The 106,029-nt window shown below is 38.3% G+C and overlaps 2 protein-coding genes across 2 annotated transcripts; one reads left to right on the top strand and one right to left on the bottom strand.

Annotated features, from left to right (window-relative positions):
* Window positions 1-11,441: 11,441 nt before the first annotated feature.
* LOC124169414 (DIS3-like exonuclease 2) lies at window positions 11,442-54,288 on the bottom strand. The gene is made up of 19 exons (XM_046548010.1): window positions 54,153-54,288; window positions 53,875-54,029; window positions 48,884-49,286; window positions 45,265-45,528; window positions 41,641-41,694; window positions 41,211-41,318; window positions 40,423-40,470; window positions 39,924-40,323; window positions 39,036-39,147; window positions 36,764-36,997; window positions 30,144-30,311; window positions 29,273-29,465; window positions 27,319-27,495; window positions 25,921-26,207; window positions 21,875-22,250; window positions 19,663-20,115; window positions 15,539-15,792; window positions 12,584-12,863; window positions 11,442-11,672 (listed from the first exon to the last, which is right to left on the bottom strand). Exons 1-19 carry the CDS (start codon window positions 54,186-54,188, stop codon window positions 11,451-11,453), a joined length of 4,224 nt encoding a protein of 1,407 aa, XP_046403966.1. The 5' UTR covers window positions 54,189-54,288; the 3' UTR covers window positions 11,442-11,450.
* A 50-nt stretch (window positions 54,289-54,338) lies between these two features.
* On the top strand, window positions 54,339-104,366 carry LOC124169021. The gene is made up of 13 exons (XM_046547485.1): window positions 54,339-56,628; window positions 61,807-61,878; window positions 62,044-62,298; window positions 63,970-64,090; window positions 68,624-68,862; window positions 75,205-76,071; window positions 77,197-77,351; window positions 79,147-79,297; window positions 85,809-85,906; window positions 87,265-87,514; window positions 91,026-91,430; window positions 98,441-99,053; window positions 103,520-104,366. The coding sequence occupies exons 1-13, from the start codon at window positions 54,588-54,590 to the stop codon at window positions 103,842-103,844; spliced, it is 5,592 nt and encodes a 1,863-aa protein (XP_046403441.1). The 5' UTR covers window positions 54,339-54,587; the 3' UTR covers window positions 103,845-104,366.
* Window positions 104,367-106,029: the final 1,663 nt, after the last annotated feature.

Here is a 106,029-nt window from a genome sequence, read left to right as displayed (position 1 = left end):
TAGATAAATTATAGGAAAAACCTAAGAAAAACATGGAAAAGAGATTAGATAAAAGTAGCACGGCATGTAAATAGCTTGGAGTGATTTAAGTTATGGCCAATAAATAAATAGTGGTTAATTAACTGATGCTGCAAGAGAAATGGAACCACAAGAAAAGAGTTTTGTATTATTGTATAGTTATACATTGCACAGTGGAAAATATTCAATGATGCTGAAGGAGAACAGGCTAACTTCTTAGTAAGAAAGAAAAATTACGAAGTGGGGCTTAAGAGGTATAGAATACCACCAATTGGTATACTTTCAATATTAATACACGCTTTCTTTTCTTCTCCCAAGGATGATCCTTTCATTTGCATCCATGATCTCAACCCACTACATCACCATAAGTTCCCCTAGATGTTTGGTAAGGATGTCCAGAAAAATAAACAGCACCACCAACGCTGAATATGAATTTAACATACCTGTGGTTTAATCTGAGATGAACTCTACCATTCAAAATTATAAAACTGTTCAAACCAATATCTGGGTTTAAGCACCAAGTAAATGAGGGACCGACCACAAATGGAAATTCTCTCTTACAATGTCGAATTCTTATTGGCTGCTGCAACCTATAATTGAATATGCATAACACACTTTTTTGTATCACAGAACAATTTCACCTGCAAACTCAAGCAAGGCTGATTATTATACTTTCTGATTCTTTTCCATTGCCCTTCACGGAGCAAAGACCTCAAGTCACCAATTCTTTTCTCCAAGGACTCTGCAGTCTTTGATATTATCTCCCAAATAAGTCCCAAACGTGAGAGATATTTGAGTTGTATTTATTATAGATTATAGTATAGCATGGGCGTACCTAGCAAGGGGCAGCTGCCCCCCCTACAACAAAAAATCGCAAATGTTTTAAGGAAATTAATATTTTTTCAAACAAATAATTTTAAAAACTAATAAAGAGCTGTTACAGTTTCCTTTAAATGTTGGTTTCATTCACCTTTTCCATGCTTAAATCTTACCTATAACTTGAACAACCATGGTTTGCTCCCCCCTAGTTTTTTTATCCTAGGTACGCCCTTGATAGTATTTCCTACTGTAAAAACCCCCCCTCTCTCCTGAGGGGTATTCCATACTCTCCAGACCCAGGTCATGACCCCCCTCCAAATTTGATGCTGAATCCGCTCCTGAATAGAAGTGGGGGCCAAGATCAATAAACAGCTAGGATAACCCATTTTAACCCTTTCGCTGCTGTTCAATCTCTGAAAACCTTCTCTCCACATGCGGCGAAAAGGTTAACCCTTTCGCGCCGGACCTTCGTTGAGGGAAATTCTTCCTCAATATGAGTCTCTTGAAAGTTTTCTTTACTCCCCTGTACGAAGCTTTTTTGCGTCGACTGAAGGCAGTGGTTCCCTCCCTAACCATTTTTGGCCCCAACTCAGTGGGGCGCCGATTCCTTTCCTCGGCCTCTGTCCCAGACCCTAGAAGGATTAAAAGCCCCTTCCAAGGACGAGTCCGCACGTCAACTGGCTAAAATATTAGTGCAAAATATATGCAAATATTTGTTGTTCGCATCGATTTTTTACATTCAAAATTAATTTTGTGTTTCTTTTCTGAGCGTGCAGAAATTTTAAACGAAGTTCTAACGTTGATATAGAAGGATTTAGTATATTTACTAGTTGGTCTATAACTCTGTTGATATTAAAGTTAGAATTTTGTTTGAAATTTCCATGTGGTCAGCAGAAAAAGATTTAAAGCAATAGATATGAAAAGTAAGCAACAAATATAGTTTTGGAAAACACACTGCAAATAACAGTAGTTGACCGCATGGAGAGGATAAGAAAGGGTCGACCTGAGTGGCCGAAGATGGGACTGGGCTCGCGCTAAGGCGGATCACGAGGGGCGACCGCGTCCGTGGGTCTATTTTTCGACCTGTGCCGCACTGGCGTGGCATTCGTTGCTTAGGTTAGGAAAATTAACGCCGCACAGGTGTGGCATTCGTTGTTTATGGAAAAAAATCCTCGCCGCACATGTGTGGCATTTGGCGCAAAAGGGTTAAAATGTGTTTCGTGAGGTCACGGATCAGGTACTTCCAGAAATATTGATGAGGCAACAATCACCGGCCGCACGCTAACTAAAAATTTATCAAACGCGACAGATGCAGTGAATGCAAACACAGCAATCAAAGTGCTCCCTCTCTCACGACTTCACCAATCGATATCAAAATTCAGGTCCGGCTAAAGGTTGTGAGTGGGGAAATGGAGGGAGCAGGGTGGCAGGGAAGTGAAGAAGTGTTCTGATTTTTCGCAAGAGTTAATTAACACTTAGTTTGCCGGTCTTCCAATCACAGGCTCAAGATCAATGTGTCGTCATGGCACACGGACCAATAATTGCACTTGGAATACACGTGTGGAGATAAATTCGTGGACAGTATCTGCGAATGACTGACCTTGAAACATGATCGACGCATCGATTTTTCTTTTGATGTCAATCGTAGCTCTCAGGGTTGATAAAAATCATGATTTTTTCAAAAAAATCATTTTTGTTGATTTTTTTATTTGAATCGGATTTTATTGATTTAAATGAGATTTTTATGATTCTCCATTCATCAAAAATTCTGTTATTTGCAATACTAACTATTTGGGCAGCATATTGGAGAATGATTGTTTGCAGAAACAATAAGAGGCAACATACTCTAAACTTAATACAACATTTAGTCAATCAGGGGAGAGAGCTATGGAAATGCCAATGGTATCAAATTAAAAATTACACCAGCATAATATAAAATTGCCATTGGAAGTATCAAATGTGCTATATCATGCGGTTCTAAAGCATATGAAGTTTAGAAAAATTCTCTAATTGCAACTTTGTATGGTGCCTACGCTTAGAAGTTAAATCAGAAAACAATTATTTTTCAACGTATACACTAGTATTCTAACCAAAGCCATTTTTTTTTAATTTTCATGTTACATGCATTCCTATAGTATCATTTCTATTTAAGAGCCACCATTGTGCTGATAACTGTCGATTCACTGTATTAATTAAGAAATAAAAATCAAAATTATACACTTACAGCTTCCTTTTCTTGTCTCTTTGAAAATCAAACATATGGATCAAATTATGATTTAAATCACCTGATTTTTAAAAATAAAAATCTAGTGATTAAATTCGTGATTTAAATCAATCAACCCTGGTAGCTCTACAATTAAGTTTGAGAGACTTTTAAGGTTTTATGACGAAATTCATGGCTTATTCACTGTTTTCACGGTTGAGTGAGAACCCTGTATAAGTAATTCACGGTCCTCATGGGTGTACCCGGAAGGGGCCATTTCCTCCCCCCCCCCCCTGAGCTCTGCACTGAATGCGTTAACCTGACGTGTTCTATATCAGGTTAGAATTGTAAACACTTGATCTCAGGGCAAATAAAACATTATTATTATAAACCAATCTTAGGATTGTTGACTAAAGATGATGGTGACGAGCAAAAAGGTTAACTTTTATCCAACATAGGAAAGTAAATGACTTTGGAAGAGGAGTAAAATTTTTATTAAATAATAAAATCAACTTTGGGTGTACAAGTTAATCTATGAAACAAAAGAGGAGAACTTTAATTTTTAAAAGTATTTCCATTTCATAAAAGACACAAGGGAAAAAAAAAAGATTCAGCACTGATTGGTGAAAAATTCAAATCATTCAGGACAGAATATAGATAATGCGGCAAAATGCTATTGTAGAAGCATCCTTTGTCATGGACAGAGTAACTTATCACACAAAAAACATAGTCAAAGATCTGATGAAATTAACTGAATAACAGTAAACACTGATACCAAAAAGACTATTAATCCAACATTTGGTCAAATGATATGTCATCTTTTTTACAATTCGAAACCACCAACCATGGGTTAAGTAAAGCATGAACAAAAGCAGACAGCCTCAGGACTAGAAAGATTACATGTTAAGATCGTTAAAAAATAAAAAAATTGAAAAAACCACCATAGCAATGACGTAAAGCTTTTTTTTTTAAGATATACCTCATACAGCAGATTTTAAACAACTGTATAAACCATAACTTACAAAAAAAATTCCATGTCAATCATGGAAAACACAAGGAACTTGATTCAAGAAGTATACACAAATTTATAAAAAGAACCTGATACAAAGACTAGAACTAGAATTTTGTACAGGAATATGTGCCAGATAATTCAGTAGATAAACACACAAAAACAAACAAAAATAACCAGAGTAGAACAAATTTCAAAAGCAATAAATATATGTCCTGGAAACATCAAACCTGAAAATGTTTAAGGCACCCACAAAATTTCTATTTCTTGCGCCACACCAAATAACACATTTGTAACACGGAACTGCATTAATAATGATACATATGTACATTCAAAATATTCCAAAACATACTAATCTTAAGGAAGAAACCATTCAATTTCTCCACAGAAAGTACATATTATGAAGGTACATCTCTTATAATATATAAATTAAGTACTCAAATGATATAACAAACCTTTTTGTGCAATTAATTAGGATAAATTTATAACACTGTACCAGGACTGAGGAGTATGACAGGCAACGAAGGGTCTAATATATGTGACAATATCACACAGATGAAGACTCAACAACATGTATTACATGTGAATTAAAATGGCATTACCACTTTAAAAGTTCAAATCACCCTGAATATAGCTGAAAAAATCATTTAAGGTGATAAAAACTAAATAAAAATAATAAAAATAACAAGTTCGAAACGCTACATTTCATTAACACACGCATACAAGATGGCAACTCATTCCAATACTTAGTCTCAATATTACGATACCAACGCATTCCAATTAGTCCAAATTTATTGCAAACTTCATGTCAAATCCGTTAAAAGTGAATCTCATTGCAAATTTGGAAAAAAATTAAATTTGATCATAATATTAACGTAAATACAATCAAAATAAAATTGGCTGGAGGTCATAAAAATATTTTTTCACGTCCCGATGGTAAAGCAAGATGATCAATGCGCTGAGTAAATTTCATTGCGGCTCAATTGAAACGAGACCTGTGTGCGGACAATTTGGTGTTGGTGGCATCCCGAAATAATTTTTAGCACATGCAGGCATTTATATTTATTTTTTTTATAGTTACTTTCCGAACAGTCTCCGTATTTTGGTGGAGGAGGGAAGGAGGAAGGTGAGAAGAAGTGAAGGTTTGGGGGGGGGGGGGGCGGGCAAACAGGTCTTCGCCTCCCTCCCCGGACAACACTCCTAGTTCTGGCCCTGCTTGGATAGCTGGGTGAATAGAGATGGGTGACGCAAGAAGGAAGTAGTCAAAAGAGAAGCCCATGCAAAGACGGCATTCCTTACAAAAGAACAGCCGGGAATATCACGTACACTATGGTTTGTTCCATTGCCACATTAACCCCTTTCGCTGAAGTGACGAGTCTAGTTCGTCATGAATTCCCGATGCCAAATAGCACAATAACGAGAGTAGCTTGTCATCAGATTTTCAAAATTTTAGCACTATTTAGTGGAGCAATTTGAATATTTTGAAAATTTAAACAATGTTAAAACATCTATAATGCACAAAAAGAGCACATATTTCATGACATATGCTTCATTGGAAGGAAAAAAATGATTTTATACAAGTTGCGATAGCTGTGTTCTCGATGTTTAATAATGGCTTTCTACGTTGATTACAAACAACAAAATATAATTTCATTGCCCACCATTCCATTTTAAAAACCACTGAAAAAATAAATAGAGTACAGGAGAACGATATTTAGAAAATAAATTGAAGTGGCAGGGGATAACTATGGTATTGAAATTTGTGGCCACTCACCATCCACTAATATTGTTTATTTAAAAGGCAAAAACAGGGCAGTAAGGATTATCCGGAACGTTTGAAAATTCCTCTGCGTAGTGTTTCGACTCGCCACCTCACTGCAGCACTATCTGAGCCTTGTTCTGGGATGAGTAGGAGGTTAGCACACGCTATGAACATATGCTAATAACCTAGGCAGGGACACGTAGGGATATCAAATATCAAGCACAAGAGCCTGAATGCATTTATAAATTAATTAATTAGCAAAATAATTAATAAGACCAGAAATCCGGAAACCCTTTTGTCCCATACTTTCTGGATGTGAGGTCCTCAACTGTACGTACATTTTAAGTGAAGGGCTGCGTCAAACCCATCTTAGGATTGATGACGATGATATCTAGACAGATTGCTCTTTTTGAATTCAGTCAAACATTAAAAAATTACACCTGAGAAAATAATTGAAAGGTACATTGATCAACTTCGAGATTTAGGTAGGTAGCATTTGAGGTAGGCGACGGATGAGATAGAGATGGAGGAGGTGATAGAGGATTTAAAGAAAAAGAATTGGGTAGGTGCTTTCTCCAGCATCTTATAGCACCTACATCGAACCAATCTTCAGGATGATCACTGTTCCAGGGTTCCCACTCTAACTACATCATAAAATTCACGGTTTTTTCCAGGTTTTCATGGTATAAATGTCATAAAATTCACGGTTTGTAGATAAGGCATTTTAGGCAGAAACATTGATCAGGTAACAATCATCGGCCGCACATTTACTAAAAATGTAACAAACACAACAGATGCCTTGAATGCAAACGCAGCAATGACAGTGCTATCTCTCATGACGTCACCTATCGCTAGCAAAATTCATGTCCGGCTAAAAGGGTGTGAGTGGGAAAATGGTGAGAGCAGGGTGGCAGGGAAGCGAAGAAGTGCCTGATTTTTTGCCAAGGTTAACGTCTTCCAATCGCAGGCTTAAGGTCAATGTGCTGTCATGGCACACACGGACCAATTAATAGTTGCGCTTTCGAATACACGTGTGCAGGTAAATGCATGGACAGTATCTGCACGTGACTCGGCCTTGAAACATGATCGAAATATTATTTTTTTCTTTTAATCTGTCCATCGTAGTTCTACAATCAAGTTTGAGAGATTTCTAAGGTTTTATGACGAAATTCACGGCTATTTTCCAGGTTTTTTCACGGCAGACGAAATACACGGCTTATTCACGGTTTTAAGGTTTTCACGGTTGAGTGGGAACCCTGCTGTTCATGTCATCATTCTGAAGATTGCGAATGCAAAATGTCTCCTCACTAAAGCCCGTATGACACTTCCCAAATTTATTGGCCAATCCACTGGATATTGGTCCAACTGACACACACCAATTTCTAGTCCAATATTCTTTTCACAATATTGGGCACAATTTCTTGTCCAATTTGGAATTCAGAACACGTTCTATTTTCTCGCATCCAATCTCCAATCAGAAGTCAGTGTTGTTGACTCCTAGTGGCCGAAACAAGAAACTCTTTTCAAAACATCAGGTTTGGTGGTAAAACATTGTTTATTCCCGAAAATTCGCTTGAAGTTATTAAAATGTGGACGAAAGAAGAAGTTGTTTCACTATTGATTGAAGTGTACAAATCACACGGATGCTTATGCAACGTAAAAACATCGAAATACAGTGGCGTTCTCTAGTGGGACGTTAGAACACTATTTCGGCCAATATTGGTGCAAATATCGATGCGTGTCGTACGATACGTAACGCCCAATATTTTGAACAATATTGCGTGCCGATTTATTGGCCAATAAATTGGAAAGTGTCATACGAGCTTAACAGTTCATTCTAACTGGATTAAGAAAAACTTTTCCCTGAGCAAGCGACTGCAAGGCTTGCTATGGTTATAAAGTACCTGGTTGCTAGTCTGATATGGTTTTATGGTATGGTAATTGGAGGAGGCGACCAACAGCTTAGGTCATCGAGGATGTGTAAGGAGGGAAGAGTGGAGATAAACCTGGTGATTGTATGCATTACCCTACTCTCAAGGAAAGGCGGCAAGGGGACCATGGCTTAACGTCCCATTTGACAGACAGAGTGTTGCGCTTGAAATTGATACCTCCACTGCAAAAACGCTCAGCAATCACCCACCGAATCAAATCCGCTCATCTAGTAGCCCAACAATACGAATCCGCTCAGCTGGCAGTGTCCGGAGCATAAACGCTCACCTCCAAGCTTGGAAAATAGGATGAGCGTTTATGCTCCGGACAGTGGCAGCTGAGCGGATTCGTATTGTTGGGCTACTAGATGAGCGGATTTGATTCAGCAGGCGATTGTTGAGCGCTTTTTGCAGTGGAGGTATCAAAATGTCCTCCACACAACATTCAATGCCAGGATTCGATCCCAAGCCCACAAAGTGGGAAGCCAACACTCTAGCCACCACACCAACCTGATCCCCAAGACTCATTCTGAAGTCTCATTCTAACTCATTACTGAAAAATTGAAAATGAACATTTTAAGGGACAGATGAAGGGCGATTTAAAATTGTTGAAATTTTTGGTGACCTATCACCAAAATAAAAATGCCAACTTAACTATAGTCAATGAGAAAAAATATTGACAATAGAGTATTGGAATGAGAGCCTTACAATAAGATTGAACCACAAGTTCATTCTAGCTGAAGCTATAATATATCGGAGGAGAGATTGAATTTCATAAATGGTAAAATAAAGTAAATAATCCCTCTATATACATTAAATTTAAAGGCTTTACGCACTAAAGCTTTCCACATTGAACAATGAAATCAGCCTTACAAATCATCCTATGCATTCAAACATAGTTAGAATTACGCCAAGTGGACGGACAGAGTCAACATTTTTTTTTCAAGCTATGTATCGTTCAAACACATCCTTTTTATGTATACTGCCATTTATATCCAAACACCATCTACTCGAACCCATTTCCCCTGAGATTTTAATAGATAAAATTCACGAATCACATGAATTTTCTACATAAAATCACTATGCATTTAGGTTAACTTGAAATCACAGATGATTTTCCTTTTATAAGTGTCTGCTGGCTTATTTTTTTGACCGAAAAAGGCAAAAAAAAACAGCACTAACAGATACTAAAAGATATGACACTGAATACAACCGCACATGACTATAAACTAATGAAACAGGCGTTTACCTGAAAGGAAGACAGCCAAAATACTAAAATATTAATACACCCCTTGACAAATAACTCTGTGCTGAAAACTACAAAACTAGCACCAGAAGGAAAATTAAGAGGACGCTGAATCTTACCCACATCTACAGTCCTATATGATCTGCAGGAAATACACATACATAATGCCTTACAAAAAAAAAAGAAAAAAACATGCCCAATTCATGATATGGATAGCCAACAGTGAGGAAATAAATAAAGCCTCTCTGACATCTCACAAGAAACTTGTCAATTTAGAATGTTACAAGCATATTCTAGAGATTATCTCAAAACAATACACATTAATCATCACAATTAACTTCAATTAGCACACAATGTGGAAATTTGGTAAACATTTGTACATGCAATGTTGGAGAACAATTAATGAAGCATAACTTGATTGTTAAGAATGAAGCATTATTTGGTAGATAAGGCTTATTGAGGATAATGAGCTGGTACATAAATTAATTCAACAAAAGTGATCCCAACATTCATTATGGAGATCTACAGGGAACACTGTAGAAATGAACAAAAAAATGAGAGAACATTTTTTGGCCTGCAAAATATATGATAATTGTTATATTAGGAGCAAAATGCATGCAGTGAGGAATATAAGGAATGGAAGACGTTGAAAAATACGAAGGAAGTGTAAGCAGGTTAAACGACATTTCTGATGGTACTTTCAGGATGAATTGGAAATTCAGCTGTAAACAGAATGGGTGAAGAGATGCAGCAAATCAAATTTAAATTTCATGACCACTCGCTATAGTGAAGATGCATTTAAGCTAAATGTTCACAGCCTCAATAAGTTGAAAAAAAAATCCCTAAATAAAAATGAAAAGAACTTTTAGAGCAATTAATTTGCCAGAAAATAAATAAACCACCACGATTGGAGGAATGTTTCAATTGAATTTACTTAAAGAAAGGTTATAAATTAAATTATTTACTTCACATTCCTGAATTCAATTTACTATGAAAACACACAAAACCCCTAAGGGATGGCATGCTGGCATAAAATTTCACATCTCCCATGAGGAGACATTAAAAAACAGCTATCCAAAAATTATAAATTTCTTTGAAGGTTTTGATGATTATTTCAGGCTACAAAATTGATTTGAGAGGTAAATAAGGCACTAAGTAAAAGCTAATTCGATAGGTACAACAGAAAAATTGACGATGCAAGATCTACCAGATGATTACAACATCATCGAGACAGTTGCTTGACAAGTAATCAAAGTATAGACAGTACTGCAAGACAGTGGTTGTAATGTCCACATAGCAATAAAAGATAAAACACCTTCCACTCAAAATAAAAAATGTGGCTCTAAGTTCAAAGAAGACAAAAGAAAAGAAAGATTACTTCAACAAGTTCATACAATGGAGATCAAGTATCTCAAGCAAGATGATTTTAAATTTCTCGTGCTTCACCAAAATTTCCAAACTAAGGCAGATTCATTCAAATTAAAATGAAGGGTTATGATGCCAGAGGAAAAAAGTCGAACCAAAACTAAGATATCAGCACAATATGTAACCTTCTCAAGTTCCCAAATGAAAATGGCCATGAATTGCTCTAATTTAGGATACTAGATAAGATGTAAGCAAATACATTGCCACAAATCCACAGGTAAAATGAAAGAGGCTTAAAATTTTCATGCCTATGCCCTAGTCAAACTATCCATTACAGTATTACATTCACAAAAACACAATGAGGTACAGGTACAATTATTGAGCCTGAGGAACTCAATATTAAAAAGATAAACTCCCAGTCTTCCTTTCAAGCAAAATAGAGCTACCAAATTATTGTCATAATATCTTCTAAGGTCAAATAAATATTTTTTTAAAGATATTTTCTTTTTTTTCTGAGTAAAGCATTCCTTGTAAATGCTTCAAAGACTGAACAAATCAGTGGACATAAAACTAGCAGACAAAAAAATAATGTCTACCCACATAACAATTTCATGAATATACACATAAATCAATGAAGATTTTTTTTTATGCCTGAAATTAGAATATAATTCAAGTGGTCCCAAGGAAATAGTCACCAATTAAATCAAAATCCACACGTAAAAATACTAGGTAATTCTGAGGTGATCAATCAGTGAGACAAAAATGAATATCACAATCTAAGACAAAAAAAAAACATTCCTTTAAAACTTTTGGCACTTGGTGGGAAATACGAGAGTTCTTATCTCGGCCATAAAAAAATAATGTACTGTACACAAAATTAACCATAGGAATGGCACTTGTGGGCGTTTGAGCTATATAAATCATGACAACCGCAAACTCTCACCACACTGTACAAACATTCTTCCCAGTTCAAATGATAAAAAAGTGCCGACTACACTGAAATTTTTGATGCAATAATTGCACCATAATACTTCACCTTAGAATAGGAATCAAAAGGCATATAATCTTCTTGAGCTTTTTTTTCTTCACACCATGAGCTATCACTTAGCATCGTCACCCACGGCAGCAAAAGGACTAACCAATTCAGCACGAATTTTTCTCATTGAGTATGAGTAGTAAATCATTACATCCACTACACTGAACATGGTAATGTCTTGTCGGGGAGACGTTCTGGTGGCACAATTGTGTCCGGGAAGAAACCAAAGAATGGAAATGGTATTGGTTCCATGTTTCTTGTAGCTTCGGACAGCAGCTGGAAGTTTCTGCAATGTTAAAAAATTGGAACGCGGAATAAGAAAAATGTCCACATAAAGCGGATATAAAACTATACAACAAGTTAACAGCATGTTTAAAAAATAACTTCCCTGTTTTCTCTTCTTTTGAAAGAAATGTTAACACAGTGCGGACGTAGTATATTCGTGTTTCGCGTGCCATCTGTTACGGACACAGCGTGTGGAAATCACGAGATAAGTCGTGTTTTCCACACGCTGCGTTTATATGCCACATGCAATGATAAATTGTAATGACAATGTTTGTAAAAATTAATTATTCATATTATGACATTAGGTTTTATCTTAAAACTCTAAAAATTTGAAAGAGACATTGTAAAAAGTTATTCAGATGTAAACCAAATTAAAGTTGCATGCAAAAAAACAGCCTGCCATGAATAATATGCGGCCACTGGGGTAAGTTCGAAAAAAAAAATATCCGGTCCTTGATGTGTTAAATAAATGTTGCCGCATAAAGCTTACTATTCTATTTACATTGGTGTACCTGTGAGTACCTTGATGATGAGAAATAATTACAGTGCAAAAATGACCAATTGCATTCATAAACCCATATAATAAGACCCTTCGTCAGGGCTGATGGAAAACCAATAAGGCTTTATCAACAATTCAGAGAAAAAAAATTCATTTTGAATGAATTTTTTTTCTCTCACAACCTCACAAAACTATTACAAATGTAATACTGCTTTCAATTCTTTCGGTATAGTCCACAAATTTCCACAGATTGGCAAAACACTTGACACTTGATCGGTAGCGTAATTGGCTAAAGCACTTGACCAGAAATCGGGGGATCCAGGTTCGAATCCCGGTCAAAGCAAATGACTTTTTCACGGTGGAATTTTTGGACACTTAATCCAATGGCCCAGGAGTATTCTTTATAAACTTACATTAACATAAACCCGAACTAAAACCCCAAACTTAATCAGGATTGCATCAAAGGAGTAGTCCTTGGCATTCACAACCACCGCAGTTTCCCTAATGCCACCTTCACTTCTGCTCTCCTCCGAATCTCCAGCAGTGGCTTGGTTTTGGGCAGCAAGGGCCGACATTCCATTCCTCTTCTCTTGCTCAACTTGAAGCCGAATCCACAGACGAAAGAACAGTTCGTTACTGGCCTCTGATGCTCTCTTGGCACCATGATTTTGAGCATTACAGTTGTTAGCTATCCTGAAAAGGATTGAGCACTTAAAATAAATAAAGTAGGCAATGCAAAACAAAATTTGCTCATCGAACCTCATATCTTGCCATGCAATGAAGATATTCTAATGCTGATTATCTAGAGGTGCAGAGGATGCCATATTTTTAATAAAAAAGAATTATACTAACACGTAGACTCACTCATAGAAATTAAAGTACGTAACAATTCTCTGTACTGAGACCTCAGAGAAGCGAGAGCCAGAGGATTTGACATAAATAAATACAAATTATGGGTTTCATTAACAAAAAAAAAATGAAATTGAAATGAGAGGCAACTTTTTCTTTAATACTTACCTAATTTTATTGACAAAGATAGTCCGAGGATTGTCAGGGGGCTCGTCATACATGGTCGCACAATAGCAAGTGACAAAATAAATATATTGAATGAACCAATAATGAAAAATGTTTGTGATTTAGCACCAATTTGCAAAGACATAATGATACCATGCATTTGATAACTTTTACATTTAAAAATCTAAAGAGAGGACAAATTTACTGTTCCCTCAATCAACCAATATACCTTATTTTTAACTTTTGCCACCCCATTAAGATATTTTAAGGAATCAGGGGTGCTGACTTATAAAAAATATTGGGGGGGGGCTAGGGGTCTGGAGGTCTTGCCCCAGGAAATTTTATACATAGTGAGTTTTTAAGATTTTTTTAAGCATATATATATATATAGAAAAGTCGTACGATCAACATTAGAACCCGGAAAACTCGACACTGAGGGGGAGAGGTGGGGGGGGGGGAAGGGGGAGAAATCGGCGAACCTGATGCATCCTTTCCTCCCCACTCATAACGAACTTTTGAGGGGGCTGTGGTCCCCTCATGCCCCATAGAGTCGGCACCATTGTAAGCAATGCTTTATTTTATTTAAAATTGTGAGAGAATGCTGAATGAGAATGATATTTTTTCATTTTAACTATGTTAATTTTTCCCTTCCAACAACTGAATTCTTTTAATACATTTCTATGCCTAGTCTAAGTGAATACATGACACCATTTTATTTACTACTTAAGCAACACACTTCTAATTATACATTCTATTTCAAAATTTAAATTTTCAGCAGCAAGCTTATATGATCCTTATCAAATATCTTTGCGACTGGCCACTCATGCAAGCTTGGAATGTTTTGCGCAGGGGTGCGGCAGAAGGTGGGACCTGCATCACTAGAATGTGGGATGGGGAGAGAAAGAAGTTGGAGTTGCCAAGTCTCGTCAAAAGACTTTGTCATTGCATGGAAACAAAAGACTGTGTCAAAAACCCTTTATTCACCAGACATGTGGATACCATGTGGCTCATCAGGAAGGGTAGGAAGCCAGGTAAACCCCTTATTTGAAGGGATTAACCACTTCGTATCCCTTTTATTTCCTGCTTGGATTCCTAATTTTGACCATTTCCAAGGGCCATTGGAAAGCATTCACCATGGCACAACAAACGAACAAAGGGAACAGACATTTGGCATCACAGCTGACTTACTCATAAAGAATACATCACGGAGGTCTGAAAATGACTGAATATCCCCTGGAGGCTAGTCTCCGCCTATACCAATTTGTTTGGTTTTCAGGAAGTCACGCACCCAGTGACAGCATAGGGGTGGGCCCTGGATAACCCAATTTTTTTTGGCTCACCGAGATAAGACAGACAAATTTTAGAATCGAAGCCCAAAGTTGAACTATATTTTATAAAATTAAAATGAAGTATATACATTTATAGGCATATGGAAAACCACTCTGTTACTTTGCTAATCAATTTTGTATTGTCCATACTGATTAATTTATATTACTCAGTTTTTCGTTTTCTTCTCAGTGGAATCAATTTTGCTGTTTTTCATGAGAATATAAATTGAATGCAATCTCGAAAATGCTTAAAAGCCTGTGGCATAATTTTTTTGTTGTTGCATGGCATGTCCAGAAAGGGGTGCCATTCGTTTAAGTTCAATAAATAAATGTTTAAAACTATATTTTTTCTTTTGTATTAATCCATGTTAACACCTCTTGGTCCGGCACCCTTTAAACTAGACTAGCCATGGGGCCGGTCATATTATATGCCATAGGCCTCAATATATGTTCAAACTATTATAACGTCGATAAAAAAGACGTCAATAAGAAAAACTTTCACAAAAACAAACAGTAAAGCTACCTGAAGACGCACAAACCAGAACTAGGTCGAAATAGTTCCAAATAAATCCGTAGAGGTCAGCAGGAGACTGCACTGCATGAAAACGTAAAAACGCGTGATCGGCACATAAGCGATGGCGGCGGAAACACGTAAAAACACGTGTGCGGACCATAATGTGTTAATACAAGGTTAGACCCAACTACTTTATCATCCAGCCCACCCTTGACCTACCCATATAACACACGCTAGAGCCTCAGCTAAAAAAGCTCCCTGCCCTCAAAAAACTTGGGCCTGCCTCCAAGTCGCAAAGATACCGTTTTTGTCTGGATATAGTCCCCCCTTTTATTCCAAAATGCCTATGGTAAAAGTAAAGGGGGGGAATATATTCAAACCCATTTTCTTAAGTTTTTCCCAAAACTCAAGCGTCCAAATTAGGGGGGGGACTATATTCAGAGGGGGACTATATTCGAAGAAATACGGTACTTGAAATAAATTCTAGACCATCAAGAAAACAATGCTCTTACTTTTGTATGCTGAGTGGATCACATGTTGGAGCTGGGGCATAGCCTAATGATGCAGCCAGCAGGCGATGGACCATGATATCAGCATAACGTCGTATGGGAGAGGTGAAATGTGTGTAAAGGGGAACGTTCAAGGCATAGTGCCGTGTGTAGACTTCATCCGAATCCTCCTCTTCTTCCCTACAATCCAACTTCCAAGTCATGTTCTTGTTTGCTGTCTTCTCGATGCCAGCACCTAAACAGTAATAATCTGCACGCTGTTTTCAGAAGAGAAAAAGCATATCACAAAAAGAGAATACAACTACTACATATAACAGATGCATCATTTTGTATGTCTTAATTATTAAATACCAGATGACCCTCAAATAATCAGGGTTCATAAAACATCCCATTATCAATATCACTAACTAATATCCGATTTCCGGTTCAAATTGTTTAATTTCCAGGATTTTATATGGTAAAGCAGTTATTCACAGGGATTTTACAGAAAAATACAGCAAGGTACATACTGTATTTAACAGCACGTAAGATTCACCCTCATTTCAGTAAAGCACTCACATGAAAATAAGTCCACACGACACCCCAAAAATTTAAGTTAGCTCCTTGTAGTTCTTTTGCTTCAGGAAAGCCAAATAGGTGGTACGATCATTAGTGCAAATGGCAAAAAAATATTACGCTGTTTTTTTTATAATAAGCAATAATAAATTACAATCAAGCTCATTCGATATCTCGCTCTGAACTCCTTCAATATTGCAGAACCAAGCAAAACGATAATAATATAAAATATAGTAAATAATGTCACATGAGAGCAATGACCATAATAATTACAATAACAAATAAAACATTCTTAAATTGAATAATAAATATATATTAGTAAGAATGATTGGAATAAATATAATGAAGTCAGTATTGAATATTAACCCATGGAGTTTGAACCTTTGCATGTTAGATGAAGGTATTTTTTGGAATATTATTTTGGAAAAAAAGGTGCATCTTATATGCTGTCAAATATGATAAATTGCATCAAGTCAAGCAGAGGTAGCAGTAGTAGAAATAAGTAGAGCTAGGTCCATGTTATCCATTGCCACCTGGCCATAACCTAGGGATGATATACACTTACAGGTATAGTTGGAGGAATATTTTCTAGTTCTGAACAGCAGACGAACAACAAATCAGCATATGCTGTCCTTCAAAAATATGATGTAGACTATACATGGAAATACGAAAATTTCCATATTTTGATACAAAACAACACGTGAGTATGACAAAAATAGTCCCTCCATATCAGGCGTGCAGCTAGGAATTAAGGCAAGGGGGGGTTTCAGGTGCAACAAATACTGGGGGGTATGGAATACCCGCCAGGGTAAGCGGGAGGTGCGGGTACCCTCCCCCATGAAAAAATTAAGCTAAATGGTTCAAAATGGTGAGTTTTAACAGCTTTCTGAGGGGTATTTTATTAATCCATACACTATTATTAGAGATACGTGAAAATAGCACTTTCATTTTAATTTTATAGCATTTTCATTACAGTCTATAGCATTTTGTAGATCTATTTTTTCTTTATTTTCATAATGCAGCACTGGCAGTTGACGAGAAAGTGTGATGAAACACAGTTATTTGACCAAAATACGGAATAGTTTAAGTAATTATAAAGTATAACAATACTTAGGAATAAGACATTAAGTAGTAAAGTAATAAATTAAATCGATATTAGTAGCCTGAATATCATTTACACTAGCCGAACATCAACGTTGAACAAGTTTCAAAACTCTCTTCCTTCAACTGGTTGCGTCTGTCAGTAGGGTGGTCCTTATTTTTCGATTTTTCGAATTTCTTTCGGGACACCCCCTCATTTTATGCCAAATGGTGTAAAAACATATCCTGTAAAATATTATTGCAATTGGAATACGGGAAAACGTGCTGCATCGCACTCAAAGTTGAGAAAATTTGGTATTTTTGGGAACCACTAATCACAATTGGAAAATATTTTAGAAGCAGCATTCCAAATGTCTAGTGTATCATTAGTTACCATAGAAAATCAGTTGAAAAATACCATCGCCTTCTTATCGCCATTCATATCCGAAAATTAGCCGAAAATACCAAATTTTCTCATCTTTGAGTGCAATGCGGCACATTTTCCCCTATTCCAATTGCAATAATATTTTACAGGATATGTTTTTACACCATTTGGCATAAAATGAGGGGGTATCCCGAAAGAAATTCGAAAAATCAAAAAATAAGGACCACCCTAGTCTGTCAGTCACAACTAGATTACACTGGCTGAAAAACCTTTCTGCATCCACAAAGCTAACTGGTGTTCAGATTGTGTGGAATGCAGCAATATCAAACTCTGTTTTTTCCATGCAGGTGGCAAGAAATATTTGGTTAACATCGCAGAATCTACCAGGGTTCTCTCTTCACCTCTCTAGCAGCTGCTGATGAAAATACACGTAACCATCCACAAAGCAGTGAGGCCCAACATCCAGTGGCGCAGCAAGGGGTGGGCTTGGCAATAAAATTTGCCAATTTTGCCATCGAAAAGACAAACTTGCAGTTTAAATATCAAAAAAGTCCAGTATGTTGCATTTAATCACGTGTATCGCATATCCGATTTTCACGTATCACTTACTGTTATACAAGTAAAATTTATCCAATTAAGTAAAATGGATTAAATTTTAAAAATTCTCTGAGCTCTGGGGGGGGGGGGGGAGGGGAGGGATTTATTCCCCAACATCCCCCCTCACTGCACCACTACTCTGTGTTATAAGGGCTGTCATGGGGTTCCTCATATAAATATACATAGCGGCACAATACCGAGTGACACTATAAATATATTTAAATGAACAAAATATTTTTAAATATCAAACAATTATTGTGATCTAGCAAAAATTCGCAAAACAAGCTATAAAGGCATAGTGGTACTATGCACAAACACTATAACAGTATTCACCCTGTGCATGTTATTAACAGAAAATTTATGTGTGTAATTATTTTTACCATCACCATCTATAAAGGTGAAACTTCCTGAAGCAGGGGACTCAAAAGAGGGGGCTGCAGTCTTCCTGTAGAAGCTTGGTTAATACTGCTGAATCATTTTATATTATACAGTGAGTCCTCGTTTAACGTCACTTACCGTTCCTGAAAAATGTGACGATAAACGAAATGACGTTAATCGAAGCATAATATCCCATAAGAAACAATGTAAAAAGTGAATATCGGCTCCTAGACCTCACAATTCCTACGCAAAAAAAATGTAAGCGTATCATATGTGGGGCATTTTTTACAGCGGGAATGCCAAACTATCGCATAAATACGAGTTCCTGTCTTCATCGACGACAATAGCAGCAGTGACATAAATCCTTCTCCATTTTTGTATCTTCCTGCATTTGCTTTTCGGCTTCGCTATGGTGGTCGCCCGGGCGAGCGTCGCCTGGGCATCATCATCGCTGAAACATCGTCGTAGTTACAGGAACCAAAATTATTGTCAACTCGGCAAAAAAAGTGACGACAAAAACTATGAGTTCTACACGGAAAAATTCCTTGAAATCACTTTTTAGGTTCCTGAAAACCATTATGTCAAGTAAAACCTTGCGCACCTACCTAAGAATTCATTTTGCAGAAATTTTTGCTAAAACTGTAATCGCAATAAAGAATAAACACACCATTTTACACTTTGCTTAGACTGACTGCATTACCGCCCACAAAACGAACAACCTGCAACACCCGCCGCTTCGCCTTTTTTTTCGCTGGAAATTTAAAAGACTTAACGTTATCGCGAAGCGAAGGTGCGATAAACGAATGACGGTCTCAAAATTTTTGTTACGTTATCGCGAAATGACGTTAAACGGGGTGACGTAGAACGAGGACTCACTGTATTGCATTATATTATAATATTAATTTTATGAAATTTATTTTATTAATTTATATTATATTAATCAGTTAATGAATGCCTACCAAGTGATAAAAGTATTAAGTATAATGCAATTATTTTTTATTACATGCATGTGTATTAGCATTGCTGCATCGAATATCATGTATGTATGATGTAAAATGATCCTTGTGAAATGATCTAATAAATAACTTTATTATTATTATTATTATTTAAAAAAAGGAATATGCATACTTACCACCATTGGTTTGGCACATAAATGGTTTAAAACCAAATCACGAGCTTTCGCTAAGTCCTCTTCGTTTTGAGGCATACTTGTGGGTGCTGGCACAAAGTTTTTCGAAAAGGAGTCTGAGCTCTTCCTTCTGGATTTCACAACCTTCTCTCTTCTACGAGATGGGGTTTTATCTTTTGGGAAACGAACTTCAACTGATGTCTCATGCATGTAAGACTGGGAGTCATAGCATACATTGTCAACCACTTCAAAATCACATTCCCTCACAAACTGTTGAGCAGTATCGTCACTATTTACATCCGTCTCAAGATTTAAATTGTCCACTCTTTTCTTCAGTCCCTCAACTTCTGGATTTGCGGACAGAATGCAGGGGACTTTGTCAGAAGTGCTTGGCAGTGGGGAAGCATCAATACCCAGATTCTCAATTTCCACCATTTTTCCGGTTGAATCTCCTTCCTGAAATCACCACAAGTAAAAGGTTGAATACTCATTAACCCTTTCGCGCCGAATTCCGCACCTGTGCGGCGAGGATTTTTTTTCCTCAACTACGAATGCCACACCAGTGCGTCCTGAATGTTCTTACTCTAACCAACGAATGCCGCGCCTGGGTCGAAAAAAGTGACCGTGGCAGTCACATTAGACCCACGGACGCGGTCGCCCCTTGTGATCCGCCTTAGCGCGAGCCCAGTCCCTTCTTCGGCCGCTCAGGTCGACACTTTCCTATCCTCTCCACGCGGTCAACTACTGTTATTTGCAGTGTGTTTTCCAAAAAAATATTTGTTGCTTACTTTTGAAATCCAATGCTAGAAATGAATTCATCTTTTTTTGCTGACCACATAGAAATTTCAAACGAAATTCTAACGTTAATATCAACAGAGTTATAGAACAACTAGTAAATATACTAAATCCATCAATATAAATGTTAGAACTTCGTTTAAAATTTCTGCACGCTCAGAAAAAAACACGAAATTCATTTTGAATTTAAAAAAATCGATACGAACAACAAATATTTGCATATATTCTGCGTTAATATTTTAGCTAGTTGACCGCGGACTCGTGCTAGGAAGGGGCTTTTAATCCCTCTGGGGTCTGGGACAGAGGCCGAGGAAAGGGATCGGCGCCCCACCAAGTTGGGTCCAAAAATGTTTCGGGAGGGACCCACTGCCTTTAGTCGACGTGGAAAGGCTTCGTAAAGAGGAGTAAAGAAAACTTTCAAGAGACTCGTATTGAGGAAGAATTTCCTTCAACGAAGATCCGGTGCGAAAGGGTTAATTATAGATGAAAAAAATTAAAAATTCATTTAACATCTGTAATTCGATAAAAAATTATGAATTTATCAAATCCAAAGAGAAAAAAATACACAATCATGTTTGATTACAAACATTCTAGACAATAGGGTGATTTCCTATTATTTTTTTATTGCCCAAATCGAAAGAGCATGTATTTCACGCTATTAGATTTTTAAATGACGATATCTATTTTTTGCAATTAAATGAAAAATGAATATTTTCAAGCTCGTGAAAACGTGACTGCTAAGTATAAATGCTGGGAAAAACCCATGTGATTTGACACTTGTTATTTGATTAGCATTTGTGAATGTATAGAATACAAATAGAAAAAAAAATAATCAGTACAAAATTTACAAATATTTAAAAAGATTATTTTTAGACTAAGATCCACTTGGCAAATAGGATAAAGGCTGTCTTCAAAACTTGTGGCCATTCACATTAGAGGCTTGGCTAAGCATGGGACACACAGAAAAAATCATCCTCCATTAATCAAGTTCCGTCTGTACTTCATATTCACAGTATGTACTGATGCAATTTAAAAATTTAAATCTCCCAACATTAACACATTGCATGCCATGGATGTAATACTACCTCCTATTATCTTTCTGAAGATTGCCAAGGACATAATATTACATTAAAAACAACATTTTTTACTATAGTTTTATCTTTTTTCATTTTTCAAAAAACAGTTGGTTTTCAATGTTACATTTCATAAAAAGTCAACAAAAATTTTTATTCCACTCCTTCACAAATAATAGCAAAGTTCATATTCTTTAAAACTCTTTGCAACAAATATGGATTTACTGCTAACGCCTTAAAAAGTGCATAAATATAGTCAAAATGGCCGCATTTTTCAGAAGGGCTTTTAAATCAGCGACTGGCATTCAAAGCATTAACAAACGCACACAATGAGCACACTAACCCACCTCGACATTTTCCTTGCGGATACCCATTTGCTGAGCTTCTAACGGCTTCAAACTCTCCGCAGACTTGCCATCTTCACCATCTCCGCCATACTGACATAGAGCAAAGTTGCCCTCATCGCGATTCTGAGCAGAAACACCGTCAGATTTTTCCTCGTTCTCAAGACAACCCAAGCCATACTGTTGAAGGGATGCATGTAATGCACCAGCACTCGATGTTGAAATGTGTATGCCATAGTGAGTCAGCTCTTGAGCGAGGTTGTTCAGCATTTTCATTTTAGGGCGACGGTGACGTCGTAGGAAGGCGTGCTTTGGGAAAGTGGAGAACAGTCTTTGTGCAGTTAAGATGTTGGCCAGCAACATGAGTTCCTCGATCAACCTGTAATTAGATGAATACAAGTATACATCTATTGACCCCAGGACCAGGGCGTACCCAGGATTATAAGTAGTGGGGGGGGGGGGGGCAAGCCAAGGGCCTTGGCACTGGCCTAGGGGAGGGGGGCAAGCCAAGTTGTGAGATTTTCGCATGGAAAAGGTGAATGAAACCAACATTTTAAGAAAATTATAGCAACGCTTTATTAGTTAATAAGATTATTTCCTTGAAAAAATAGTTATATTTTAGTTACATATCTTATACTAGTACATAAATATCATTTTTCGTAGGTTTAAATAAAATTTGTTGAATACTTTCATTTCAATTCAGGACTTATTTTGCTTAACACTAGAAATTCAAACTTGATATCCCTCCTAGAACTACCGAATGGAATCTTACTGACTCTTACCTTATCATTATATGTTTTTGCTGATTATTTCGGCTTTTATTGATAAATTACTTAAGGCAATCATTTTTGTTTGATATGCGAAATTCGAAAGTATATCAGGCGATCGCGTATATAGCGAGGAGTCAAAAAGACTCCATCGGTAGTTCTAGTGTTAAAGACTTTTGCGATTTTTGCTTCCAGGGGGGGCAGCTGCCCCCCCCTTCCCCTCACTGAGTACACTCATGCCCCAGGAACCAAGGATCCTAGGAGCAAAAAGGAAGTTATGACAAAGTAGTTTTCAAAATAAATAAAGTTAACCCATTCGCATCCATCCCCTGGGATTTAAATCGACCCCAAACACTGCTGCCTTTTAAAGAATTTGAACACCTTTCAGGGTTCCCACTCTAACTAAATTATAAAATTCACGGTTTTTTCCAGGTTTTCACGGTCTAAATATCGTCAAATTCACAGTCTGTTGATGAGCCATTTTAGGCAGAAATATTGATGACGTAACAATCACCGCCTGCACGTTAACTAAAAATTTAACAACAGCAACAGGCGCCGTGAATTAAAACGCAGCAATGAAAGTGCTATTTCTCATGACGTCACCTATCGATATCAAAATTTAGGTGAAGCTTAAGGTTGTGAGTGGCAAAATGGAGGGAACAATGAGGTAGGGAAGTAAAGAAATGTCTGATTTTTCGCAAGAGTTAATGAACACTTTGTTCACCAGTCTTCCAATCACAGGCTTAAGATCAATGTTCGTACGCAGGTTTCCGCGGTGATTACTTGAGTTCAGCATTCTTTCGGGCTGCATCCGCGTCCGTTGTCGAAGAACCACAACAGTTTCGCCAGCTCTCCTGCCAGCGTCCTCAGGTGAAGGATGAAGTGAAGCTTTTAGTCCTCTCTTATATAGGCAATTTTTTGGCGCCAATTCGGTGGATTTCTTTCGACCAATCAGGGAACGTCCTCGTATTTGCGTCGAATATACCTTTTCCACGCGCTGTGCAAAGGATAGCCATCCTCCCTGTTAAAGTTCGCTGGTCTTTTGACTATCTCAATGGCCTCTCTTATTATTCTCGGGAAGTACTTGTCTTCTCTCGCAATTATTTTGGCGTCGTCAAATAAAATTGAATGTCCGGATTCACTCCAGGCGTGAAGAAGCCACCGGAAGATGCCACCAGGCCGGATCCGAAGGCTTATGTCACCATCCCCTTCATCGCAGGGACGTCTGAGAAAATCGCGAGAGTATTGAGGAAGCATGATGTAGTGACCAGGTTCAACTGCGTCACTAAGATAGCTGACATCCTACCCGGGCCCAAGGACAGAATTTCACCACTACTCTCCGAAGGCGTGTACCAAGTGCCATGCTCTTGCGGTAAATGGTACATTGGTGAAACATGCAGAGCGCTGAACACCCGTATGAGCGAACACCGAAGAGCGACCAAAAACAAACAGTTCAAAGCCTCTGCCATCGCGGAGCACGCCTGGAGTGAATCCGGACATTCAATTTTATTTGACGACGCCAAAATAATTGCGAGAGAAGACAAGTACTTCCCGAGAATAATAAGAGAGGCCATTGAGATAGTCAAAAGACCAGCGAACTTTAACAGGGAGGATGGCTATCCTTTGCACAGCGCGTGGAAAAGGTATATTCGACGCAAATACGAGGACGTTCCCTGATTGGTCGAAAGAAATCCACCGAATTGGCGCCAAAAAATTGCCTATATAAGAGAGGACTAAAAGCTTCACTTCATCCTTCACCTGAGGACGCTGGCAGGAGAGCTGGCGAAACTGTTGTGGTTCTTCGACAACGGACGCGGATGCAGCCCGAAAGAATGCTGAACTTAAGATCAATGTGTCGTCATGGCACAAGGACCAATAATTGCACTTCGAATATACGTGTGGAGATAAATGTGTGGACAGTGTCTGTATGTGGCTCGGCCTTGAAACATGATTGAAATATCTTTTTTCTTTTGATCTGTCAATTTTAGTTCTTTTTCTATAAGTTTGACCTGAAGTCAACTCTTCTATCTACGGAGATGAAATTCAAAATCTATAAGACACTTATCAGACTGGTCATGACATATGGAGCAGAAACGTGGAGCATCTCCGCTGGAAACGAGCAAGCTCTGCGGATATTTGAACGGAAGGTTTCGCGATATATGGTCCCGTGACAGATGGGGTAACTTGGAGGATGAGAACAAACAAGGAAATAGAAAATATTATCCGAGGCGAAGACATAGTGAGGTTTGTGAAGACCCAACGGCTAGCTTGGCTAGGTCATGTAAAAAGAATGAGTGAAGAAAGGATGCCTAAGAAGATTCTACATGGAAATATGGATGGAAAGAGAAAAAGAGGAAGACCGAGGAAAAGATGGATGCAGGATGTGGAAGAAGACATAAAGGCTATGAGGATTGTCAGATGGTGGGAGAAAGTGCAGAACAGGAGAGAATGGACAGGCGTCTTGAGGGAGGCCAAAGCCCATACCGGGCTGTAGTGCCAAGAAAGTAAGTAAGTAAGTTCTATAAGTTTGAGGGATTGTTAAGGTTTTATGATGAAATTCACGGCTATTTCCAGGTTTTTTCACAGTAGACGAAATTCACGGCATTAAGGTTTTCATGGTTGAGTGGGAACCCTGCCTTTATACAGTCCGGCCGCCGAGAGTTGTCCGTTGACAGCTAGAAGGGGTAAGGGGCAAGGTTGCCAGGTAAGAAAGGGAAACTCCCACATCACATGCAAACAAAAGGGTTCGCATGATAAGCATGTAAAAAACGAATTTTTTAACATGCTTATAATAGGGTTAAATGACGGTGCCTCGGCTATCTCTCGTAATGGCGGGGGTCTCGCAATAGCCTGTACTCGCTTTAACGAGGTTCCACTGTATACTGTATATAAATGTAGAATGAAATATGCAAAGGATGTAGTACATGTCCACTTTAGTCTTCTGCTCACCTTTACAACTTGTTTGAGTGAACATTAAAGTGGGCATACACTACAGCCTTTACATATTTCATTTTGCATCACTATGTTCCACAACATCTCAACTTTCACCATTGATTTCATTACTGTACATACATAATGCATAAAAATGTTTTGTCCTTAAAAAATAGCTATCCAGCTACAAACACATTCAAATCAGAAAAAGGCCATTTGGGCTTCCAGCTAGGTTGTCTCTCTCCATTCTCCAAAGGCTAAAGGAAAAGCCCGGCCTTTTTCCTTTAGCCTTTTTCGAATATACTCGCCGGGAAAGCATCATATCTTACTTCACATTCAAATTAGTCTTACCTATGGCTTTCCTTGTTCTCATAAACAAACACTTCTCGCGGCATACACGTGGCGTGGTCCAGCTTGAAATACAACTTTGGCTGGTTGATTCTGAGAGCTCCTCCATTAAAACCAACACTATCTTCATCTAAATCATCACTATTAAAAGCAAAGCGCCTCTCTCGAAGCACTGCCGAAAATGGTCGAATCATATTCACCGCCCGGCACAGGTCATTGATGTTGTACCCATTGTGGACTGGAGGGAAATCATCTCCAGACCAGTCACCATCAGGGTTGTCCATGAAAGCCTAGAAGTTAAAGCAACAGATTAAAAAAAAAACACACAGACTGAAAGGAAATTGTGCGAACAGTAATGTAGACAGTGGGGGAGGAGGGGTATGGGAGCTTCAGATGGCCAAAAATGTTTTTCCTTGCGGCGACACCGATACATCTGCTTAGGAGCCCACAAACTAAGAGCCAATCATCACACACTCAGTTTTTCATTGTACAACATATACATTTTATAATGCCTATACATATATAGGTATACATTTTATAATTCCTGCCACCAAATCACTTAGGAGAAACAAATCCATAATTCAGTCTCCTTCACGTTCTGACAACTCGTAGTGATTAATACATAAGAAACTTCAGAAAATGAAACAGAGGAATATAAATCACAGAGAGTAATATCACCAGTATCTTTGTGGTTAAGACAAGAGTCAAGTGCATAGTTAGGCTGACTGCCTCACCATCGAGCATGCAGTGAAAGGGTGGTAAAAAATCTCAGCTCGTTAAATGAAAGCTCGTAAAACTTATAAAAAAAAAAAAAAAAAAAATCAGGTAAATTTCAGAGACAAATACCCATGGAGACAAAGCCATTAAAACTATTGCCATTTAAGTTGTAACACAGGATGACTTCAACATCTAGCATTAGATAAACTAATACTTAAACATTAGCTTTGTTAATAAAATGTATTGCTTTCCGAGGCAAACTATTTGACAACAAATTTTGCAGTGCTTCCGAGATGTTCACTTGATAAAAATTAGCAATCTTTCTCAAAACATTAACACACAACATCATATGGCTGAAATGTAATGACTGCCATTGTAAGCTCTTTCAGAAAAGGGCAAATTTGACCTTCTATTTCCCAATGAACTAGTATTTCTTAATTTCAGTCACTAGTGCATAGTTATCACATAATGATGGGACAAAAGCTGTAGTTAATGTATTATAATTTCTTTGACCAAGCAGGCTACTCTGTAGCAAACAATATAAAAAGCAAGACCTAAATAAACTATAGAAAACGGTATGGATGCATATCACCAAGCGAAAATAGTAGAATGCTCCAAAAAACATGTAGGTCACTGGAAAGAGTAGATGAAATTATTCGTGTATTGTTAAAAGCGATGACTTACCTGAGCATGCTCGTATGAAAGCTGTGCACACGAACGTATGATTGAGCGAGAGAATTTATGAGATGTCACAGTCCAGGTATTCATATCCACCTCCATCATCAAAGAGAAGGCCAACTTATCTTCTCCTGGCAGTAGAGAGCAAAGCATACACAAGTCCTTTGGCAGCATGTGGAACACCTCATTAGGAATAAAGAAAAAAGTTATAAATCATAAAATGATGACCTCCTTAAAATAAAAGATTTTGGAATGGCTCTCAATCAAGGAAGGGAAATAAAATTATTAAGGGCCCGGACTTAAATTTGGTTGAATCCCATTTAATACATGGATTTGAGATTATATGAGATCTATGAACTTGAGATGTAACAGAATCAATTGGTTGAACATGTTCTTTTAACGACTCATTCTATGATACATATGATGACTCATACTATGGTTTGTTCCATTGCCACATTAACTACAGTATTGGACTTTAGGACCACTCACCATCCACTAACAGTCTATTTAGAATGCAAAAAAAGGCAGTAAGGATAATCTCATTTTCTCACCCAAGGGATCCCTGCAAGCCTGTAATCTGCAAGGTTGGTACTATGACTCTATGCAACCTGTTCATATATAAATGCCTTTGTAATTTCAAAGAAAATCTGTGCTCCTTGGAAAAAAGGTCTAACTTTCATAATCATTACACAAGAAACAGTGACACCCTATTGCAGATTAAGCTAAAATAGCAATTCATTGAAGATATTAAAAATGTCTTTTAAACAGATTGCCCCCAAAGGCTTAATATGTGAGTGTGCCAAAGTTTAAAAAAGGTATACATAACTGGCTAATAAAAAAAGCCTTTTACTCCATAAATGAGTTTTTCGACTGTGAAATTGTGTTGTCCTTTGTAGATTCATAATCCTGTTGATTTGCCATATGTATTTTATTCATTTACTTGCATAATATCAGCAATATGTAAAAAAAAATTAGAATCACTCAATCTTGTATTCCTACGTATATGACGAAAACTAATGCAAATTCAAATTTGTTTAGTGTCTAATAAAACTAATATTATTATTACAACAAGTGGAAGACAAATTTAACTTTTATGGCATACATAACACCATTCGAAAGCGTCATGCAACAAATCTAGTGGCAACACTTTCACTTCATTGTCGATTTCTTGCAACTATTGAATCTGTCTGATCGCTATCATCGTAAGAATCTTCTTGGTTCATGTCAGCTCCAGAATGACTCACAGACCAGGGGCATTGCACCAGGAACTATGATGCCCTACATCACAATTATAACCACATTAAATCTGCCTCCCAGGAACCGAAAACTGTGGGTCCATGTTTGTATAACAAACTGCCAATGGAGATAAGATCAATTAATGGCATAAACTGTCTCAAATCTAGAGTAAAGCAACTTTTATGCGCAAAAATGTATTACTCTATTGAAGAATATGTAAAGGGTATGTCCAAATGAAAATTTTCCCTATCTGCAGTAGATACCGCATATTGTCATATGAACAAGATAATTTTTACTATTAACTATTCTTGGAACATTTTGTAAATTGGATGACTCGTATATCACGTACCAGTAGCATAACTAGAAATATGCCTTAGGGGGAATTTAGGGGACCTAGGGAGGCAACTCCCCCCCCCCTCCAGACAACTAGGGAAAATTTTTGAAAAATGACATGCCTGGAATTAATAAATTTTACATCATTATGGCACTTAAAATTTAACTTTAAGCAGATGCTGTTATTATATATAAAAACTAGACAATACTTTTAAATATTTTTTAAAATTTCTCTGAGGCTTTGGGAGGGGGATCCATCCCCTTCATCCCCCATAATTACATCATTGCCATGTACAATATGGTCTCCACATAATAAATACAATTATCATTATTATTACTCAAGAAGTTTATAAGAGAGAGGTATCCATCAACAATTAATCAATGTACTCACTTGTTGCACTAGATAAATGCTAGTAGCTCGATTCCTAACAAAGACATCAAGCTCCGAATCCTCTTCTAAAAAGAATGATGGATCTGCTATGTGGACCCCTATCTCCAGGTGGTGGTCATCCACTTTCCTCACAGACAACGCATCATCCAAATCTTTGGCAGTTGCAGGGTCAATTGTGAAGATACACATTTTTCTGGTATCACATACATTTATTTACATGAAAAAAGTAGTATATTATGAATCAAATCAAGGAAAACAATTAACTTTTATTTCACACCAATTATTGCGCTTTTAAAGACAATTTTGGTCTATGAATACTACACTGTGCTTTACAAGATTTTTATTTTTGATAGCAATATTTCCTATGATAAAATACCATATTTGTACTTCAGTTTTCTTTAGTTTGACCTTATAAATCTGACTTCTGTTTTGAAAGTTAGTTCTCCTTTAGATACTAAAATTCAACAAACAATTATGAATTACCATTAAAATTCCACTCAATTCAAATGACTCCTATTAGTTTAAAGTGGTAGTATATCAACAACATTTAAAATTCAAAGATACAGGAGAAACTAATCAATGCCTGACTTCGAATATCCCTTTGTGAAAGAAATTCCAAATTAAAATCACGGTACAAATAATTAATTATGAAGAAGGCATTTTCTTTAAATTTCACATAGAAAACAGACAAAATTATGGTAATTTAGAAAGATAATGGGAAATTATGAAAGGAATTGAGTAGGTAAACTAATTTACAAGGAGGTTCTTTGGTAGTACATATAAGAGTATTGTACTCCCAATATTCGAGGGAAAAAATGAAGATATATTATGAAAAACATTTCAATGACATGTATGTATTCAGAATCCTTACCTTAGATCAAGACGCTCATCCAATTCCTTTTGAGGGATTTGGAATGGCAGAGGTGGGAGCTTGAGGTGATCTTCTGGGAAGGGAGTCACATCTAAGTTATGCTCAAGGAGTAGAGCTGCAGTCTCTGATTCCACTTCATCTGCCTCCCCAACATAAGCCAATAATGTACTGAAAACAAACACGGAGAATTATAAATGCGATGGTGGTTGGCGTAACATAGTGAAACTCCTTCATGATGCACAAAGGTTAAGAAAAGACTTAGCTGTTTCACAAAATAAAATATATTGCGACCGGTTTCGATACAGCGTATCATCATCTGGCCAGATGATGATACGCTGTATCGAAACCGGTCACAATATATTTTATTTTGTGAAACAGCTAAGTCTTTTCTTAACCTTTGTGCATCACGGAGAATTATGTTTTATCACCTTTCCTACTCCTTCTTTTTGCCTCTTTTCCCAATATTTATTCATATCATTCATGAAGAGATGACATCATCTCTTCTTGTATGATACAAATGTAGGCAGTAAAACAGTGTTGAGCCCCTCTTTTTGCCTGTTCTGCAAAATACTGGACATAACTAAGGTTGTTACATTTCTGAATAAACATGCTATCCACGGAAAATGGAAATAGCAAAGTTATTATTCCTTCTATTCCTACGATTAAGGATTTCCACTCAGCTACGCCCGCTACTATTAATTATCCATGGAAAAGTTGTATGGTACTTCATTAATTGCAATAAGAAACTGATGAGGACCCAGGACTGACCCTTGGGGCATACCATATTTAACTAATAAATATTAAGATAATTTAGAATTTATACTGATGAAATGCTAACTACCATTAAAATATTAATTTGTGAACAGGGCCAGATGCAAGGGGAGGCCCAAGGGGCCCGGGCCCTGGGCCAACCACCAAGCATGAGCCTTCCACCAATATAGAGGTAAATCTCACAAAATCGGAAAAAAACCAAAAAAATCCATCATGTGTGAGGAGATTTGATGTGAAGCTGGGTTATTTTTTTGGTTAACATGTAGTCGTCAACATTAACATGAATTAATTGTTAATGCTGCTGATAAATAAATGCTTTGCCCGTTTGCATTGTACACCCTTTAGTGCTGGAAGTTGGGTAGAGCTGACAGGCATTTTCACACGCAGAACACCTGACATCGGGTATAGCTGTTTTGGATTTTTCAATGCAAATGACCGGAGGTCGGCTCTGGCTGACGCGAGGCAAGGGAAGTGACTGCTTAGGTAGCAATTGTCTTACGCATTCAGGCTTTCGGGTTGAGACCCAGCTTAGCGAGTCCTTGGGGCCACTCCACAGCAATTAAGCCCGACCCTCCCACTCATTTTTGATCCTCACCGCAGGAATCCGTTGTGAAGTGGTTATATTGTCAATAGTTATTTCAATGATATATTTTGTTGCATACTACAATTTTTTTAATACTTTGAAATGAATTCTTCATTTTGTTCTGTGTGTAAGCAATTTTTAACATAAATTTTAACATTAAAAATAACAGACTTTTGGTCATAGTATCTTATGTTCACAAACTTCGTTGTAATTTACACTAGAACTCTGATTTAAAATTCATCAGTATAAAAATAAATGTTCGTAACTCCTTTAGAAGATTAAATTATTGAAAATCAAATTCAATATTTGGTTGAAAATACAACACTGGTAACGCAATAAGTTTCCCAATTGTAGGTGCCGGCGGGAGAAGGTTAATGTAGCTCTGAATGCAACCAGTAGCAGTGCTCGTAACTCTTTGTGCATTTAGGCCTCCCACCAAAATGGGCCCCCTGGCCACCCGCATCCTAAATTCGGCCCTGGTTATGAATGTTAAAGAGGCTTGGAAGTTTGTCACGATAATGATACCGAATGCACTTGTTCATCAAATTTTTCTTTCGTCCATTTTGATAGCATTAAAAAAATATGTAGAGAGATCCATGCTCCTCTGCTTTTCAACCCATCACTTACTTCTCCGGCTATTCACTGCATTCCTTATATTTTATCAGTGGAAGTAAAGTAAGAGAATGAGTGTCCTTGGGCCACTTGTCTCCAAAGGATATGTATGGCAGGCAGCCATCACTACAAAAAAGGTAGAGTGCTGAACTTATAGCATTGGTACGAAATTCTGCCGAAGCTCCATAGGGTCGTGTCATGTATCGTTCTACTCATCGTTTATTCAACTACAACAATGAATCATTGATCATTGTTTAAACCTAAACATTTAGCTTCTATGGTTGAAAGAGTGAAGAAGAACATGCGGAAAACTATGAAAACAGTCGTCTTCTTCATCTTGTCACGAGCGAAAAATTTTATTATTACATTTCTTTGTATTTCTTCGAGAGAACATCTTCGCATATAAAAGAGCTATTTAAAATTCAATTTTACCCATTCCTTGATTCTTAAAATGGCTGAAAGGCAGATTTCAATTTCCGAGGTTTAGTAGAACACATGAATATTGAGGATGCGTATGCTTTAAGTAAAAAATATTTCTTACAAAACTTTTCATGTTAGGAAATGTTTATATTGTTCCTCTCACATAAAATAAACCAAAAAGACGAAAATCGCCCTGTGGCAATGCACTCTACCGAAACAAAAATTTTCGGTAATTCGACGATTGTTGTAGTCGAATAAACAATGAGTAGAATGATAAATGACACGACCCCCTATTGAGCTTAGGCAGAATTTCATACAATTTTAAGTCTACCTCTTTCACAGCAATGGTCGGGGAAAATTTTTTGGTAAAGGGGCAGTGTGTCCCTTAGCTATGCACCTGGTTTGCAGCCACCCTATACACAGTAAAACCTCTACGTAGAGAACCTCTTTACATCATAAACCTCCATACTTCATACCACACCTACGGTCCCGTCAGATTTACATGCAAATTTATAGACAAACCTCTTTGTAGTGAACCTCTTTATCTCGTAAAACCTCCCTTTATCATACCAAGGAAATCCCCCCGAGACAGCCTAACTACCTCTGCAAATCGTACCAAGACAACTAGAGACCATTAATGCAGTCGCTATTACGTACATGGAATGACAGTTTCAGCGATAAATGTTTCACCCTTATTTTTTTTCTTATAACCTTTAATATGCTGTAATTTTCACGTTAATCATTAGTTGTGGCCATTTTGTTCCATATGAGAGCATACCTAACAGTAAATAAGAAAAAAGGTATCCAACTATCCTAATCATTGTAAGTGTCTGTTGAATTAAGAGAGATCACATCGTTTCCTCTTGAATCATGGTAAATATCATGCGATAGCGCTCGCTTTCTATTATTAATAAATAATAAATACATGTTCACAAATGAATGCATGTTTGTTTAACCCTTTCATTGCGTAAAATTTTCTCAGAGTTGTTTCACATTGGCGGAGAATTTTTTTTCACAGCATTCACTTTGTTTTTCGAAAATATGAAAAAAATTTCAATAAAAAAGGGATTTTCATATTAATTTGACAATTTATTAAACAATTTGTTAATGGCATCACAGTGATGCCATCCGCACCCATGTGATAAATGCTCCGGATATTTATGCAACCCGTTTCACAAACATTAGAAACGACGGACAACATATTTTTACATAGCAACTAAGAAGCTTGAAATAATTTCTGAAATGATGGCGGAATTGAATTATAAAATAAGATAAATAATTTTTCAGGTGTCATCCACTATCCATGCATCAAATTGTGGGTAAATAAAATTTTTCGAATTTTAATTTTCACATCTAAATTTTTAAATTTACTAGTAACTTAGATTTAGATGCAAACATATGAAAGTTATTTTATCTTTTTGCCATTTTCTTTTGCGTTAATGCTGAAAATGTAAATAATAATTGTGAAATTCTTTGAAAAAAGGGTTCAAACACAGCCCTGGAACATCTGCACATCATACACCATCAGAGTTATACTGATTCGCCACTTCAGTCGTTCTAAGGACGTGAGGAGGATTATTTCTTCTGTTTGTCCTTAGAGTTTCAGTGGTGTGTCTTTTTGAGTAACTCAATAGATATTTGAACAGATTATTATAATTTTTATGATGATTATAATTTTCCATGTATAAACTCAGTAGAGTAGCCACGGGAGGGGGGTTATGGGTAACAACCCCCGTTGAGGTGCCAAAAACGGGTAAAATGGCCCCCGCACCCTCCAGAAGGGCCCTCAAACCTCCGGCAAAACCCCCCCATTTCAAAATCGTGGCTACGCGACTGTATAAACTGTGCCCACTGAGGAGAAATCTATTGATTAATTTTCGCACGACTTTGTTTGCATGTCCCCTGCCTCCAACATCAGGATCCTTTGCCCCAGTGTAAATGATAGCATCTTGCACGAGGCCATTAGGCTCAGAAAGCATATATAATGTTATGCCGCGTTTGTGACGCCAAAGCAACATGGACTAATGAAGCAGAGTTCTTTAAACGTGTAATAAATTTCTTTCATTCTTTGAGTGAATAATTTCAAAAGGGGTCGAATTTTATGCAAGGGGTCTCTTGGTATCGGATCATCTACTCCAGGGTTCCTGCCAAACTGCATGCAACGGAAAATTACTTGAAATCGGTCTCGGGAAAAAGTGCTGTGAAGGAGGGAAAAATCGAAGATATTTTCCTACCTTTTCCAATAATCTGGAATGGATGGCCATCTTACAATACATCATACGATCATACAATAGGTATATCGGACCAAAAATGTCTCCCATACCCCACGAGTAAGATTCCTATGCTCGGTTATCCTTGAAAAACTGCATGTTGAGAGGCATTGGCAATATGGACCAAAGCCTTTCAGACGACAATATTTCCTCCAGCTCCACATACTTGCATCCTCAACGTAAACCTCAGTTAACACCTATAAAATATACTACAATAAAATACATTACACTTACAAAATGCACAAGACTGATGAGGTGCTCTTTTGCAGTCAGAAAGAGATGTAAGCGTTAAAGTTTAGAACCGACGTACAAGAAATATCTAAACGTGAATGCTCCAGATAAAACAGCAACGTATAATAATCCAAAAATAATTGTTTCTTTGCGCATAGAAATTTTGCTGATTTTCTTTTCTGATTATAATATTAGCTCTATTTGGTCGAAGTAAAATATGTAAATTGCTTCAAAGTTAAAAAAAAACCTTTGCGGAGAAGACCCAATGCAGTGTTCCATGCATACACTTGAGTGAATTGTGCCAGAGGTAGTTTTATTGCGAGGAGATATTCTAAGCCTAGTTGACCAAAGGCTGATACATAAACGGTCTTTGGGGTTTGAAAATAGGAATAAAGTTAAAAATGAAGATGTCTCCCATATTCCACGTAAGTGGCTAAATATATGTGAAATACCAAAATGTCCAATGGAAAAAGGCCATACGGTAATATTACAAAAAAATCTCTATAGAGGAGTGAAAATGCACGCAATCGAAAGATGTCCGAAGGAGAGACTGTACTAATAACGAGAGTCGCAAAAACTGAGAAGGAAGAGCTGGCCTTTTCTACGACATGCACACAACAGAATAGTTGTATGGATTTCTAATAAGAATGGCTAAAATACTTCTAAAAATAGAGATAACAGGCGACACAGAGCGACTTGTAGTCTATTCCGCGGTGACGGAAAATGACTTTTTTATTTGATACCCGAAATTCGATCATTTTTTCCCCAAGGATTTCCCGAATTCTAATTTCTCCTTCAAAATGGAAAAAATATAAAAGCTTCCCTAGAACCTTCATTATTTCCCGCGAATAACGAATTGGTGGTCGTAATTATTCCCACCTAGTAACTTTAACAAACTCATACGAAATAAATGAGAAAAAGTCGAAAACTCTATTTCTTCTTCCGTAGCCAATATAATCAGACCCCTATTGAAAGGATCGTTCAGAAAATGAGTGGCAAATATATTATGGAAGATAGTTAGGAGTTATAACGGCATTATGTAAATATTAAGTTTAAACATTAATAAAAACAGCAACAGATTATTCAACTGTGTTTAGCGTGTGTAGGTATAGTGACCGTAATTTGAAATACGAAAATATTTTTCGTCAATGAGATGAAAGGAAATATTGTTTGAAAAATTTTAATAGGACTAAAACGAAAATAATAACCTTCAAATGTGGCAACACTTAGTACAAATATTCAGAAAAGTAAAGAAAATATCACATTTAAATTTTTTTGTAATGGCGAAAAATCTTACAAATAAAAAAGTACTCCATAAATGTAAAAAAAATTTACTCAAAAAATATAAACTATTTTTCAGAAACGGAAGGCATATGCAGGTAGCCTAATCCATTTTGTGTGCGGGAAACCATCATGAGAGTAGATAGAACAGAGCGGAGGAGCGTAGGGAGCGATTGAAGGACATAGGCCGGCGTGGCATCAATGTGATGCCACCCGCCCGTTCGCAGGACCTACGCTGGGCATCAATGCTATGCCATCCGCACTCAAAGGGTTAAACACAAATATAATGATTTAGAAGACAGCAGTGCCTTATTTTCTGAAGGATCAGATTTTCAGAAGGATGAAAAAATGGTGCCTATCCCTGAAACCTCTATATAGTGAACCTCCATGCATCAAATTGCCCAAATTTTGGTCCCCTCCATTACGATGTAAAGAGGTTTTACTGTACTCACCCTTTAGCAATAGGTTGCTCATTCCATTCCCAGATGCATGCCAGAAACAAATGGTCTTGGCAGTTGCTTGGACTGAGATCTGAAGGGGTCCCTGAAGGCAGGTTACGGGTGCTAATCCACATTCTGGGCATCCGAGCATCCCTCGGTGAAAAAAGTACCATATCCGGCATCTTCCACTCTTTTACTTTTGAGTCTGAAGACTTCTCAGGATTTTCGGCAGCATTTGCTTCAGGTCTACAAAGTAGAATAAAGACAATGCAGTACATTACCGATTATCCGGGCTAATGGTGGGGTGAGACGGCACAAATAATCGGAAAATGCCCCAAACTTTCACTTAAATGTCTTTTAATGTTCATAATCTACGTAAAACAAACAATATATTATTATTCATGTAGTTATTCTGTTATTTAACCCTTTCACTGCTGTTCAGTCTCCGGAAACCTTCTCCTCACATGCGGCGAAAATGTTAAAATGCGTTTCCTGGGCCCATGGAGCAGGTACTTTCAGGATGGGTGTGGTACACCCTCCGAAGGGTCGCTAATCCCCGACCCTATCCTCAACGAACTCACCCTCGCAGGACCGTCTCATCGGCCCTACCAGCGGGGGCCCTGCCTCCGGAAAAGTGACCGCTGTGACTGCAATTTGAAAATCAATCAATAAATCCGATCATCACAATATGATTGTTTTCATCGCACTCCTGCCAATCAAGCAATCAAGTACGTCTTTGAACCGTGTCTCTGCGATAAAAAATAACGATTTTGTTAACTTTGCAACAAAACGTGGCTGCGGACCACCGGAAAACGGCCATTTTATCAAAGTTAACTAAATCATTATTTTTCATCGCAGAAACACTTTTCAAAGACGTACTTGATTGCTTGATTGGCAGGAGTGCGATAAAGACAATCATATTGTGATGATCGGATTATTGATTGATTTTCAAATTGCAGTCAGAGCGGTCACTTTTCCGGAGGTAGGGCCCCCGCTGGTAGGGCCGATGAGACGGTCCTGCGTGGGTGAATTCGTCGAGGAAAGGGTCGCGGATTAGTGGGTCCCTTCGAAGTGCTTCGGCGAAAGTGCTGAACGCATGGCAGGGAGGAAGAAAAAGTACGTCCACCGCAGTCTGCCGTGCGGACGTACTAGGTACGTCCACAGCAGTGAAAGGGTTAAGAGTGCTTCCTGGACTAATTGAGAGCTTTCTTTGCCAGTTCGCGATCTTTTTAGTGGAGATAAAATGGTTGTACTCATATTATTTATGCTCCATATAAGACCTGGTTTCGAAAACCACACATCCTTGGCTGTGTGATCACGGATACAGAAAAGTGGTTCGCACGAATGCTTCAAAACCCCTGCTCGACGTCGGAAACTACACTGTCAGGCACCACGCCACGTAGTCGCATCTCGCACAAGTTGCCCCGGTTGCAACTGCTGCGGGACGTGTATCCGTGATCACGGAGTGCGGTCTCCCACTGCAAGGCTTGGAAAACAGGAACACGGTGCTCCCATGAATGCAGCTAGCATCCGAACGCTTCCATTTTTACAAAGGGGATTATAACGGAAATAATAAGCCCAGTGTATCCTCGCATTAATGCAGTAATTCCATTTATTTTGCATCCGATTTTTTAAATGAAGATCATGGAAAAAATTGAGCGAGAGTGAACATCATGCACGGATAATCCGTAACACGTATAAACCGCAGATGGATAATCAGGAGTCTACTTAATTAGAGAGGAATGAATATCCATGAAAACTCAAGGAGTATACTTTGCATGCATGATGTTTAAGCAGTTTTTACTGAAACGGCCAAGATTATTATGCCAAGGTCACTATCGGTGTTTATTTCCAAAATCTGCCTTATTATTCGAAAATTTTTAAACTTTATGGATCCCTCATACATTTCTTAACAAAATGGCACTAGTCAACTGAGCAGGAATTTGGAATCAAAAGTTTTTTGGTATGGCTTAGGGGCTAATATGTTCCTTTCTTCAATATTTTTTCCTATGAATGTATAGTAAATAATGCAAAACATCTATTCGGAAGAAAATATGAAGCCATGGCTTAGATAGCTGTGTGCTTAGAAATTGGTTTCAATATTTTTTTAATGAACCAGGGCTATTTTGGAGTTTACAGCATCCATTACATAGGAAATACCTATATAATCTTATCATGGTATACAGTTTAAAAAATACATAATTTATTGTTTATAAATAAGACACATGCATATATAAATAATTATAAAGTATAAGTCACTCTTGATACAGAATTGCATACTCACAGGTTTTCAGCAGCTGCCTGAGAAGGTGGCGATTGCTCCTCTACCTCCACTGCAGGTGGCACTGCTTCATCCTCAGTAGGAGGGCTCAGTATTTCACAGTCAACGGGAGTGCCTACGGAAAGATTTTTATATAATAAGCCAAGATGTTCAAACAACAATAATAGGGTAGTTTCCTTCATCAAAGAAAACGAAAGGCATTGATTGCGATTCGTTACCCACCATTAGTGTATTCATAATATACATATTATTTGGTTTTAGAAATCCCATTTTAGACGAATGGCAAGGGTCAATTTTATCCTCATTTGAAAAAGGCCAGATTTGCGCCCATGCGATGCCACTCCATGTGATGTCACAGGGACCTAGTTTCTATACGAGTAGATATGAGTTTTACATCGTCTGAAGTTACCAATGCATGCATGAGGCACAGAGCTCAGGGTAACATGTCTTAATAATCACCTATTAAAACTGGCTAAGGTTGGAAAGTTTTCCTCGTTTGGTAAGGTATTAACAATCCTTATTTAAGCCAAGCGCTACCAGCTAGCATGGTACTCCGCTACCTACAAGCATCCTGCGTCGTAATAGCGCTCAGAGCCTCGCCCCAAGGTCACCTCACTTGCGGCAGCGGGAACCAGAACGACGTCACCCGGGAGTTTTCCTAGCATCCATACTTAGCCGTCGCGTTTTCGCGTGATTGAAAATTTTCACTTTTCATTTAATCGCAAACAATAGATATCATCATTTACAAATCTAAAAGCGTGAAATACGTACTCCGGGAGTAATAATCTTTCTATTCAATAGGCAATTTCTAGGCAATAAAAAAACAATAGGAAACCACCCTATTGAAATCCCATACTAATATTATTTTTGATGAAAGAAATAAAGAGCTACCTGTTGGCAATTCTGGATGCTCTGATTGCGAGATTATCTCATCAGGCAGGGGATCTGGCATCTGCTCCTCCACTCCCTCCAGTAATTCTTCAGGAGGTAACTCTTCAGGATTCAAGGTCTCCTCATCTGGAGCAGTTGTATCCATAAAAGAGCTAGTATCTACACCAGGAGACGCCAAGACAGATGGAGACATTTGCGCAATGAAGTTTTTAAGGACAGAATTATCGGCTTGGGAATCATGGGAGTCCTCAGGTTGCGACGAGGGGGTTTTCGATTTGCTCTTGGGTGTACCACCCCTTCTACCATGTCTCCTTGGAGTGTTACTTTTGGCACTCTTGGCGACTAGCTTGAGGAAGCCTACTGTATACCTGTTGTGTTTCTTCTCTAGAATTGCAACAACCTGTAATAATGCAAAAATATTTTTGATACTAGTACATATACTGTTATTTAAAGAATATTTAGCACACACATGGAATCAAATAATGCATTAATTCATTACCATTCCAGTCTTCTGAACCACATTCTCACCATCAATGCCCTCTTCCACCTGAAAAAAAATTTACCATCAATATTCATCTCAAAATATTAAGATAAATTTATGTAGATTGTATAATTTAAAAAATATGGTAGATCTGACTCCCTATAATGAACTTTTATAAACAGAAATTTTGTGAAAATCTCCACTTTCAAAAGACATTGTCCAAAACCTAGGACCTTCCCTAGCACGATATGTATATGCAAATAACACTGTTGCTGGCATTGGGCAGTTATCTTTTGGGTATAGACTTAAGTGTATACAGTATTAATAAATGCCAGTCAAACAGTTTCATGTTGTACCGATTAGCACTTATTGCTACTCTATGTGACAATACTGTAAGCAAGCTTAACAGTAGATATGAATTAGAAGCAAAGTTGCATAACAGTAATTACTAAAATTCTTCATTAAAAATCTGGCAGGTGCTCATCATGTTAGTTTAAAAAATTTTTGGGCTATGTCACCACATTCATGTTCGGGTGGCCTTTACATTTTCTGAATGATGCTGGTCACTTTATCACAACAAACAGATTCCCTTTAAAAAGCGACCTGCATGAATTGAAAAACATTGAGGCCACCAGAACATCCATGAGGCGACGTAGCCCAACAAGTTGTTACCTACCACAACTGTTGTATTGTATAGAGATAGAATTCCATTGGTTTAGTAATTCTCATGGCCGCAACACAACATTGAGCTCTAAAACCATCCTAAATTTGAACACAATTGTAATAAAATGAAAAAATTCACCTACCACCCACTGTGCTTCCTCGTGTAACTTAATGGCAACTTCATCTCCTTCCAACGCCCTGTTTCGATCCATTATTCCATCAATAAGTACATCTTTAGCTTCTTCATCATCCTAAAAAATAGAAAAATGTCTAAACCAAAATAAAAACAGAGCCTCCTAAATGAATATCATACCATAGAAAAAAACATACATGCATTCAAAAAACCAAATGAAAATAGCTTATAGAATATTTGACAAAGGAAGTGAGTAGGAGCAAATTTACAACCAATTATTACATTTAAAAAAATAAATATTAAGGAAACATTAAAATAAAAAGTCTGAATACAAGAAGATGACAAATACATTATGAATACCCATAGATAGCACAATGAACAAAACAAAAATATCAACTTCAACTTATATATTTTTTTTTAAATCCAAATTTAGTACTTACATCTTGACTGATGTATGCCTTCTGATAATTCCTTGGGTTGATTCGAATGACACCCTGAAACAAAAAATATATACTTGACATTAAGTAATTTGTAAACAATGGTGCATAATTAGGTATGCATGAGGGCAATAAATATTCACTCTACTATGAAAAAATCAACCCAAAAGTTACATAAGCATTTACACAAACTTCCCAGGCACATCTAATTTTACACATACATATATAAACAAACCTTTAATAAGAGACCGGAACAACGTAATTGGCCATATCATGAGGCCTGATGAAGACGAACATTGAGGGAAAAGTACATGGCAAGAATGCAGAAGGATGGCCATGAAGAAGGTAAAGAAGGATGTGAAAGAGAAGAACATGTATGTAAGTACTGTATTTACTTGTGTAAGCCATGCCCTCATGTATTCTGCGCACCTCCATTTTTAGGCCGGCTCGTGAGGGAAAAAAAAACTTCCTAACGCTTTTTGGGTGCGGCCAAATATAGGAACTTGTGATTTGTAGCTAAATCGATAAATTTACGTTTCCATGATTAATAAGGTTAAATAATGTCAGAAATTTAATTCCTGCAAAGGTTTCCTAGTTTCAATGCTAAACTCTGGAGAAATAAACGATATGAATTTGAGGGAAAATGAAACGTGGTTTATATTAAAATTTTGAGGATTCGTGTATTCCACACACACCCATTTTTTTCACCAGCATTTTAGAAAAAAAAGGTGCGCGGCACCTTCGGGTAAATACAGTTATACAGTAAAACCTCTTTACATCGTAATGGAGGGGACCAAAATTTGGGCAATTTGGTGTATGGAGGTTTACTATAGAGAGGGTTAAGTGATAGACACCATTTTTTCATATCTTTTGGAAATGAAAGGCACTACTCTCTCTTAAACCATCATATTTTTGTGTTTAAACAAACGTGCATGCATTATTGAACATATGTTTATTATTTAACAATTACAGAAAGTTGATCGCTATCACATGATTTGAAAGAAAATGATGTGATCTCTCTTAATTCAACAGTCACTTAAAATGATTAGGGTAGGTGGATATCTTTTTTTTATTTACTGTTAAGTATGCTCTCAGAAGGAACAAAATGGCCACAACTAATGATTAAAACGAAAATTGCAAAATAATAAAGGTCTATAAGAAAAAACATACGGGTGAAACATTTATCGCTGAAAATGTCATTCCATGTACGTAATCACGGCTGCATTAATGGTCTCTAGTTGTCTCGGTACGATTTGCAGAGGTAGTTAGGCCATCTCGTTGGTATGATAAGTGGAGGTTTTATGAGATAAAGAGGTTCACTACATAGGGGTTTGCCAATAAATTTACATGTGAATCTGATGGGACCGTAGGGGTGGTATGATGAATGGAGGTTTATGATGTAAAGAGGTTCACTACATCGAGGTTTTACTGTATAAATATAGGAGCAAGGAAACAAACTGACATTTGGAATATGCTTCCCTGCCGAAGTTTGGCATAGCCAATGATAGCAGCACAGAAATCACTGGTAGAAGCTTCCAAAATGAGGTGCTACAGAAGAATGATGAGGATCAAATGGATTGACCGAATAAAATATGATTACGTCTTCGGAAAAGTAGGAGAGGAGAGAAGTCTCGTGAAAATTTTTATAAAAAGACAGAACAACCTTATCGACCATATCTTGAGACATGATGGCCTGATGAGGAGACAAGTAAATGCGGAGCGGAAGAAGAATAGAAGGACAGAAAAGGAAGACCAGGCAGCTGCATCCTACGCTTCGGACAAGGCCGTAGCCAGGGGGGGGATCAAGGGGGATTGATCCCCCCCCCCGAAATGAAAAAAAATAAATAGATATTTTATGCTCGCTTGGTGCTCACATGACGATATTATATATCGGCGCAGGGACATCTAGTTGTCCAATGCGACTCAAGTCAATAATTATCTAAGCGAATTTGTAGGTGCAGTGTGTGTAGTTGTAGTGCAGCATGTGAAATAATAGTGCTGTGAATTAGTAGAGAGGTGAGTGACTTATGAACCTCTGAGGGACCGCAGAATTGACATCGACACCAAGGATTTAATTCCTTTGTTCGCCGCAAAGAAAGCTAGAAGGCTAAATTCAATTTTATAACAATTTTTTTATATTTTCCTTTAAGGCTTTATAATAAATATGTATATTTAACCGTATACGCTATTTTATTTATCTTATAAAAATAATTTTATGTTTGTCGACTATTCCATACCATTCCCCCCCCCCCCCTTCCCGAAAATATTTTCTGGCTACAGCCTTGGCTTCGGACCTGAAGAAGCAAACTGCAACGTTTGCAAAACATGTTGTCGCCTGAGATTAACAGACGCGGGAAAGAACCTGAAAGCAGCCAATCATCTCCAAGTAGATGTTGAAGTTACCCGGAAATCTATTCTTCGTGGTTCAGAATCTCACTTGGGTCAAGAGTGCAAGACATTTTGATTCTGTTGTCTTGTCTATCATTCCATATTTTGATGCGGCTGTAAAAATTCTAAGTATTTGAAATGAATTTGAAGTAAAATATTTTTAAATTACAGGTTGGAGCCGATATCATTCAAGATATCACACCAAATTTTTTATTAAATTACCAGAAAACAAACAAATAATTCCAGGGACTTAAAATTCACGCACAATTCCTGATAGTCCCGGACACCCTGATGGAGCAGGTAAAGAAACATATGAAATATGTATATAAGTGTGAAAGGATTAGCTGAAAGTAGAATTGAGTGGAGAGCCAACCTTAGGGTCCTTGACCAGACATGATGATGATATCAACAACATACAGTAGACTCTCGTTATTACAAACAACCTTATTACAAAGTTCTTCTTTTTACGAAGCAAATTGTTGGTCCCGACAAACCGGCCTATCAAATCTATGGTAAAAGAAACGTTATTATGGAATTACGAACCACAGTCCCGGTCACGCCGGCTACAAAAAGAACTTTATTACGAAGTTCCACGATTAGACAACAGCATTTAGGTGTATATACATTACGCCACGTTACAACCATTGCTCTACGTTAAAGTTCTCCTAATGCATTGTGCACAAGATCGTCAATTATGGTTATTTCTTCAGTAGGAGATACTTCAGTATGTACGTAACATCATATAATAAGCTTCATTTCTCTGGAATCATGGTGACCCACTCATTACCGCTCGTAAATAGGACGCACAATTAGTCCTCTTCCTATGCACATTTGATTAACAAACTTTCAGAGATATGAATATATGAAAAATTCAAGCGTGCCCAAAATTTCAAATTTGGCGCCTTTCGAGTTGGCCGATCCGACACGGTGTGGAGCAGAGGAACTCCCACTTTTGGCATAATCTAAACAAAGTATCACTTGATGTGATGTCAAGTCAAGAACTGTTCCGCATTTCGCCTGTTTTTCCTTCCCGCGGACAGCATTTTTTTTTTTCGGCTCCTGTTATTTCGCACTCTCAGCTAGATCAGTTAGTCACAATAGTGAGTTCATGCACAATGCAATGCAGTGTTGAATTCTGCAGGATAACTGCACTTCTCGATGTCTAGCATAGCTTTATGAAGTACAGATTCCTAAAAGTAAGGTTCATATGTATTACTGTACCTCCCTCATATCTTTTACCTTCATCAGCAATCCTGACTGTAATCCAGCCTCCACGGCATCATCGGGCCAATAGGGCAAAAACTTCTCCTGCTTCGGTTTGTCCGGCATTGGTGGCCTAGCCGGCACAACTGGCCTCAAATAGTTGAGAGGCTGGGCTCCTCCAGGCAAGTGGGGAGTTCTCCTGGGAGTTTTTGCAACGAAAGGGGCTTGCGGAGGCGTTCCCCTTATAAAGCTCTCCACACTGTTGAGAGACATAAGACTCGGAAGAGGAACTGGTGACTGCTGAAAGTAAATTCACGACTTGAAAAATACGTAATTCTAACAAAACAAAATATTGAAATGAGAACTACGAGAACTTGACATGGAGCTTAGCCAGTGAAATAACTAGATAAAATATGTACTTTAAAGTTTCCAACCTAGTGAGAGAGTTCATCATGTCCAACATTTCTAAGTAGGTCACATTCCTCATTTTAAGAAATAGAATGACATCTCATAGTTAAATGGTATTTGGAGGAGGCGACCGACAGCTGAGGTCATTTGCGCCATGAGGGAAGGGTATGGAAGGAAGGGTGGAGAGAAACCAGGTGTTGGCATTAGCCTGCTCTTAACGAAAGGTGCCTAGGGGACCACGGCTTAACGTCCCATCCGATGGACAGTGTTGCACTTGAAATGTCCTCCACACAACATTCAAGCAGGGATCGGGCAGTCTCTGAAAATTCACTGCCACTGCCGGGATTTGAACATGAGCCCGCCGGGTGGGAAGCCAACACTCTAGCCACCACACCAACACGATCCCCCGACATCTCATTACATGCAGGCAAGGAACATGATGTACCTCAACACGTTGGACATAATGAACTATATCACCCAGTCAGGAATCTGAGAGCACATCATCGAACAAGAACTTCAAAACATCTATGCTTACCAACACACTTTCCGGTAGCTTTTCAGATATCATCCAAGATGATATCATACCAATTTTTTTATTAAATCACCAGAAAACAAACAGCGCAACTTCAGTTAATGCATTAAAAATTCTGTAATTTACTTATGTGACGTAAATGAAAACTTTGAATAACGATAAATCGTATAATAGCGATTAATTCCAGTATTATGGATTAAATTGAATATTTCAATTGTTATTCATCAAATTAAAATTACTTTTCATTTGTTTCTTAAGCATTTCCCTTTCTTACCTGGCAACCTTGTCCCCTACACCAATATAGACCCTTCTAAATGCCATTGGACAACTCTCGGCGGCTGAACTGTATGCAGTTTCCTAGATTCCCATGGTAATTCATAGAAGTTCACTGTATTTGACCCTTGCGTTCCATCAAGGATGGCATAGGTAGGTAGAATAGGCCTCAAAGACTACCAATGATGAACTATAAAGCCAAATTGGCACTACATGAGATTAATTTCAATCTACAATTTGAATGGCTATCAAGGCAGATGAAGACTGAACACAATGGCGGATCGGAAAAATCGATTTTTTTTAAATCCATCAGGCCCAATGAAAAAAAGTTGTGGGACTAATCAAAAATAAGGCCTAAAAAGTTTGAGACCTCTAGGTCAACCCCTGCCCCTTGCTCAAACGCCACTCATGGAGGGGAGGGCCAAAAATCGAAAAATTTAATGGTCATTCCCTATATATTTTGCTGAGTTACTACCCTGTGGGCAAAAAAAAATTGTGCATTTAGATGTTTCTGCCACCGTTACGCCACAAAATGCGAAATTTGAGTGCGCATCTACGAAGAAAATATTCCAACTCCCACGCAGCATCCCAGAAAGAAGAGCAGCAGGCCGCTTGCATCCCCTCCCCGCTCGCCTCTCCCCCTCCCATGCCCTGAATACAGCAAAATTCATCCTGCATGTGCTGCTAGGAGGATGCTCATCTTTGATAATATAAATCGGCAGATGGCAGAAGTAAAAAAGAATGTGAAGTAAGACAATTTGTCACTGTTTTGTCTTCTCGTTGGCATTAAACAAATCGACGTTACCAACTTTCAGAGAGGGGCTGAAATATTTTTGTATTGCTTGCGATATTTTTAGATCCAAGAAAGAAGGCAAGGAGCCTATGGTCTATGAAGTGAAGATCCTTTGATTTCCAGCCAGGTGCTTGGGCCAGCTAAGCCACCTAGGCATCAATTCCCTCTGTGGAAATTTGTAGGCTGCACTGGACAAAATGGTCCGTATTGCTGAGCATATAATGCATGAGACTCGTCGCCTCAGTAGCTTAACAATAGAAGAACCAGATCCATCATTTTATCTCGCAACCACTACTTACTTAATTATATTTCCAAAAAAATTTTACTTTTTTTAAAAATTATACATTTTCGTTAAAATATACTTAATTTTTTTAATAGAAACAAACTTTTACCACCTCTCTACCTTAAAAGACCAACCAGTCAAAATGACAGGTTTACACAATACATTTACACATACAAGGTAATGTCTAAATGCATGAATGCCTGAATGAATATCATGTAATCTATGCCTACTAACTGACATCGGGAAAATAGTAGAATGGACAACAACAATTTTAATTTTTTTCATGAAATTTCTTGGGTAGATGAACAATCTTTTTTGTTTTAGCAACACTTTATGATTTTTTAACTTTTGCATATTTTTTTCACTGTGCAATATTTTATCATTTTTTCCCCGAGTTTAGCGCACATTGGGTCAAATACCCCAAAAGTAATGGGCCATGTACCATAAAAATGTTTTGATGAATGCAATCCACTCTTTGTCGAACTTATTGTGACGCGTGAGTCGCATTCTCTTCATTCGTTAAAAAAGTGGCCGAGAATTTTTCAAGTGAAAACAAAAACCAATCATAAAGGAGAGTTTAATTAATGGATACCTTCTATTATTATTTCCATGACTTTCTATTATAATAGGATGGTTTCCTATTTTTTTTACTGCCAAAATCAAAAGATTATTACTTCTAGAGTACGTATATCACCATTTTAGATTTTTAAATGACAATATCTATTTTTTGCGACTGAATGAAAAGTGAAAATTTTAAAGAGCGGGAAAACGCGACAGCTAAGCATGAATGCTGGGAAAAGCCCATACGACATCATTCTGGTTCCTGCTGACGCCGTGTGAGGTGACCTTAGGGTAAGGATGTGTGTGCAGCTACGATGCAGGCTGCTAGCAGGTAGCTCTTGGCTTAAATAAGGATTGTTAATACCCTATCAAACAAAGGAAATTTTCCGACCATAGGCAATTTTAATAAGTGATTATTAACAAATAATGTGGGTAACGAATCGCAATCAAAGGTGATTATTAAGAAATGTTTCCCTGAGCTCTGTGCCTCATGCATGCATTGGTAATCTCAGACGATGTAAAACTCCTATGTACTCACATAGAATCTTGGTCCCTGTGACGTCACGTGGAGTGGCATTGCATGGGCACCAATCTGGCCTTTTTCAAATGAGGTTAAAATTGACCATTAACATTAGCCTAAACTGGGATTTCTAAAACCAAATAATTAGTATACTATGAATACACTAATGGTGGGCAACGAACCGCAATCAATGCCTTTCGTTTTCTTTGATGAAGGAAACTACCCTGTTATTATTTCCCTAAGTTCAATGACTGAACGGAACCCTGAGCCTAAGAATGAACAAACCTGTTGAGCATTTTCCTTCATGGCTGCTGCCTTCTTCTTAGCGTAACGCCCTTTCCTTCGTTCACTGCCACTATTAGCCACACCACTGCCACTGGGAGACGGTCCAGAGTCAACATTTGCAGGGGATGGGACTGTAATGCTGTTCATATTTAACTGTGGCACTGAACCACCAGTTGATTTCACAGTGGACACGGGGGATCCTTGGACTGGTGCGTTATCATTCTTGCTATTTTGGCCTCTTCTCCGTTCTCTCTTCTTGCTGGGAACAACATTGGTGGGCACTTTGGCAGGAGAATTAACAGCGGGAATAAATGCTGACGTTGATGGGCCTGCATGACCTTCGTCTTGGGTTGAAATACCATCAACATGCCTCTCCAACTGAAGTAACGATTCCTTGGCTAAGCTGAAAGAAATGATAAAAAATTTATTTCCTTGATAAAAGTTCAAATTACTTTGCTTCAACTAACTTAAATTTTAATTGAATGATTTATGTACAATAGGGTTGTTTCCTATAATTTTTTATAGCCTAAATCGAAATATTATTACTCCTGGAGTACGCATTTCACGCTCTTAGATTTTTAAATGATGATATCTATTTTTCGCAATTAAATGAAAAGTGAAAATTTTCAAGCACGCAAAAACGCGACGGCTGAGTAGGAATGATGGGAAAAGCCCATGTGACGTATTTCTGGTTCCAGCTATCGCCGTGTGAGGTGACCTTGGGGCAAATCTTTGAGTGCTGATACAATGCAGGCTGCTAGCAGGTAGCAGAGTACCCTGCTAACAGGTAGCGCTTGGCTTAAATAAGGATTATTATTACCCTATCAAGCAAAGCAAACTTTCCGAACTTAGGCAATTTTAATGGGTGATTATTAAGAGATGTTTCCCTGAGCTCTGTGCCTCATGCATGCATTGGTAATCTCAGACAATGCAAAACTCCTATCTACTCGTATAGAAACTAGGCCCCTGTGATGTCACGTGGAGTGGCATCGCATGGCCACCAATCTGGCCTTTTTCAAATGAGGATAAAATTGACCATTGCCATTCATTTAAACCGGTATTTCTAAAACCAAATAATCTAGATAATATGAATACACCAATGGTGGGTAACGAACCGCAATCTATGCCTTTTGTTTTCTTTGGTGAAGGAAGGTACCCTATTGAAAAACACTAAAAAATGTAAAATCTAATCAGTCTATTCTGTTACGTCAATATAATTCTGCCAGTCCAAAGTTACCCGTTTGTAATGTAAGTCAACAAGCAATTGTACTCATACAATTCCCCTATTTTCAATGTGTGTTCTCAACCCTAACCCCTCCTTCCCTAAGTTTCCCCCTTAGCCCTGACCACTTCATCCCCCACCTACATACTCCACCTCCCCTCCCATTCCTACTGGCCCCTGACTTGATGCTGCTACCCAATCCCCCTTAACCTCCCCACCCCTGTGTCGCAATGGCTAATAATAATAATAATATATTTATTTGCCCAGCAATTGAGTTACAAGGTTTGTACACAACATAAGGCACGTCAAGAATTATAATAGTAGAAACTATTTACAAATCGGACAGCATTCCAACCCCAACAAAACAATAATTAACATTAATCAAAGTAAACATTACAAGGGATCAGCTAAAAACTCATTGACATTATAATACAGCTTATTAAGCAGAAGATTTTTCACTTGTCTTTTAAAAGATTTGTCATTCAGCGATTTAAAAGATAATGGTAGATGATTGTGTAGTAGAATTCCCATCCTTCTCAATCCATGTAAACATTTTGTGGTCCTGGCATAATCTACATGCAAGTCATTATGGCTTCTTGTGAAATGATGGTGAAAGTCTCGATTTTTAGCAAAAGATGACAGGTTTCTATGGATGTAGATAACAGCAGATAGAATATAAATACAAGGAATAGGGATAATATTTAGTTTTCTAAAAATAGGTCGGCATGGGGCATTGTAGGGCTCTTTAGCCATTAGACGAACAGCTCTTTTTTGTATTTTAAAAATATTTGTTGCATGATGGGAAGAGCCCCAGAAAAGGATACTGAATAGTACATTGGAATAGAATTCCCCATAGTACAAAGTAATGAGTACATTAGGTGAAACAGTATCTCTTATGAACCTAATTAAGTAGCAAGTAGAACTTAATTTATTCAACAAGTGATTAACATGTGTCTCCCAACTCAAGCCCGAATCTAGGTGAGTTCCGAGAAACTTTACATTGCTAACTTGGGGTATGACTGAGCCATTAACATCAATTAAAACGTTATTGCAGGGATTCCATTTGTGACCAAACTGAACAACCTGAGATTCTAATTAACTCCTGTGTCAGATTTATTTTTGACTTGCGTACAGATGAGTATTTTTCCAAATTCTACACTGACCTGAACTGGTTACCTCTTCATTGCCAAAGGAATTATATCCTGGGATCTTTTCTGTTCTCCTCATTCCAAAACCAGATTTCTTCCTACCTATACGAATTATTCATCCCCCACAAGAAAGCTACTGCAATTTCCACCTGCCAAGTTTCTGACCTTCAAACTCCTCAAGCCGGTACCAATATATATTTCAAATCTTTTCATGTAACAGCATCTAGATTCTGGAACTCTCTACCGCCTAATATAAAGACGTCACAATCACTTCAGCCCTTTAAAGAAAGGCTGTAGTCCTATTTGAAGTCTAGAGCTTAAGTTAGTCTCCTCAACATATTGAAGTCATCATCATAAACTTGTGATGTTATCAAAACTTTCTATAATATGTATGTGTGTGTTCCTTATAATCTGTGTTAAATTGTCTAAATATTTACAACTTGTTTGCCTAGCAATAATCTCAATAATGCCATATTTTTGTCAAAATGCTATTTATTAAGAGTAGAACATTCCTGTATTTTCTATTTTTTGCTCTCATAGGTTTTACCTAGGGAATAATAAAAATATACATTCATTCACCCCTACCACACAATCCTTGACGCTGCCAACCATTCTCCCAACCTCTTCTTCACCCCTTCATTCCTCTTGACTACTGTATATGTGGAAATAATTCTATTACAAGTGCCTGATGATGATACTATGTATTGAAACTGGTCGCAGAATTTGATAAATTGTGGAACCTGCCATTGTCTTTCCTTTCTGATACAACTAATCAGTTTATTGTAAAAATCTCAAATCATTAAAAATCTCACAAATCACAAAAAAGGAAACCTATCCTAGGTTTTCCATTACTGCAGTAATCTCATAATCGTTCCACACTTATTACAGCAGCCTCCTCAGTTGCTAACTAAGCCTTCTTGGCATCCAGGTCAACCAAATTTTACTCAAATGATCTTGTCTTTGCCTACTTCTCTATCATTTTCTGAACAAAAACAAAACTAATTGCCCACCATGCCACTAAAACAAAAAAATACTCCATGCGCTCCACTACTATTTTCACCGTCATGCCGCACCCGAGATTTTACCCGACCGAATTCTAACTTCCTTGACTTCCATTCACTTATTTCCCTAAACTTTTATTTCATAAAAAAATTTCCCTGACTTATATCAACCATATCATCTACATCTACATAATACCCCGCAAGCCGCCTAAAAGGCGTGTGGCAGGGAGTGTTAGGACACCAGCCGTTTACAGCTAAAAAAATGAAGTGATCTAACGAGGTTGGGACTAACGTTTATTAAAGTCCTTTACGGTTCGGTGGAAAAATGAATTCCTATATCTATCCGTACGGCAAAACATCTCTCTTAATTTATTGCTTCTATCGGACCTGGAAATATAGTGTGGCTCTAATAATATGTTCTCTGTGTCGCTCTTAAAGATATCCATTCTCAATTGTTCAAGCAATCTAAGCCTAGCGCGCAGCCTCCGAGTCTCCAACGGCTCCCAGCCTAATTCGCTGGGAGTAACAACTGGGTAACACTGTCTGTATGCCAAATTTTTTTTATTTTGTTTATGTTTTCTGATCTGTTGCCTACTTCCCATGTTATTAATGAAAAAAAATCAGCAGCCATAGCCCTTTAGCATATAAGTTGAGAACAATACACATTTCTGCCAAGTGGGTGACTATTAGAATGAACGACCTCTTGACCATATGAATGAAGGACTAAAGGAAAGGAAGGACTTGACGAAGAAATGCCAGACTAAAGAGAGAAGAAAATCAGAGAACTAAAGGATCTAGCTCAGGAAAGGGAGAAATATGATGGCTGCAGTATTTGAGGACAGGTTTTCCAAGAATATTAACACAACATTATATTGAAAGAAAACAACTGTAATGAATGATAAAACAATTATTAATAATAAACAGTAATGGACCAAAAAGTAATAAGACCTTGTTCCCAGTAACGATTCAATGCAGCAACGGACCTATTTTACTTCATCTTAGTATACCAATCTTAAGATGGGACAGCCTGATAGAGTCTGAATCCAAACCATTGCACATTTTTTTCAACCCTAGGAGAAACAGGCATTAAATGGGAGGGAAATCAAAAGACAAAAGCTTTTATTTTTGGTCACGAGTCGAGAAATCCAAACCACGTCGAATAGTTATCAAGATCACAAGGGAAGACTGATATATCTCCAAGTACTATTCGTCATTTCAATTTCAAATATTCTTGAAAAATGAGTTTGTGAGTAAGTTTCATTCTTTTCATTTAAAAAACAAAGTTGAATCTGAAATGAAATCCGCATACATTTCGCAGAGGGCGAAAATAGGGCCGCCCAAATAAATTTGGCTGAGATATGGAAATTGCAATAGTATTTAACTCGAGAGAAATTTAATGTACCACCAATCACGACAAATAACCCCGATTTCACATCCAATTAGTAAATATATAAGACGGAACGCATCATAATAGGGTGACGATACCCTTCAGCTGAAGTACGCTGCATTACGATAGGAACAAATTAATCTAAAAAATATGCAGGGGACAATAACCACCCATCAACGTCATTACAAATACATAATTTCAAAAACTGAATGAAATTATACAACGGATATTACTTGCTGGATTGAGGAGGGTTTCCAACATTGACAACACAGCCATTGGGCTTGGGTGGCTTTTTCTTCTTTCTTCTCTGGGAATTTGACGAATTAGCTGGTGCATTTCGGGATTTTGGAACAGTGTCATTATCTCGGACTGGAATCTGACCATTGTGCTGTCAAATCAAATGATGAAATAAGCATATGAGCCATGGGATTCCATTAATCCCGAGTAACATACAGCAATTCAAATAATGGAAGAAATTATGTAGGTATTAAGATAAGGAAAATCCTCATACCGTCGGATTAGAAACATCCATCTCCTTCGCGTTCATTTACCTCTTAAACAGTTAAAACGACACGGAACTAGGATAAACTAAAACCCACTACAACCACAACAGACGAACAGATAACGTGACTTAACGCGATTACGCTGTTTCATGAAAACAATCTCGGAACGAATTCCAAATATTTCGCGGGTTCGGTTTGTTTGTGACGTCGCCGATAGGGGTTGTCTACCGATTCTTTCCCGCCTTTCTATTTTACTAAATGTTTGGATTAATTGAAATGTATATCGATGGCTAACATCTGTTGGTTATAAATTTAATGTGGTAATGAAGCACGAAGTGTTTAGTGGTATGTTATTATTTAGGGAGCTGAGGTGCATATGTTTCCTACGAAGAAATTGTGGTGAAGTGCCTCAAGACTAAGGTTTCATTGAAGAGTAATGCAAAATGTCTCTTTCTTCCGCGGTGATGAAAGACATTACTCATTATTTTCGACGGTCTGGTAAAAACGACGAAACAACTGATGGGTGCCAAGGTTATAGCAAATCCAATACTAACGTCGATGTTGACGATGATTTGAAGCCTGACGATTGCCAACTATACCTTTCGGACAGTGAAAATGAAGACGATTTTGTTACTCCTAAGAAAAAAACTCATTTAGTCGTGCAAGTACCTGGTGTTAGTGTAGGTACAGATTCTTTGCGGAAAAGAAAACGGAAAGAAGACCCTTCCCCCATAGTGAAGAAAAAGAGAACGTTACAATGTGACTCGCCCGCTTCGCAGACTCGGAAAGTCAATAGTGAAAATGAAAAGGCCGATGACAGTTGTTACATGTCTCCGCTTCGCCTCGACAGCGATTCATCTTCCGAAGGGTCTCCAGTAAGAAGACGAGCCACTCCAAAAAAAGTATTTGAAGTTTCTCCCGTGTATCGCTTATCTGGAAAATTGAAAAGAACTATTAGGCTTTCAATCAAACCATCGTTGAATTTAAGCAAAAGTACGCCTGAAATTTCCAACTGTAGCCCAAAAAAATCGAAAAAAACACTTACTTCCCCTGAGACTCCGGTTTCGAAAACATCGAAAGAGAAAGAAGGAGACGGCTCCCTGTACAAATTCTTTCTGTCACCGAAATCAGGAAGTTCTGAAGTTCAGTGCCTTTCTCCACCTCCTGAAAAGCAGCCGGTAGTCGCTCGTATTTCCGCGAGTATTGAACCAGCCAAAGCCGACACAAAATTTCTAAAAAAATTGGTTCAGTCAGTGGAAAAAGATACGGTCAGCTCCGTTTCAGCTCGCCAAAATGGTTTGGGTGACTCAAATCAGGTGAAATCCGTTCCCAAATCTCCGGCGAGAGGTAAAGAGTGTACACGAAATGAACGCTGTGATGGAGAGCCAAGTACATCTATACCAAGTGGAAGTAAGAGTAATCGGCCTTTGCCTTCTCCTAAAATTGTTTCAGAAGGTATGAGAAAAAGTCCGTGCAACAATATTTTAAACTACTTTGACAAAGCCTCTAAGCCAGCCAAATCCAAGAGAATGAAAGGTAAAAATCAGAAAAAAGGTTGGGTAGCAAAATCTAAACCAGAGGTTGCTGCAACCGAAGAAAAGCATGTGGGAGAAAAAGTTAAGCCAAAGATTCCCGAAACCCCCAAGTTAAGCAAAGACAATCACACCGCAAACAGTGTCAACAGAATCACTGAAACTACTGATGGTGGAAATGAGTTGACTGGGAAAGCCAGAAAACGTCACAAGTCATTGAGCGAGTTGAGAAAGATGTGGGATTCTCAGAAAAATAGGGACAACTCGAAGGGCAAAGCAGTTGGCACTCCTATCCATGGTACTTCTGAAACATTGGGACGTGGGGAAAAAAGCACGAAACTGAAGGTTGGCACAGCTGGTAGTCATGGAGTAGATAAATTGAAACCAGAGGTTTCTACTCCTGAAAGAAGACACATGGAAGATAAATTGAAACAAAACATTCCTGCAACCTCCAAGTTGAACGAAGTTGATCACACCACTGATGTCATTGAAATCATTGAACCTGTGGAAAATGAAAAGAAAGTGACCAGTAAAGGGGAAAAGAGTCGGAAGCTATCGAAGGAAGAGAAATTGAGATTGTCGGGAAGTGACTCAAAGACTCAGTTGAATACTACGCAACGTAGGGAAAACTTAAGAAAGTCATTAAGCACTCTTACCTCTGGTACTCCTGAATCATTGGGAAATAGAATGAGTACGAGGAGGAGAACTCGAAGTGTGAGTTGTGGCAACTTGCCTTCCGAGGACACCAAGGCTGTGTTGACTGTTCAGAATGACGGAGACCCATTGATTCCCAATAGAGGAGGTCCATCCACTCCAATGAAGAGTTCTCCATTGAAAGTTCTCACCAGGCAGAAGACTCCCAGGAAGAAAGAGGAAAATACGTCTATTGCTCAGAAGAGTGTTAAAACCTCTATTTTCAATAGGAGCCGGAAGCCAGAAACATCTTCAGTGGGTGAGTTTTTTCCGCCTCCATCTTCTTCCACATCTCTCCCCTGGCTTTTGGCTTTGAATATTACTCTAATCAAGGCCATAACAAGCAGTGGTGCAGTGAGGGGGGGGGGTTTTGGGGGATATAAACCCCCCAGAGCTCATAGAAGTTTTTTTATGTTAATCCATTTTACATAATTGGATAGATATCGCTTAAAGAATAGTGTTAGGATTTATAAAATATTCCCTCGGAAAGCCATAAAACTTACCATTTTGAACAATTTATCTCAAAATTCCGCAATTTATTAATCTCGCACCTACCGTTTATCCTGGTGGATATTCCATACCCCTTCACACCCCGGTATTAGTTGCATTTAAATCTCCCCCAGCCTTAATTACTAGCTGCGCCCCTCACAACAAGTCATTGGTTCCAGGAATTTCCACCTCCCTAAAGGTGAGGAAGGTGCAGGCTTAAGCCTGTATGACACTTTCCAATTTATTCGCCAATAAGTCAACTCACAATATTGCTTAAAATATTGTGCATCACGTGTCGTATGACAGGTATCAATAATGGCCATCAGTGTTCTAATGTCCAACCAGAGAACACCATCGTATTTCGATGATTTTACGTTGTATAAGCATTTACGTGATATGTACGCTGAAATCAATGTCGAAACAACTTCTTTTGTCCACAATTAAAGAAATTTCAAGCAAATTTTCGGAAAGAAACTAATATTTTACAGCCAAACGGGATGTTTTGCAAAGAGCTTCTTGTTTTGGCCACTAGGATTCAATAAAACTTGACTTCTGATTGGAGATTGGCCGCGAGAAAATAGAACCTGTTCTAAATTCCAAATTGGACAAGAAATCGTGCCCAATTATATGAAAATGACATTGCACTAGAAATTGGTGTGTGTCAGTTGGACAATCCAATATCCAATGGATTGGCCAATAAATTGGGAAGTGTCACTTAGGGAAGATAACTCACATATCCCTCTCGACCTGTCTTTTTGTTTTTTTGATGGATGAGTAACGGGTCATTCCATGTCAGTTCACCCAGGCCATGGAACCCACCGATGCTGATTTTAATGAAATTTTTGTCTCTAGTTACTAACGCCTATTTAATGACACATGTAAAATATTTCCTCTCTCACTCTAATAATTTACAAGATATTAGTGGTTGAAGTTTGAGATGTTTGCTCAGAAGTGGCGGTAGTGGGATTCAAATTCCAGAGTTCAGGGCCCTAGGTGAAAATTCATAGGTCAGAAACCACATAATATGTTTGAATTAAATTTTGACCCCTTGTCTATCCAAGTACATAGCTTCCATAGTAGGAAGCCACGTACTGAGACAGTGGCGTAGCCAGGAATATCATTCGGGGGTGGGTGTCCAAAACCAAGAGTGGAAAAAATCCTGCCATTAGGTGGCAGGGGTGCCTAAAAATCCTGCCTTGTGACCAGGAATTCCAAGTTCCAAATTTCCCGCTTCCCTGGGCACTATCTTTTCCGAGCAATGCCGGGTGGCCAGCTAGTTAATATATGTGTCCATGTTTAAGGGGTGGGCAGAGAAGGGGAAGGATGGTTGTGGAGGAGGAGCATGACAATGGCGTGGAGGTCAAAGATCCCATCATTAGTGATTTCAATTCAGTAACCTCCTTTCTTCATACTAGCTACTGTGAGGGACACTGGTTCTTTTGTTGGCGTGGATTTCAACAAATTTTTAATGTGGAAGGACAGCAATTTACTATTAAGGAGTGTTTGAAGACCACTTAAATTACTACCCAATCGCAACAAGTATTTCACGCTGTACATAGGCTTGAATGTTAATTCTATATGCTGAGTCCATGGGCTGGGGTAGACAGGGACTTGTAATGAAGAGAATGGTGTTATGGTATCAGTTCGTTTGACAGATGTAATATGGTGGCTTGGCATATATCAATTCCATTTTTGCCAATAATGTGATGAGCAAATTCCACGTAGTCAGTTTACGTACAATGAAAAATATGATAAGAAAGGATTTGTGAAACCAGTGAGTGAAGATGTAAACAACAATGTCAAACTCCATGTCATGCAGTCATGTTGTACACTAGCTGCTGTTGAGGCACCTGCTGTGGGACCTGGTTCTGTGATCACAGATCAGGATAGCTCCTCCTCCTGTTGGAAATTAGTAGTACACTAGATCCTGAAAACATAACCAAAGCATTATCATTTCATCACCCATCATTGAGCTCTTCTAGGAAACCAGGGCTTTACTTGTTTTCCATTCATGGATTAAAATAATAATTTGATTAATCAATTACTGAAAGACTTATAGAATTCCACCCAGTCTACACGACAATTGTGGCCACAATGTGGCCGTACCGCAGCCATAGTGGGTTGCCATTATGACCCCCGGCCAAAGAGTGGCCCTCTATAATGTGGCTTAAGTGTGGATAATACACTTTGTTTATATCAATTGAATCAACCAACTTCCATTTTAATAACTTACCAACTAACCTATGTCAATAGCAACCGTAATATACTTATGTCATTTACAAATGTTTGGTTTGCCAATCTGTGGCCTTCCTGAGACGATCCATAGTGTGGCCATAGTTGCGCATTTGTTTGGCAAGCCAAACTATGGCTTGCCATATGGCAACCATTGTCGTGCCATAATATGACAAGCTGTGGCTAGCCATAGCCATAGTTGCCACAGGTGAACCACAACTCGGCCACAGTGTGGCTATAATTGTTGAGTTGACTGGGCACTTATTCATTGAATTATATCCATACATGTAATTATATGTGGAACCTAGAAAAAGCTTTGGATTCGTTTAGTGATTCATTAATTTGTATTTAAAAATGAAGTTCCACCAGCTAGAGCTGGAAAGTATACTTTATACTCTCAATGCATTACGTAGCATTTCTTATCTTTATTGATACATGTTTATTGTTTTATAACATCCAACGGATACTAAAAGCAAATTCCTCCGCTACGCACTCAGCTTTGCCCAGTTCTTCATTTCAAAATGTAGTAAAATTGAATTATAGGTGAATGTTGCCATGACTGGCTGAGCCACACAAAAATGGTATGCAATGATATAAAAGGGTGCAAAAAAATCAGGGGAAATGAAAATGTTTTCAGGTAAAAGACAGAATTCTAATTAACCTCTCTCGTTACAACCCTGTTATTATAGATTACAGCATTATAAATGTGATTTACGTATATTACAACAGCCATAAGGTCAGTAACTTGGCAAAATCTGGAGAGAAACACCATGAAATATTAAATTCATCATTTTGTGACCCTCCCCCACATAAATGGCTGATGAGCAAAGGTCAGGGGTTCACCTGGAGTTCTTAAATTTTTTAGGCCTTATATTTGATCAGTACACAACTTTTTTTCATTGGGTCAGAAAGATCTGAAAAAAATCACCTTTTTAGATCCGCCCTACTACACAGGAAACTGATTTGAACCTGTGATGCGGTACCAAAAACATTTCAGTCAGTAGAGTTTATCTTTTTGTTTCCAGTATATAACCTTTGCTCTCTACTCCAGTAGTCCCACTTTCATTCTTTTATTTCACTCTTCCCCTTTGGAAGTTGATTATGAGTGGTAGATGCAATTGAAGTGGTAGATTTGAATGAATACAATTATGACTCAAGCGAGCTTTGAAAATTTCACTGAATAATATTGAAGGAGGCATGTTACTCATCAAAATCCTTTATAAAGGGGTGGATATTGAGGAATAGTGAGGTTCAGGTCAGGGAAAAGAATGTACCCTTATTTGGATGAGGTGGTAGCATTAACTTCTAATCCGTTGGCAGGGCCGGCCCTAGCAGGTTCGGGGCTAGGGGCGAACCTTCAGTGCGGGGCCCTTCACTTAAAATATTAAACTCTATACCCCATCTACAAACTCGAGCATTTTGAATCCCTACCACTCTCTGGCTAAGTATGTGTTCCCTTCCCAAATTCAGACTTCGTAAGTACGCCGTAATGATACCATCACGCAGTTGAGTTCAAAATAGTATAATACAAATAAAATTTATAATTACACTCACTGCCTCATTTGATAAGTTAAGAAACCTTAGTATCATTGTCATCTGTTCTTTGTGGCTGGTATCAGGAGTACAATCTAGAATAATAGGAAAGTACTTACTTTCTTTCACATTGTTAATTATATAGCATTATTATTCCTTTTTCATAATATTATTTTTTGTCTAGCACGAACTTAACAATACAGTAATAGTTGAAATTGCGTTTTCAAAACTATCGTATATTTTAATTTTTTTTTTTCACGAACGGGCCCCCCAAAGCGCGGCCCTAAGGCCGGCCCTGTCCGTTGGGTTCTAATAGGGTTTGGTGGGAAGGTTGGGCAGTGATAAAATCTTAAGGCCTATCTACACATTAAATTTACGTGTATGAGTTAATGTCTGAATGCATGAATGATTTTGGTGGACGGGAACGGAACATGTACAAATGCATGAACAAAATTAGAACAGGTTATATTTTTTGTTCATACATTTGTAGGGGTGTGGACTGATAAAAATATTGGGGGACCCATACTGGGAGTCGTGCCCTGGCAAATTTTATAGGTACATAGTGAGTTTGAAAGTTTTTTTTTTAGCATTTTAGAAGAGTCATATGATCAACATTAGAACCCTGAAAACTCTCGACAACTTGACACTCTGGGGATAATCAATAAGCCTGACATCTTCCCCCCCCCCCCCCCCCCCCATATCGAATATTTGAGGGGGCTCTGGTCCCCTCAGGCCCCATGGTGTTGGCGCCACCGTATATTTGCACTAGTTGGGTGGTTATACAGTCCATTTTTGTGTTCATTCACACGCTTATACATGTAGACATTAGCTTGTTCAGGTTACTTTGTTAACAGACCTTTAGAGGAAAGAATACACCAAAAATTGAGTTGAAAAATATAAAATTTAGCCAGGGCTAATAAATTACCTTACTTACTCAGTCTTAACAAGGGAAGTCAGTTTGATTTTTACTACAGACCTTGCTTTGGTAAAACCAAGGTTTCAAATTTATTTATGCAGAATTGCATTCTTTTTTTGCAGTTAATTTATTTTTTCAGAATTGCCTTTATTTATGCAGATTGTTTTATTTCTTTGTCCATGATGCATAAATTGCACCAAGTAATGATGGAAAATATTAAATTTGTCTATGGTCACTTAAATGTTCAATTTATTTTTTCGTCGCTAGGGGAATCCAGTTCGAAAAAGACAGTACAAGCCAGGAAAATGACACCCAAGAAAAATTTGAAATCTTCAGGAGGTAAGTGATGATTGAATATGCTAGCATCATTTGGTTAATTGTATACATTTTACCCTTGTGGTTCTGACGTATGCATGCCTTAATTTCTTCATAATTACAGTCTTTAGTCAAATTATATTGAAAACATACGAGAGAGATGCTATTTTTATTTATTTTTGTTTACAGGAACATTTGCTGGGGAGTCCTCAAAAAGCCCTAGAATATCTATGAAGAAAGTTATCAGCCCTATCAATTCTAGACAAAAAAGTGCCAATCAACGGAGAGCTGCTAAAATTGTTAAGCGTGCTTCGAAACAGCCTTACTTAAAACAAAGTATTCGAAGGATAAGAGACCCTAGCATAAGGGGTGCCAAGTCATCAGATGAGGTGATAATTGTGTCAGAGCAAACAAATAATGGAGATACAAAAGAAATTGTCATAAGTAAGTTTAATAATAATTATTATTTACTCATGTGTTAAAAATGTACAATACATAGCATCTTGTATGTAAATGTCTCTCTTCATGAAGTAAAACGTAAGTAAAGTATATTTTAAAAACACTCATTAAAAGTACACATTAGAAACGTGTATATTACATAAATTAACAGTCCTCATTAAGAAGCTTATTCTCTTTATAGCAACTTTTTATAAACATAGACTTAACATCAATTCGTCCTTTGTCAGTACCTTTTCCATTAAGTTTTCATACCGCACAGTTGTAGATTTTTACTACCATATTTTAGGGTGAGCTTTAAACAGCTTTCAATCGATGCATTGGTTCATATATTGTATAAATGCTTTATCCTTGTGTGGTGATCTTGTTCGATTTTATTTAGAATGAATAGAATTTGATGTAGAACATATTTCATAAATGTACAACGAGGATTTAGTCAACGTTTTCAATTTTTTTATATGGGCCTGCATGATCCTCTCGAGTTGCTCCTGATGACTCACCCTGTCAATACTCCAAATGAGAGCAGTTAATTCAGTCATCTAGGAATTTTCCCTACTGTCGTATGACGAAAAGCTTTTACTCATTGGTGCTGTGTGCCATACAGGTTACGTTCAATAAGTATCGGGACTGGTTCCAAAAATCAAAATTCTTTGCAGTTTTCATAGTAATTACTTAATAATCTTCAAAATACTCCTGCATTGATACACTTAGTTTGCGGTGTCTACCACTCGTCAAAAGCCTCCTGGAAGTCAGTTTCTGGAATACTGTTCAAAGCCTTTGTCGTTGTTGCTTGAACCACCTCAATGGAGTCGAACCGATATCCTTTCAGCTCCCTTTTTATTTGCGGAAAGAAAAAAAGTCAGGTGGAGCCTGATTAGGTCTGCAGGGATAGGTGAGGCAACGTTACCTTGCCGAATTTCACTAGCAGCTGCCGCAAAACAATCACACTGTGGTACGGCGCATTGTCATGGTGAAGTTTCCAATTCTTGGCAATGGCTGATCGCACACACGTTACGCGATGTCGCACCAGCTTTGCGTACGCATCATCATCGCAAGATCATTTGATACAATGGTGTGGACGATTGTAACTGAAAGGCTGGTCTTTTCACTGATAAGGGCGATGGTTAAACACCTGTCAGAGTGCAAAACGCTTTTAACTTCACCCACCTGAGGATCGGTTCGAGCGGTCGTTGGGCATCTGACACGGCGATCCTCTTCGATGAGCTCCCGGCCTTGCTCAAACATTTTGTGCCATTCAAAAACTCTTGTGAAACTTAAGGCATCATCCCCATAAGCCTGTTTAACGAGTTCAAGATCTTCCGACGCGTATTTCCCGAGTTTAACGCAGCAAATCGCAGCATACCGTTGCTCAACAGTGACCTCCATGGCAGGAAGTGTTGACACCACAAACAATCACATGTCACAACAATCAACCTATGTCTCAACACATGCACGAAGGTGACTTAACTAAAGTGCATCAGAGTTATGGAGGACCCCTCTACCTAGCCTAAAAGACGGACCCCCATCCATTGCATTGTTGAGGCTACAGCGAACCAGTCCCGATACTTATGGAACGGACCTCGTATCATCAGTTGTTCTTCACAGTTATCACTAAATGGCTTCAAATCTACATTTTTTATTTTTGTTCTATATTTTCAGGGCCATCATATGTGAAGTTGGCTCCACTCTTTGTAGCCAAGGAAGAACTTCAGAGGAAGAGATTTTTTCTGCAAAGTGGAGTGCCTGATATTGTACTTCGTAGGATGAAGGAACAGAAGAGGTGAGGAGGCATCTTCTTTGACTGGTGTACCCTTCCGATTACCTAGTACGGCTCAAAGATAAATGCACTTTGCCACAAAGACATTGATGATACAACAGTGCGCTTTTTATTCTTCAGTGTCATGCTCTTAAGTTTCTCTTTGTATTCATCACCAAATGCTGTCCTATTCAGATTGAATTATGGATTTTTTTCTCTGACATGATTCAGTGGTAGATATTATGAAAACAACTAATGTATGGAGTGTCAAGGGAAAGTTTGCCCTGGGATACATTTTACCAACATACTACCCCGCAAGTCGCCTAAAAGTTGTATGGGAGGGGGTGTTAGGACACCAGCTGTTTGCACATAAAAAGGAAATGCTCTAACGTAATAGGGTAGTTTCCTTCATCAAAGAAAACGATAGGCATTGATTGCGATTCGTTGCCCACCATTAGTGTATTCATAATACACAAATTATTTGGTTTTTGAAATACCGGTTTAGACGAATGGCAAGGGTCAAATTTTATCCTCATTTGAAAAAGGCCAGATTGGCGCCCATGCGATTCCGCTCCGCGTGACGTCACAGGGACCTAGTTTCTACACGAGAGGATAGGAGTTATACATCGTCTGAGGTTACCAATGCATGCATGAGGCACAGAGCTCAGGGAAACATGTCTTAATAATCACCTATTAAAAGTGGCTAAGGTCGGAAAGTTTTCTTCGCTTGATAAGGTATTAATAAACCTTTTTTAAGCCATGCGCTACCAGACAGGAAGGTACTCAGCTATCCGCTAGCATCCTGCGTCCTATCAGCGCTCAGAGCCTCGATCAAGGTCACTTCACAAGGAGAGAGGGGGAACCAGAAATGCGGCGCACGGACTTTCCTACTTACGCGTCGCGTTTTTGCGCGCTTGAAATTTTTCACTTTTCATTTAATCGCGAAAAATAGATATCGTCATTTAAAAATCTAAAAGCGCGAAATACGTACTCCAGGAGTAATAATCTTTCGATTTAGGCAATAAAAAAATAATAGGAAACCACCCTATTGCGACTGGCATTTATTAAAGTCCTTTATGGTTCAGGGGAAAAAGGAATTCGCATCCAGATAGTGGTCTCAGTGGCTGTATTGTGTGTAATCACCAAAAAGGAAAAATTTGCAAGGGGCAGGGTTCCCACTCAACCGTGAATAAGCCATGAATTTTGTCTGCTATGAAAAAACCTGGAAAAAGCTGTGAATTTCGTCATAGAATCTTAAAAATCTCTCAAACTTGATTGTAGAACTACAATTGACAGATTAAAAGAAAAATCGATATGTCGATCATGTTTTAAAGGTCAGTCACTTGCGAACACCGTCCTCGCATTTATCTCCACACGTACAGGCATCCCCCGAGTTACGTATGTCTCGACTTACGTAAATCCGTACTTACGTAAGCGATAACCGTATTTCAAATGATTACGTTAATTTTCGAATGCGAGCGCGAAGAAGTAGATATTCGCTCGTACAACCTATGGTAGAAAAAATATCGAATAGTTATAGAGTTTTTTACGTGCTAAAAATAACAAAGTGACACATTTTTGTCATTCCTCGAAGGAAATTTCATTAATTTCTGTAGAAAAATCGCTTATAAATCCCAAGTCAGCAATCAACGTGAAAATTTGCAGTTCTAGCGATGGATGTGGTGGCGTATGTGGTTGCGCTCATTCCTGTACGATACAACTTGTTATACAGCAATCTCTGAAGCGCCAACGCAAAGGTTCGACTTACGTAAATTTCGACTTACGCATAGTCTGCCGGAACGCATCTCTTACGTAACTCGGGGGATGCCTGTACATTCGAGGCACAATAGGGTAGTTTCCTTCATCAAAGAAAACGAAAGGCATTGATTGCGATTCGTTACCCACCATTAGTGTATTCATAATACACAAATTATTTGGTTTTTGAAATACCGGTTTAGACGAATGGCAAGGGTCAAATTTTATCCTCATTTGAAAAAGGCCAGATTGGCGCCCATGCGATTCCACTCCACGTGACGTCACAGGGACCTAGTTTCTACACGAGAGGATAGGAGTTATACATCATCTGAGGTTACCAATGCATGCATGAGGCACATAGCTCAGGGAAACATGTCTTAATAATCACCTACTAAAACTGGCTAAGGTCGGAAAGTTTTCTTCGTTTGATAAGGTATTAATAAACCTTTTTTAAGCCAAGCGCTACCATTCAGCAAGGTACTCAGTTACCCGCTGGCAGCCTGCGACGTATCAGCGCTAAGCCTCGCCTCAAGGTCACCTCACCGGGCGGGAGGGGGAACCAGAAATACGACGTACGGAGATATTTCCCGGCATTCATACTTGAGCGTCGCGTTTTCGCGCGCTTGAAAATTTTCACTTTTCATTTAATCGCGAAAAATAGATATTGTCGTTTAAAAATCTAAAAGCGTGAAATACGTACTCCAGGAGTAATAATCTTTCGATGAAGGCAATAAAAAAATAATAGGAAACCACCCTATTATTGGTCAGTATGCCATGACGACTCAAATACCTTAAGCCTGTGATTAGAAAGCTGGTAACCATAGTGTTCATTAACTCTGGAGAAATATCAGACACTTCTTCACTTCCCTGCCACCCTGCTCCCTCTATTTCCCACTCACAACCTTTAGCTAGCCCTGAATTTTGATATAGATGGGTGACGTCATGAGAGAGAGCACTTCCATTGCTGCATTTGTATTCACGGCGTCTGTCGCAGTTGATAAATTTTTAGTTAGCGTGCGGCCTGTTATTGTTGCGTGATCAATATTTCTGCCTAAAATGGCTTATCAACAGACCGTGAATTTGACGACATTTAGACCGTGAAAACCTGGAAAAAACTGTGAGTTTTATAATCTAGTTAGAGTGGGAACCATGAGGGGGTTTAGCCCTGTTGTGTTGCTTTATGACCTTAAAGTCCGTACTTAGCACTCAGTTGACCACTGTATTCAGAGAGGCTGAAAATATTGTACGCACATAGTTGCCTGTTCCTGTGCTCAGTAGCATAAAATGGACAGAGTATAAATCCCAAAAACATTTTTAGGTACGTCAACACCTGCTTGCCATCTTTTTTGTTCCTGCATCAGCTCCGGTGTTGCATTGAGCCTTTGCATATCTCTCTGCAATTGATCTTCCCACCATAGCCCTGGGCAGCCCAGTGGTCCTCTGCCTAGTGAATGATTTTGTGCCACCGTCATCAATAGGGAGTCACCATCATAAAATCCCTCCTGTTCACTGCTCATCTTAATCTTTTACTTTTAATTTGGGCAATGGTGTTGGATCTTGGTAGAGGACTCCCAATAGGGTGGTTTCCTGATTTTTTTTTAATTGCCTAAATTGAAAGATTATTACTCCTCGAGTACACATTCCACACTGCTAGATTTTTAAATGACAAAATCTATTTTTCACAATTAAATGTAAAGTGAAAATTTTCAAGCGCATGAAAATGCAACGGCTAAGTATGAATGCTAGGAAAAGCCCGAGAGATGTCATTCTGGTTGCGGCAGCCACTGTGTGTGACTACCTTGGTGCAAGGCTATGAGCGTCGCTACGACGCAGGATGCTAGCAGGTAGCAGAGTACCCAGCTAGCAGGTAGCGCTTGGCTTAAATAAGGATTATTAATACCCTATCAAACGAAGGAAACTTTCCAACCATAGGCATTTTTAATAGGTAATTATTAAGAGATGTTTCCCTGAGCTCTGTGCCTCATGCATGGATTGGTAATGTCAGACAATGTAAAGCTCCTGACTACTCGTAAAGCATCTGGGTCTCTGTGACGTCACGTGGATTGGCATCATATGGCTGCCAATCTGGCCTTTTTCAAATGAGGTTAAAATTGACCATTAACATTCGTCTAAACTGTGATTTCTAAAAACCAAATAATATGTATATTATGAATACAGTAATGGTGGGTAACAAATCGCAATCAACACCTTTCGTTTTCTTTGACGAAGGAAACTACCATATTTAATAGGATGTATCATGCTCTGGTGGAGCCTTACTTTTATGCTTTGGAAAGTCAGGGTGTCTAGCGAGCAGGAAAATATGGAAAATCAGGAAAGGTATGGGAATTTTTAATTCTTAAAAGGTCAGGGAAAAATCAGGGAATTTTATACAAAATTGTATTGTGTTGAAGTTATTTAAATAAAAGAGACAATGAAATAGTGAACTTAAATAGTTATTTATAATAAACCGTTCTACATGTGTTAATTAGTGATTCACCATTTGGCATGTAAATATATCCATTTCGTACATATATTTAGATGAATTATAAAAGTGGGTGTTACCATAAGTTTAGAATATGATATTTAATTGGTTAAGTTTCGCTGATAGGTCAGGCAATTTTTATATGACAGCCGGGAAAAGTCATTGAATTTCTTCAAAGTAATTCGTTAGACATCCTGAACATTGGTATGAAATTTTTATTTCAAATTTGCCAAACATAGATAATCATTATTCACTGTGATCTGAAAGAGGGTTTGCTTCTGTTCCTTATTTTAATTTCTGAAAACTTATTGATTTTCCAGGATTGAAGTGGAGTTGGAGGAAGCCAGTGATTTTCCCAGTGTATCCCATATTCTACAAATTGATTCAGCGTTTCCATGGTGCCTAGAAAAGAATCCAGTGTTAAGTAAAAACTTTTCGCTTTGCCCAGCTGATCCTGTTGGTGATCAAGAAAAGATGCTCAGAATTTTATCGGATAAGCTTTCATTGGGTCATATCTCAAGCCTACAATCTATGCTTGCTGAATTTTTGATATGCTTAAGTAAGTTTATATTTACTCAATTTCTTGGCTATGTACTTAAATATTCGTAGTCCTCAACAATGGATCCTCATTATTTTGGTGGAATTGATTAACTTCTAAGGACATTAAATTCTCTACAATTGCATCTCAAACCTACAATCTACAGTTGCTGCAATGTTGATATGTTTTAGTAGTGCATAACTGTGTTTGTTCTTATGTTTGTCTCTTATGATGAAGTTCCATTTCAAAACTGTGGTAGGTAAAATAATTTATATGGAATTTTGATTTAGGCCCTTATGAGACAAGGTAGCCAGGCAGCATTGCCAGCGACAGTAGCTGCCGACACACGGGCTACCAAATCTAGTAGCCAGTTGAGTAGCCAGAATTTTTTCCGCATTGATAAAAATATTAGTCGTGCAATCTGACTGATTGGCAACGTGAGACTGGTGACCTAGTGTAATAAGCTCCATATGCTACAATGCAGCTTTGCCAGTATGGGTAGCCAGTGGCGACCGGAGTGGCGATGGGGCTCGGTAGCCAGTCAGTTGCCAAAGTGTGGCTACGTCGCTCAGTGGCGCAGCGAGGGGGGGGGTTTTGGGGGTTAAACCCCCCCCCCCCCCCCCCAGAGCTCAGAGAAATATTTAAGTTTAATCCATTTTACTTAATTGGTTTGATATTACTAATAGAATAGTGTAAGGATTAATTAAATATTCCTCTGAAAGCCGTAAAACTCATCATTTTGGACTGTTTATCTTAAAATTCCGCAATTTATTAATCTCGCACCTACCGCTTATCCTGGTGGGTATTCCATACCCCACACACCCTGGTATTAGTTGCATCTAAACCTCCCCCCCAAGGCCTTAATTCTTAGCTGCGCCCCTGACGTCGCTGGCTACCCTTGTGTAATCACATCCTTAACCCTTTGAGTGCGGATGGCATAGCATTGATGCCCAGCGTAGGTCCTGCCGACGGGCGGGTGGCATCACATTGATGCCACGCCGGCCCATGTCCTTCAATCGCTCCCTTCGCTCCTCCGCTCTGTTCTTTCTACTCTCATGATGGTTTCCCGCACACGCACAGGATTAGGCTACCTGGATATGCCTTCCGTTTTTGAAAAAAAGTTTATATATTTTTAATACTTTTTTTTACATTTATGGAGTACTTTTTAATTTGTAAGATTTTTCGCCATTACAAAAAAATTTAAATGTGACATTTTCTTTACTCTTCTGAATATTTGTACTAAATGTTGCCACATTTGAAGGTTATTATTCTCGTTTTAGTCCTATTGAAGTTTTTGTAAATGATATTTAGTCATAATCTTCCTTCCACCTCATCGATGAAAAATATTTTCGTATTTCAAAATACGGTCACTGTACACACGCTAAACACAGTTGAATAATCTATTGCTGTTTTTATTAATGTTTAATCTTAATATTTACATAATGCCATTATAACTCATAACATTCTTCCATAATATATTTGCAACTCATTTCCTGAACGATCCTTTCAATAGAGGTGTAGTTATATTGGTTACGGAAAAAGAAATAGATTTTTTCGACTTTTTCTCATTTATTTCGTATGAGTTTGTTAAAGTTACTAGGTGGGAATAATTACGACCACCAATTCGTTATTCACGGGGAGTAATGAAGGTTCTAGGAAAACTTTTATATTTTTTTCATTTTGAATGAGAAATTTGAATTGGGGAAATCCTTGGGTAAAAAATCGAATTTCGGGGCTCAAATAAAAGAGTCGTTTTACGACACCGCGGAACAGACTACAATTCGCTCTGTGTCGCCTGTTATATCTATTTTTAGAAGTATTTTTGCCATTCTTATTATAAATGCATCAAAGTATTCTGTTTTGTGCATTTCGTGGAGAAGGTCAGCTCTTCCTCCTCTGTTTTTGCGACTCTCGCCTTTAGTACAGTCTTTCCTTCGGACATCTTTCGATTGCGTGCATTTTTACTCCTCTATAGAGATTTTATTTTTCTAATATTACCGTACGGCCTTTTTCTATTAGATATTTCAGTATTTTACATACATTAGCCACTTACGTGGAATATGGGAGAAACCTTTATTTTTAATTTTATTCCTATTTTCAATCCCCAAGGACCGTTTATGTATCAGCTATTGGTGACCTAGGCTTAGAATATCTCCTCGCAATAAAACTACTTCTGGCACAATTTACTCAAGTGTATACATGAAACACTGCATTGGGTCTTCTACGCCAAGGTTTTTTTTTAACTTTGAAGCAATTTTCATTAGGGATGAGTCGATTCCAAATGTCGATTCTCGATTCCACCGATTCTCGGGCGCGGAATCGGAATTGAGAATCGATCGCCTAAAGTCGATTCCGATTCCATCGATTCCAGGAAGATAAATGTTTTGAGCATAGGCTATAATTTTGAGGCATAAATGCTGCCACATACCTGAGCGGCCGCGGTGTCAGCCTTGCCCGTGCGGAGGATACGCCCGGCACGCGGGTGCTGCGACGAACATACCTAAGCGGCCTCGGAAACATGAAAATGTCGGCAAGAGCGACAAACCGACGAACCCTGAATTGGCGCGTGTTCATGAGCAACTCTTAGAGAAAAAAAAATTGGAAACCTCGGGATCGGGAAGCAATGCATGCGTTTTCCGTTCTTTTACTAACCGCTGGTCACGGCAAATCAAATTATTGCGATTATGAATCACATTCGGAGAATTCATCTGGACCACCAATTTTAAAGTACAATAGATCGAAATATATTTTTTTTATTTTCGAATGATGTTTGAAGTCTGGTGATAATAAAAACGTGCATAGAGCGAGTTTTCCTGTGAAAAAAAGTTTCTTACAAATACGCGCTGAGAGCGGGTTTTTTTATGTGTAACTTTTTTAGACTAACACGTGTCTGCGTCAATAATAAAAAAAATTAGACACATTCGCGTTTGTATAGCCCAGTTTCATCAATGCAACCCTTGAGGAAGTTGATACTTGCTTGGCATAAGCCGCCGCGGCCTCCGGGCGGACTCGACAGGTTGCGTTCGGCCGCCACCGCGCACCCGCCAGGCTGCTCTGGTATGTATGGACGCAATGAACGCTACATTATTGTTTAGCCACCGAGGCCAAACGAGAATGTAGCCACCGCGGCTATTGTTATTTTTAGGGATGGTCGGATCGGATACCTCGGATCCAAATATCCGCGGATATTGCCCTTCATCGGATACATCGGAATTGAAGTCGTGGAAGACATCGGATCTGGATCCGAAATTTTAAATAATAGCTTCAGTGAATACAACGCCCCATCAGGGTGGAAAGAGTTCCGATTCTCTCTTCGAATGCGTCGTCGCATGCGATTCTTGTCCTACTCATTAACCGTTTTGTTTGAAAGCTCTCGCAGAGGTTGCGAGTAGAATTTCAGCTGTGGCCAGGATTTTCAGCCAGAAAATAAAAAAGGCAAAATACGACTGGCACACAGTGTGACTCTTCCCAAGAGATTGAACAATCATCGGAGGAATCTCAGCGCCGTAGGATAATAACCACGTCAAAAGTGACAATGTCGCAGATTTTAGAAAACCACCCTCGGCCGTCCATCAGCCCGTGCCTCTGTTGTTTTTTTTTTCGTATCCGAAATCACACGGACCAAAAATCATTGTCTTATAAGGAAAATATCAAATCACACGAAAAAAATTGACGCGTGTTTCATCCCTAACTCGTCTCACCAACTGACCTTTTTGGCCTACCTGCTTCAATTCTCCGTTTCTAGACGTCAAATGTTAGGAGAGTGACTTTCTGGGCCCGAAGATATCTTGATAGCTTTTCAGCTCTAATTGATTGCCACTCAGTTTTCTATCTACAATTCTACAATTACACTTTCCTGATATGCAACATTGTCCAAACAGCACAATTTTCAAAGAAACAAGCGCAGCATTAACCCCTCAAACAATTAGAGACGGATCGGAAACGCCAACTACATGTATCACGTAGCGCGCCCGGCTTCGCTTTGAAGGCAACGACGTCATTGAAGCAAGATCTGACTTCTTCGTCCGACTCCCTCATTCGTAGCCTTGTTGTTTGAAATACGGAGGGAGCGTGCTCTTTCCTCTCCACCTCTCATTTACGCGCTCCTTCCCAGTGGCGGAGCCATGGGGAGGGTCCGGACCCCACCCCCCGAAATATAAAAACACAGTTATTGTCCTTCACAAAAGAAAACAAAATATTGAAAAATCATGAATTTACAAAATTTTTCTTTAACAAATTCAGTTTTTCGATTATAGAAAGTGTTAAAATTAGTTTAAAACCCATTATTTTGTGCCCGGTTTTTCAAAAATTTCCCCCCTGGTTTTGGATCCCCCCCCCCCGATTGAAATTCCTGGCTACGCCACTGCTGCTTCCTCTCCACCTCTCCTTTACGAGCTTCTGCTGCCCACCCCTTCCTCATGCTGAGCGGTTGAACACATCATCGCACGTGACGATAATGCCGTTTTAAATACTGTTAATTGTGTTGCTTATTGAGCAGTGCAATTCAATTTAATGATACATCGATAATAATGTCTTTCATTGTGCATAAACATTTCCATTGAGATAAGTAGAACCAATGAATGCCGTGTGCATGCAATGTGGCGTAAATTGTCGCGAGGATGTGCTAAATCCACCTCACCATAGTCGATGGCAGGGGGGTAGCCAGGAATTATGTTAAGGGGGGGTCCAAAACCAAGGGGGAAAATTTTAAAACAACAGGGTACAAAGGAGAGGGTTTCAAACTAATTTTAATCTAATTTTTTTTCCCCTTTTATGAAGGAAAGTAATTGTGTTTTTATATTTAGGGGGGTCCTCTCGCTGTGCCACTGGTCAGTGGTTCATCCTAAGATTTTTCCTATTTTCATTTCCAAACCCAAGCGTAACAGTTTAGGCCCTGTGTATGTAAAGATGTTTTTAAAAAACAACTTGAAAGCCAATAAAATAATTTTTAATTTATAAAAATATTAAAATGTGCATGAAAATCTAAAAACCATTCTATTGATTGTATGTACCCACAATAAACTTGAATAGTGACTTTGTGAAATCGCAGGAATTTGAAAATGCATTTGGATTCGAAAATATCCTATTCAAAAGATCAGGCTCCAAAAATCCTGGATCCGTCCATCCCTAGTTATTTTATTCCATTCAATTCTTAAATTTTAATGACAGCAATTCTACAGATAAATCAAAATCCCACCTGTTAGAAGGAGTAAGAATCGATGGAATCGGAATCGGGAATCGATTTGAAGGAATCGAAATTGGAATCGGAATCGAAAAAAAGTGGAATCGACTCATCCCTAATTTTCATATTTTACTTCGACCAAATAGAGTTATTATAATCAGAAAAGAAAGTCAGCAAAATTCCTATGTGCAAAGAAACAATTATTTTTGGATTATTGAACATTGCCATTTTATCTGGAACATACATGTTTAGATATTTCTTGTTCGTCGGTTCTAAATGTTAACGCTTACATCTCTTTCTGAAACCCATAACCCCCCTCCCGTGACTACCCTACTGAGTTTATGCATGTAAATTATAATAATCTGTTCAAATATCTATTGAGTTACTAAAAAAAGACACTTACACCACTGAAACTCTAAGGACAAACATAAGAAATAACTCTCCTCCTCACGTCCTAAGAACGACTAAGAAGTGGCGAATCAGTATACCTCTGATGGTGTATGATGTGCAGAAGTTCAAGGACTGTGTTTGAACCCTCTTTTCAAAGAATTTCACAATTATTAGTTGATTTTTGCAGATTTAACGCAAAAGAAAATGTCAAAAAGCTAAAAATAATTTTCATATGTTTGCATGCAAATCTAAGTTACTTGTAAATTTAAAAATTTTGAAATGTGAAAATTAAAATTCGAAAACTTTTATTTACCCAAAACTTGATGCATGGATAGTGGATGACATCTGAAAAAATATTCGTCTTATTTTATAATTCAATTCCGCCATCATTTCAGAAATTATTTCAAGCTTCTTAGTTGCTACGTAAAAATATGTTGTCCGTCGTTCCGAATGTTTGTGTAACGGGTTGCATAGATATCCGGAGCATTTATCATATGGGTGCGGATGGCATCACTGTGATGCCATAAAGAAATTGTTTAATAAATAGGCAAATGAAAATAAAAATCCTTTTTTTATTGTAATTGTTTTCATATTTTCGAAAAATAAAGTGAATGCAGTGAAAAAAAATTCTCCGCCAATGTGAAACAACTCTGAGAAAATGTTACGCAATGAAAGGGTTAAGAATCATTGACCCATAGTTTCGTCGCTGACGACGTCACCTGGCTACCTCGTCTAATAAGGGCCTTACAGTTATATATTTTCCGATACTTATCATTTTTCCGAATTTCCAGGGCCTCCAATTCCGCGCCTGGACTCACCAGAATATAGTCCATGCAAAAGTCCTGAAATTCCTGAAAATTACTTTTTCACTGAAACGTCTCCAAACATCTCCGTCGACGGGAAGCCCCAGGAGATTTCCTCCGATGACGTGGAAATGTTTGAAAGGGTGCATGTTTGGCTTATGCGATCCCTCCTCCCCCCAGGAGTGGCATTTAAGATGTGCGTCGACCTGTCTTTCTTCCTCCCATCAAGCTCAGCCGCTGGCTACGAAAGGGATCACATTTTTGCTCTGCCTCATGATGGCTCGGGTCCCGAATTGAGGAGGCAGATGCTGCTGAAACTCAAAGAGGACTATCCCAACTATCCAGTGAACAGGAAATACAAAGATTTTTATCAGCGGAGAAAAACAGATGGCGGCCTCTATCCCCTTACTGATCCCCCTGGCCACGAGGTGATTGTTCTTGATTCCTCCCCACCTAAAAATAATGTGAGTGACAAGTTTATCTCAAAAAATAATTCCAGTGACCCCAAAACTGTGTCTGCAACCCCGAGTAATTCAAGAAGATCGGCAAGGATAACTACTATGATTCATTCAACTCCAGCATCAGCTGAAGGGAAGGAGACGGACAACATGCAATCAGATTCTGGGGCAAGTTCTCATCTGTCGGTGAACGATACTGCGTTGAAGGCTTCTTGTAGCTCTTTGCTTACGTCCGAGTCGTGGACTGATGTATTCGCTCCGTTCTCCTTTGCTGATGCGTGCTCCCTGGGAAGGAACTTGAAAACGTTGGATAAGCTCAGAAATTGGCTTGATAGTTGGTCAAAGAAGACACCGAAAAGTAATAAAAGATCAAATAATTGGAGTGATTCTGAAGAAGGTAAAATAAGTTTTATTATTTAATTTTTGTTGTAATCCTCATATTTTGGTGGGATGAGACTCAGCTTATTGTCCTTGTAAGAGTCAGTTTTCTCAAGTCTTTTATTAAAGCTTTCTACTGGTTATGGTAGGTTTTCACGGAACATTATGCAAATTGCCCTGTATGTCTCTACCACCCACTTCCCTTTTCTATATCCAGTAAGGCATCCTCCCTTTCTTGTTAGTGAAGGAAAAGTTATTGGCAGACATCATTTTTCCTCAAATAATTTGTAAAAATATGAATACTAATGCCCCATTCAGATTGTTCCAGTGATTGTTGGAACTATCATGCATTTGCACTACGATGATGAAAACCTGTGCTGCCCTCCATTGCGGAAATCTAAAGTGAACGAGAAATTGACGGTTAGCAATGCTGTTAAGGTATGCAGGGTCAACATATTACCGTGTTCTACGTGTATTTACTGAATAATTTTTCTTCCACCCATGTTCTTCCTTGCTTGGACAAATCCATGAAAAAAAAGAACGATGGGAGCTTCACAAACTTTTCATCCTTCTCTTGTCGCTTCCTCTTCCTGTTTCACAGTGCCTAACCATCGTAAATTGGCAATGTTAGGAACTACGTGAACTGTTGTCCGGACATGCATTCACACAACTAGTTCCGCCAACTACAGTTAGGATGATTGCTGAAACAATCGCAATCTGAACGGGGCATTAGGTCTGCGCCAACATCAGTTGTTTTGAGTCTTAGTGGATAGCTTAACAAGTATTTTAGAAAATCCACCAGATTAAGCCTGAAACAAATTTCCGTATTCCCTTTCATTCTATCTATAATTTCTAGCTTCTTCCTCCCCCTTCCATACTCACCAAAATTTCTGCTCTCTAGGACAGTTGTAGTAGTAGACTGTGAATGTTTAGTCACCTAGTGTCTTTTATACGAATACGTGTAGGCAAACTTTGTAAGCACCAACAAGTGTTGTGCATTAGTACCTAGTATACACAGTTGAATGCATATTTACTGACTCATCTATGAAAAGTTTATTCTTTGTATTTTTCCCTGTTTTCATTTCTGTATTACATTTATTTTAATTGTCTATTTTTAGCTGTATCCCTATTAATCACATTTCAGAGTACTCCAGTGGTGTTGAATTTTGCAGTTCTGATGAGGAGGGTGGGAAGAAGGAAAATAGAAATCTTCCTACGAACGTGGCCATCTTAATCGGCCCTTGTGGTTCTGGTAAAACATCATCAGTATATGCCCTTGCAAAGGAATTAAATTACAAGGTAACTAGATGTTTTCTGTGATAATGTAACACTTTATACTCATCATTTAAATGTCTTTATATTTTTTTGGAACAGGATGGCCTCTCTTCTTTAAAAACTGGGAAATCAGAGAATTTTTTTGTTCATTCAAATACTTTTTTGGTAATCTATAATTGTATATACTTCACAATGATTTTGTTGTGTGTCGTATCATGGCTGCAGCCATGAAGAAATTTTGGGGATTCATTTTGAGGAGTTAGTAAATTTTACAGTGTAGGTACACTCAACACCATCTTCTAAAAATTTAGGGGTGGATTTGAACCCGTTGGCCTACCATTTGCTATGGTTTGGCACAAAATGTACTATTTTGACATGGTATAGGTTATAGAATTTTTCTTTTAACTGATCTAAAATTGTTGTAATTTAAGAAAATAATTCTTAGATTCACTACACATTGATACATCAATGTTTTCAAGTTCTCAGTCTGTTATTCACTACTTTTTATTATTAAACATAGTACAGGCGGTCCCCGACTTTCGTACACAATGCGTTCCCGAAAACTTGTACGAAAGTCGAATTGTACGAAAGTCGAACCATTGACTTCCATACTAATTAGGGGTTACGTTCCAAAAGAGCGGAATTTACGTACTAAAACCTTTTTTTCATGGAATTCATTTCAATTGACTTAATTTTAATAATATATTAATAAAACTCCTCAAATCATCTAATTTATTTCGAAAATACAAATATAAGTTTAAAAAACAAGAACTCCGTTGGCTATCGAGTGAAACTTCCTCTTGGCGTTTAAGTTGACATTCCACTTATTACGTCCACTATATATAAAAGGACATATCAAGTAGCATAAAAAAATGTATTCGTTGAACCCGCACTCTGGATACCTTTTAATTTTTACACCAAAATTCGATATTTGGCAGGTGACATTCGTGATCGCGTATATTCCGCATGTTATTCAAAAAAGACAAAATACAAACGGAATTCGGGTGATATTTCGTGCAATATCGTTGCTGAAGGTTTACATGAATTAAACAGCACTCAAACGAAAAAACACAATTAAAAAGAAGGTCTTACTAGTTTTATTGAAAGCTATTCGATGATGTCTAGTCAACTTCTTTTGAAAAATATCTTCAATGAAGGCTTTCCTCTTCTCTTGATAAAGGAGCCTATAGCAGGCAGTCTCTCTCCCAAATAAATCACCTAAATCAGAGTCAATTACCAACAATTTTCTTCATTATATACGTTCATATTGTTCGCATATACTGCCGATACTGCAATTTGAAACAATTGAATGTTGGGATGCGCAATAAACATGGCGGGAATTTTAAAAAAATTACGGACCAGCGTCCGAAAGTCCGAATTTAGCGTACGAAAGTCGAGTAAAAGGTGTCAATTTTGAATGTACGAAAGTGCGAATTGTACGAAAGTCGAGTGTACGAAAGTCGAGGACCGCCTGTATATGTTAAATTTAAATCTTGGAGTATGGATTTTTAAATTGAAAAGCAATTGTTGGCGAAATTTCAGTTTTATTATAAAAAACATTGTTATAACCTTATTTTGTTGGCAAAAATTACATTTCAGTGTAATAACGTACACTACTCAAATTCGCAAGGCCTGGAAGATTCAAATCAACTATTAAATAAAGGGCTCAGGAAAAGGAAAAAAAATCATTTTGTGTAATTAACCATGGTGACAACAAGTAGAGCGCTCATAATAGAAATGCATATTGCAACAAACATAGCAAAGATGCATTATTGTTTTTTCATATGACTAATTTATAATTATCTGTATTTACTCTCAGGTACTGGAAATAAATGCTTCATCCAAGCGATCAGGGAAATACATTTTAGCCACTGTGAAGGAGGCTACTCGTTCTTATCAAGTTATGTCATCTGGTGGACAGAATTCTCCTGCATCAATTGGATCCTTCTTTAAGAAATCTACGCCAAAGAGTGAGTGAATACAATTTCTCTAAAACAAAATTGTGTATCCAAATATAATTAATGCCATGCTGAAGGCAATCTCAAATGTTGGGCCAAGTTTGTTCTTATATTTGTGTAGTGTACAGTAGAACTTCTTTAGTGCATTTTTGAAGGGGCCACAAAAAATGAACGTGCTATTCAGGAAAACGTGCTAACTAGGGAAGTAAATAATTGGGGTAGTTGCAATCCGTGGAAAAGTCATCATAATTGTAAATTACTGTCGGAAGTTCTTGTAGGATCGCCTTCCTGAACTGTTTTCTTATTTAAAATCAAGAAAATTAGAGCTTAACTGCCAAAAAGATACCTTGTGAATGAAAATCACAGTGTTTTCATAGATTTCCCATAGAATTACATAAAAATGTCGTCATTCTCCTGTGATTTGTCGTACATGTTTTAAGAGGACAAGTTTAGCTAGGTCGTTTCTTTTTTCTCAGAGATTATTCGTAGAAAATGACGATAACCCTGAGTATATAAATTGGTTGTTTTAACAAATCATAAAAATTGTGCAACATTTTCTTAAACATAAATGGTAACAACAGCTGTACACATTCGTTCTCGGAATGAACCCAAATCAATGAACACATATATCGATATTGATGTGATGATTGATTAGACATTTAAAGATTATTTTAATCAGATTTTTATGTTCTACAGTTAAAATTGTCTTTAAAAAAATTTGTTCAATGTAGTCTGCTTTCAATTTCTTGTACCGAGATAAAGTATTTTTGCGATAAGTCATGTGGAGATCCAAAGCATTGTCTGCTCCCGCAACTCTTGTCAAGTAATGACGCGCGTACTCCTCACATTGAGAAATGCACTTAGATGCATCACAGTCGTAGAAAAAGAGATTTGGGATGAATGTAAGGTCAATGGCTGATAATAATTAAGTAACTAATGAATGTTACTGAATGTACAGCGGGAAACTTAAATATGGAAGTAAAGAAACAATTTATAAGAACCTACATTTGGAGTAAGCTCCTATACGGAAGTGAGGCATGGACAATGACCGCCGCGGAGAAAGCAAGGATAGAGGCCTTCGAAATGTGGTGCAACAGAAGAATGATGAAAATCAAATGGATCGACCGAGTTAGTAACGAGGAAGTCCTAAGAAGAGCAGGAGAGAAGAGAAGCCTCATGAAAACCTTAGCAAGAAGACGAAACAACCTTATAGGCCACATTTTGAGACATGATGGCCTGATGAAGACAATCGTCGAAGGGCAAGTGGAAGGCAAGAACGGAAAAGGAAGACCCCGAACAAAATATATGGAACAAGTGAAGAAGGATGTGAAAGAGAAGAAATACGTAGGTGTGAAAAGATTAGCTGATAGGAGAATAGAGTTGAGAGTTGCGTCAAACCAATCCTAGGATTGTTGACCAGTGATGATGATGAATGAATGTGGAGGTTTTCACACCAGAAGTACTAGGAAACGACTTGCGGGTTGCTTCATAGCAAATAATTGAGCGTACTACCCAGGAAAGCACCACCAGTCCTTTTACTGCCACAGGACCGATTTATCGGCCTGAATTATTTGGCTTTTTTTTTCGTGATTGTGGCCTTTTCTATGGCTGTAATTTATGTTAACCCCAGTGGCGGCGCGTGCGTATACGCATGTTAGCAAGTGCACACCCAAAGATGAATAAATTATAAAAGAAAACTATTCCTTTGCAACGCGAAGGATGAAAGTACTGTCTGCATATGCAAGAAACATGAGCCTCCGAACGCTACATATATCTCCTTTTCGAATTCACCGCTCTACAAGTGTGCGATCCCGTGGCATCATGCCGGGCGCATTTTCGGTCTGTGCGATCGCTTGTGGGTGCTCTGGCGGGACGAGGTAAGCGGGGGGGTATGTGCTGTTCAAAGGGGTGATGGGAGCAGACTCAAAACCATGCGAATGCGCACGCGCATGTTTTTGGTGACTGACTAGCAGGTAGTGTAGTGGTGTAGCCGCCACCTACACTACCTGCGCCCAGGATCCTAGTCCGTCTACAGAGCCATCTGTATAGCCGTTTTCTACACTACTTCCTCATAGGGTGTAAGGAAAAGAGAATGAATTTCAACTACCGTCACTTGTAAAGGTGTGTTGAGAATAATTATTTTCATGCATGCTAATATTATTTCTGTTCATGCAATTTTAAGGGTAGAGTGTACCAGTGATATGTTTTGCTTGCTATGTATGTATTCTATTACGACGAAATATGACGCTCATGGATTAGCATTAACATAATATAATTAAATCATCCTATATCTGCTCTAATGCACACCCTAGATAAATTACCACCAGCCGCCACTGGTTAACCCCCATAATCTATCTATGGTTATAAGATGTAAATACAGTAGAACTTGTTTAGTACGTTTCTGAAGGGACCACAAAAAATGAACGTACTAACCAGGAAAACGTGCTAACGAGGAAAGTAAAAAATAGCAGTCGGGGTAACTGCAATCTGTGGAAAAGTCGTCATAACAACAATTACTATCGGTAGTTCTTGTGGGATCGCCTTCCTGAACTCTTTTAATCTTTAAAATAAAGAAAATGGGCGCTACATTGAAAAACAATACCATGTGAATAAAAATCACAATGTTTCATAGATTTCCCGAAGACAATTATACATGAATACGGCGTCTTTCTCCCGTGATTTATCCTATATGTATTATAGAAAGAGGACAAGTAAAGCTAAGTCATTTCTTTTTTGTCTCAGCATACTCGGAGAATATAACAACAACCCTAAGTATGCCAACGGGTTGTTTTTAAACATCATAAATATTGGACAAAATTATATTAACCTTAAATTACGGCAACAGCCGTACACATTCGCTACTGGATTAAAGCCATATCGATTGTTATATCGATTGATATATCGAATAATAACACGAAATATTAATAGATTACGACGTAATTACAAGAAGATTTTATATTATACATTTGAAATTTACTTTAAAAATTTGTTTAATGTCGTCTGCTTTCGTGTCGAGATCAAGTATTTTTAAGCTAAGCTTTGCGTGGAGATCCAGAGCATCGTCTGCTCCCGCAGCAGTAGTCAAATATGCACGTACTCCGTAGCATTGACGTCGTGCAGTACTGCTTTAGATAAAGTGGGAATTGGATAAGACTCATTTTTTCATCATGATAACTCGTGCAACAGCAACAATTGTCCACTCGTGAAATTTGTGTGCAGTGGGCACTCCAGAGGCAACAGAAGGTGAGGAGCTCGGGGTGGGGAAAATTGGGGCTTCTCATTGGCTGCAGTTTTGCATAGTCAGACATTCCTGATAAATGGCCATATTTTATTATTTATCACGTCATAAGAATTGAGAAATGCATTTGAATGAATCACGGTCGAAGAAAGATATGTGGAATGAATGCAAGAATGTTAATGGCTAGTAATAATAAATTACATCATGAATTCGGAGCTTTACGACCCTTAAGAAGATACTGGAGAACGAATTGCGGGTTGCATCACGGCTAGCAATTGAGCGTACCAACCAGGAAAGCGCATTTTTTTCAAACGTACTAACCAAATACTTTTGCCTTTATTTTGTTCCGATGGTACCGGGACCGAGAGAAATCGTCGTACTAAGGAGGAAAACGTACTAAGGAGGAACGTACTAACCAAGTTCCACTGTATATCTTAAGAATTGGGGAAAAAAATCTAGACGTATTAAATAACATTAAGTAGCTGAAAATTTTTAAAATCTGAAATGTTGCCAATTCCGGAAAATAGCCTTGGCAGTCTCCGTACATCCCACCTGAAATGCACTGGAATTAGAAGGGTTAAAGCATACCAACCAAATAGATATACATACCTGTATTTCGCTTGGATGGTACCGGGACCAGGAGAAATTGCTGTGCTAAAGAGGAACGTACTAACCTTGTCCCACTGTATTGCACCTCGTGTGATGGGAGTGATGGTCACTATTAAGGGGAAAGCTTTTCGATTTGATGTTCAACACCGTGATCATTATGTAAATTCTAGGAAGTGGTAGAAGGTGATTCCGACAGCCCCTTTTTGAAGTCGGAAAATGCACAATGAGTTGAAATGAGAGGAACCCCAAAAAGTTACGTTGTTTTTAGTATATGGGAAAGCAAACCAATCAGGTGTCACCTAGAAGCAGGAGGAGGGTATATATTCTGGAACAATGCTGTCATCAGCACTATCAGCCCTGAAGCTTTTTAGAAAGTCTTCCAACAAAATGTTGGTCTACGACCAGGCCCTGGCCAGAATGGAAAGCCAAAAACAATTCATTCATTACATCCTATAGGTGTATGCAAGCTGAGTAACAAAATTAGGCATGGCCATACGCCACAGGGGTGTAGCTAGGAATTAAGGGTGGGGGGGAGGTTTAGGTGCAACTTTCCTAAGTGGTGAATTTCCCTCTCGCATGAAACTAGCCATAGTATCTCCTATCCCAAAAAAAGGCTCATCTTCAGACCCCAACAATTATAGACCAATTTCTGTCCTTACTGCTTTTTCCAAAATTTTCGAAAAAGTGTTCTATTCCCGTATCATTTCTTATCTTGAATCAAAAGATATCTTACATGATTCACAGCATGGCTTCAGAAAAGCAAGATCAACAATTACTGCCGCATATCGATTGTTAAATTCCATCTATAATGCCCGAGACAAAAATTTACACTCACTTGGAGTGTTTTATGACTTGTCAAAAGCTTTTGATAGAGTCAATCATTATATTCTCTTACTTAAGCTGGCCAACATTGGAATGAGAGGAAAAACCTTGGACTGGATAAGATCATATTTAACTGGTAGAAAACAAATTGTGAAATATACGTGCCGGTCACAGTATAGTAATGATATCTCATTCTCTTCTCCTTTAGATATTAATGCTGGGGTCCCCCAAGGTTCCATACTTGGCCCCCTCCTGTTTATTATTTTTGTTAATGACCTACCAAACCTGTTTCCTCAACAGGATGTTGTGTTATATGCTGATGATACTTCATGTCTGTCACATTCTAGAAATATTTCTGATCTGGTAAATTCTGTCAATACTTCAATTTCCAGGATGGCTGAGTGGTGCAATACCAACCATTTATCAATTAACATTAACAAAACTGTTTTCTTGGATTTCCACCCTAAGAGTGTCACACCTATAATTAATCACCAACTTAAACTGATGAATGAGCCCATTACCCAAAGTAACTGTGTTAAATTTTTAGGTCTTCTGGTTTCAGACGACCTTAAATGGACACCACACATTGAAGCCATCATGAATTGATTTAGCACTGGTATTTTTATGCTTAGAAGGCTGGCCCCATTTCTATCTCTTTCTACCCTCAAACTTATCTACCATGCTAATGTTCATGCTCATATATCTTATGGTATTATGTTCTGGGGAATTTCACACCATGCAAAAAAATTATTTTCTCTACAGAAGCAAGCATTGAAAGCTATGGTTCAAGTGCCTAAGAGGACTCCTGGTAAACCGATCTTTTTGGACCTAAAAATATTAACACTTCCCTCCATTTTTATCTTGAATTGTGCCACTTTTGTTAAAATGCATCCTGAGCATTTTCCAAGGAATCATGAATGGCATGACTACCACACTCGCTCAAAATGTGACGTTCACCTCAAAAGTCACCATCTATCTCTAGCTCTCAAGGGACCTCATCACACTCCATCCTTCATTTTTAATAAACTTCCATCTGAATTGAAAAGGTGTCCCCCTTCCCTATTCAAAGTTAATTTATGTAATTTTTTATCAGGTAAAGCCTATTATGATATTAGCGATTATTTAAATGATTCTATGTAATTTGTATTATTGTATTTATGTAATTTGTATCATAGTGATTTTTGTGACGAAACCATGCAATGTATATTGCCAGTTCGGTGAATAAAAAATTATTATTATTATTATTAATACCGGGGTGTGTGGGGGCATGGAATACCCACCAGGATAGGGGTAGGTGCTAGATTGATAAATTGCCTTTTTTAAGAAAGATTTTTCAAAATGGTGAGTTTTACGGCTTTCTAAGGGATATTTTATTAATCCTTGCTCTATTCTATTAGTAATATCAATCCAATTAAGTAAAATGGATTAGACTTAAAAATTTCTCTGAGCTCTGGAGGGGAGGGTTTTATCCCCTAAAACCTCCCCCTTGCTGCACCACTGATACTCCATGCCACTGGGGGCTCATCCTCAGGGCTGAATGTTGTTTTTATTTGTGTTGAGCAACCACAAGGAAGTAAAACAACATTTAGCCCTGAGGATGAGCCCCGAGTAGGAGCTTGAAAGAGTCGGAGTTGGCCATTACGGAAAAATTAACCTGGTAGGAATCCCAAGAAGAGTTAACCCATAGCATTAGATCATATTTTACAAATAGCACTTGTTGTTAAACTCGGTAATTGTTCTTTATTTTTGTTGAATTTTGAATTTTCTATGTAAATGGTAGGTTATATGTACTTAAAGGGTTCTTAGCTGTTGTTTATCTTATTTCTTTTTTACTTCTGTATTTTTTCCCTGCAGAATCACCTGCCTCTACACTTAAGAAGACTCCAAAGAAAAGTCCTAAGACTGCTGCTGAAAAACCTTCGTCAGCGATGTCTTTGATATTTGTGGAAGATGTAAGTACAAGGATTGGCATTTGAGTTGCATACCTTAAGTTTGTCATTATGGCTGCTTCTTAGGGGTTATGCATAAACAATGTTATAAACTTAAAAGATGTATATCATCATAGGTGATTGGGGAAAAGAGGATGCCCACTACTTAAGTAACAATGCATCAGGATTCTTAAACATCTCATTGACTTTTATATTTGTAGTAGAGATGGGATGAATCTTATATTTTCTCAAATCCAAGTTTGTATCACAAAAGGCTCTCAAATTTCTGGAATACTTCGAATCTCAAATCTTTCGAATCCTCCTCATAAATGCGATTCACATTCGAAGATAAAACAAGTATTGTTTAAAAAGAGCCGCTGTAAGCTTTGGTTACATTTCATACCTTCATGCAGATAGCAATTAATTTATGAATGCCCTTTTTATCTGAAAATATATTTTTAAGAAGATACATTCAAAGGTTCTAAACAATGTTAACAAACTGTTTGGGTCGACAGAAAGTTTAAAAACTTGTATGGAGATTTTTATTCAGGAAAACTAGCACTTGACTTAATCTGGGTCCAGTCTACTTTGTTTTATATCAACTATGATTATTGTGCTGCATAGTCTTATGGAGAATGCTGTTGATGTTGGTGAGATTAAAAACTTCCTTGAGAGTTTCTGGAATAGTTGATGGTTTGAAGTTGATGCCAGGGTTAAACTAGGCTTTACTCATGTGATAGTAATAATAATAATAATTTTTATTGTTCCTAGAGATCACATATGTAGCGGTGACATTGGAAGTCGTCAAAATAAAAAGTAATATGTAGTTACAAATAAATGAAGTGATATAACATTTACAATTTTTACAGTTTTAAGGAAAAGTTAAAATTTTTGTGGCTGATGGAGCCCAACATAAAACCCTTCAGGCTATAGTAGTTGTTTTCCATTAAATATTTCTTCAAAGCATTCTTGAATGGTGTAGGTGGAAGACAGTTGATATCATACAGTAATTTGTTGTATATTTTTGATAGGGAGAATAAGGGTCCTTTTTGGCAGAAAGTGCTAGGGTAGTCTTTGAGGTGAATGTCATTGGTGGTTCTGTTTGCGTGATTATAAAGAGAACTATTTTTTAGAAAGTATTCAGGGTTATTTTTAACTTAACTGTGCCTCTTTTGTTAAAAATAATCCTGAATACTTTCCAAAAAATAGTTCTCTTCATAATCTTGCAACCAGAACCACCAATGACTTTCACCTCAAAGACTACCCTAGCACTTTCTGCCAAAAAGGACCCTTATTCTCCCTATAAAAATATACAACAAATTACCACGTATGGCTGCTATGCTGGTAAGCCAATCTTTAGTGACATTCTTGTCTCATTATAGGTGGATGTTGTTTTTGAAAATGAAGATGAAGGCTTCATTGGTGCCTTAACATCTCTGACAACCTCAACTAAAAGGCCTGTAATTCTGGAAGTCCATATGTCTAAACCACTCCGAATGGGAACAACCAACAATTGGCTTCTGGAGGAAACGTTGACAGAGTCGTGCCCTCATTTGATCAACTTCCTCGCCAAGCAGAATCGAACTCCTCTTATACTGCCATTTGAACGTACACGAAACAATATGCATGCAGGTAGGTACTTAACATATTTTTGTGGAGCAATGAGGTGTGTGAATTATTATATTTTGGCTTTTAAGATTTTGGCATGGTATGGTATTTGGAGGAGGTGACCGACAGCTGAGGTCATTTGCGCCATGAGGGAAGGGAATGGAAGGAAGGGTAAAGAGAAACCCGGCGTCGGCATTAGCCTGCTCATAACGAAAGGCACCAAGGGACCACGGCTTAACGTCCTCTCCAACGGACGGAGTGTTGTGCTTGAAATGTCCTCCACACAACATTCAAGCAGGGATCGGGCAGTCTCTGAAAATTCTCTGCCACTGCCAGGATTTGAACCGGGGCCCACTGGGTGGGAAGCCAACATTCTAGCCACCACACCAACCCGATCCCCTTTAAGATTTTCGAGCCTGTTACGGTTTCGAGTCCATTCCATTCCCTTCCCAGTTGCAGAAATGCAAAAATCTTTTTCCTAGTAGCGACTGTCCATCATAGGTCCCTGTTGTAGAAAACTAGCCAAGTAGCACTTATTCCGTGACTTCTTCTTAAATCAGTCGGATGACAATGGAGACAAAGCCATAATATGTATCTACGGCTGAATTTAGAATTTTATTTTTCTGTCGATTTGTTGTTACAAATATAGGACACATCAGGTGAGGTACAAAAACAGTACAAATAAAATAATTTTACAGGTGAAGAAATTCATTCACAGAATACCGTATATCTCAGAATATAGTCCCCCTCTGAATATAGTCCCCCCCCCCCCAATTTTGAGACCTCAGTTTTGGGAAAAATTTTAAAATGCAAAGGAAGGCAATTTTTCTGTGGTTAGCAAATTAAGATTCTAGAGTCGATAAAAACTATTATTTTCTGTGAAGATTAAGAACAAATCTGTTCACATATTTTCCATCACAACAAAATAACTATACCTAAAACATGTTGTGATCCATTGCATGTATCAGTAATTTATAGTTCCTTAACCAGATGTAATGAAGAAATGAAAAAAATTTTTAAGTATCCAAGGCTATTTTTTTTTAAGCATTCACAAATTATTAATATTTTTGATTTCCAAATGACTACAGACAATGTCAACATATAAGCTTTAACTTAAAGCCCATAAACAGCATTGCATTTGGCCCTGAAACTTCCTTAGATCCAGTGTAACACACCCATCAAGTCATCACAAATCCAAGTGACCAGAAGAATTTAGGAAATCTAAATAAAATTGTGTTAAATAAATTATAAATATTATAAAAATATTGCCATCAAATGCCTGCTAAGCAAAATAATTAAACTACAGGACTTACAAACATCAAAATAATAAATTTAAGAAATAAACTTTTTTCCAACAAACATTAAAACTGAAAAAAATATTTTATCAATTTTCAATGCCTCGTCGCGAATCATTGCATAAGTTACACAAAGAGCTTCTGCTCTGCATTTGCGCACAAATTCAACGATATTTTCCTCTAATTCTTTGAATCTGCCGCATCAAGACCCCCGAAATGACTTCCGCGATGTATTAGCGCTTTGCAAGTGCTATGAATACTATGATTTACGGCGTATTCTGCAACGGCTATTTTTAAATTGGCATCGAAACTCCGTCTTTGATGGCCTCTAATCTGCCGCAGGATTGATCCTCATCTTTTTACTTGATCCATCACCTCACTGTTGAACGTAAAATTTTTTTAACAAAGAAAATAACGCGGAAAAAATTGCGAAACGTTAGGTGACGTAATTTATTGATCCTACTTACCCTGGCGAATTGAATATATTCCTCAATAAATTGATCACACTTTCGTTGCTGAGTCGCTGGATTTCGATCGAATGCAGTAATGCCGGCGCTTTTGGTTTAATGTCGTCGATTATTGCACCTTTTCAGAAACAAATGCATCAGCTATTGCGCATTATTGTTCTGTGAAGGCGGTAAAGGCAGTGGTTGTAAACACGAACCGCACGGGTACATGGACGTATAGTAGCGACCGACGCAATGAAATGCTAAATCGTCACGAAAGGTTCGCTTAATCTGTTTATTTTTCGCAATTATTTAAATCGTCTAACTATTAAATGACCGACGGGTACATATACTATTGATTCAATTCTAGTGTTCGATTGATGTAATGATAGTGTGTGTTTAGTTTTCATTTTAATTATTTACTGTTTTGCGTCATTAAGTGATCAGTGTCGATTGAATTATTCTAACAATACTTTTCCAAGAAAAATTAACGGCTACCCGATGGATTCCGTGAAAACGCATATTCGATATGCTATTTGAATCGGAAGAATCTTATCTTTACAACATTTGTGGTAAAAATTGTCTTAATTTCCGGTAAAACGTGGCAGTATTTACTAATATCTCCAATTATAATCCTCATAAATATACTCAAATAGAAAGACTATGAGAGCATTAGCCATTATACCGTTATTTATAACTTGATGGTCACCTTTACTATGCTAAACTGGATTACACTCGATTATAGTCCCCCCCCCGTTACTTTTCCACGGCTGTTTTTGGAAAAAAAAGGGGGGACTATATTCGGAGATATACGGTAAGTTTTTCAAAAGTAACTCACGAAGCTTGCATTTGAAGAGGGACTTATTCTTTACCTCTTAACTTTGAGTTGAATCTTATTAAATAGCATTTGGCCTATGTGCCAAGGGGCGCAACCAGAGTTTTTAGGTCTTATATATGTACTATGAAACCTCTGTTCACGAACACCTTTGACATAAGGACAGTATTAAATTCCCTGGCAGAAGGATTTGTAATGGCATAAGTGTAGAATCTCCGACACACATACTCTCTCATTTACGGACAATTTTTAGACATAATTTTACGCTATTACGGGCACCGTTGCCATGTGTTTTCTGACTGATATCTCAAAAATTAAAGAGAATTTTTTTAGTAAAAGTATTTCATTCAGCTGGCTTTAATTCCTACGCTGTAATACTTGCAGGGTAGTATTAAGTGTAAAAATGAGGTTTTCTTTGGGTCACCTCCGACTTAAGGACACCTTTTACTAGCGGACATATTTTCGCAGACTGTGTCTGTGATATGAGGTTTTTCACTGTATTTCAATCTTCGTCCCAAGGCTGGTAGTGTTCCTTGTAGAATGATGATAATTGTCGTTAATTGCATAATTAGAAATATTTGTTTTTGCATAAACAATTCTTTGGTTGAAAACCAATGGTAACCAAAAGTTTAGACCCTAAGAAATAACCCTTTCTCCCACAACCTTCAATATCCCCACTTTCTGGCACCCAAACCCCATCTTCCCTATTACCCCCTCTCTTTAAGCTATAGGACATATTTGAGAAGAATTCTTAAGGCACTTAATGCACTTGATATGTAATGCTGTTGTAACAACAAAACACGTTGTGTTCAAATACATCCTGTGGAAATATTGTAATGTCTCATTTAACAAATAATTTTGATAGATTGGTGAATTAAGTAAGCAAAGACTTTTCTGTCGATTTTTTTTCTTATTGGCCTGAATGTAACCTCATGAGATGTTTTCTCCATCTTTTTCAGAGGCTTTGCTGCGTGTTGCTTGTCTTGCGGAAGGTGCCTGGGTGAGCAAGCAATGGTCAGAATGCCTTTTAAGGCACACTGCCGGTGATTTTCGTCGGGCTATTCAGGAAGCTCAATTTTGGGCCGGGAGTGTTGCAAGATCGTCAATCATGTTGGATAATCTCACTCGATATCCCAAAGAATTAACACAGAAGAGTGATGCATGTGATGAAAAATCGGCTGTCTTGATGGCTAAGGAGGTTGCTCCAGTCAACTTGTGTGGTTGCGTAGGAAGGAAAGCTTGTTCGTATCCTTACCCATGGATGCATAAGGATTACATTCGGCACATATGGTTGAAACTGGACAACATTGTGGATGCCGCTATCCAAAGACTGAAAGAAGGTGTTTTTGCCCCTGACTCTGAAAGTAAGTTGATGCTAATTCCTATTGAAACAGTTTTTTATGTTCTTAATGGTTAATCCTTTCCTGCCGGCGCCTTCAGTTGGAAAACGCTTTCCGTGCTACGAGTCACATGGGAATATTTTTAAACTCTATGTGCGAAGCTCTTTTTAGGGATGGAGTTACCCTGGTAATTTCGTCCCTCAGGTTTGGGACCCAACTCAAGCCTGTTCCTTAACCCGGCCACTGGTCTAGACCTTCTCTCACTATCATAGCACTAATCCACGGTCAACTTATTGCATAACCAGTTTTTTTTTTTTTTTTCAACCAAATATTGCATTTGATTTTCAATAATTTACTCTTCTAAAGGAATTACGAACATTTTTTAAGCGTTGTGGAATTTGAAACAGATTTCTAGTGTTAATAACGTCAAAGTTAGTGAACATAAGGTACTAAGTTTTGAACGTAGGTTTTCGCAGTGAGAGGCATCATTACTTACTGTTTCCGGGTGCAGCTGCGTGTTGCGCTTTGTCGTGCAAGCTTTCGCGACCGTTGCAGGACGCATCATCAGGCGATGAATGAAATTACGGAAATTGGTGGTCAATTAATATACTCGTCCAACCTCCCCCATCCACCGGAGTAGTGGGGGAGGAGGGCGGAGCTGACGTCAGCAGAACTCTCACCCCTGTCCTTGAGCGGCGAGCGGACTCTTCTTATCTAGCGAATAACCTTGTTGGTAACATATTCGCCGTCTTCTCTTTCGGAAAATCGTTTTCCACGTCTGACTGAGTTTAACGCCGTCCTCTCTGTTGAAATTTTGGGGACGTTTTTCAATTTCAATAGCCTCTCGAATTAGTCGTCGATGATAGAATCGAGGTTGGACGAGTATATCAATTGACCACCAATTTCCGTAATTTCATTCATCGCCTGATGATGCGTCCTGCAACGGTCGTGAAAGCTTGCACGACAAAGCGCAACACGCAGCTGCACCCGGAAGCCGTAAGTAACGATAAGGTACTAAGACCACAAGTCCAGCAATCCATCATTTTTAATGCTAAAATTTTGTGTTAAAATTGCTTACGCAAAGAACAAAACCAAGAATTCATTAAAAGAATTGTAGTATATAAGTAGAGAGAGTAAAAAAATTGTAGTATGCAACAAAATATATCATTAAAAAAAACTATTGACTGTGTAACCACTTTGCAATGGTTTCCTGTGGTGAGGATGATCATAAATGAGTGGGAGGGTCAGGCTTAATTGCCGAAAAGTGGCCCAAGGACTCGCTAAGCTGGGTCTCGGGCCGGGCCTGAATGCATCCAACAATTGCTACCTCAGCGGTCACTTCCCTTCCCTCGTGTCGGCCGGAGCCGAAGTCCGGTTGTTTGCATTGAAAAATCCACGACAGCTATACCCGATGTCAGGTGTTCTACGTATGAAAATGCCCGTCGGCTCCACCAGACGTCCGGCACGAAAGGGCTTATGGACTGGAGATATTATCATGGTAGTTGATGGAATAGAAACTTGGATTTTTCTACATGTTGATTTTTTTATGTCCTACCATAGTTATTTTGTAGCGTAACATTTTCGTGGTGAGGAGTAAAGGTGAATTGAGGAATATGCATGGCATTAAAAGTGGGATATTTTCAGGTGCTGTTGGTTAGGGGGAGGTAGCAGTTGGGCTTGGTGCTTGTGTAGGCAGCACTGTGGGTGGGGTGGGTGGAGGGTTGGATGACTAACTGAGAAAGTCAAGGAGGGGAAGCGAGAAGGTGATGGTTAATGAGGTATGAATGCCTGTGGCTTAAAATTTCTAACTCTTCCAGGGCGCCTAATCTGCATCCTTTCTTCTCAAAGTGCATAATGGTGGGATTAAGTCACTGTTGCACCCCATGTCCAAGAGGTATTTATAACATTTTTCTGAACTGACAGCGGCTGACCTTGAGCGCGCTCGAAACCCACCCACTCTTCTAGCCAATCACAGAAGAGCGACAGGAGAAAGTGCGTAGGAGCCCGCAGCCTCTCTCCGAACTCCGTGCAGTGCAGATCGCTCTCCAGCTAGCAGTGTTGCCAAGCCGAATCTTTGGATATCCCACAAAGCGCTCGTTCTGCCGCCCCTGAAAGTACTGTTATTCCCAAGGCTGGCAACGGCGGTCGGCCGGATGGAGGGGAACGGAGAGGTGGAATGGGCAGCGCATCTCATTAGCTAGTTTCCATTTTCCACCCAGCCGCCGTCAGTTCGGAAAAATGGTATAGCGAACTGCGAGTTACCTTTCCCCTGGTGATGACACATCTGGTGCTCAGCAGCTCTTGTGGAAAAACTCCTCCCTGTTTGTCCATTTTTAATCATGTCACAGTCGGCACAATTAAGGCGAAACACTCCACTCCATTCCTCCAAAATTTACTTGTCCTTTGGTGATCCAAGTATGTCCTGGGTATGGATTTTATAAAATGCTGGTTTTTTTTTCTTATAAAAGCACTGCTATTAACCTTTTCCCTACCGTACACGTATATATACGTGTGGACGTTTCCTGACCCGGGAGACCACGGGCGTATATGTACGTGTGAGATTCTCCCGGTCAAGAAAACGAAACCCGTATATATACGTTTTCTAGCTCTCCCCCTTTCAGGACGGTCGTGGGTTTAGGTCGCCTTTGTCTCGGGACCCAACGCTTCGGGGTTTAGGATTAACCCTCCGAATCCGGGAGCAGGTACCCGGACCCTTCGTCTTTTATAACTTCTCTCAGCGGTAAGGGACAGCGGTCATACAATTGTTTATAGAGTCAATTTTCGAAATAAATATTTGTTCATTTATCAAGAAATATAAACTAAGAATTGAATTGTTTGTCTTTTGAGCAGCGTTTAGAATTTTTAAACGAAATTCTACGACAAATATTAACTTATATCTCGATTTATGTATAATCATCAACATGGAAATTGTTGCTGCGTTAAATGCTTTGATAATGGCCTTAGAACTTCGTTTAAAATTTGACAATGCTCAGATAAAAATGGGGAATTATATTCTATGTCTGTAATTTACGTGGAAGCAACAATTATCCATTTGCTAAATACATATAAGCAATACATAAGTTGACCGCGAACCAATGCCGCACGTATGGTCGTAAACCCGGAAAGGAGGGAGCACAACTACTCTCGGAGTCCGAGATAATGCGGAGTCCCACCGTGGAGGGGTCGAAAAAGGTTCAGCGAGACCCTTCTTAAAGAATGCCCTCCAAAAATGCTCCGTACCACGAGAAAGAAGAGTCTCTTGGGGCTCGGTACAGCAGTCAAGCTTAGACGAAAACTCCGCGGTCTCGAAAGGGTTAACTCTAGAGATAATATGCGTGAACCACACTTAAAATTTAAAAAAATCCAAGTTGAGTAGACCAAGTTTATTGGAATGCTGAGGGATACAGAGGTTGTTTACCTACTTAGGTACCTACTTAGTTGGCAGTTGTTGTAGCTAGTATTATCTTTCATGTCTTGTCAAGATCAAATGCCAGAAAATACTGAGCATTGCTGGTTCAAATTTGACATAGGTGCCAACCATGAAAATTTAGTGTCAGCGACATCGAGGCACATTTTTAGCAGCATGAGGTTCACCTTTACCAGACAAATATTTAAACTTTTCATTTCTTATTTTTTGTGATCTCCATTGAAATGGAAAAGTATAGTGAAATTTACTATAGGCAGCGATTCTTCCGGGTTTCCTTCCACATTTATCCATTTTACTGGACAATTTTTCGCCAACGTTCCAGTCGGCTTCCTCAGGCACTGTTTGGTGCCTATTTTGTGGAGGCGTGCCCTGATTGGTCAAGATCTTGGAAGACCCGTTTCCATACGCTGGCGAGAGTGTAGCCGTCTTCATTTTTGAAATTTTTGGGTGTTTTGGCGATTTAAATTGCCATTCTGATGATTCTTGGATAGTAGCGGCCTTTCTTTATTCAATAGAGAGGCATTGTCAAAGTTGATAGTGGGGGTCGGTCCACTCCATTGGTGTTCCGTCACCACTGACTGGCTGAATTGTCTATTTCTTATGGCCCTTCTGTGTTCTTGGACTCGGAATAGGGTAGTTTCCTTCATCTAAGAAAATGAAAGGCATTGATTGCGATTCGTTACCCACCATTAGTGTATTCGTAATATACAAATTATTTGGTTTTAGAAATACCGGTTTAGACGAATGGCAAGGGTCAATTTTATCCTCATTTGAAAAAGGCCAGATTGGCGCCCATATGATGCCACTCCACATGACGTCATAGGGACCTAGTTTCTATACAAGTAGATGGGAGTTTAACATCATCTGAGGTTACTAATGCATGCATGAGGCACAGAGCTCAGGGAAACATGTCTTAATAATCACCTATTAAAACTGGCTAAGGTCGGAAAGTTTTCTTCCTTTGATAAGGTATTAATAATCCTTAATTAGGCCAAGCGCTACCAGCCAGCATGGTACTCTGCTACCTGCTAGCATCCTGCGTCCTATCAGCACTCAGAGCCACCTCAGTTGCGGCAGCGGGAACCAGAACGACATCACATGGAGTTTTCCCGGCATTCATACTTACCCGTTGAGTTTTCGCACGCTTGAAAATTTTCACTTTTCATTTAATCGTGAAAAATAGATATCATCATTTAAAAATCTAAAAGCGTGAAATATGTACTCCAAGAGTAATAATCTTTCGATTTAGGCAATAAAAAAATGATTGGAAACCACCCTATTTCAGTGCTCATGATGTCTGGCCGATGTAGGAATCACCACTGCTGCATTTAATCTGGTATGCTCCACAGATGTCGTTAGGGTGGTGATCTTTCATGTTGACGAGGATATTCGCCATCTTGGTGACTCATTTGAGCATGGTCATGATGTTGTGTTTCTGGAGGGCTCTAGCAATCTTTTCTGTGGTACCGGCAATGTAAGGTAGGATAGCATGTGCTCTCGCATTATCTGAGAGAACCGTACTCCAGAAGAGAGATGAAGAGAACCCTACTACAGAATAAATGCAGCCTTCATTACCAGCGCACTGCGGAAGCCTTTGCACCAATTTTAACCATTGATTGGTCCCACAAAGTTACTAAAAAATCATTCTCAGGAATTATAATGGTGTACTTTTATGTTACACTTGAGTTTGTGAAAGTTTATGATAAACTGTTAGTTTGGGCTAGTTGAAACACTGTTTTATAAATTATTCAATTTCATATCGACAAACATATTATCAGTCACAAAAAATTGAAATTAAACATCAAGCCAGCGAACAAAGAGATGCTGATTCGCATCAAAATTCAGAAAATATTCAATAATATCATCTTAACTAGACTCATTGATTTGGGGAAGTTTCGATGTGCGTGAATTTTCAGCATTAATATTTTTGAGCATGAAATATGTATTTATATTCAAATATGTTAAGAAATAGATTATTCAAGGTATGTAGAACAAAATTTTAACTAGTCATTAGAAATAATGTAGCTTTTGAAGAAATTTGGTTTTGTTAAGTTCACAAGTACTTACCAAGGAGGAGAGGCATTTCTTCTAGACAGCTTGAAACTTCACTGTAATGTTGCACTGTGAACTATGTAATTGGCTCGACTGCAACTAAAAGCAACTGACCCACTGCAGTTGTGAGTTACATGATACGTTGTACATTAATTTATCTCTAAGTCATGATTACATGGCAAGGCAAAGCCATGCCCTCCCCGGACTCAGCCCTTTTTATATTGAAGCTAAGTGCTTACAGTAGTAAATACAATGTATGCATCTACTGGTGCGATCATCTGAATTCGCCCAGTATACACGTTACTGCCCCATCTTACAGTATTAGTGGCTTAATCTATATGATAGGGGAGTCATAACTTAAGTGTAATGAGTGGTATTTGTGCTGATTTGCTATTTTTTGCTAAATGGTAAATACAGTATAGGCGCTTATTTCATGAGGCTACATTTATGCACAAGTTAATAATGACACAACTTCCATATTTACACCAAAATGTACAATGTAATGTCAGAACAAATAAATGTCCAACACGCCACATGGAAGAACTTTACATACCACACTATCAAACATGTATTTACGTTAGGTCTTTCCATACCACCTCTTGCGAAGTATGAAATCAAATGTCATAAGATTTAAAAAATCTAAAAATGCAAGTCTTTTCAAAAAGAAATACTATGAAATATTGTTACACGTGAATTGGATATTGTAAGTTAACTGAATATTATGCTAATGTTAATAAAATCAGATGTATTTATGAGTATTCATATGTTTGTCTTGCTAATAATTATATATATACGCATGTATACATATTTATTTTTTGTTCTATTTTGTCATATATCAAGTCGCATTCTGTGACATCAATGTTTAATGTAAATCTTCATATTGTTTGTAATATTTTTGACTATATTCAGGGGTGGTTCCAAGCAAGGCCGTGGACTGGATTTTGTTCTGGAGGGGGCACAAGGATACCTCATTATACAAAATGAATGCAATGATAATGGGACTGTATTAAAAATCTAGCATATTTTCAAGGGTCTGGGGGGCACGTGCCCCCGTTCCCTCCCCCCACTAGATCCACCTATGACTCTATTATGCAGTAGAACCTAGGATAACGACCACAATCCATTCCAGAAAGCTGGTCGTTATCTGAAATGTTCGCTGTCCGAAACAATTTTCCCCATAAGAAATAAAGGAAATAGGAATAATTGGTTCCTAGCTCCTATTGACTCGCTAATATATGAAAGTTACAGGCTCTTTAGGTATTGTATTACATTGTATTACTTGTAGACTTTCTATGGCAGACATTGTATTACCTTGTATCCATTTGGTATCGCACAGCACTGAACACAAACATGGCCTCTACACATCTGTTCGCCATCCGAGGCAAATTTTTAGCGAAATTTTTGGTTGTTATCCGAATTGTTCGTTATCTAAGGCGTTCGCTAACCAAGGTTTCACTGTATTTATAATCATGTATATTCCTAAGGGACACACTTGTCCCGGAATAATAAATTTCATTTTCTATGTACTATTCTAATTTTCCTCCCATCTTTCCAGGTGAAAAATATTGTTTGTCTCCATCCATGGAATATACCTTGAGGTCTGGAATTAAGAAAGAAAGGGGCACTGAGCAGGAGACCTATTCCGTTTTGCCTAAATCCGAAAAATTGCCTGAGTCGCCATTAGCCAAGAAGAACTTGTTATCAGTGTTCAACGACGGTGTCCAAACAGAGAAGGCAGAACCGGGAAATACACCTTCACCCGTGAGACAAAGTCTGCGGGTAAACAAGGACAACAATCGTTTCAGGTTGACCCCTACCCGTCGTAGACATAAATCTTCTCCAAGTTGTCGCCGTGTTCCTGAGAATGTGAAACAGGAAATTGATCGTAGCAAAGTGGAAAATGCTGAAGGGGATGCTGTTGAAGATGATGCATGTAAAAAATTGAATTCCCTTGTGGGTGGGGCCAAGTATTCTGTGGAAAAATCACATAAGATGGAGGTGAATGGCTTTGGTGACTTTTTAGATGTCCTCTGCACTTCTGATGTGTTCCTTAAGAAGTTCAAAACTGCTGGAGATCTTGAATTGGGAAAGACCATGGTGTTTGAAATAGGGAATGTATCCAGACTTATCAATCTATCCATGGAAGTTTCTAATTCAGAAAAGAGCCGGTAAGTTAGTATTCTTTATCCTTTAGTTATGTTTTTCCTCACAAGAAACATTCAAATACACTGACAAAAATTTCAAGTATGTAATATTCGGAAGGCAACATTACTGAACCTTTTAAAATATTGATATGCTTCAATAAAATGGACTTAAATGCCTGCACTGAAATTAATGCATATCGATGGCTAAGTTCTAACAACACGTATGTGTCTCAAAATTTGGCCGGTCATAGTTAATACTGCTAAAAACTGTTAATAAAAAATGAAATTCAAGCAAAAAATAACTCTTTGTTTGCAAATATTTGCTCCTTTTTCAGTTTTATGTATTTTTGGTTTTTAATTTCAATTAAAATTAGTACAGTGGAACCTCAATCTGTCGTTTTTCAGGGGGGTGGATGAAAAAAACGATGAATGCGGGAAAACGATGAATACGGGAAAGTTTGTCTGGGTTGCCTATGTCCCAGGATCCACTGGAGTTTTGCGAATTATGATATTCATTAATGGATTCAAACGAGATTTTAGCTGATTACAGGAATATTATTACTTTATCGAAACACTTAGGTCATATTGTTGATTCGACTTATCTCTCTTTCTAATATCCTAAAGGAACAAGCCGCCTTGCTAAAAAATGTTTGCACTCCACTCGGAATTTTCACTGCTATTATGCATTTCTGTCTGATGTAAAAATTCTTATCCATCAAATGCCATTTCAAGTACACGTATTTACGAGAGAAATGTGCGTGTTATGCCTCAAACAACTGATTTTGCCGTCGCAGTGATTGGTTATGAGATGGATCAAGAAGGCCAAAAATAGTTAATTATTTGAAAAGTTCCTTTCTAGCGATTAAATTTTTAATATGATTGAGGCAATGTGGCGTTAATCGTCAGCGGCACGCCCACCTGATCCTCGGCTTCATCCAACTTCTTGTTTTCACCAGGGATCTTGCTCTACCCCCACCCCTGCCGTCATATGACATACCGAGGCGTTCTGCAATATTCACACATTCCTAGCCTGGATTCTTTTCTTCATCATCAATTATTTTCAGTCCATCTTTTAAAGTTCTTACTTTTGTCTTCGGAAGGGCCATGGCCCGAAGACGAATAAGAATAAAACTAATGAAAATGAAACCGGACTCCATTGAACCCACACGGAAAACACTCGCTAGTATTAAGTCAATCCACCTTGGAAAGTACAGAACCACTCGTACGAGGTGAAGTTCGGCGCTAATGCTATCGCGTACGGCATAGGCAGAGCTTACTGCAGAGGGTGAAGCATGACCATATGACTGCGCAATGAAATTTTTTATCCTATAGAGAAGGCAACTTACCCACTCATTTCTAACAATAAGTAGCGTAGCTCTAGATGAGCAGATGAATTCAGATCGCTAGTAGGGAGAAACAAAATATCCTGAGAAGATATCGCTTCTTTAGCACCTCAGACAAGTGAGACTTGTAGCATAACTGGTAATTTGTAACCAGACGCCCTGTTTTCGAAAAAAATCCGCATCAACTGCCGTGAAGCTCACTATCAGCTGCGAGGATATCGATATTCGCCAGAAATCACCATCGTATTATTCCAAATATTTCCTTGCTTAAAATGGTTAAATAACGTTAGAAATACGTCGTGTTTGGTATCATTCTTTTTTGAATTACGTGCACATCACTAATATCTCAATCTAATAAAAGTGTAATACCAATTGCCGAAATTCATTTTTACACACCTTTTGGGCTAATTGGTGATTCATGCAGCAGTTGACCTCCAGAAGTGGGGATCTTTGAAGCGAGCCAGCTAAAAAAAAGTCAGCGGTCGAGAAAGGGGGAGGCGTGAAAAAGGTTTCTTTTGTTCTCGAGTAACTTGATATTTTCTTTCGAAGCTAAGGTCGTCGTAATACGATCCCTGCTCGAGCTGGGACCTTTTTTTATTTTGGAGAAGAAGAAAGCTTCAACCGGGGAGAGGCGAGTGCTGAATGGAGGGGGATACCGGATCTTGGGAAATGCGCTAATGTAACTATCCCACGGCACTCTGCTTCTCCCTATCGCATTTCATTCTCCTGGGGAAGATTCAAACTATGTGTCTGTTGTTATTAGCCATAAATAACACGTTGTAAACACTTCGTCTCATTTTTATCAAACGATGAATGCGGGAAAATTATTCGACGGGACCGCGATCTTCAAACGATCAATGTGGGAAAACGATACTTCGGGGAACGATAGATGCGGGAAAAAATTACATTGTCTTTATGGAACTTAATTTGGGACCAGGAGCGGCGAACGATTAATGCGGGAACGATAAATCGGGGTTCCACTGTATATACAAAAAAAAAAAATTTTTTTTTGCTCTCCTGAAAATTTGCTATTTTTGAGATACATGTTGTTAGAACTTAGCCATCAATATGCTATCATGCAATGCCAATAGTTTTGTTTTTGTATGAAAATATAAAGTTGACGTATGTTATTATTTTAAGTTTTGTATACCTATTGTTTAGTATACTCCATCATTTCATTCTAAACTGGGGAATACAAAACTCAGTGCTCCTTCAAAATTTTTTGCCAGTCAATGGTCGACATTTGTTTTGCCCACAGAGGCTGCTAATGAAAGATACAAAATAATATACCATTAATTAATTAAATTAAAAAAGAAGAACTTTGTGCTTTCACAATTACAGTGAGTCCTCGTTCTACGTCACCCCGTTTAACGTCATTTCGCGATAACGTCACGAAAATTTTGAGACCGTCATTCGTTTATCGCACCTTTGCTTCGAGATAACGTCAGGTCTGGTCAGGTCTTTTAAATTTCGCGCGAGAAAAAATGCGAAGCGGCGGGCGTTGCAGGTTGTTCGTTTTGTGGGCGGTAATACAGTCAGTCTAAACGAAGTGTAAAACGGTGTGTTTATTGTCAATTTCGATTACATTTATAGCAAATTTTCTGCAAAATGAATTCTTAGGTAGGTGCGCAAATGTTAAGTGCGTAAATGTCAAGTAAAGTTTTAGCAAATTTTACTTGACATAACGGTTTTCTGGAACCTGAAAAGTGATTTCTAGGAAATTTTCCGGGTAGAACTCGGAGTATTTGTCGTCACTTTTTCGCCGTGTTCTCAATAATCTTGGTTCCTGTAACTGCAACGATGTTTCAGCGATGATGATGCCCAGGCGATGATGCCGAGGTGACCACCATAGCGAAGCCAAAAAAACAAACGCGGGAAGATACAAAAATGGAGAAGGATGTACGCCGCTGCTGGTATTGCCGTCAATGAAGACAGGGACTCGTGTTTATGCCATAGTTTGGCATTCCCATCGTAAGAAATGGCCCTAATATGATACGCTAAAATTTTTTCGCGTAGGAATTGTGAGGTCTAGGAGCCGATATTCACTTTTTACATTGTTTCTTATGGGATATTGTGCTTCGATTAACGTCATTTCGTTTATCGTCACATTTTTCAGGAACGGTAAGTGACGTTAAACGAGGACTCACTGTAATGTGAAAGCACAAAGTTTCTTTTTAATTTAATTATGAATCGCTTTCACCAAGTTACGCCTCAATCAATCTATTTTTTCCATTAATTAATGGAAATTTAATTTTTTCCATTAATTAATGGAAATATAATTTTTTCCATTAATTAATGGAAATATAATTTTTTGTATGTGTCCTTTGGTTAATGCTTTTTGTTTCAGATTTTATGTGTAGATATTTTCCATGTATCAAAGAAAAATGTTGATATCACGACAGGGGCAGTTCCAGGATTTTTTTTTGGGGGATGGGGGGGCATGAGGGTCTGACAGGTCTTCTCATATTTGAGATTAAAAACAAAATACAGCAATTACTGTAGAAAATATTCTCTTTATTTTGATGCAGAAGTAATGAAATTAAATGATTGAGGCTCTGTAACACACAAAATGAAACGAACATGATGATAACCGTGTTAAAAATCTTGTCCATTTTTTATGCATCTGGGAGGGTGGGGGGGCATGTGCCCCCCTAAATCTGTGTATGTATCATGTCCACATTTATTATATTCATGTTACCCATGTTTTTGATTATTAAAAATCTTGTCCATTTTTTAAGCGCTTGGGGGCAGGGGGGGCACGTGCCCCCCCCTAAATCCGTCTAAGTATCATGACTACATTTATTTAGGTGTTCACTTTACCCATGTTTTTGATTATCCAGGCATCCCTTTACATTTATTAGTAAGGACAGTCAAGAGTTTACTGTACCTAAGATAAGATCATACATTTGAGCTACATACCAAAATTTCAACCTCTGTGATGTCGCAACCTTTTTTTCTTCTCAAACAATAATAGTCATTTATAATCTTTAGAGCTTTTTTTTTTACTCTTGCATTCAAAATGGCTCTCGTACTAGCAATCTGTTGTTTACTCCCCCATCACCATAGCTCCCTCAACTCCAAAACAGCAATCCAAACATTTAACAAAAAATATTTGACTCACTACTTATTATTGATGTTATCTTTCAGGGAAATGGAAGCAAAACAGACCAAGGATTCATGCACTGCTGCCCAGTATCAGATGATTCTTCCGATTATGCACAACCATTGGGTATTAAATTGTTCAGCATTAGCTGTGGATGTGGCGCCTCATGTTAGGGAGACATGTCGTATACTGAACGAGTTGTCCGTGACTGGAAAGGCCAGAACACGAATGTCTCACAGACTTCCAGCAATCAATCGTATTGGTCCAACACTCAGAGAAGCCTTGAGCAGAACATTAGTGGATGATTCAAATGTTCATCACCCTCCCAGTGTTGAGGTGGAATCAAAAACAGTTGACGGGAGAAGTTAAAAACTAGAATTATGTGGATGATTGTGCCTTCAATGACTGTATTATACATTAGTAGGTGTAGATAGCACTTTTTTATTTAAAGAACAATTATTTTATATTGGAGAACCTGCCATTTTATTCTTTAATTGAATTAGTGGTTTTAAGTTTTTATAACTGCCCATATTGCAGCAATTTTATTTTTAAATTAATTGCATACGTCTATAATTCGTCTTACTTTGAAAATATCTAAATTACACATGTTCACCTTCTGTTCCGTTCTAGATTTCTGTCTAGTCTGTCATTTTAGGACTTTTGTTTGTCATCAGTTGTGATTTCAGGCTTGGGGTTAAATTGAACAAAATACTCTGTGAACACACTGGCATTCGAGCATTTATTTCCTTTTTAATAGTTTATCCATTATTTCCTTTATCAACATAATAATTTTGGTACTGTGTATTTCTAATTATGTGGATTAGTATTTGATGGAAACTGTGTGGGAGTTTTGTAAAAGATTTTTGTGAATAAAAATGTCTTAAGAAAAGATAAGGTGACTTTCCTGTCTGGGGCTTATGCATCAATGTCAAGCAGGATTCATCACACTATTTACATAAAAGGGAGCTCTCCTAATCCGGAATTTCCCAATCTGGGAACAGCCATAATCCAAGGCAATATTTCCAAGGGGTGTTAGAATACTTAAGCTGAATAAGGCTAAACTCAGACTAGATGAAGACACCTTATTGTAATAACCAGTAGCTTACCTGATCAGCAATTGGGAGATCCCAGTTCAAATCGAAACTATGTTGAATGATTTTTTCTTAGCTTTTTCATAGATTGTTTTTCATTTGAAATTCATCCAATGAGGTTATTATGAATTAGTGTAATTAGAAATTTTTTCTCCTGATGGGGTATAAAATGGTATGAAAAATATGTACTTAAATATCACAATTTCCTTGATTTATTTTTTTAGCATGCTCACTGCTGCTTCAGTCATAATGACCAGTGCGTACTTCATCTTCATGCAGCTTCGGTCAGAATGACCAAAGAATGAGTAACATTTTTGGTCTCTCTGAGCAAGGGCATACCCAGTATCAAAAAGTAGAGGGAGACAAGCCATTGTCATTCACATTGTAACACAGAAAAGGTTAAGGAAATCGTTATTTTAAAAAAATTGTTAAAGCGCTTTATTTAAGTAAAAAAAATTATTTGCTCGAAAAAATATTTTTATTTTAATTACATTTTTTATACTAACATCACTTTTCTTGGATGTAAAGAAAATTTGATCAAAACTTACGTTTTGCACTAAATGTACTTTTGCATCTAGCTGCCTTCTTTCCCCTGCTGGATACACCCATGTCTCAGAGCAAGGTGTTGGTCACTGCTACTTTGCTGCAGCATATTTGATGTGACTGACATAGCGCATGTAGCCAAATGTTCACAAAAACTCAAATGGAAATGAGCCAAGTACTAAAGCAAAAGGAAAAAGAAAAACCTTGGCACAGTGGATGAATTCATCTAAAAATCTGGGGCAGGGAATGTTTTTATTTCTGGGGGAGGTCCCCGGATCCCCCTTCCACTTGGGGGTATACCATACCCCCCAAACCTCCCAGAAGCCTGTCTCCCACAAAGTTTTACTGCAATCGAAGCTGATGCTTTTCGCAGATGAGTTGATAATGTCACGAATTCATGCCCCCATGTCCCCCATTCATCAGACATTTCTCCTTCCTCGCATAAGCCTCATGTAGTTAGCAATGGTTTACATTCTCGGAGGTACCAGTGCCAGATTCAGGATAGGGTCAAGGGGGAGTAGGTGGGGGGCAAGGGCGGATCCAGGATTTTTTACTAGGGGGTTTTGGGTTTTTTTTTGCACCAGGGTCTGACAGGTAAACGGTCTTCTCATATTTGGGATTAAACGCAACATGCAACAATTACTCTGCGAAATATACTGTTGTATTGAACATAAAAGTTATTAATATTTGTATTAAAAGTCTCTTCTATCTTTTGAGTGTTTGGGGGGGTTGTGCCCCCTCTAAATCTGCCTATGTGGCGGGGGACTGGGGGTAGTAACCTCCCAGCAGTGGTGGGGGTCTGAACAAAATTACCTTTCTATCTAGTGGAAAATGGAATACCCAAGGGGTGGGCTATAGTCCCCCTTAGGCCCTCTCTGGACCTGCGACTGGATTGTAACATACCAAAAGTATGTCAAATA

Source organism: Ischnura elegans, chromosome 12, assembly GCF_921293095.1.
Source record: "Ischnura elegans chromosome 12, ioIscEleg1.1, whole genome shotgun sequence".
NCBI lineage: Eukaryota > Metazoa > Arthropoda > Insecta > Odonata > Coenagrionidae > Ischnura > Ischnura elegans.
The sequence above is the reverse complement of the archived record's forward strand: the minus strand, read 5'-3'. Positions and strand labels throughout refer to the sequence as shown.

Coding starts and splice junctions, on each gene's coding strand:
- LOC124169414 (XM_046548010.1), bottom strand. CDS start 54,188: ATGAACGCGAAGGAGATGGATGTTTCTAATCCGACG. Junction 40,471..41,210: donor ACGAGGAAGCACAGTGGGTG/GTAGGTGAATTT, acceptor ATTTTTTTTCAG/GTGGAAGAGGGCATTGATGG. Junction 26,208..27,318: donor TTTCATACGAGCATGCTCAG/GTAAGTCATCGC, acceptor TTTAACTTCTAG/GCTTTCATGGACAACCCTGA.
- LOC124169021 (XM_046547485.1), top strand. CDS start 54,588: ATGTCTCTTTCTTCCGCGGTGATGAAAGACATTACTCATTATTTTCGA. Junction 76,072..77,196: donor TTGGAGTGATTCTGAAGAAG/GTAAAATAAGTT, acceptor ATCACATTTCAG/AGTACTCCAGTGGTGTTGAA. Junction 99,054..103,519: donor TCTAATTCAGAAAAGAGCCG/GTAAGTTAGTAT, acceptor GTTATCTTTCAG/GGAAATGGAAGCAAAACAGA.